Here is a 144,179-nt window from a genome sequence, read left to right on the forward strand (position 1 = left end):
AAGTTAGCTAAAATATGTATTTCTCCCCACTTGTTAGAAAGATAGTAAATCAATAAAGAATATTAATAGTATTTTTATGTATGATTTCTCGTACATTAATAGGCCTATAACACACACACACACACACACACACACACACACACATATATACAGTGCTGCTCCTAAGTATTCATACCCATGGTCAAGTTGACTAAAAAGAGGAATAAAAAATTCATCTTTTGGAAAGTGATCTTAATGCATTAATTTAAAAAATGAGGAAAAATCCGACCTTTTAAGGACACAAATTGTTTTTGTGAATTTGCATTGATATGGATCTTATCTCAGTTAGCTATTAGGCCAAGGGAACTTTATCAGGATGCATGGGATCTGTGCATCCTGATAAAGTTCCCTTGGCCTTTAGAATTAAAATAGACCCACATCATCACATACCCTTCACCATACCCCCACATCATCACATACCCTTCACCATACCCCCACATCATCACATACCCTTCACCATACCTAGAGATTGGCATGGTTTTATGTCAGTTAGCCTAATAGCTGGTTTGATTTGCATTGAGAGATGATTTTATGGAAAGTACCCCATGCCAATCTCTAGGTATGGTGAAGGGTATGTGATGATGTGGGGGTATAGTGAAGGGTATGTGATGATGTGGGGGTATGGTGAAGGGTATGTGATGATGTGGGGTATGGTGAAGGGTATGTGATGATGTGGGGGTATGGTGAAGGGTATGTGATGATGTGGGGGTATGGTGAAGGGTATGTGATGATGTGGGGGTATGGTGAAGGGTATGTGAGGATGTGGGGGTATGGTGAAGGGTATGTGATGATGTGGGGGTATGGTGAAGGGTATGTGATGATGTGGGGTATGGTGAAGGGTATGTGATGATGTGGGGGTATGGTGAAGGGTATGTGATGATGTGGGGGTATGGTGAAGGGTATGTGATGATGTGGGGGTATGGTGAAGGGTATGTGATGATGTGGGGGTATGGTGAAGGGTATGTGATGATGTGGGGGTATGGTGAAGGGTATGTGATGATGTGGGGTATGGTGAAGGGTATGTGATGATGTGGGGGTATGGTGAAGGGTATGTGATGATGTGGGGTATGGTGAAGGGTATGTGATGATGTGGGGGTATGGTGAAGGGTATGTGATGATGTGGGGGTATGGTGAAGGGTATGTGATGATGTGGGGGTATGGTGAAGGGTATGTGATGATGTGGGGTATGGTGAAGGGTATGTGATGATGTGGGGGTATGGTGAAGGGTATGTGATGATGTGGGGGTATGGTGAAGGGTATGTGATGATGTGGGGACCAAGGGAACTTTATCAGGATGCATAGTATCCTGGATCCATGAAATAACTGGCCTTTAAAAATAAAAATCTGCCTTCCTCTATGGGAATTTAACATAGGGGTATGTATAATTATGGCCCCTGTATTTTAAGGAAGAACATTTATTTATTTACGATACATTATTCATTCACAAAAAAAATTGGTGTCCTTAAAGATTGGATTTTTCCTCATTTTTTAATTAAGGCATTAAGATCAATTTCCAAAAGATGATTTTTTTATTCCTTTTTTTAGTCAACTTTAGCATGGGTATGAATATTTATGAGCAACACTGTATATAGTGTGTGTGTGTGTGTGTGTGTGTGTGAGGTTGCTGTGAACTCACTCAGAGCTTCCTTTGCAACAGGAAACGCGTTGTTTCATGGAAATGCCACAGTGCCTCTGTCTGATATGTTAATGAGCTGTGTGTGTGTGTGTGTGTGTCATAACACTACAGCTACAGTCAGCATTGAAACTATGAAACTCCGGGGGCCGAACAGCTAAAAAAAAACATGTAAAGATGCCTGAATCATCTTTTTATTCACATAAACTCAGGTTCCCTTAAAGGGCCAGTTCAACCAAATTTGACCAGTATTTAACCATGCAGATCATTGTAATTTTACGTGCTGAGGTGTCCTTAAGCTTGATTTATGGTTCTGCGTTAAATCTACGTTGTAGGTACATAACTTGGGGGTTTCACATGTAAGGCACTATTGAGGCAATTAATGTATACATTTATGTGTAATTTGGAAAGAAAATAGCATCATAGAGGCTCTAACAAGTCCTAGGAAGAGCTGCTTTCTATTTTCATCTGAACTTTCAGTTCAGCTTGCACACACTTTTTAAAATTTGTAATATGACAGAAGGGTTGTATTTTGTTTGTATGTAAATTATAGGACATACTTGTGAGTCTGAAATAAAGATATATTATTATACCCTACGCCATAGCCTGATGTGCACATCCACAGAAATGTAACTTCATGACGCGACATAGACCGCAACAACTGTGATTGGTCCGTTTGGCCGTGGCTTGGTAGCGTTGCATTAACCCTGACTCATTTCCGGGCTTCTTCTCCGTAAACAACATGACATTAGGGAGAGGGTTAACTCTTCCTGCTACAGATTTCCCACCGTGGTCAGAAAGCACAGAGGAGACACTTTGTTACTCCGTCTCCACTGCAGGAGTCGTTACTCGTTCCAAAGCTAATCCCCGTCACTCTCTCCCTCGCTCTACCACACTCCCCTTGCACACACACACACACACACACACACACACAAGCTCTGCTATTCTCTTAAAGAGATATGCTAGAATGATTGCCTAGAAATCTAGATGCAGCCAGGGTCAGTCTAGCAGCTCTCCGTTGGCTTGTGAGCTGGAAAAACCAAACTCTGGTCAGGCCAATCACATCGTGTATAGAGTCGGTGGGCGGGGCTTAACATAATGACGGCAGAGTTGCGACGGTTCCGCGTGAATTCCCTGCTACTTGAAAACAAAGAAGATGGCTGCTGCTGCTGGCGAACAGCGGTCTTTGGAATCGGCTTTGGCCGCGACTCTGGAAGACTTGGAGTTAAGCTGTTCTTTGAGAAAAGAACAAAGAACGGCACTGAAGTCATTCTTAAAAAAGGAAGATGTGTTCGGAGTTTTGCCGACCGGATACGGCAAAAGTTGAATCTATCAACTAGCGTTGCTCTGGTTGGTTGTAGCGCTATCCTATTGCGTGCAGAGAGAATTTGAAAGACAACTGTTTATCCTGCCCCTCGGATTGAGCCCTGCCAATGATGAGTTCCCAGACCCAACATCTGGATGTGAGTCTGGCTTGTCAGGCTACTAGAATGACGCAGACACCCCAGCAAACAAGTCTAAACCCTCACAACGCCGTAGGCCACTTGCGGAGACTGCAGCGTCTGCTCTGCGTCTACGTTCGACTATAAATCAGCCTTTATTCTGGATCACGCACAGATCTCACTGGGAACAGAGGTCATTGAGACTATTTCTTCAGTAGAAAACAGTTTGCATATCTAATCTGCCCTCGGACTCTCCCACCAATCCTGGTCCCCTTTTCACATTCACAAATCCAGCGGTGGAAGTATTCAGATCCTTTACTGCAGTAAAAGTACAAAGACACACTGTGACCTTTCTTTCTTTCCTGCTTCTTAAAGTCTGTATGTTGCAGTAAAGTGTTCCCTGTCAGAGTTGTTCCTCTCCTATCTGATGTTTCTGGATGAATATTCCTGCTGCATTCATGTGTATGTTGCATCTTCCTGCTGTAGATGTTTAAGGTTGTGCTCATTTTAACACCTTTACGCAGTTGGGTAGTCTAATCTACAGCAATGCGTCATATTCTATAAGATCACCATATGTTTGTGTCGCTGTCCTGTGAGAACCACGTATCTCTAAAAAGATAAAACTATTCATGGTGTCAGAAAAACAGCCGTTTTCAGGTTTGTGACGATGCATTTTCTAGCTGATCCAAGATACTTTTTAAAGACTTTATTTAGCGTAAGAAGCATGAGAATTTGAGAACACTTTATCCGTTTAGCGCAAACATCCAACATCAACACATCTGGAGATACATGGTTTTCATTGGACAGGAAGGGGAGGAAAACCAGGCCTTTAATGCGTCTTATTTTAAAGGTCCCAGACGGACCACAGAGACATTAAGTTAACTACTGTTCATCCTGTGCAACTTCAGTGTAATTTCTCAAGTACTTATCTCCTCCTCTTCACTTTCTATCTAATATCTTGTTTCAGTGGTTAGATTGCGATCTGTCTGTTCGTGTGTGTGAGACACACACACACACACACACACACACACACACACACACACACACACACACACACACACAGACAGACACACTTCCCGCTTATAACTAAACTTATCATTTTATCTTCTTGTGGTTAGATACCAGTTAGATTCAGAAGCACTAGCTTTCATTAAAATGTAAGCAGATTTAAATGGGAACAGGTTCCTCTTTCACTGTCACAATAATGCGGCCTGTAACAAGCTGGAATCAACATTTAGCAAAACTCTTTTTCAAAATTCACAAGAAAAAAAGAAGCATTGCTAGATCTATCTCCACAGCACTGTGGAGTAAGGTCTGGCAACACCAGAGATGCATTCTGGGATAGGAGAAAATAACCCTGCTCTGGGTTGTTTGCATTTCTTTGAACCAATCCCAATCGTCTTGGGCGGCGCTAAGCTCCGTAACGCTATAGTAACGTGAGCTATTTTATTAATGATTCAGCATAATCTGTATAGTAGAGAATACTGTATAGAAAAGAATCACTTCATCCAATGTTTAAAGTGGATAACATAGCTTTGACTGCCTACTTACAGGGGTTCCACAACTACACATATCCTATACAAGTACACTTGTTGCTGTTTTATTTGTTTCCCCTGAAGAAAAAAAAAGTATTGTACCCCCCCAACTGAAACATTTGAAATTTACGCGCATGACTATGCATGTGCATCCTTGACTTCTGTCGCTTCCACTTCTCTGGACTGGAAAACTAATTCAACCATAGACAGTAAAATAAATGGACAAAGCGACGCCGTAGACTTGCAACGGAGACCAGTGAAGGATATTAGAAGTCACTTTCCCGGTGATGGCTGAGCGTTACTGAGCAGCCTCCAACTGAGCTTGAAGACGTAGATGTGACGTGAGCAACCTGTCTGAAAGTTGGAAGTCTTCTGGTAGCTGTGCCAAGAGAAATCTCAATCATTCCCAATCTAGCAGAGACGGAGAGCGTAGGTATATGTAAGGAGATAACATAGACACAGGCTAATTATTGATCACTAAAATGATAGTTAACATTAGTAATTAAACTTAAACAGCTAATGTGAGACAAACTGCCTGAGAGCTTCTCCTGTACTATACGGTAATTCCTCTACTATGAGACAGTAAGTCTCGTGGTTATGACACAATCGTTAGCCTGTTTTTATAAAAACGTCTGCTACGGAGCCATAACGTGAGGTACAAGGTAATGGAGCCTTTTATACATTGTTGTGTTTCTTTAGAAATAAACAATGGACAAATAGAGTCTTTAAACTCTTCAGATGTAAAGTTATTTGCTGTCAAAGTGGCGCCAAAATGAATGGCAGTCAATGGGATGCTAACGGGGAGTGATGGCTTATTAGCATCAAAATGGCGCCATAGTAGGTACGCTTTGCGGTGGCTGGCTTACCCCCTTGAATTCAACATCCAAGTTCCAACAGGATTCTCCCATCATGCAGCACTGTGGGAACACCCACTGGATGGGAGTTTAAATCATTTCATTCTCCTTTTGAAATGTAAATACCATATTTGGTGTCTGAATTATTCTTTTTTTTCATCTCTGTTTAAATACAGTAGTTAAAATTGAAGGAAAGAAGAAAAACATCGATATAACAGCTGATTCATAACTTTTGAACGGTGAAGTCGCTCCATCGAGCCTCTCTGCAGACAGTTTGCAGCAGTGCAGATTCATGCAAGTTCATCTATAGTCATGCAAAAACCTGCAACAGAATCTGCAACATGCTGACTCACACTGAAACTTACCTACATGCACACGCGTGCTTGCGCGCACACACACCACACACACACACACACACACACACACACACACACACACACTCACTCACTCACACACACACACACACACACACACACACACACACACACACAAACTTGTGGTGGCTAGAGAGGGGGGGATGGGGGGGGTGACTCCCAGTGTTTTCATGGTTTCCGTTGCTGTCCTGCTGAAGTGCCCTTTACCACTGCAGCAGTCTGCCTCCTCTGTACCCCTCCACCCCGGCTACAGCAGAAACATGGCGCCTTTATCTACTCATCTCACTTCTCTTTAACTGCCAGCCACTCATCTAGCACCTCCAGACCGTCTCATGCCAACGTCCTTAATAACAACTATGTGTTTATCACTCTGAGGACGTCTGACGTGTGGGCGCTTCAAAACGATGTTTTATCAATGACTGTTTTTTTTGTGATTAACATTTTTTTACTTTTAATTTTTTTAACAAAATAAAAAACATACAACTCAAAACATTTACCCAAAATGTTTCATAATTCAGTGCAGGGAACCTGTTCCATGTTGGTGGAAAAGGGGTACGGCTGACATGTTCCTTCATCACCATGCAGTTTGTTTCGACTTAATCCCACACACACACACACACACACACACACACGCACACACACACACGCACACACACACGCACACGCACACACACACACACACACTAGAGCACCAAATGTGGATTAATCAGCCGCCGAAAATAGTCCCCAACAAATGCCACCCTTTTCAAATGTTATCACTCCATTATATGGAAGTTATCAGTCTCATAGATACGAGTTAGAAGGGGCCTGCTACACCTACTAGTAGGTTCAGAAGGCCGTTATCATCTAGTCACATGGCAACAGTCGCTGTTAGCATGGTCAGAACCAAGCGGCAAATTCCGGGTCAAAAAAGTGAAGCCAATGCTGAAGCTCCTTAAAGTTGCATTCTCCCTAATTTCCAGCAGGGGGCGACTCCACCAGCTCCAAAAAGAAGTCTGTTCCCATACAAGTCTGAGAAAATGAGCCTACTTCTCTCTTTTTATTAACTCACTAAACATTTCCCTAACAAGTTTATGGTCTCAATCGCTAGTTTCAAGTCTTCTTCAACACAGAATGATGTTCATTTGGTAAATGATGGTCAGGTTTATTTTAAAATAGACAATGAAGCCGGGGATGCTTTAGGACCTGTCAATCAGGGCAGAGGCTTAGCAATGCTAACCATGCTAACACTTTCGACTTATAGACCTGAACTTCTTGACTGATAACACTCAAAGGAGTGCAAATTCAGTATTTCTTCCCGTTTGTTTGATTAAAACTACAGTGACCAGCTGTTTTAGGAAATTACAAGGCCTACATACAGTATTTGTGTTTTTAAAGATTTACGTCCTCAGTAGGAACCAATGGGGTTTGGAGATGAGAGCCACAGACAGGAAGTCAGATGACCAGTTGGACTTTTTAAATGGGATTTGTGTACAATAAGACAAATTTAGAACAACACCCTCCTTTGGTCTGACTGTTGCTGGATGGCTGAACATGGTCTCAACATTGAGGAAGTATCGTCTCCACCCGACAGAAAATAAAGTAACAAGAGGAAACTGATAGAAAATAATATATCTTTAAGTTTCTTTGTTTTTTCTACAATGCATCTAACAGTTGTGAAGTGTATTGACCACACACAAAGACACGGCTGTGCTCAGCTGCTGCCTGCGGGGGAAGCACAGCTCCAGTTCTTAGAAGTCACAACCTCACAAACACACAGGGCCACCAGGGTGCATAAAGGGCTCCACAGTTACAGTAAAAGAAGACTACCTGCTGTTTACCAGAAGTGATGTCACAGGAAGTGACATGAGTGGCTGTGCGCGGGAGGGTGGGGGGATCTGCCTGCAGACGATCTCTGAGCTTCAACACAACAGTTTGTTCTCTGTGTTGAATATGATTATCTCTGACCCTTTAACAGCTGGAAAGTAACCCAGCATGTTTACTTCTGCTATATATTGCACTACATTTATCTGACAGCTTTAGTTACTACATTAGTTATGTTGCAGATAATTTTGCATTAAAGACAAGATTGTAAATTACAACATGTTGCAGAATAAACCTGGGGTTTACAATCTTTTTGGTTTGGGCCTATTTTGGGCCTCGTCACATTTCAGATGTCCATGGCCTCTTTCACACATGAACTGCAGACGTGAACTAATAGGTATTACCCAGAGGTGGTGAATGGGAGAACGCAAATGTCCGAATCATTTGGATTAGACATCGAACAGACTTTACCCTGCCAGCTCCCGAGTGCAAAGTCTATGCAACGTCTGATTGAGTGCGTGAATAGAGAAACTCATTGTCCGGATAATAACTCAAGAGACAACAAGATTCAGGAACTTCTGTCTTCTGGAAGGACCAATGCTGGAATAATCGGACAAATTCAAGGACCTACAAGAGTCTCCGTTGTATGTATAGATGTAGATAGATGGATAGATACATAAACCGCTGTAAAACCCCCAATCGAGACCCATATTCTGAATGCACTGTATATATGTCACTGTATATATGTCCAAAGAATGCTTCTAAAACCCGAATAATACCGGAATATCCCACGTCTTAATTGAAAAATGCCATAGTCAGAAAAAGGCCTTATTTGGAATATCCAACCGGAATATGCTGTTTACATGACCTGTATCAAATTCAGAAAATATTGTCAAATATTTGGAATAATAGTGGAATATTGGTGTGCATGTAAACATAGTCTATGATTGGCTGTGCCTGAATCTTCTTTAGTTAAACACAAACAAAACTGAAAATTTGTCTTGGCTGCAAGAAACATGGCTAAAGAGTCAACTAATCTCCATTCTCCGTCTCAGAAAACCAAAAACTCTGACTCCGAGCGCAACTTTAATGGCGACGTCAAATCAATAACAAAGTGCATCTTATCATCTGCAAAAAAACATGACAATTAGAAAATGAAGTTCATTGTGCTTTATTCAGTTGCATTTCTCTGCATGTACCAATCAATAAATACAATAAATTAGCATCAGTCACAGAATTACAATTATTAAATACACTTTAAATACAAACATAAATAGAATATTACATGTCAGTAAAATACAAAAATCCCTAGTATAGTACTTCTACTTCAGTGCTGGACCCAAATGTTCAGAGTGCATTTAAGTTTATGTCAGTATTCAATTCTTGTGTACTTTGTACTATATGAGTAATGTTTAAAACCTGTGCCGCTGACAGTTAAATATATTATAATTCTATCTGGCTGATTTGAGCATTAAATAAGCATTTTTAAATAAGTAAAAATCAAGTATTTCCAGGTAGAAATTGATCGATATTGTGATTGATAAAGTGAGTTGATTGACTTTTAGTCATAAACATTTCACAGGATCAAACCGCCCCACTTCTACATACATACACAAGTATCGAGCTCCGAACATCCTTTAAAAGATATATGAATTTTAAAAATGTACAATATCTTCTAGGCTTAGGCTGCTGGTTTAATAAATATACATTTATTTATAAATAACCTCTTCAATAACCTCTTAGAAAATAAAATAAAAAGTTGGCATGCTGGTTTAAATTTGGATATTCTTTGGTATTATGAAATTCATGTTTTTTTAATCAATTTAAATTTCTGTCGCTAATCATCCCTGTTGCTGTCATGGTTGACATATTGTTGGTGTTTCAGGCTCTCGGACGAGTCTTGACCCTCCAGGCTTGGCGGCGACGGCGGCGTCTCCTCCTCCTCAGCATGTTGGCGTCATCCAATGAGCTCGCCTCCTCGTACAGCCACGGCAGCTCCCACAAAGCTTTGCTCTGGACCACACGGTTATCCAGCTAGGAGGGAGAGAGACAGAAAGACACATTTTACAAAAAATCCTAAGACCACAGTATTATGGTGGAATAGCCCTACATCAGTAATCAATGTCAAACCCTACATAAGCCCTCTGTAAACCTAAATGAACTTTCTATTAAAGTGCTCATATTATGCTCATTTTCAGGTTCATAATTGTATTTAGAGGTTGTATCAGAATAGGTTTACATGGTTTAATTTTCAAAAAACACCATATTTTTGTTGTACTGCACATTGCTGCAGCTCCTCTTTTCACCCTGTGTGTTGAGCTCTCGTTTTAGCTACAGAGTGAGACATCTCACTCTTTGTTGGGAGCCGCACATGCTCAGTAGCTAGGTAAGGACTACTAGCCAGTCAGAAACAGAGCATGAGGACGTTCCACTCTAGCAGCAAGGCGAGCATTATAACGTGTGTTACAAAGTTAATGTTAATGTGAGGAGGGCCCAAAAAGATGCTAGAATGAATAGTTGTGGATGTGGGACGGGACCCATAGAGAATGCGTTTCTACAGTGCATTTTGTGCTATGCCCCTGAGCATAAAGACTGGAAGCAAGGGGAAACAGCTGGATGTCTGCATTTCCGTTTGTGCACAAATGTGTGTTAATTAGTCAGCTGTGGGTGCATTTTTTCCACTTTGGACTGAGCCAGGCTAGCTGTTTCCACCTCCATCCAGTCTTTATGCTAAGCTAGGCTAACCAACCCCCAGTTTGTACTTTAGAAGCAGACAAAAGAGTGGTATTAATCTTCAGATCTCTCTCTCCAAAAGACAGAAAGGTTCCATTAATGTTATGGAAAGGGGAAAAGCCAAAAAGCAGAATATGAGCCCTTTAAGTCTTACTTTAAGCCCTTCATAGACCTCTAAATAAACCTCCCAGAAGCTTTCCGTCCAAAACAATCCTTCCTTGAGCCTTATTTTAAGCCCCTACATATGCTGCCTATAGGCCCAATAAACCATTTGATATGTCTTGGTATAAGCCCTACATAGGCCCCCAAAAGCCCTCCATAACCATCCAAAAGCCTAAGACCTCCCCTAAACAATGCTTTAAAGCCCACACATCTGTAAGCCTACCTAACCCTAACCCTTTTAATATCTGTGTCTCTTTATATGGCTTTTTAAGATATCCGAACCTGGTGTTTAGGGAGTTTTTAAAGTCTGTTCCCACATCAGTGGTCCCCTTGTGCCCGTGGCCCCTATCCCGGGCGCTGCGTTTTAACCGTAAACCTAACCCGTCACTACCCAATCTGTACAGGAAACCCCATTTGTTCAGGTCCTATCCCCTGACCAATGGGCTATCCTGACCCTAACCAGTCGAGGTCAATGCCTCAACTCAACCATCTTCGCACATGCATAAAACAAATCAGGTTTCCTGTATGAATCAGGCAGCAACAAGCCCTTCACAACCTTTACATAAGCCTCAACGGTAGCCCCTACTCAAGGCCTCTACAAACCCTTTATAAGCCCTACTGTCAGTGTGAGTGTACGTCTCTTTACCTTGATGTGTTGGAGAGAGTTCAGCTCCTGCAGAAGCTTCTCTTGCTCATGGTAATGGTGTTTCTTTAGCTCCTGGACCCTCTCCAGGATGTAGTTCAGCCCTGTTCTGACGCTGTCATCACTGCCAGTGCCGGCGGTGGCAGAGGCGAGACGCTTGTTGGTCCCATCTGTCTGGGGAGTCGGGGTGGGCTGCTGCTTCAACATTTGGCCAATCAGCTTCTCGTACGTCTCCAGAACGCCTCCCATGAACACCCGCTTTCCCTGAGAGAGGAAACAAATGATATTTAGTTTCTGGTGGTTGATATTTAAATGTCAGCTGTTTTCAATTAAAGAACACCGATGATTTAGGCATCTTGAAAATATAGAAAGTAGGAACTCAAAACTGATGGTGTAAAAAAAAGGTAGTTATTTTCCTAAACCATATAATATCAGTGGTCTAGTCCTTTCAATAAAAAAAAAGAGCTGGTCTTCTCAATCTTGTACCACTCAGGGTGCTGAAAACGGTTTTACACAATGGAAAAAAAAAAAAACTGTGGTTTCGCACACAGGAGTTAAATTAAGCACAGAGTAGGCCTTAAAGGGAAATGCCACTCATTGACTGTGAAACATGAATGTCATACTCCAACATCGGCAACAGGTTTGAAACTCAGTCGCTGGAACAAATTCAGGGGATGAAATGTAAAACTTATGTTAATGTGGTGAGGGAGAAACTAAATGGGAAAACCCAAAGGGGTGTGTGGGGTGGGTGGCTTTTAAATACCACCAGATCTCTGTGTACCACCATGAATACCTGAATGATTTATTTTTTAAATCATCCTGACATTAACATATTTCGGACTTTTATGACATTTCTTGACAACCTAATTTTAAAATGTTCCTCAATACTTGTTGTGAATATCTTACATTCCTTCTGTGTAAAAAAACAAACAAAAAAAATAACTGAGCAAAGCCTCCCATTTTGTTTTAATTAGTGTCATAAATTTGTACCATAAATTTCACTGTTTTCCTCCCTGAAGATTTATCTGCGTGAACCAACCTTGAACCAATCCTTTCCTCAGGTGCCTCTCTTATCTTTCTACTCTCACATAATTTAAGCGAATGGAGCAAGAATGTAGCCTGACAAGCCAGACCCACATCCAGATGTTGGGTCTGGGAACTCCCCATTGGCTGGGCTCAATCGGAGGGGCGGGATAAACGGTTGTCTTTCAAATTCTCTCTGCACGCAATAGGATAGTGCTACAACCAACCAGAGCAACGCTAGTTGATAGATTAAACTTTTGCCGTATCCGGTCGGCAAAACTCTGAACACATCTTCCTTTTTTAAGAATGACTTCAGTGCCGTTCTTTGTTCTTTTCTCAAAGAAAAGCTGAACTCCAAGTCTTCCAGAGTCGCGGCCAAAGCCGACTCCAAAGACCGCTGTTCGCCAGCAGCAGCGGCCATCTTCTTTGTTCTGGGAATTCACGTGGAACCGTCGCAACTCTGCCGTCATTATGTTAAGCCCGCCCACCGACTCTATACACAATGTCATTGGCCTGACCAGAGTTTGGTTTTTCCAGCTCGCAAGCCAACGGAGAGTTGCTAGACTGACCCTGACTGCAAATTACATTTGCTGCCCCTACGGTGCGTCTAGATTTCTAGGCTAGCAAGAATGTACATACAGTATTCGTGTGTCTCAAACCTAACTGCTTTCAGAATCAACTCACAGAGGGTCGAGCCAGTGGATGATAAGATACGAACCACAAAACAATCATGATCAGATTGTTTCATAACGATACTGAAACAAAGAAACAAAGAATATGCGCCATTCATCGTCTCTTCCAACAACCAGTTGGGCCAAGACAACGTCACGTTGTTCATACAGGATCCAACAATGGGGCCGAAAGCTGATCCAAGTGCTGCTAAACAATTATGTCCAAATGTTGTCGGGCCAGAGCCGGCTCACGTTCGGTTCTCTGATGCCAGAACACATGCGACAGTGCCGAGACTCTCGCCGCCACAACAGCTCAACGGGACAGCGGACACTTTTTAAGAGCTTAAAGAGAATCGTCGATTATGAATGACAATATAATCGCAAACTATTACTATAAAAAGGTTTATTTTCCACGCAAAAAAATCCACACACACTGAGTCAACTGCTTATTTTTAAATTGTTACCTAATAATTTGTTTGGCTGAGGAGGAAAGGGTTCAGGTCCACTTTAAAACCTTCAGATCTAAACCTGATTTCTATCTTATTTCTTCCTTTTGTGTAAAGTCTATTTGTAGAGTATAGAGCATGAAGCACTACCACAGCTTTAAAGCTAGTCTGCAGTGCCTCAATCTTATGCAGATATTATCTTGTTAACCCCAGAAGACCTCACAACAAGCTGCAAACAACCCCCTGAAGCTCTGCAGACTGTAACATGTAAAGACTCCAGGGCTGGTGTTTAGTGGTTCAACTCGCTCGGTACTCGAAACCAAACCGTGAAGTGTCTTGTTCATTTTGGTGAAGAGTGAAAGTTTAATTCGGAGCCTGAGAATAGTTGCACTTACAAGGTTGCACATTGCAAAGCCAGCAGGAAAATAAAAACCACAGGAACCGCAACGCGAACTCTGTTCACAGTGTCAGACTGTGACCCGAGGAAAACACCAGCAGCTTAGATACTTTGTAGTGCACTTAGAAGTACGCTAACACTCCCTTAGAAGTACGCTAACACTCCCTTAGAAGTACGCTAACACTCCCTAACTGTGAAGCTCACTGATCTGTTTAATGTGCCAGGCTGTGTGCCACCTGATCCTAAATGAATGATGTTGGGAAGTAAGCCTATTTGCTTTCTTTTTGAGATTTAGATGAGAAGATTAATACCAATCTCATGTCTGTGCGTGAAGTACGAAGCTGGACTCAAGAGGCAATTAGCCTAGCTTAGCACAAACAGGGGTGTTGGACTGGGGGTGGAAAGGGGACTGAGTACCCAGGGCCCTCATGTGAGGAGGGCCCAAAAAGATGCTAGAATGAATAGCTGTGGATGTGGGACGGGACCCATAGAGAATGCATTTCTACAGGGTCCAGAATTTTGTGCTATGTCCCTGAGCATAAAGACTGGAAGCAAGGGGAAACAGCTGGATGTCTGCATTTCCGTTTGTGCACAAATGTGTGTTAAGTCAGCTGTGGGTGCATTTTTTCCACTTTGGACTGAGCCAAGCTAGCTGTTTCCACCTCCATCCAGTCTTTATGCTAAGCTAGGCTAACCAACCCCCAGCTAGTACTTTAGAAGCACACAAGACAGTGGTATTAATCTTCAGATCTCTCTCTCCGAAAGACAGAAAGGTTCCATTAATGTTATGGTTGAGACAGTGTTTGTATTTGTGCCTGAGACAAGACATTTCTTCTGATGTTTGAATAGAGGAGACTGTGAGATTAAAGGCAGTGGACATATATATATAAAACCCCAACTTTATGTTTCTATTTGTAGATGTATAGAAGCTAAATTGTTCCAATGAGCAAGTTGACTTATTTACCTCCATTTTTCCAGTCAGCGGTTCTTTAGAGAAGACCGGCCTCCCGTTAAATCTCTCTTTAGGTGGGATACTCTGCAAAAAAGACAAACAAACTTCAGGTCATGCTTGATGTGAATCAAATCAAAAGGCACCACGTCAGTGTTTTTTCACATATTAGCCAAATAAATAAAAATTATTGGTGACTGTTGTTAACGAGTTTTGTTGAAAATGCATGAAAAGCAAATGACAAACAAACACGTGAAAAAGATAATATGAATTTGATCGTATTTTGCATTTGAACTTTCAGTGACTTTTGAAAACTGTCCCTACTGATGCGTTTAAGGACAGTCCGACATCTGAACTATTAGAGACATTGCTGACAAACTGTCATCAGATAATCAAACAAAAGACTTGTAATAATCAAACACATTGTGAAAAAGATAATATGAATTTGGTCATTAATTGCATTTCAACTTTCAGTGACTCTTGAAAACTGTTTATTGGTGCATTCAAGGACAATCTGACATCTGAGATTTCAGAGACGTGCCGTTGACAAGCTCCAATATCAGATAATCACACTAGTTGTGAATAAAATTATGTGAATTTAGTTAATTTCTTAAATTGCATTTATACTATCTGAGACTTTTCTCAATGGTGCGTTCAAGGACACTGCGACATCTAAGCTTTGTTTCTCAACTGCTGCAAAGCATTTCATTGAAATGTTCCGTTAAAAAAAAGAGAGAAAAAATCAATCCTAAAATAAAAATGTGAAGCGCTCGTTTCTTTCATTTAAAAAAAGAGTGCTTTTAACTGTCTCTTTCCGTCTCCTAAAACTTAGAAGATGGGTGTCCTTGAATGCACCATCAAGGAATAGTATAGCCCTGCAGTCGCCTACACATGACTGATATCATTCATAAATTGCTAACTTAGAAAAACTTTAATAATAATAATAATAATAATAATAATAATAATAATAAATAACATGAATGATTGTGATAAACAATGTTTGCAGCAAATGGACTAAAACATAAAAAAACTAAATAGTACTTTAAACATGCACAAAGTGAATGGAAAAACATGCATAACGTGAATGGAGAAAAAGTGCGCTTGTGTATGTGGTGAGTGTGAAAGCAGCAGATACTATGTCAGTTGTCAGTCATAAGTACAGGTGACAACAGTCATAAGTGAAAGGTAACAGCAAACAGTCGTAGTACTTTATACTCACATAGTGCTGCAGGAGGTCCTGGATGGTTTTGTTCATCTTCGGAGGGATGTAGGAGCCCCGGACCTGACACACAGACAACCAGAGAGACAGGCAGACCACTGCCCTCGCTGTGGCAACCATTGTAGCCCCGCTCGTTATAGCCACTGGTTCGAATCCCAAGTCTGTCGAGGCCCTGTGTGTGTGTGTGTGTGTGTGTGTGAGATTGGCGGTTTCAATCCCTGATGGAGCGATGCCGAGGACGGATACAGGCTGGATAAAGACCTATCTGACTGCCTGACGGTCGTGTGTGTCTTGCCCTGAAGTTCTCTCAAACTGTTTGACTTGTCATGAAAGCTTTTATTTATAACTCAACGGAGAGAGAGAGAGAGATGATCTAGGTGTGAAAACTGTGGTCGTGCAGTTTCCTTTAAATCACCAAACTTCATAGAAGTGGGTGAGGGGTTTCCATCTCCCTCACATGCATGTCAGACACAAATCATCCACCCATTGCTTGAAATTCACATCCCCCTTGATGGTTTTTTTATGCAGTTAATGCTTTCACTGAATACAGGGAACTAACGGGTTCTGGTAGAGGCCTGCATTTTCATGCAACAAAATGGAGTTTGAGTTTTCACATTAGAAGCGACTGGAAAGTGCGCGCTGTGATGTGGAAGCATGCGTCAGAAATCATTCGATCCAGTATAAAAACGCAATGGAAACCATTACGAAGCCCGAGCAATTCATTGCACCTGTGGTTTTATTGGGAACCTAACCACCAGCCCATTGGTTCCTACTGAAGAATTAATGTTTTTTTAAACTGACAAATATAAAGTTTCATCCAAGGATGTCCCGATCTCGATCCTAAGTATCGGATCCGATATGGGCTGAACTGATCTCAGATAACCGTCCTCAGATCATTTAAGTCAGTAAATTCTAAACCATTCTAAGTAGAAGTTGATTTTATATGAGTGAGTTCTGCAAAAGTGCTGAAGACATCCTTTAGTTACTTTGTTTACAGCTCTATTATATAGGCAATAACATCTACATCTTATAACTTATTCTGTTATATATTGTATATACACACACAACGTATATTTCTTTCCTTTTATTGTTTGTCAAGCAATTCTAATTCTATTGTTTACATTCTTGTATTTTAATAGTTCATAGTTAATATTTAATAAGCTATTGCACTGTTCAATCCCTGCACTGTTCTCTTTTGCACTACCACCATTGCACACACTCTACCGTAGCACCTTTAACTCTTTAAATGTCTGTGAGTGATTTTTATGTATGTGAGATATATGTGTGTTTGTTATGTTATGGTTGTCTAAGCTACTGGATGCCTAAAATTTCCCTCGGGATGAATAAAGTATCTATCTAAATACAAGTATGAGATCGGGACTCCGTATCGGCAGATATTCAATATTTAAAAAAACTGATCGGGACATCCCTAATTTCATCTGTAACTCCATTAGACAGCTGGTCAGTGTAGTTTTTATAACACAAACAGGCAGAAAAGTGACTTTGTTGGAGACTTTTCAGCAGCAGATAATTCCACAATTTGGTGGTGTAGTGAGTATTTCCAGCAGCAGGACAGCGTGTGTGGGATTGAGTCAAAATAAACTACATTGGCCACATTAAGGCAATAGAAACTGTTACAAAACCGGATCAATGCGCTCAGAATTGCACCTGTGGTTTTCCTGGGAACTGGGAAGGTTTCAAATAGTGGTTTGCACTTGTGGTGAAGCTATTAGGCTACGTTCAGACTGCAGGTAAAAGTGGCCCAAATCTGATTTTTTTGGGGGTCAAGTGACCAGGTCAGACTTCTTCAGAAGTAGTGTGAACACTCAAATTTTGCCCAGATCTGAATTTTCTCAAATCAGATTTAGACCACTTCCATATGTGGTCCTGAATCAGACCCAGGTCTGATTTTTTTCAATGCGGCCGCAGTGTGAACAACCAGGGCGGATTTGATGCGACTTTTACGTCAATCTACATCAACATTTGTCACAATTATGCGCCGGCGGGAGTTATCCCTAGACACAGACAGTCAAATTAAAAACTTGACTAGGCCTACAACATGGAGAACAGTGATGGAGCAAGTCAATGGAGGGAGAGTGAATTTGCAGCCATAACCCCGCAAAAGGCCAAAATAGCCAATTTGTCTCTCTCTCTTCATTCTTCTCCTCCTCAGCACCTGCTCATTAATGTTACAGCTGCCATTACACAACCATTTTAAAATAAAAGTGAATATGCTGACTTTCTCCATAACCTCCCTAACTTTAGTGCAACGGCGTGCCGCGTCTGATGTCATCGTTATTGTTCTTTTGCGCATGCGGGTCAGTTTGAAACCGCAAACAGTTCACACTGGAATCTGATATAGGCCACATTTTAAAAAGGTAATGTGAACAGCCAAACAAAAACAAAAAAAATCAGATCTGAGCAAAAAAATCTGAATTAAGCATTAAGACTTGCGGTGTGAATGTAGCCTTAGACTCTGGACATTATCAGACTCTACGGAGCTTTAAGACATTTTTTGTTAAGTTCCTAGTTTAGATTTTACACCGTACACTGTTTTGGTTCAGTCTCAGTGTTTCATGCATCACATGTTCTTATCAAACAAGCTTTGAAAAACCCACTTCACACAGATACAGTTAGACAGGAGCCGGTGAGGAAAGTGGAGCATTTAGCTGCTAAAGCACAGACAAGAATTCACTGCAAACGGTTACGAGTTCAGATACATCCTACACAATAACACTTGTCATTTTTCAGCATTGTCACACTCGTAGTAGTCTCACATTGCCAGAACTTTCTCCCCAGCGCTGTTGAGTAAGGTCTGGCTACACCACAGATGCATTCTGGGATAGGAGGGGGGGGAAAAAACGCTCTGGGTTGTTTGCATTTCTTTAAACCAATCACAACCGTCCTTGGCGGCGCTAAGCTCCGGACGCAGCGACGGTGGCTCTGCTAAATAGTCTCAGGAAGGAACTTGTTTTGGTGGAACATTTGCACCCCGCAGAAGAAAACACCACATACAATATTAAATGAAGTTAACTGTTCAAACCAGTGAAGTATAAGTATATGGGGTAGCTTTAAAAGTACAGAAAAAAATGACAATTACTCCCTTTGCACCTGTCTCATGAAATACACGACATGTGCAAAGTTTTCTGCCGATAATTAAATCGCATTAATATCCAGATTCCAGTCAAGATGAGCCGGGAGGGGTCACCCAACTTTTTTATTCATGAAAAGAGCAAAATTTCAAAGTGGCTTGTTTGGTGCATATTTATCCATGTAGCTCCATGTAGCTCTCAGTCTCTGCCCCCTAGCAGATGGTCTGACCGCATACGCAGTGTTTGCTGGGGAGGTGCAGGAGGAGCACTGCCCCCCTGGTGGCTAAAACGGGTAATTGCGTTGTTTAAAAAATCTGGCATGACCAGATATTTTATAAATATCTTAAATAACACAAAACAACTAAATGGTGATAGGTAATACATCTGATTTCATATACTGCTTTAGTAAAAAAAATATTACCTGGCTGACGATGGGAGCAGCAGGACGCAAAAAACAAAAGTTACTGTTGCTCTAGTCTGGACATCTTGCCGTGCTAACCTTGCAATAAAGGTTTCCTAAATGCCATGTATATAAATGTGATGTCAGCTTACTAATTGATTGCGGGTTTTGTGTAGATTTGGACTTGTATACGTTTATTCCACTTTGTTTAAACGGTGAAGTGGAGAGGCCTCGTTCACCTGTTTGGAGCTGGCTGGTGAATGTGACGCTCGGTGTATCCGGCCTTGCTGGATACACCGTGACTCTGTTTGTGGATCTCCTGATCGCTGTGGATTACTTTTTTTTTGTGTCACGTTTTTTCTTAACGTGTCTTAACGTTTTATGGTGTGACTGCGCTTGGTTTCTGCGTTTGGAGAGGCATCTCAACAGACTGGAGGTCCAACACTGATTGTTCACTGTTACATTTTAGTTGAATTTAAGCGTCTGTCTATTGCGTTCCAAAACAGCCGTGCCGCGATTGGATTTCATAAGGGCGAATTGTTAAATTGTTACAATGTAATTTAAATTATGCTTTAAAAATAAACGTGTGTTTTGGAATATAATGTTCAGCTTCGGCACCTTTACCCATGTACTAAAATATACAATGACGAAGCCTAGTGACGAGTCCATAGCAACCAGTGTTGAATTGGTATTTCCCTTTGCTGAATGGTCTCAATGTTTTATTTATTGTTTCAGTAATGCAGGAAGTGTGCATTTAGTTTCCATGCTTATTGTGTTTCCACAACTATGTTAGTGAGTAAATCTACTGAAATGGCCACCACACCATAACAGAGGAGTGGGATGTGTAAGATGAGAATGCAGAGGTTAACTCCTGTACGTCATGGCTGTAAAAATCAAATGGTATCTGTATATCTTTGGTAAGTGCAAACTTGCATGCAAGGGGAGGGTCATCCCTCCTTTTCAAATCATTTTGGAGGGTTATAGGAAAATTATTACTGACGAGGGGAGGGTCACGTCTTTTTAGGTTAGAGGCCACAAAACTCCTCCGGTGGCTCCTTAATTAAATAACAAACAGTCCCTAAACTCTTTTATTGTCTTGTGTTCTGAATTAAAAACGTATAAAAGTATAAAAAGGGAAAATTCACAGTTCAAGGTGTTTTCACTGTTGATTTGTTTAACTGTTTCACTGCTTTTAAGTTCAATAAATAATATGATTATTTTTTTCGATAATCGAGCAGCCTTAGTAAATGATGTAATGAATAAAAGCAGAGACCGAAAAGTCAAATGAGGACAGGAAATAATGACATGAAGTAATGCACCCGGACTGGGTGTGAGGTGTTTCTACTGACTAATGCACAGAAGTCCCTCTTTTAGGAAACGCACCAAATAGGAAGCTTTTCTTGTCAGCTAGACACACATATTGTCTCATACACACAAAGGTGTGAAACAACTTGCAGAATGCATCGAAGGACACACACACACACACACACACACACACACACACACACACACACACACACTCTGTGCTTCAGGGAAAGTGTTTTATTGTAAATGGGACGAGCCCCAACTATCTGACCAGTTTAAGTCGAAACTCCATGACACCATGACTCTTTGACGTAGAAAGCCGTGCAGATTTTGACCAGCTCACCCCACTTGCAAAATGATCTTTAAAATTGACAAACGTTTGTAATTCATGGCTCAATTCAATTGGGATCAAATAATTGTTAGTCTCTCCCTGTTCACCGACAGACATTTTAGAATTTTGTTTTCCGAGATAAATGTCCCATGAGGTCCACTGGAAGGGGAGGGTCTTCGCCTCTCTATTTGCTTCAGCAAGGGAAAACTGACCCTGCGCTCCAATACCTATACTACCATACTATCTATTCAGTATGCCAGAAAATGATTTAAAATGTCCCAATAAAAAGTATGTTAAATGCAGTGTGCAACATGACCAGTATGTCTAACAGCATGCGGTCGGATTTTGCCGTATGCAAGCCAGCACGCTTTTCTGGCTATTCTGACCCACACTCCTTTGCACAACATATACGAGCAAGAGGGTCAAAGTTCAAGGAGCAATGTTGAGAAGAAGACGGAAGGGAGGGAAGCAAGTGAAGGAAACCTAGGCTGAATCTCATCCCCCTTATTTGATAGCTCCTCGACTCCTCCGTCTCCAGCTGAACCAAAAGTTGTTCTGTCCCTCCTCGGTGAAGGCCGTCTCAAAGCTAATTATTTCTGCCCTGAGGAGTGAGCATCGAGGAGGAATCATCGAGGAGCTATAACCGAGGATAAACGAGAGTAGCCTTCCTGGAGGCTGTGCAGCTGAAGGAGTTGCTAACTCCGCCCAAACAGCTGACTAATTCATGTGACGCTTCAGAGGAAAGGACGTCTCATCCCTCTGAAAACACATTTGCTCGTTATCTCTCTCCTCCAAAGAGGAAGGGAGGCAAGTGGAGTCGTCGAGGAGGCAATTTAAGTGACATTAGATGCAGCTCTGGATGCAATTTAACAACCTGAGAGACGTAACCTTCGTCATCCACAACAACACTTGGCGGTGTCTAAGTCACATGTAGCTGAACTAACTAATCAGACGCTAGCAGAACTTAGACTGAGGTAACTGTGAGGAGAACACAGAGGCAGATATTCCGGAGATTAACGTAACTGTATATTAGGGTGACCAGACATCCCCGGTTTTCGCAGACAGTCCCCGGTTTCGGTGACCTGGAGCTGTCCCCCAGAAATGTCCCCGGTTTTCACTGTGACTGACAGACCCGAAATTGGAATGAAAGAAAAAAACGGCAAACGTATAGTCCAGTCCCTCCAGGATTTCGCGATGTCGCGATCGCAACAATTCACGCAAATTCAACCAATCACCGGAAATTTTGGTGCGACTCGCAATTTTGACCAATCACCGGAACTTTTCCGCAAATCCAATCCCAAAGCCAATCCCATTAGTCTCACATGCCAGACTTTTCTCATCTCACTTCTGTACCATCTTTGTTGGGATTTGCAAATGCGCAGTAGCTAGGTAAGGATCACATCAGCTAGCTAGCTGTTTCTCTAACTTCAGTCAGTACAAGGCAGGATTAGCCGGGAGACTTCTTCTAAATGAGGGCACACTTCTAACTTTGCGTGGAATACCTGCAGAACAGGGACATGTAGGTAGTTCTTTTGTAGATTATGGTGAACTTGTGTGTGTTATAGCAGTGTTTTGCCATTGAGAACGAGGCAACGAGCGGTTAGCCCTCTCATCTTGGCTAGTGACGTAGAAAGCCGTGCAGATTTTGACCAGCTCACCCAGAGACTGAAGGCAGGACACATTCAGAAACCGTATCTCACTCTAAACAGCATGGGTGGGTTTTTTTCCAAGTTTGTATGCATGTGGAAGCACCAGAGAGACAAAATAACACCCCAAATCCCAGAAAAAGTGATTTTTTCATTATATGGGCACTTTAAAATAGACATTTTCTTACAGGGGAGCATGCAAATGGAGGTATTTACGCTTCTGAGCTGAAAATGTCCCCAGATTTTGTCTCAGAAATCTGGTCACCTTACTGTATATACGTATTATACATATCAGATGTATTATATGTATATAATTAAACATGTAAAAAGTTACTTAATATGTTGATAAACATTGTAAATATATTTTAGCAAGTTAACTCAAATATATGAATTAACTTGTAAACCTTACATAAGTAACAAGAAAAAGTATGCAGTCTGGAACTCTGGAACACCTGAATTTTGTGTCGAGCTCAGCAGGAAGTAGACCGAGGTAGACAGGAAACAAGAAGCAGGCTGGTAGATTTTGGTGGCAACGCTCAGGTGTTAAGTGATACACATGTACAGTTCATGGGTATCCCCTGTACTCACACACAAACAGGAAGAGGTGTCACAGGTTTGTCTCCGTTTTGAGGAATTCACAGCTGTTTCTTTTCAAACTTCAGCCTGAACTTTAATGATCTTTCACTGAAGTTCTGCTGAATTCTGTGGGACTTCCCGAAATTACCATTTTAATCAAAATATTACCTTTGATAATTTCATGATAGTTGCAAAAATTCCTTGTTGCGTTATCATAAATGTTAAAGTGCTCATATTATGCTCATTTCCAGGTTCATAATTGTATTAGAGGTTATATCAGAATAGGTTTACATGGTTTAATTTTCAAAAAACACCATATTTTTGTTGTTCTGCACATTGCTGCAGCTCCTCTTTTCACCCTGTGTGTTGAGCTCTCTGTTTTAGCTACAGAGTGAGACCGCTCACTTCGGTTACATCTTTGTTGGGAGTCGCACATGCTCAGTAGCTAGGTAAGGACTACTAGCCAGTCAGAAGCAGAGTATGAGGGCGTGCCCTGACAGTAGCTAGGTAAGGACTACTAGCCAGTCAGAAGCAGAGTATGAGGGTGTGTCCTGACAGTACCTAGGTAAGGACTACTAGCCAGTCAGAAGCAGAGTATGAGGGCGTGCCCTGACAGTACCTAGGTAAGGACTACTAACCAGTCAGAAGCAGAGTATGAGGGCGTGTCCTGACAGTACCTAGGTAAGGACTACTAGCCAGTCAGAAGCAGAGTATGAGGGCGTGCCATGCTAGCAGCTAGGTGAGCATTATAACGTGTGTTCCAAAGTGACCACGTTTGTCTCTGAAGTAAAGGCTGGACTACAATAGAGCTGTTTGGAGCAGTTTGTGAACAGTGTTTTCTGTTGGAGATGGTAAGTCCCTTTGGGGTGGACTTTTTTTTGGCCTTTTTACATTTCTAAACAGTCTCTACCAGATTATTCCAACAATATTAGCACATGGCATCACCGTATGGTTGAGGGGTGGTGGTGGCTGGTCACACCTGCATTTTAAAATGGCAAAACGTTGTGGTAAATCTGCGACCATTGGATTTAGTCTCAGGGCTGAAGTAACTTAACTTAACCTCTGCTTTGTTGGACTTCTAGGGCTGCCTTTTTCGCCAGAATACCCACAAAAAGCAGTGACTAAAAGGCTCATTTCACAACCGTCCTGGGCGGCGCTAAGACCTGATATCGGAGCTAGCAAGCGAGGAGATAGATCCAGCCTGAGAGACGCTACGGATGTCAGGCTTTATCCCAGCAATGTATATTCATTCAACCTTTATTTTGCTTCAAAAGATCATTGAGGGGCGGCCCTCATTTGGAATGGCATCCAGTAGTTACAAAGACGACAACACAGAAAAGAATACACCATCATAAGAAAAAGATAAAACAGACAAAACTCTAAAACTTTCTGAATTGAAGAATTAATTAATACTATTTGATAAATAAGTTAGGATTATAGGGATACAAAAGAATGTAAAGCAAGTAAAAGATGATTTAACCCTTGTGTTGTCCTTGGGTCAAATTTGACCCATTTTTAAAGTTTTTCATATGTGTAATATGGGTTTCTTTCAACCAAATGGCCCAAAAATAACATGGATACACGTTGTATGGTATGGTCTTGGCAGGTAAAATTAATGATTACTTCCATTGATTTTTGGGTGTTTAAAATGTTTAAATGGTTTCAAAACAGTATCCTGACTAAATTTTGACATATACCAGTCTGTGATCCACTCAACATCCTCTGATCTTAACTATTAGTTATAATAATCCATAATGTATGCCTTTTTTAAAGAAAAAAAAATGACGTATAATTTCATATAAATTTGTTTTATTGACCATGAATACAAAATAAAAACGTTTAAAAAAAAGCACAAAAAAAAAGTTCATTTTCAATTTTGACCCAGAATGGCCAACAAGTTCATGTCGACGGGAAGACAACACAAGGGTTAAGGGCTTTGGGACGTACCCCGGGATGATTCCTCTTCAATGCTCGCTCCTCAGGACAGAAATAAGAGCTTTGAGACGGCCTTCACTGAGGAGGGACAGAACAACTTCTGGTTCAGCAGACGAACGAGGAGTCGAGGAGCTATCAAATAAGGGCCATGAGATGTACTCCAAGTCAGACTGGGATCAAATTGAGTCCCGTTTGAATTGCTGCAGGTCTTTGGCCTAAATAGACCACCATGAACCTGCAACTTATTCAAAATTCAGCCACAAGAGTTCTGACCAAAACCAAAAAGGTCATATAGCCATATCACTCCAGTTCTTAAATATCTACACTGGTTGTCCATAGAATTTATTTTAAAGTCTTATAGACCTTTTTCACGGCAGACATGTTGACATGTCATAGTAGGAAAAGTACAGGTGTGTTCAAACCCATTAATGACGGCTGCATTCCACTTAGGAGAGGTCCTGGTATTGTTCATGCTGACTCGCTGAAATAGCTCACTGGGACACTTGATGGAACTGAGCCATCGTTAAGGTTATCAATTTCAGCTGTGCTTTTCCTACTATGACAAGTCAAAATGTCTGCTGTGAAAAAGGTCCATTGCTTATTTATAAATCTCTACATGAAAATACTCAGTAAAGTACCTCACAAAGCACAGTACTTGAGGAAATGTACTTTTTACCACTGCCTGTTCATACAACTGATAATCAATTATAAATGAGCATACAGCCTCCTTCCTCAGTGTAGCCTCACTACAATTACACAGAAAACACCAAAAATGACAGACAACAAATAAAAAGAGTGACAGACACCGCAGCGAGTGCAACAAGCGTTATTCAACTATATTATTTAAATAACCTGACACTTTAAACAGCAGAATAAAACATCACCAATAATGAAAAAGTGAGTTCTTATCATACTTTAAGTCTTTGAGCACATTGGACTATTTGCTTTCTATACATTTAATTATATTTTAGGAATAAACTGTCGTCCCAAAGGCTATGTGATGAAAAAGGTGACTGTGTCTCAAACTATGGAGCACAATCAGAGAAGATATGTACACTTACGCAGTGTACAAACACATTTCATATGAAAGACACTTTAAGGTTTCTCAATTCTTAAAAAAAACTGACTATTTGATAAAAGATAAATGTGTGACCTTTTTCATGTGACCTAAATATTCCAATCAGAACAATTGTTGAAGCATTTTTCCTCACACTAAATATAGTCTTTTAACACAAGTGGGTGAATGCAAAATGCAACACACACGCATGCAAAGGGTCATCCGTTCTGCAAAAAAGATCATTGGCTGCTCGCTGCCCACACTTGACAGCATCGCCTCATCCCGCTACCTCAGCAGAGCAAAAAACATAATCAAGGACTCCTCTTACCCAGGCCACCAACGCTTTCAGTTACTCCCCTCAGCAAGGCGTTACAGGTCTGTCAGAACCCGCACATCCAGTTTCGGAGACAGCTTTTTCCTCCACAGCCATCACAACTCTAAACATTCAATTACAGAAATAGGACTTCATCATGCTGAATGATTATCTGGCCTGTTTTGCACTGCATTTGCACTTTACCAGTACTGTGATCTTTTAAAAAAACAGATTTTTTTGGTGTGAGAGTACGCATGAGTAAGTGTATGAATGTATACTAGTATGCACTAGAAGTACCTGTCCCATTGTGTGTATGTGAGGGAATGGTTTGAGGAAGGGTATGGCGTGTGCGTATGAACGTATACTTCTAGGCATCAGAAGGACTAGCACTTAAATTTCGGCAAATGATTCTCTCTCTCTCTCGCGCACACACACACACACACACACACACACACACACACACACACACACACACGTTGTTGCACTCACCTGTCTGAACATCCTGTGAGTCTTGTGCACCACAAAGTTCTCCACAATCTGCTACAAGTTCACAGTTCTCTCTGGTCCCAGTAAAACCAGTCCCCTCAGCCTCTCTGGTCCCAGTAAAACCAGTCCCCTCAGCCTCTCTGGTCCCAGTAAAACCAGTCCCCTCAGCCTCTCTGGTCCCCGTAAAACCAGTCCCCTCAGCCTCTCTGGTCCCAGTAAAACCAGTCCTCTCAGCCTCTCTGGTCCCAGTAAAACCAGTCCTCTCAGCCTCTCTGGTCCCAGTAAAACCAGTCCTGTCAGCCTCTCTGGTCCCAGTAAAACCAGTCCTCTCAGCCTCTCTGGTCCCCGTAAAACCAGTCCTCTCAGCCTCTCTGGTCCCAGTAAAACCAGTCCTCTCAGTCTCTCTGGTCCCAGTAAAACCAGTCCTCTCAGCCTCTCTGGTCCCAGTAAAACCAGTCCTCTCAGCCTCTCTGGTCCCAGTATAATCAGGATTCTTGCTACAGACAGCAGAAACACACCTCTCTGAAGGAGAAGCTCCACCACGAGACAATCAGCAGCATGCAACGCACCTGTTGGTGCTGCATCGCCGTAGGTGTGTTTGATTGGTGTCACTTAGTGTGCTGGCCCGGGTGGAGCTTCCAATCAGTGATCAACTAATGAAGTTAGAGGAAACCTTTTTATGTTGCTCTGTAACGGAGGCACAAAACACAATATGTAGTGTTTTCTGTTTTGTCATTTTATTTCGTCTGATTTGTGCTTCCATTTTTGGTGTTTTTTTTAAGGTGCACATATAGAGGATGGATTAAATACTGCCACAAATACTACTACTACTAATACAGTACCAGATGGATGAATCCGCCGCTAATAGTCCCTAACAAATACACTACTGCCCTCCTTCCCCCTTACTCTCTCTTTCTTTCTTTCTGTTGTTTGTCAGACAATCATTTTTATTACAAAAATGAACATATGTTGTTGCTGCTCTTCACTTTTATCATTATGTATTATAGTTATATGTCAGAACTCCTCCTCATGCTTTTAAATTGCACCCCAGGGGATAAGTCAAGTTATTTTAAATTGAATTTAATTAAATTTATTTCCGTTTATAAAAACTACAGTGACCTGTTGTTTTAGAAAATCACTGAGCCTTTATTTAAATGAAACTACACACACTACCGGTCAAAAGTTTGGGGTCACTTAGAAATTGCAAAATGGTTCTCCAATGTTGTAGAAAGAAGTGACTGATCTTTAATGCAATATCTACATTGCCCATTATCAGCAACCATTCATCCGATGTTTCAAAGGCCCATTCTGTTTACTAATCTGATATCATTTTAAAAGGCTAACTGAGAAAACGTTGGAGAACCCTTTTGCAATTATGTAAGCACATAATGGAATCTGAAAACTGCTGCCCTGGTTAAAAAAACAATGCAACTGATCTCAGCTGGTATTCTGTCTGGAATGGACATTTCTAAGTGACCCCAAACTTTTGTAAGATTGTATGGCTGCAGCCTGGAGACCTCCCGTCTCATGCCTGGTGTTCAGAATAAGAAATTGCGAATTATTGTGATGTAATTATTAGGGCTGTCCTCGACTAAAGAAATTCTTAGTCGACTAACACTTATATGATTTTGTCGATTAATCGATTAGTTGATGTAATCGGCAGAGCTGTGCTCTTTGAGAGGTGGTTAAGACTAGAAAAGCACAATATAAATGTAGTTAATGAACCATCTGTAAAACTGAGTTTCTCCACAATTAATCCTGCAAAAGCACCACTTTAAATCTTGTGTTTACCAGAAATGTGCTCATAAGTTTCTTGGAAATGAGTAATTAAGCATGAATAAGCATAAAAAATGATTCATCAACTAAAGAAATCTAAGACTAAGAGGTGGCAGCCCTAGTAATTATACAACAACGGTTACCAACAAAATAAGTGATAATCAATCTGTATTCATATTGTGGAGCAATTCGCTCTCGAAATACAAAAAACAAATCAACAGACATGATTAGTCCCTCCCTGTTTAGTCAGCCAGCCAATTTGATCTAGAGATTTCCCAAACTGAATAAATCCCACCCGCACATAAACACAAAACTGCTTTGCTAGCTCCATCATGTTCTAACTGAGACATCTGCTGAAAAAAATAACTGTATTCATTAGCATGATTGCCATACTGTTTAGTTCAAGAACATCCAAAACACCAGCTGACCAGACGCAAGCTTTTATTTTGAAAAGTTGAAACTCAGCATGAGACGGGAGGTCTCCAGGCTGCAGGTGCTGCAGACTCTTGGTGTAGTCATGGACTCAGACCTGAATTTTAACAGCCACATTAAGACAATTACAAAGTCAGCCTATTACCACCTTAAAAATATATCAACAGTTAAAGGACTTATGTCCCAGCAGGACTTGGAAAAACTTGTCCATGCTTTTATCTTCAGTAGACTTGACTACTACTACTGTAACGGTGTCTTTACAGGTCTCCCTAAAAAATCAATCAGACAGCTGCAGCTGATTCAGAACGCTGCTGCTCCAGTCCTCACTAACAACAAGAGAGTGGATCACATCACTCCAGTACTGAAGTCTCTACACTGGCTTCCAGTGCCTCAAAGAATTGATTTCAAAATACTTTTGCTGGTTTAGGGCCGAAATACATTTCTGATCTGCTGCTACACTATGACCCACCCAGACCTCTCAGGTGGTCTGGGACAGGTCTGCTTGTTGTCCCCAGAGTCAGAACTAAACAGGGGGAAGCAGCGTTTAGTTTCTATGCTCCACATATCTGGAACAAACTCCCACAAAACTGCAGGTCTGCTGCAACTCTCAGTTCTTTTAAATCAAGGCTGAAGACCTTTCTTTTTGATGCTGCCTTTCTTTAAATAACTGTTCATTTCTTATACTGAAGTTGCATTGTTGACACTGTATGACAATCTATATAAGCATATAAAGAGAAATTCCTATTTTATCTGCTTTTATATATTTAACTGTTTTAACTGCTCTTTAATGTTTAATTTTTTATACTGCACTGTAACTTTTATTCTCGTATTTTATCTGTTTTTAATTTTTTTTATCTGTTTTAATGTAAAGCACTTTGAATTGCCCTGTTGCTGAAATGTGCTATACAAATAAAGCTGCCTTGCCTTGCAGCCATATATATATATATATATATATATATATATATATATATATATAATGATACACACATGAACGCAGGTCACTTTATGGAACATGCTCAGATATCTCCTGAAGATAAAGTGTATTTGACAAACAAAAGCAACAGCAATTTGAGTTGGTATGTCCACATAATGGACTAAACTTGGGGTTACTTTTTGTTTTAACTTGACTCAAAAGGGAGAATACGTTCATCTTTCACACTGATGATTCAGTTTTTCTAAACTTTTGGAGCAACATGGAGCTTTTTTCTTCAGCAGTTTGGGAGGAAAAGCCCCGTCCTCTGGCTTTGGTTTGAGGGGAACCCCCTCCGCATTTCACACCTGACTCAAAAAACACTGTGGTTTAAAAACACTGCTCCATGCAGTTCAGGTAAAGAAACTAAAAGTACGTGTAAGTGAATCTTTTTTCTTTTCTTTAACCTTTGTGTTGTCTTACCTTTGACCATGAAACACGTTTTTTCCCTATCTCGACGTTTTAGTTGCTCTTTACAAAGTTTTTTTTTTTTATGACGTTTTTGTGTTGTTGTTTTTTTTTAGGTTTTTGGTCACTATTTTCAATATTTTTTTTTAGTTTTTTGCAATGTCTTTGTCCCTTTTTTTGACGTTTTGTCGACGTTTATGACGCTATTTTCGACAATTTAGACACATTTTTTCCCCTACATTTTGCACTTTATATATGTATACAGTCATGTAAACAACTTAGGACACCCATGCTAAAGTTGACTAAAAAGAGGAATAAAAATATCATCTTTAGGAAATTGATCTTAATGCCTTAATTAAAAAAATGAGGAAAAATCCGACCTTTAAGGACACCAATTTTCTTTGTGATTGAATAATGTATCGTAAATAAATAAATGTTCTTCCTTAAAATACAGGAGGCATAAGTAAGTACACCCCTATGTTAAATTCCCATAGAGGCAGGCAGATTTTTATTTTTAAAGGCCAGTTATTTCATGGATCCAGGATACTATGCATCCTGATAAAGTTCCCTTGGTCCCCACATCATCACATACCCTTCACCATACCCCCACATCATCACATACCCTTCACCATACCCCACATCATCACATACCCTTCACCATACCCCCACATCATCACATACCCTTCACCATACCCCCACATCATCACATACCCTTCACCATACCCCCACATCATCACATACCCTTCACCATACCCCACATCATCACATACCCTTCACCATACCCCCACATCATCACATACCCTTCACCATACCCATGCACTGAGAGATGATTTTATGGAAAGTACCCCATGCCAATCTCTAGGTATGGTGAAGGGGATGTGATGATGTGAGGCTATTTTAATTAATTTCTTAATTTAAATGGTTAAATGTGCCAATTTTTCACGAAATAAGATAAAAACTAACTTGTTTTAAACTTGTCATGATGCATTTTTTTTTTGGTAGATTAAATGTGTTTTCAAACTCTACTATTAACCTTAAATGTGGGACATGTAATCCTTTAGAAGAAGGTCTGGAGATAGATGACATTTTATACAACACGTTTGACAATTCAGAAATAAACACAATATTTCAGAAAACAAAATACCACTTAACTCAACATTTGACAAATTGAATTATCCTAAATTAACTCGTATCAGATTAGATTCCAAAGGTTTTGATTGAAGAGACAAATGAAATAAAAAAAAAAAACATGCAGTCACAATGAGGTCATTAGGATCTAACTGCTGATTAATCTGAAGTGAATTCATGAATTAATGAGCAGGTCGGTGTGGATGACGCGGCCCCCCCGTGGGGGTGGGGGGGGTTCTGACTCATAACCAGAGTGGTAACCACCGATCCATCTTGTCAGTGTTTTATTACATCACAAGGGAAGGGGGAAGTCCCTCCGTACGATTGGCTGCACGAGCTGGGGAACACGGTGATGTCAGAGTGATGTCACAGGAATGACAGGACAGTAATTCCACACAGAAACTCAGAAAGTCTTTCTTACTTTCTTTCTCTCTTTCTATCTCTTCAAAAGCATGAGCTAGTTGTCCATAGCATAGGCGCTGATACCGTGGGTGCTCCGGAGCTCGAGCACCCACGGGAAATACTGAGCACCCACGTGTGCCAGACTGCCAGTAGGCTGCATTCATTTAAAATTAAACATTGCATTTGGTGCTAAGTGGAGCGTCCGTCATAGTGTGCCTAGGCTACTAGACAGGTGGAATTGATTCTTAATTTTCCACGAAGGTGATCGCGGTTACGTGTTCATCTCCAATCCTCTCTGTATTTGTGAGAAGTGGCGTTGTCCTGAGGTGAAAGATTTATTATCGAGCCAATAGGCGTGTGTGTTCGTGTCGGCCACTGTCCTAAGGTTTCCTAAGGTTTTGAAATGCAACATTGCAAACATTTTTAAAGGGCGTGCGCTCGTGAGCACCCACTTTCAGGGGGGAAAGCAGGGGATACCCCCCCTCCCCCAGTGTTTAGAATGGATAGATTTGTCCCCTTTAAAAATAAAAAAAGATTTAGCTTTTTAATTCTTTGTCCCTTTTTTACATTTTTCCAATGTTTTTGTCGCTTTTTTCAACATTTTTGAAGTTTCTTTATTCAATTCTTCTTTCTATTCTTATTCTTTATTTTATAAATGACAACAAACATTAATGAACATGTCTGTAAATGTGCCAGTGTTAGCCAGCCGGCTAATTTTCAACTGTAGTCCTTTGGCCAGATGATTTTAGACCAGAGCAACAGGAAACAGCAAGACATTAGTACAGGTTAAACTGTACAGACAGAAGTCAACAAGACACCATACAGACAGCTAGAGCAACAACTAAGCTTCCTCAGTAAGCCATGCAGAGCTACAGGAAGCAGCAAGACATTAGTACAGTTACACATCAGCAGTATCCACATTCAGTATAAGAAGCCATGCAAGCATCACAACACAGCCAAGCAACACAGACCGGGGCCATCTTCTCCCACCGTTCAACCATGCAAAGCTCTAACAAGCAGTAATAAAAAGATGAAATAGGCTACATCACTCATGAGGGAGGCATTAATACAGCACAGGTTAATAAGATGGTAAAATTGTTAAAATACAAATACATTTTTCATACATACCCAAGAAATGCAGAGCGGGCTAAATTTGATACCGGGCAAGACATCAAACATGTTAGCAGCAGGTCAACAGTGATATCAACAGTTACATAAAATTACCAGGACATTCAAAATGTTCACAAGTCTGACTTTCCAAGAGCCAGGCCTTGAGACTTTGGGTCCTATCTTGCACCCAGCGCAGCGCAAAGCCCGACGCAAGTGTCTTTGCTAATTTAAGACCGACACAGTTGTCAGTTTCCCGTCCAGCACCCGCGTCGTTTAAATAGCAAATGCACCTGCACCCATCTGTGCGCCCATGTGCGTGCTGGTCTTACAGGGAGGTGTGTTCAGGTGCATTCTGGGCGTGCTGGTCTTACAGGGAGGTGTGTTCAGGTGCATTCTGGCCGTATTGCTATCTTGAGGCAGCGGGAAGTGATCGCGCCATTGACCAACAAAAACCTGGTCTAAAGTCAATAACGCAGCATTTCATTGTTATTTTAACAGCAAATTAGTAAAATGCTCCTAGGCTCGTACACAGCGCACGCACACTATGCTGTTACACACACAGGGATGCACAGGAGCACACACACATGCAAAAGATTAAAAATAAAAATATTACGGTGCAAATCCATCATAATAGCAATGCGCCAAGGTCCAAACTCGCCTGGCTTTTAAAGGGAATGGGAGATGATCTCTGATTGGTTTATTGCATGTTACGCCCAAAACACACCTCTGATTAATGAAGACACTAAGTACAACCCTTTAGAACCATGCGCCCGGCGCACGGACCCTTTTTTCTGCCGTCAAACTAGCAAAAGTGGATTTGGACACACCCTAAACGCACCTGCGCCAGGCGCTTCACGTTGTGCGCTTAGATCGTTAAAATAGGGCCCTGTGTGTGAAGTTATGGTAGGTGGTGCAGTTTCTTGTTCCACCTATTAGAGGCTCTAACAGAAAAGCATGATAGACTAGAAGAGCTGGACCTGTAAGGAGTCACAGTCCCCTCTCAGATCAGACCGAGTGGTTCTATTGTTAGAATTTTTTGGCTTTATAAAAGTATTGAGTGGTGGAGGAGCTTTGCCATTCAGGATCTTGAACATTAAGCACGTGTCATTGTATTTGCTTAGATTTTCCCAACTAAGGATAACTTTACCAACTGAGCAGCTTTGTATAAGAGAATTTTATATAATAGGCCTAACAGAAAGTGTTCTGTATTTTAACTGTAGCTACACACATAATTTATGTTTTTTAATTACGGGACAAAGTCTGGGTCACAAGCTGCCAGAACGTTTTCTATTATTTTACAGGTTAATTTCTTAGAGTGCAGGAAATTAAGTATTTCACGATGAAACTTATTTGTGTCCCCCCCGATGTTGAAACAAAACCTTCGCCCTTGGCTAGTTCTAAATAAGGGAACATTTACTCAAGTAATGACATGTTGTACTACTTGTACTTTACTTGAGTATTTGCATTTGCTTGTTGTGGGGCAGCTTCCAGGTGTGAATGGGTGTAACTGTGAGAATACTGGGAACCAAGCGCTTGAAACTGCATTTTGTGTCACACGTTGTTTGTGAGAATTTACACGATAAAGCTGTGAAAAAAATAATAATACTGGGAACCAAGCAATTGGCCCGTTCCAACCCGTTCTCACTCCCAACACGTAAAATACGGACGCTTGGCCAGTGTCTCTCAGCGTCAGATAGCGACGCACAAATCATCCTTCAGCGTCTGTACGGGATGCACCGGGCAGAGCAGCAGCTCGACCGCGCCGCTTGTAAGATAACGTAGTATTACAAGAGACAACGGTAGAGTAGTATGAAAGACGCAAGATAAGGACGCAGGTTGGGGGGGTGGATGGGTCAAAAAACACTGTCCCGTGTGTCACTGAAACGTTCATTTTACAACACCACCCACCATCTTTACCTAAACCCAACCGTCCCGTTCTTCTTTACCTAAACCCAACCGTCCCGTTGTTCTTTACCTAAACCCAACCGTCCCGTTCTTCTTTACCTAAACCCAACTGTCCCGTTCTTCTTTACCTAAACCCAACCGTCCCGTTGTTCTTTACCTAAACCCAACTGTCCCGTTCTTCTTTACCTAAACCCAACTGTCCCGTTCTTCTTTACCTAAACCCAACCGTCCCGTTCTTCTTTACCTAAACCCAACTGTCCCGTTCTTCTTTACCTAAACCCAACCGTCCCGTTGTTCTTTACCTAAACCCAACTGTCCCGTTCTTCTTTTCCTAAACCCAACTGTCCCGTTCTTCTTTACCTAAACCCAACTGTCCCGTTCTTCTTTACCTAAACCCAACTGTTCCGTTCTCGTCCCGTGTGTCACGTAAATATACCTTTTATAAGCCCACACACCATCTTTTCATAAACCTAACTGCGTCAAAAGTGACGCCAATAATCCCGACCAAGCGCGTTTAGATATGACGCTAAAGGAGACTTTTAGCGTCAATAACAACGCCAAAGGCACCTGACCAAGCGTCCATATTTGATTGGTAGCGAGAATGTGTTTCCCGTTCTGCCCGCTTCAGAGGCGCTCGTCACTAGTCATGTGTCCACAGACTTTTGGCCATGTTGTGTATTATTGATTGTATTATGATTCAAACATTTGATATATAATAGTTAGAGTCTCTCTCTCTCTCTTTTCCGTCTCCTTTTGTACATCTTTATGCACCAAAACTGACAATTGAAAAAGATATTTATTCGTCACAGCTTTCAACTTACTATCACTCCTGTTTTATTGTTAACATGTTTTACTTTGGTCGTATTTGTACCTTTCACATTCTGTTTGTTCTTGGCCTACCTGTTTTGATATTTGCCGCCTCCGTTTTACATTTTTTCATTTGATGACTTGGTTTTATCGCCCAAGTTTCTGCAATTGTTTCGATTTGTGGTTTCAGCACTTTGAGCTACACTATCTGCAATAAAAATAAAGTTTGTTTCATTACTATTATATTCAACACCATCTTCATCACTATCACCAGTTAACAATAGAAACCAGGAAACATCAGCCTGTGTGAAACCTGCGGATCATTTGGTGTGAAACGAGAGAAGAAACTGTGCAGTAAGCAGCTTTTTAAAAATCCTATTCACCTTAAAACTCGTCTTCTGTTCTGTGAATGGAACAAAGTGTGTAAAAAGGTTTGAAGCACGTAAAAGAAAAAAGGAAAACATGCAAAGTGAAGCTTCTTAGTGCTGATAACAGTTTTTATTCAAATGAACAACAACGAGAAACATAAATTAAGTTAAATTAATCATGAATAAAAAATACATTAAATTACCACAAATATTAAATAAGTGACTGGATTGAGAAATGACTTAAAGTAACCCCTTTAAATAAAATAAATATGTGACTGTGATGAATGCAAGACGTTGATCGTCATGAAAAATTCTGTTATAAATTAAAAAAAAGCTACATTTTCGAAATGAGGACACACACATAAAAACATGAGGATATGCTAATGAGCGAGGAAACATTGATAATGAATGTCATCAGCACTATTCAGCAGAGGACGAGTGGATGGGTCCACACCGGGAGCCAATCAAAGAGGCCACATGGTAGACCTCCCCGTACTGAGCCAGAGCCTTTTTCTGAACCAAGGTGTCACTCACCTGCAAAGAGAGAAAGAGAGTTCATTAATGCTAATTTATAAAACGGGTAGCTCAAATCAAGCAATCTAATTGGTTCACAGCTGTCATATAGCCTGATTAGTCTTGCATTGCTACACCCTCCTCCGCAGCACTGTGGAGGAAGGTCTGAGACACACACACACACACACACACACACACACACACACACACACACACACACACACACACACACACAAGCGCCGGACGGAGCCACAGTGCCGCTACAAAATAGCCTCGTCTTGTGTCGCTCAAGGCCGTTACACCCTGGGGGCGTGACGAATAAGCGACGCAAAAATGCAAAATAATCACCTGCGAATGTTTTGCATTAAAACTATTCACACCGGCAGCGATGCGAATTTGCGACAGTTGAATACATTTTCTGTCAAAATGGCAGAAAATAGAAAACAGGTAGGAGCCAGGGCTCCTTCATAAAAGCAAAAGGAAGGTCTCCAAATGAGTGTTGTTATGTTTTGGATTTAATTTATTCAGTTTAAGTAAACTTTCTGTACATTTTATCTCCAACTATGAAGGTTTATTCGATGGTTCAAAGCCTTCTCCACTCTGCCAGGAGAAGCCACAAATACTCTATAACTCTGAGCACCAAATGTGGATAAAGAAACAATGTTCTCGCCTGTAGTGTGTGGACTTAGCATGTCTGAATTGACTGAGTGTTACGTGACATTATTGGCTGTCAAATCTGAAAATGTTGCAAGATAAACAGATGCACAGTATGAGAAACACAACTCAGACGTTAACACCCACTCACTTCCATTTCTTCAGAAACCAAACTCATTTGCTCTCATCAGTCAAAAGTTCACAGACATTGTGACAGAGAGAAAGTGGAGCCTGCAGCTCAACGTCCGTCACCAACCCTCGTCTGACTTCAATCTTTACATTCTTGTTGCAGAAGAAATTACACTATGACACTATTTGATTTGAATTAATGTGGGGTTTTAAGAAAAAGTTCTGTTATGATAAATTATCCTTAACCCTTGTCTTGTCTTCGGGTTAAATTTGACCTGTTTTCTAAATTTCTATAACAGGAATATGGGTTTCTTTTTAACTATACCTAATTTTGATTGCTGGATGATTCCATACAACGCACTTCGCAAGTACAACAAACTCTCACTCTCACTTAAACTCTTGAATTGATTAAAAGAAAAAGTTTTTTATTATTATAATTGTTAGGGGGGCTGAGATGAAATTTAGGGGGGCTTGAGCCCCTCTAAACAGGGTCTAAAATCTCCCATGGTCAGATAAAGTGTTGGTTTTCAGATTTGACCCGGGAGGACGATGCATGGTTGAATGTAAGACAACACAAGGGTTAAATATAAGCAAGACCATCTTCGTAGTCTTTCGCTTCAATAGAATGATAATGTTAACGAATGTCTGTATGAAAATAAACAGTCAAGCTGTTGATAGAGAGGAAAGTCCACCAAATTCCTGACGGTAAATACTGATGAGGTTTGAAACATATTGATGACCTGACGAAAAACATTGTCCAAATACGTTGGCTTGTTTTTCAAATTACGGCTTTTTTCATGTAAAGCACTCTTAAAGCTTAACCAAAAACTGGTAAAACGTTCCCCCGGGGATCACACGAGAGGGCTGCAAAAGTGTCACATGTGACCAAATTTAAAAAGGGAAATAAATTATTTCATTACATTACGTGCTGATTTACTGGCCACTGAATTTATTTATTTTTTTTAAATCTGGCCCGATTGAATTTGTAGATTCAAAAACTCATTTTCAGTTTGTTGTATGCAGCGGTGGAAGAAGTAATCAGATCCTTTACTTCAGTTAAAGTACTAATACCACACTGTAAAAATACTCTGTTACAAGTAAAAGTCCTGCACTGAAAATGTTACTTAAGTTAAAGTCTCATCAAGTATCATCAGGAAAATCTACTTAAAGTATTAAAAGTAAAAGTACTCGATGCAGAAAAATCCTCCCATTTTAGAAAGTGTAAAGGATCCAAACAGTTGTGTGTTTAATGGTCTAATCAAGTGTTTCTCAAATGGGGGTACGTGTCCCCCCCAAGGGGTACTCTGGAGGACTGCAGGGGGTACATGACATTTTTTGCAAAATGTTTTTCAGTTACAAGGCTGTAGTTACTTCTACTGTCCAAGTTTGTCGCATTTTTGAATTTGTTGTCACTTTTGTCGGCCTAGAGTTGCCTTCCTTCTTTCTACTGTCTTTTTCCAATGTTTTTTTTGCCTTTTTTCATCAGCATTTAAATGTTTTCCAGGTACAAGGCTGTTGTTTAGTAAATCTATCGCTGACATCGCTGTACTGTTCCTCTTTATACAAAAATTATTCGCACTGTGTAGGGGGTACATGGCTTAAAAAACTGTTCAAAGGGGGTACATTATTGAAAAAGCTTGAGAACCACTGGTCTAATCATCTCAGCTGGACTTGTCGGCCGTTATATTGTTAGCTAGTTTACTTTATAATAACACATCAGATTTTATAAACTACATGTGTTTTGTGTGCAGGAATCTGAATGTGTAAAGTAACTAGTAACTAAAGCTGTCAGATGAATGTAGTGGAGTAAAAAGTACAATATTTCTCTCTGAAATGTAGCGGAGTAGAAGTAGAAAGTGGCATGAAAAGAAAAGACTCAAGGAAAGTACAAGTACCTCAACATTTGTACTTAACCCTTGTGTTGTCTTCCCGTCAACTATGAACTTGTTGTCCTCCCGGGTCAACATTTATACACTTTTTTTGACGATTTTTTTCCACGTTTTTGTCCTTTTTTTCCCCACTACCACCATTATATAAACCACTAATACCAACTTGTTCACACAAGTTTTACACTTATTCTTGGAATTCATGGTCAATAAACCTCATTTATTATATATCTAATTGTTGAGTTGATAAAAAGTAGAAATTATGATTTGTTTTGACTAATAGTTAAGATCAGAGGATGTTGAATGCATCACAGACTGGTTTATGTCAAAGTTTAGTCAGGATACTGTTTTGAAACCATTTAAACATTTCTATAAAATCTTAGAAAACTGAATAAAAGACCCAAAATTCAATGAAAGTAGTAATTAATTTTACTTGTGGATAGCGTTGAATGAAACCATCCATGTTATTTTGGGGCAATTTGGTTGATGCAAACCCAAATTTCTGATATGGAAACTTTAATAAGGGGCCAAATTTGACCTGAGGAGAACAGGAGGGTTAAGTACAGTACTGGAGTAAATGTACTTCGTTACATTCCACTGCTGGTTGTATGGTATTTTATCATGTTGTACATGTTGTCTGTGTTTTCTTTATGGCTGCAGCATGGGTTAGGTGCCCAAGACAAATTTCCCCCTTTGTAGGACAATAAAGTAAATCTTGACTCTTGATTGAATAGCCCTGCTCTAAACTGTAAATGTACAGCTGCCCGAGCCTGCATGCTGTTAAACACACACTCACCTCTATTTTGTTCAGCTTGGCGAGCACAGCCTCTCTGTCGTGGTACACTTCGTTCAGGTGTCCCTTCAACTTCTCCATCTTCTGCTGGAGCTCCGTCAGACTCGACTCCACATTGGACCTTTCACGGACGGACAGCTGGGTCAGCAGACCTGAGGTCTGGGTCGAGTCGTGGTGCTCGTCCTGCTGCAAGATGCTGGAGAAGATCTGAGCGTAGATGTTCAGCGTGACGTTCATCAGATGTACTTTAGTCTGTGGAGGAAAGGAGGGAAAGCTTCAGTAAGTCAGTAAGAATAATAATAATAATGTATACTTTATTAATCTCGCAAGATAAATTACAATGTTTTCACTCTGTTATTATTATACACATTACACACAGGCCTGAATTACACACACATGCTCAATACCTATACATGCACTAATGGAGAGATGTCAGAGTGAGAGGGGGGCTGCCCATGGAAAGGCACTCGGAGCAGTTGTGGGTGCGGTGCCTTGCTCAAGAGCACCTTGGCAGTGCCCAGGAGGTGAACTGGCACCTCTCCAGCTACCAGTCCACCACCATACTTTGGTCCGTATGGGGACTTGAACCAGCAACCCTCCGGTTCCCAACCCAACTCCCTACTGACTGAGCTACTAGAATTAAGGGACTGAAATGATCCTGACGTTTTGTTATAATAATGGTTAAAAGAATGAATCAAATATTTATTTATGATGCATTTTTCTAGCAGCAAATGTTCAGACATCCCCGGGCTTTAGCATGGATTCTTGGACAAATCTAGAAAGTAAATTTGTCCAAAAAGTCTCAAATTTGATTTCATCTTGTCCATTATGATGATTCAATACTGCAAGACTCTTTGAATTTCTCAACTGCCAGACATTTTGTCATGCATAGGCCAATATATTAGAAATCAACACATCCTCCTACCTAAATGAAATTAAAGGTACTCCCAGAATGACACACATACGACCGTTATATTAACTGCCGCAAATCATATGTCCGTTCCATTTAACATAACAGCTGCATAATAATAAATAAAACAACAAATAGAACTAGTTACGTTTAGGCTACACAAATACTTTTAGTGAAACATCAGGGATTGGGTTAGAAACAACTGGTTGGAAACTACTAAAATGAGGACGTAACGTGACATCACGGACATCAAAGTCCGGTAAAATTCGGTTCATATCAAAATGACAGTTGACTTTGTCAAGAACCACAGTCTCCCGTGTTTGTTTGATTGCTCTCACAAACAAACAACAGCAACGAGAGTTTGCTGCTTAACAAGACACGTAATTTTCGGTCATTATGAGCTGCTTGCACAATTGACCCATTTGGTAATTTTCTGGTTGAGGATGCATCGATCTGACTTTTTCAGTTCCAATACCGATACTTGGGCTTTGGGTATCGGCCGATAGCGAGCAGCGATGCGATAACAGTGTTTAATTAATGAGCTGTATGCCTCACTGTGTGAAAGTGACTGCTTTCCTTCTTTTAACGTCAGGCTTGATTTAAACATTGTTTGTCCTGGCTTTTTAAAACAAAATGTAACATATACATAGATTTAAATGTACTGAATTGTTATTAATTATTGAAATAATTAATCATGCAATTCTTCAAAGTTAACAGGAATTACAATTTGAGAATTGAGATTTATTTATTTAATATAGGGACAGTGCATATTAATGAACATTTATGTAAATATACAAGATTGTAGCCGGTGGCTAACTTACAGCTTTAGTCCTTTTGGCAAGTTGATTATGACAATAAATCGATAAGAGATAGTATAGTAAAAGAGTACAACAAACAAACAAACAATAAATGTTGCTCACGACAAACCAGGATTAGGGGGGCCAAAAGGAACTTGGTGTTAAGTGCTAAAGTGCTTAAGTGCTAAGGTATCAAGAGTGTGTGTTATTGCACTATCACCCTATTGCGTAAATTTATAACATGCTGATATAGATTACACAATGCCCCATTGCACATGCTTTGCACACACAGACGCATTAATTAGCATCCACCAAATTTGGCGACACATGGTTTTCTGATGTATTTTGAGAGAAGATATTAATGTTAATAGAGGTGCAGTAGAGATAGTAGAGACAGTTTGAGAGTTTGTGTACCTGGCAGGAGGTGTTCATGCTGTTGATGACAGAACTGAAGAGAGGATTACGGGCGACCTCATACTCCTTCAATTTCTAAAACACACAAAAACACATTTGAATACTTCTGTTTCTCAAGAGTTAATACAACAAAAACACTAAGGTATAAAAAAAAACGACAATCTTGTTTGTATCACTATTCCAAATAATGTATTGTAATGTATACCAAGTATCCAAAATTCTCCAAAGATTTGCCCTGCTGCATTATTTTGAGGACACCTTATGTGGTTTAACTTTTTAATCCCCCTCCTCTGTGTTAGGTGGAGTGCTATTACGATAAAATAAAAATGTGTTTCACTCAGATTTTGTGCATTGTCATGAAGTATCACATTCAGATTTGAAAGTTTTAAAGAGATAATAATAGAAAGTAGCCTGCACTGCTCCAAATCTTGGACAGTGTATGAGGTGCACAGCAGTGACAAGGATCAACGAAAACAAAAACTACGGCACTTACAGATAAGTTATCTTCTTGCAAAAAACTAATTACGAATTGACCGCTTTTAACTGAAACACATTCGTATTTTGCCCACATTAAAATATGATTATATATCTGTAAGTGCTGGAGTTTTTGTTTTCTTTAAAGTTTTTTTTTTACGCCAATAGGATGAGATCATTCTAACTTTTAGGAGTTTCTCTAGTTTAACGAATGTAAGCAGAAAACAGAAAAGAAACAAAGAATCATTGTAATAAAACAAGTCAGATTCACTAATAAGACAAGGTTGGATGCAAAAAAACACGACATACAGTCTTCTTGTAATCATTAGATAAACATTATGAAGTTGTGATTTGTTGATCAAATATAATCAGCAGGTATACATAACTACCAGTTCTTGTAGAAATGTTACGGTACCTTATGTAGACTTTAATTCGGTTTCTCTGAGTTGTCGAAAACTACAAATACACCATCAGCCTCTATGTGAATATTACAGAGACTGATGCGAAAGGCTAAGGTAACTAATGCTGTTAGTTCCTGTCAGTGACTGAGAGATTGCGTCACGTATTCTAGTTAAAGATCATATCACAGCAATCCAAACACATCTAGTTTTATCTGATGATCACAATACATATTTAGTGAGCATCAGGCCAAACCACAGGCAGACTGATTGGTTTCAGTTCAACCTTTTTGAGATTTGAAAACATGAGTCAGATAGCTAATTCCTCACAGTCAATATTTAGTCAGCTAGATTTGTGTGTGATAAAACCTTATCATTTTGCGTGCATATTACGAAACTGGAAGCATATCACTGCAGAAGATGTGTGTGATTTTAATCTTGTGTGAACAACATGACATTTGTAGATCTGTAGATGTTTGGTCATAGAGGCCTTGCAGTAGAGTGTAAATATCACTTTAAATGCTGTATTCACCTCGTAATTTGTGCACACATCCCTAAATATAAACTCAAATGTCAACTTCTGTGTAATGCTTAAGGACAGATTTCTTAAATAAGAAATACATTTAGCATTTGAACCGTTTAATCAAAAGCAGAGGATAAGCTGCATTGAAAACTATAGAGGATCTAGGGCAACTAACCATTATTTTCATTGTCAATTAATCTAACGATTATTTTCTTATTATCGTTTGGTCTATAAAACGTCAGAAAGTTTTGAAAAATGTTGATAATTTTTTCCCAAAAAGCCCAAGATGACGTACTAAAATGTCTTGTTTTGTCCTCAACTCAAAGATATTCAGTTTACTGTCACAGAGGAGAGAAGAAAATACAAAATATTCACATTTAACAAGCTGGGAAAGTTTTTGCCGATTGATTTAATAGTTGACAACTAATTGATTCAAACTCAAATGTCAACTTCTGTGTAATTTTAAAAGACAGGTTTCTTAAATAAATCTACATCTAAATTTAGCATTTAAACTCTTTAATCACAATCAGAGGCTAAACTGCTAAGAAAAACTTTAGAGGATCTAAAATTGCGCCCTGTGGGTCGCCACAGGTAAACTCACCAGCACATCTGCGATGGACTCGTGGGTTTGTTTCAGGTTCTCGCTGACGAAGTGCACAGGACTCCCAGATGCCAACGCAACTCCCAGTACGACCAGTAGACACAGTGAATCACAGCACAAAAACATATTGGCTTTTGAATTTAAAATCAAATTACAGGAGATTGTATTGCAAAACGAGACGAGTCCTCTGAGAAAAGGCTTGACAATGATGCTCTCTGTTGACCTGTGAGTTTATATATACACAGCTGTCTGAATCCCGCTCATGTGTCTGCGTGTCTATGCGGTTGTGGTCTGTGGGCTTTCAGCAGCATCGACAGCAGCATCAAGAGTTTTCCTCTAAAACTTACTCTGCTGCTTCTAAACTCACACACACAGGAGACTCCCTGGTCAGGTTTGCATTCACTTCCATCCACTCAACACCTACACACGCACAGAACGAGGAGACTCCCTGGTCAGGAAGACCAGTTTATAACAGAATTTACTTAGAAATCTGTGTGTGTGTGTGTGTGTGTGTGTGTGTGTGTGTGTGTGTGTGTGTGTGTGTAGTAGTGCACACCAGGTTAACCAGTTGTGCCAGTAACAATCACTGGTGTGTGTGTGTGTGTGTGTGTGTGTGTGTGTGTGTGTGTGTGTGTGTGTGTGTGTGTGTGTGTGTGTGTGTGTGTGTGTGTGTGTGTGGTTCAATGAGTGCATCAAACCTCATGTGAGCTTTATGTTTTGTATGCACACTTGTGCATGTAAATGTTTGCAGTACTGCAGGTACTTCATCGGTTTAAAGAATGTAACAGGCCTAAAAAAAAAAAAAAGCATTCAATCATCTTACATTATACATTTATAACCCCCTCATTTCAACTTAATTTCATTCTACACTTTCATAGTTCAAATGATTAGTGACTTAACGATATAATATGCAATACTTCTGCACAACGACAACGGTAGGCAAATAGACAAAGTGCAGTAAAATAAACAGCTAAATGTGTATGATGGACATTTTCTTACCACTAGTCTGAAAAGAAGACATGTTGTGAAAGTAAATTAGCCCAAAATCTCAAAATTTACCAGTGCATTTTAAAAAACAATGCTTTTGTGTCTCGTCTCAATTGTGTAAGTTATTTTTAAAGGTGCAATATGTAATACTGATAGCTAGTGTTGTCAGAAAAGATAGTGTTTCAACTTAGCATGTTTCCTTAATATCTGATGACGTATTGGGGTCATTTTTGGATTTATTACAGTAAATATATTACATATTGGACCTTTAAGCAAAGAATGGTGAGGATTTGTTGCTTTTATCGTTCCAAACTTAATATTTTGGAGTTTGGTTGAACAAAACAATCTGGGAAATTGTAAATCAGCATTTCTTCCTTCATTTTCTCTCTGGTGTCGGAGAGTTTTTTTCAACAAACTCCTGCTCTTCCCGTACCGCAGCTCTTTTTGTTTTGTTGTGTTGTTGAGAAGCAAGACAAGGGAACAGTATGGACCAAATTTCGGCTGTTTGATCCGGACCGTGGTCCGGAGGAAGTTTGGTTCGGATCAAACTGAAAAGTCCATAAAATCCGGACCAAACAAAGTAGATGAGAAAGCACTCTAAGTCTAAAGTGTTTTTAGCATCACATACTTAAAGTAGCAAAAGTAAAAGAACTCGCTATGAACCAGAATGGCTCCTGTATATTATATAACTATTATATAACTATTATTATATATTATGCTGTCTACACATGATCCGCTGTAAAACCGCTCTGCGCTGGCTGTGCCGAAGTTTTCCTATGAGAGCGGCAGAGACAACTCAGAGGAAGCGCTGTACCCTTGGCAAAATGACCGCTGAGCCCTGAAGTTCAAATTATTTCAGCTTTCACCTTGTTGCCACTGATCTTTCAAGCAAAGCCAGAAGCAAAGATGATGTATACCTGCACTGCTCTTTGCATCTGTGCCTGCAATATGCTCTGCACACTACCTCGCGGCTCTGTGCCCTACCTCGTGGTTTTACCTCTGATCATGTGTGGGCGGTTTAATGCAGTGAGGGGGGAAAGATGCAGCCCACCCTGTTAATGTTGTAAAGAGGTCACAGAGGCTGTAGTTAACGTTCACTCTGAATGTGTGTGGACCACCAAAGCTGTGATCCTTGCATGTAGTGTTAGTGTAGTAGAGTCTGGAGAAAACCTGCCCTCATTATGCTGTTTCATCTTCTGTTCAATAAACGATATACACAGAGAACATTAAGAGTGGCTGGTTTTACTTTCCCCCTGTTTCTACTCTTTGTGCTAAGCAATGCTAAACCAGAGATGCTAACAAGTCTCTTGAGCTAGAATCCTAGCTAGAATTGCTAACCTATCAGTATGCGTTTTCATGTGCCTAATCCTGGACTCTTTGTAATGGATGCACACAGAAGAAACTGATTGATGACCATTCAATTTTTTATGTTTTGCTTGAATGGGTCTTTTAAATATCTTTTTAACCGTTTTTAATGTTTATTGTTTTGAACACTGGTTTTGTTTACTGTAAACCCGAAGCAGTACAATTATATATTCTAATATTAAAAATAAGTAAAAAAAGAAAGAAATTGAGTTTATAAACTCAATAGTCTGAGGTTATTAGAGCTTAAATATTTTTGAGTAATGTGTACTTGTATTTTTTGATTACCGTAAAATTAAAGTACAAACTAAGCCAACTCAAATATTCAGTAAATGCAACTCGAAAATATTAAATTAACATAACTGAATGATTTTAAGTATAAAAACTCAGTATTTCATGTTCACTAAACTCAATATTTATTAGTTTATTGTTAAATCTTCCTCACGGTGCGGCCCATGGATAAGGCGCACTAGAGACCTCCCCAGGCCGGGTCGGCTACCTCTGGTCTATATCGACGACGTTGCCACCGAAGGTTCTGCCGGATGTCACTCATTTCGGCTAGATGTCCGTCCCCTTCCTCTTTCTTTGTGTTGGCGTTCTAACCTCCGGTGGATTTGTGAGGACTATGGTTAACTGCTCCTCAGATCTCTGCAGGGTAAATCCAGACAGCTAGCTAGACTATCTGTCCAATCTGAGTTTTCTGTTGCACAACTAAAACTACTTTTGAACGTACACGTTCCACCAAAACAAGTTCCTTCCCGAGACTATTTTGCAGATGCACCGTTAATCCACAAAATTATTTAATCGTGCGGCTCTTCTAGACTTTCCAAATGTTATCGGACAGAATGGATCAAATTCTGATAGTGAAATAAGTCATTTTGCAGAGGTTGTGCCGCATTAACAGACGTCTCTTGTGCCATGTAAGTCTATGTGGAAAATTATATTTGGGCAAGTGGACACAATGATTATGTTCACCCATAACATATTGGTTTACTGTTCGTTTGTCCACATGCTTTTGGCAATCTAGCGCAGAAACAAGGCTGGTAGAATCATCACTGCATCTGGAAGAAATGTGTTCACCGTTGTGGGCTCTACGCAGGTGGAGTTATGATTGCTTGAGGTAAAAGTGTTACTCATGAAATGTCATTGCAGCATAAAGAAGCATCCGTGCATCATCACTGCTAGTGGAAACGACACCACAAGGCGCGCAACGAAACCTGAATCATCCCTGCGGGCAGAAATACCATTGCTATGAGCAGAAAGATCATTTCTAGGGATTCCCCGATAAACTAGCTTTGGCCTTCAATTCAGACCAGATATGAATATTCTAATATTTCTATTTTTCTACATTATAGATCTGCACAATGCACAGCTCAAGTACAGCTAAAAATATTCATCCATCCATCTTCTTCCGCTTATCCGGTAACGGGTCGCGGGGGTAGCAGCTCTAGCAGCTAAAAATATTGTAATTTTAAATTGGCTGCTTCCTTCCTGACTCGACAATTCTCAAATTTTCCCAGCTCGCCGCTGTTGTGGAGTGACCACAGAATATAATGGAGAGGCTCATCTCTGTTTCTGTTTCTGGTATCAAATTTCCCTGAAAGATATGACACATCTTCACCAGCGTACCGAGAAATTAGTTTGAAAAAAGGAAGGCAGACAACTTAAACCCCCCTTAAACTTCTTTTTCTAAACTTAAGTCGTTTTTGTAAACCTAACCAAACTGCGACCGTTTCGTTAACAAACCTGTTTAAAAATGCAACCATGGGGCGCCTGGGTAGCTCCCCTGGTTGAGCGTGCGCCCCATGTACAGAGGCTCAGTCCTTGTCGCAGCGGCAGCGAGTTCAGTTCCGACCTGCGGTCCTTTCCTGCATGTCATCCCCCATCTATCTCCCACTTTCCTGACTTAATCTGTCCTATAAATAAAGGCAATTAAAGCCCAAAACCATTACCTTCTCTGGATTAGCTACGAGGACGGAAAACGCTCCTGTGGGTCGTATTTAGAGGGTAGGAATAAACAACCTCTATCGTTGTATGGTTTGGAGGACTTGTTGTATGCTTTAGTTGTAACTTGAATTCTCCACGGTGACTTCTGTTCACATTACAAAAACATGCCATTTACTTACAGAACAAAAACAATTAATATGAATAGAAAGTTAACATTGTGCAGCTACAAATTCAAATCAATGTTGTTTTATTCAAACATAACCAAACAGCTTATTTCTTGCATGAACTGAACATCCTGTGACGAAGATGTATCAAATGATTTCATGAGTAAAATCTGAAATGCTCAAGTAGCATTTTAAGTTTTTTTCCTTTGATACAGCAGAGGAATCATTGATGCCAGTCTGACACACACACACACACACACACACACACGTATTAACTAGAATTAAGTGGTCGTCTCCTACATTTAAAACTATCACCACTGTGTAGTTTCCTAGAAGTCTTAAACCCTGTGGGCCAACTGTCAAAGCACACACACACACACACACACACACACACACACACACACACACACACACACACACACACACACACACACACACCACATCCTCCTCTGTGTGGTGCAGGGTTGAATTTTCCCACCTGCCTTCACAGAACCCACTTTGATTGGATAATCCTTTCAGCCTCATTGACTTCTGACTTCTGACCTCTGACCCCGTCGAGGCAACATGTGATCAGATGTTGTACTGCGGACAGCTATATACGGATTTTGAAAAATAAAATGTGTATATGAAAAGAAAAGAATGGTTGGAAGAGCCAAATGGAGATATTGTGGTTTCAGCAGCAGTTAACGTCTGAGCTAATTGTTCACCAACAGCTGCTGGGTGGTAGAGGTGGAACAAGTATTCAGATCCTTTACTGCAGTAAAAGTACTTACAAAAAAATACTCCACTCACCTTTCCTTTCTTCCTTTCCTAACTGTACCTTTTCTTTTATTTCCTTTCCTTTCTTTCTTTTCTTTCTGTACCTTCCTGTACCTTCCTTTCTGTACTTTCCATTTCTTTCCTTTCCTTTTCTTTGGACATATAGGTGTCAGGTGGGTCAAACAAACACAGGACTGTGACCCAGGACAGGGCGGGTTTTAGTCCCGTTTGAAAATAAAAGTAAAGGGGTCATCCCTATGTTCCCCGGGTCCTATGTTCCCCGGTTAGGGTTAGGGTTAGGGTTAGGGTTACGATTGAACCTGATTGAACTAACATGGAATTTGGCAGTAATGGTGGAAAAAGTAACAGACCGGGGAACATAGGACCCTTTTTTTGAAAAAGGGTCCTATGTTCCCCAGTCTCATACAAAGAGGGGAACATAGACACGCTCCAAAAGTAAATGAAAAGTTTTTATATTTATAAGACTGGGTCTAAATATCGGAGTTTATTGATGAAAAACGGCTGAACCAAATGGGAAAGGAGTCACAAAAAAACAAAAATCTAGGAGCTATAGAGGCTAAAAAGGAGCTCATTTAGGGCGCTTTCACACCTGTAGTTCGGTGGACTCGGTGCGATTCGTTGCAACATTATTGCATTTTTTAATTTATTTTTATTTGGTTCAGTACGCGTTCATACTGCACTTTGTCAAACACACCAGACACTGATCGAGACGCTCGCTGACACTTCTGGTCTCAGAAATAATGGAGCGACAGTGCTTCAGTGTTTCTAATGTTTTAGAAGAAGACGAACAATGAGCAGCTGACAGACAGCGAGTGAAGGACCAGCCCAGTCTCATGGCAGTTCGTGAAATTGTTACGTTATTGAATCTATTGATTCGTGAACAGGACACGATTATGTAGTTTTTTTTCGTGTGGTGATTACGAATTTTAATTTAATGTATTTAAATGGGAAGCATGTTTCGTAATCACTAGGGGTGGTACGGTTCACAAAACCCACGGTTCGGTTCGTATCACGGTTTTAGGGTCACGGTTTTCCGTTCTGTACGGTTCATGTTATTTTTTCTTTTAATCTTTAACACTCCAGAAATATACTTCAGCATATGATATATAGCTAAAATTAGCATATTGAATGCATGTTGCACAATACATGCACACAGCGGCAGTTCTATCTATTGTTTATTTCCGCTGTCATCATAGGTAACATGAAATCCAAAATGTTCCCACACACCAGACTATATACGACGCTGGAGCATCCTCCAACTCCGGGCAGCCTTCCTCATCTCTCCCACCTGACATCTCTACAGCCTTCCTCATCTCTCCCACCTGACATTTCTGCACGTGACGTGACCTGCAGCAGCAGCAGCACGCCACCTGAGGAGCGGTCGGCTCGGCGCCACTCAAAATCTGACAAAAATCTTTTAAACTGACCTTTGTCAATCAAAAAAACAGACAGATTCAGCAACTGTATGGCCTATTTCTCGCTTAAAATGTTGTCAGAAACACGTTTCGGTGAACTATTTTCGTAAAATACGAGATCGTATTCAGAACGAGACGCCGTTAGAGTCTGTTTTGAAATTCGGGAGCAGCAAGAACCAATTTTTTAATCCGTGGGCCGTTATAACTGACGTTCTCAACTACAATTCCGAGTTGTTTGAACTACAGAAGTCTGTTTAGAATTATCTTAATGAATACCGGTAATACAACAAGGACGAAGCATGTAAACTGCTGTTAGTTTATTCAGACTGGAACGGATCGCAAATGGATCCGAATGAAGAAACGTAAAAAAAAATACCTCGACCCTAGCTCCCTCAGCTGAATAGTGTGGGTAACAGATCAAGGCAGCAACATAGTCAAAGCCCTGGGACCATATAGGAGACTTTCTGGTCTCCATCACCTAATTAATACTGTCCTTCTCCACGGTCTGCATGCTGACGCACTGGGCGACAACAGTCCTGCAGAGGGGAGACACGATGTAGTATAGTTTACCTCACACTCAAGTCAGTGCAGGACATGTAGCCTACCCAGAGCTACGGGATAAGCTGGAGAGGCATAGCTTTCTCTCCATCGAATAAGGCTAATAAAGTAATGATTAAAAAAACACAAATTCTTGATCAAGGGCCGAGGATAGTGGCGGAAAATAACCGGCCGGTTCGGGCTCGGACAGAGAATCTAAACTCTACTTCAACACAAACCAACCGGACTATCAGAGGAAACGCTCCAGGGCTCGTTTTAAACGGACTAAACGAGGCAGGTGTGAAAGCAACTGTACTTTGCTTTGGCAAGCTTTTTAAAAAAATATATTGAACAGGAATAATATGACTCAGCTGCAGTTGGAGCAGACTCAGCAGTATGATGCCGATGATGATGCGTTCAGTTCAGTGTTGTGTCATCACGTGGGGGCGGAGATCTGTGGGTTTCAACGGTTGCCCTGACGACGAGTTTCCACTGTCAGGTAAAGGAGCGGATTGTGACTCAGTTTTGGTTTTTTGGGCGAATTGTTCCTTTAATTCTTAATTCTTCCACAAACTCTAACTGAATTCTGACCTGAAACCTCAAACTGCAGAATCCATTTTAGATTTAGGAGACAAAATCTTTCCTTTCTTTCTCTCCCGTCTTCCTGTTTCCACTCATCGTCCTCTCCTTTCTTTTCTCGTTTTCTCTTCTTTGTTTCTGTCCTGTATCTTCTTCTCCTTTAATTTCCTCCCCCTTTCCTTTCTTTCCTTCCCTTCCTTTCTGTACCTTTCTTTCTTTCCTTTCTGTACGCCTCCTTTCCTTAAAGCAGAGATCTTCAACATGGGGTCCACGACCCATAAGGGGTCCTCCGAGTTACTGCACGGGGGCATCCAAAATATTGTTAATTTAAAAAAAGTAATTTTTTTCAGTACAGAAAAATACTTTGGCAAAATGAATGAAGGGAGTTTCTTTTGCAACTTTTGAAGTTGAAGTTTTGAAGTTTTTTAAAAAAATTAAAATGTCTTAACATGAATCCAACATATATACATATATACATATATATATATACATATATACATATATATATATATATATATATATATATATATATACACACACACACACATATATATACATATATATATATATATATATATATGTATATATATTACATTTTTGGGCTTTTCCACCTTTATTTGATAGGACAGCTAGGTGAGAAAGGGGAGAGCGATGGGGGGGAAGACATATCAAACCCTGGACCTCTGCGTATATGTGCGCCTGCTCTACCCACTGAGCCAACCCGGCCACAATGAATCCAACATATTATTAACAAATTTAAATCAGCCTATTTCTGAAAAAAAAAGACCCATCAGTGAGGTTTTAAAACATGATTTATAAAATCATACTAACTATTATTTGTATAGCTTAGTTTTCTATGCAGTAAAAATGTATGTATAAAGGCTTTAGGCTTTTACTGTAGGCCCAGTTAAATATGCAACTTAATTTGATAAAACATGTAGTAGGGGGTCCCTGCTCCGTCCCTCTCTCAGATAAGGGGTCCTTGGCTTAAAAAACGTTGAAGACCCCTGCTCTTAAAGGTATAGTGCGTCGTTTCTGCGCCCCCTAAGTACTGACAACAAAACTGTCTGCGCGTCCACATGATACAAGCCTTCCATGAGGAATTAAGGAGGATTAAAAAAACATGATGGACTCTTCAGAAGAGCTCATTATCGTCACTCGAGTTTCTGCGCGGGAAAGTCACCGGACGCCACAATCTTCTGAACATAGTCATACTGAGAAATCCAGAGAGAGTTGTGTGGAGCTGAGAGTCTTAATTAGCTTTGTAGCAACTCATTTGGCAACGGCTTGAATGTAACAAACGTTCATTAATATCAAAAAGTTATGCACTAAAGCTTTAAATCATATACAAGTCCATAAGTTGTGTGTAAGGTTGAAACTGCAGGCCAGTAAGTGCTCTGTTTTTTGCTTCACTTCCTGTATATGGGTTGGTTTGCATTCTTACCTAAAGTGAACCGAACTCTAGAGCCCTTGGTGGTGAACCGAGACCTCCTGTTTTTCAAGCAGACCAGAGTTTGGTTGTTTGGTCCGCAGCAGAGTTCAAATAAGCTTTCACACCGCTACAAACAAACCGGACTTTCCGAGGTTCGGCTAGAACAGACCAAACTGCTCAGGTGTGAAAGCAACTTCAAAATAGTCACCGGATGCCAAAATCTTCTGAACATAGTCATACTGAGACATATAGAGAGAGTTGTGTGGAGCTGATAGTCTTAATTAGCTTTGTAGCAACTCATTTGGCAACGGCTTGAATGCACTAAAGCTTTTAAGCATCAGCTAAATGAATGTAAAGTTAATGTTGATGTGTTGTACTGAATCCAGACCAGCAGAGGGAGACAACACGTACCGATTAGAAACCAACACCAGCCAACAGTACATTTTAAAGTCTAGTTTATTTCAATAGGAATCTGAAATCTGACAAATTCACATAAATACAGCTTCAACAATAAGTCATATAAAAATATCTTCCTTCATATATTAAAGTTTCAAGTCATTTTAACACTTTTTAAGTGAATACTCAAATGTAATAAATATTTTGTAAATAAAGCTACGTTAATACAAATGTAAAACATTCAAAACACAAATCAATACTTTAAAGAATTAAGATTCAAGGCCTTGTTGTGGAGGATAATGGTGCAAATAATGATTCAGTCTCATTGTTGTCAGTTTTGACCTATTTTTTGCTATGTAAAAAAAGTAACAACGTTTTTCAAAGTAACAGTTTTAACAGACTGTAAAGTTGACTTTTGGGTCCGTAAATATCTGAAAGTTACGTGTCCCGATACAACCCAAGGAGAGATGAGTTGATGCTGAAAATTGAGGAGAAAAAATATAGAAAAACATTCAGTCCAGCTGATAATTTCCCCCTGGTATATATTTTTCTTTACAACGCCATATTGCACAAACTGCGTCCTTATTTATGTTCTCTACTAGTTCTCTAAAACTACTGGTAGCTGCAACCTTCAGTCACGGACAGGTGATGTACGTCATTCCTCGAACCCGTAGGGTGTTTGGTGAAAGTGCTTTTAAAGATTATGCTCCGTCATCTTGGTGTGAACTACAACGTCACTAAGCCTCGCTTTGCCAGACCTTCCTCCACAGCGCTGCGGAGGAGGGTCTGGCTAGTCCACACAGCATTCTGGGACGGGAGAAAAACATGCTCTGGTTTATCGACATTTCTTTAAACCAATCACAATCGTCTTGGGCGGCACTAGTAGGGTTGGGTACTTTTAAAACGATTCCAATTCCTAAACCGATTCTTGAAAAACTAAAAAATGACGTCAAAGAAAGGCTCTTTTATAGTTTTTTTAAAAAAAATTGAAAATGATTTAAATGTAACAATATATTAAAGTTTTAAAGTACTTGACAGTTATAATATATAATAAGAAAGAGAACGTGTGATATTTTTACGTCCGTTTCGGACTGACAGAGGGAAAATATTTCAGTCGACACATTAAGAGGAACCGAAATGAGGAACCGAAATTTGCGTTCTAATCCGGTCCGATTCCTACCGGTTGCGTAGGAACCGGTTCCATAGTGGAACCGGGTTTCAGTACCCAACCTTAGGCACTAGTGATGGTCAAATGATGCTTCGCGAACCACTGTCTTTGTTTTCTGAGCTCACTAGATGGCGCTCTCTGTTCGAAAAAAAAGGTCAGAGAGCGTCACTAGCATCACTAGGCGGTGCTAAGTGCCGGACGGAGCCACGGTGCCGCTGCAAAATAGCCTCGGGAAGGAACTTGTTTTGGTGGAACATGTGTACGTTCAAAAGTTGTTTTAGTCAGAAAACTCAGATTGGACAGATAGTCTAGCTAGCTGTCTGGATTTACCCTGCAGAGATCTGAGGAGCAGTTAACCATAGTCCTCACAAATCCACCGGAGCCAACACAAAGCAATCCTGGAAGTGGAACTTACTGTATATACGTGGATATAAACTACCTTAAACTAGATTATTTTAATAGCATGGGTGATTTTAAAAACAGGATTAAGTGACTTTCTGACCACTGAATGCACATGTCCTGTTTCTGAACTCTGATCATTGATTGTTTGATGTAATTTGCTGTCTAAGTCCGTCGTTTGTTTGTTTTTTACGTTGAAACTTTTTGTGCTGCTGTCTCGGCCCAGACTCGCTCAATGGGAATATTCCTGGTAAAATATAAGGTAAAAAAAATATAAATAAAAAAAAAAAAAGTTTGTGCTGCAAAAATCTAATTTTAACTCATTTAGAAAAACAAAAACAAACAGATTTTCAAAATAAAAACAGAAGATGATGATAATGACGATGACGAAGGTGATGAAGATGAGGAAGATGATGAAGATCTACAGGATGTGGTGCTGAGCCAGCTCATCGATCCATCGGAGGACGTAGGTGAACTCTCCGACGGCCTTCAGCGCTGTCTGGTCTCTCCTCCTCTGCAGGAACAGGAAGTAATATATTTTTAATGGGACAGAACATGGTATTAAACATGAAATAAAGTATATTATATTACTAACCCCTGACCCAGAGCGGGATAAGACTGTTGATGGATGAATTATGAGAGGGATATAAGTAGAGTGAGCCGGTCATTATTGCGAATTAGAGCGGGCTCGGTCCCGAATTCAATACTTTTTAGGAAGCGACCGAATTTCCTCCTTAGTATCAAGTACTTGAATGCCTCGTCGTTTAGAAATCACGTAGTAGGAGCAAAAACATAGATTAAAAGATGTGTGCCGTAATGTAATTTCTTTTTGTTAAAACGGATTTAACAGGGCACCTGGGTAGCTTACCTGGTAGAGCGGGCGCCCATATATAGAGGTTTACTCCTCGACGCAGCAGCCGCGGGTTCGACTCCGACCTGCGGCCCTTTGCTGCATGTCATCCCCCTCTCTCTCCCCTTTCAAGTCTAAGCTGTCCTGTCAAATAAAGGCCTAAAATGCCAAAAATCTTAATCTTCAAAAAAAAAAAAAAAATGGATTCAACAAAATTGGTATCATTCAGGAACTGGTGTCAGTCAAGGTATTGGTATTAGTACCGCTATCAAATCGTTTCGAAGGATACCCAACCCCCGACTGACTGATGAAGGACCCAGCCTGAAGGCTTCACAGATGTATTAACCCTTGTGTTGTCTTTGGGTCAAATTTGACCCATTTTCTAAATGTCTATATCAGAAGATTCCACACAACGCGCTTCACAAGTACAACAGAAGATCGGATCTCTACTTTCATTGAATTTGGGGTGTTTTGTTAAATTTATTAGCATTTGAAAAATAAATTGAAATGTTTCGAAACAGTATCCTGACTGAACGTTGACCCTTCTGTGATTGTCCCTCCTTTAATATTAGTCTAAATAATTCATAATTTCAGCTTTTTTAAACTCAAGGATTAGGTATCATTTCTTTAATAAATGAGGTTTTTTGACCATGAAATCCAAAAAGTGCAAAACTAGCAATGAGTTGGTGTTAGTGGTGTTTATACATGGTAGTAAAAAGAAGTGTAAAATGGCAAAAAAACGCCCAAAACATTGAAAAAACTGCCTAGAAAAAAGGAATAAAAGCGTCGACGAGTGAACAGTCCAATGGAAAACAACACAAGGGTTAAAAGAACGGGTTCAATTCGCAATAATGACCGGCTCGCTCTACCTTATTACACGGCTACTCACACAGAAGTTATCTGCCTTATGTTAGGAAATTACAGCAACCGCCGGCTGGTCATGTGACGAAGTTTAGCTGAGAAAAGGTGACTGTGAGCCAGGTACAGAGCACCGCACGGTGACGGTCGTTTCAGCCGCCGTTACAGTTAAGTTTAGTCAACAAAAGATGACTGTCCTGCAGCGACGGAAGTTTAGTTTAGACACCAAAACAACTAGTTAACAACTATATATATTTGCACATTCTGCACCAAACCATTCAGCCTCTTTTTTTCTTATGTTAAACAACTATTTTGTACATGTTTGTTTCTGTATTTATTGTTTATTTCATACTGATGTCCAATATGCTTTATCTATGCACCAACAATCAAGGCAAATTCCTTGTAAGTTTTCCTTGGCAATAAATCCTTTTCTGATTCTGATTAAGAAAAAAGATTGTTGTTTTGGTTAAAAGTAGTACTTCAAAGAAATTAACACAAATACACGCGACACACAAACGTCAGTCTTGCGGTTTCCTTGTAACTTCTTCCGGGACACGAAAGCCCTGCGTTTTAGGACCAAAACATCCACCCCGACTTCCTTTTTACACAGATATTCGGCCTCTTATACAGAAGCAGAGAATGCTGTGCATTCAGCAAAAAATATGTGGAATAAATACGAATTACAGTGCATTACTTTTCGTAGCTTTATTTTAGTAGTAGTACAATATGTATACATTTACCTTTTTCATTTTTCTTTCCAGGTTATTGATGGTTTTGAACCATTTTGAAGGTTTAGAGGAAGAAACCTGAACACAAAGTACACAAAAACACATTAGTGAGTGTGTGTTTGTTTTCTGTGTGTATTTCTGAGCATGTGTGTATGTGTGTGTGTGTGTGTGTGTGTGTGTGTGTGTGTGTGTGTGTGTGTGTGTTTACAGCTGTGTACTCACACAGTGCTGCAGTGTGTGTTGGAGCCGGTACAGCAGGTTGTTGTAGTGCATGGGGAAGAGCTCCTGGACCACCTCTCTGCTGAACACACTCCTCTGGTACACGTCCATCACTTCCCGCATCTCCAGCCAGCCAATCACATGCTGAGAAGGAGAGGGAGCACGTTTACATCACACCCACCGCACCATGGATTCTGCTTGTTTTTAGCTCAATAGTTTACTTTTTGTTCAGCAAAGCATAGAAAACTTGTTTTTATTCTGCTTCTACAGTGGTCCTGAAGTGCAAACCACGACAGCAAATCCCTCAATGTCGTGTTGCGCGATTTGCTGTCGTGTTGTGCGATTTGCTGTCGTGTTGTGCAATTTGCTGTCGTGTTGTGGGACTTGCTGTCGTGTTGTGCAATTTGCTGTCGTGTTGTGGGACTTGCTGTCGTGTTGTGCAATTTGCTGTTGTGTTGTGGGATTTGCTGTCGTGTTGCGGGATTTGCTGTTGTGTTGTGCAATTTGCTGTCGTGTTGTGGGATTTGCTGTCGTGTTGCGGGATTTGCTGTTGTGTTGTGCAATTTGCTGTCGTGTTGTGCAATTTGCTGTTGTGTTGTGGGACTTGCTGTCGTGTTGTGCAATTTGCTGTCGTGTTGTGCAATTTGCTGTCGTGTTGTGCAATTTGCTGTTGTGTTGTGGGATTTGCTGTTGTGTTGTGGGATTTGCTGTTGTGTTGTTGGATTTGCTGTCGTGTTGTGCAATTTGCTGTCGTGTTGTGCGATTTTGCTGTTGTGTTGTGTAATTTGCTGTCGTGTTGTTGGATTTGCTGTCGTGTTGTTGGATTTGCTGTCTTGTTGTGCGATTTGCTGTTGTGTTGTTGGATTTGCTGTCTTGTTGTGCGATTTGCTGTTGTGTTGTTGGATTTGCTGTCTTGTTGTGCAATTTGCTGTTGTGTAATTTGCTGGCGTGTTGTGAGATTTGCTGTCATGTTGTGCGATTTGCTGTCGTGTTGTTGGATTTGCTGTCGTGTTGTGTAATTTGCTGTCGTGTTGTGGGATTTGCTGTTGTGTTGTGCGATTTTCTGTCATGTTTTGCACTTCATGGCCACCGTATGCTTCTGAAAAACATTAAACTGAAAATAAAGTTTTTTCAGGACCTCATTTCAATGTCCTGATGAAAAATAAATCTAAGCTTACTAAGGCTACAGAGACATTTATAATAATAAGTCATTTTCTGCCGTTAAGGGCCGTCAGTTTCTCCTGGTTAGGATTCCTTCAGTGGCTGCGGCTAACGTTTGCTCAGCTCGTTTCTCTGATAACTTAAGATCCAGACATCCAATGACTAAACTCCATCAATCGGTTCAAATATAAAACAAAAAAAGTGGCCTAAAACTGGATAAAAAGTCAGTTTATGTCAGCTTCTGGCAGATGACCACAACGCTGATGCATGCACAAAGGGGATATAACGCCACCAACAGACGACCAAATGTAACGGAGCATTACTGGGAATAAAATTACATATTTCTCTGGGTTTGAACATTGTTGGAAACATTTGAGATAATGTAAGCACACAACTAAACAACATACAGAACATAGCACTAGTCCTTTCTAGACATTTTAATGCGGAAAACTTAAATATTATATCTTTAGCCGGTTACACACTTCCTCAGTCTTATGGCTTTAATTTAACCTAATGGGTAACTACTACTGTACTGGGCAATAAAATGTAAACGCTGAGTCATTCTATCAAAGATAAACAATGATTATTTTGGTAGCATTCAACAAAAATGTATCCAATGATGGTCTGTATTTGGAAGCTGTCTTTAAAGTGTTCAATAAAATAACAAGGTGTTCAAACTTCCTAGTACCGTGGTTGCCCGTTTAGCTTTTAATATGGACAAAGAGCCTCTATGAGAAAAACAGTAGACTTACAGAAGCTTAACGCTCCACTGAATCAGGACTAATATTACCTCTACAAACAGATAAAGACATTAAACGTGTTCTGCATGAATCATAAATCAAACACCCTGTGGGGTACACCAAAATAACTGAATTATTTTGAGGAAACTGAAATACTTCCTTTTTGGAATCCAAACTGTACGCTCAACTGGACAGGTATGTGTACGAGATGGTAAACGTGTGGTTGTGGTTGAGGTAAACCGAGCGGACACCATCATGGCTGGAGGCAGAAACCTCAGCGTAAGATTCACTTTAACACTTTCTTTCCAGCACCAGATTCCATTCAAAGAGTGATTAAATTCCCACCAGAAATACAAAGATGATACTGCATGCGCCTTTTTTATCCTGCAAGACACTGACTTAAGATGATTTTACAGACAGATTAACGGGATAGTTTGCATATTTGTTAAGTGGGTTGTATGCTGTATGTTGCCTTTGTTTGTTTGTTGTTAACCCTTTAAAAACACCAAAGTCACACACTGACACAAACTAACTTACTGATGGAGGCAGATAGATGGTAGAGCAGCAACTTCCGTGTTCTGCCAGGTAAAATGACTGTCCCGTCGTTAAGGGCTGAAAATATTCTAAATATAGCGTACGCTTAAACTGATATAGATGTTTTTAGGTGTCTAAAATCAAAGCAAAATACTGCTGACGTTCTCATGAGATAAATCATGGGAGCCACTTCCTGACCTTGTGGGGGGGCATGGGGTGCTCCTGAGGAGGAAGAGATGCCCTTCCTGACCAGAGATGGGAGACAACATCGCCTTTTGTATTATGACTGTATTTTACTCACAAAAAAAAGCTACTGTTGGAGGCTTTTGTTAGTCATTTTCTGTACTTTGCTGTGAGTGCTGTAAAACTGACTCTACTTGCAAGTAAACGAACGTTGAGACAATTTCAGTGATTCTGTCCATTCCTTGATAAATAATTATCTTAACACACACCAATTTGTATGATATCCTACGAAATTAGGCGGCCGCCGGCTAGTCACGTGACAACGGCTGCAGAGCTCCGTGAGCTGTCCGTCGTATCAGCGGCAGTTGGTGAGTTTAGCCGACAAAAAGTGAGCATTATGCGGCGACGACAGTTAAGTTTAGGCACCAAAACATCTAGTTAAGTTTAGGAAAAAGATCGAGGTTTGGATTAAAATACTCCCAAGAAATGAACGCGCGTTTCCTGGGTGAAAGTATTTTGTTTTCCCCGGGAAGTGAACTCCGCTCCCTGGCTTGAAAGCGCTGTGTTTTTTGTGTTATCTACCAGGGATGCACCGAATCCAGGATTTGGCTTCGGATTCGGCCGAATATTGGGCTTTTTGACGGGGTTCAGTTTCTGCAGAACCAAATAATTTTTTTCCACCGAACCCTACGCTTGCACTATGCGCGCTACGCTGGTCGACGTAATGACGGCGCCGTTGATTACGGGAAGGTGTTTACGTAGGTGGAGCGTTCAATGCAGCAGGCTGTGAGAAAGTGAAAATGGAACTTGTGAGCAGAAAAAGTGTAGTTTGGCAGTACTTTCAGTCAAAAGAAGGCCATTCAAGTCCAGCTATGTTCAATCTGCAATGCTGATTAGTCTGGTGGTGGCGAGGACCCTAAACTATACACAACATCACCGCTATTACAACATTTGGTATGAAACATCTGAAAGAATACGAGTTGTGCATGAAGGAATCTACAGACAGCAGCCAAAATGCAGCAACTTCAGGTACGGCAAAGGAAGGACAGTCACAAAAATACACTGCTGTGGACGTTGTTTACTTCATTAATGTGTTTACTGTGTTAATGGACTGAGGATGGGTGGAGGATTCGGTATTTGGTTTCAGATTCAGCAGAATCTTAACCAGTGGATTCGGTATTCGGCCGAACCCCAAAAATCTGGATTCGGTGCATCCCTATTATCTACAGCAGCTAACACACAGACTTTGGAGAAGTAGCTCATTCAACCACACTTCAGACAGACAGACGGGTTTACTGACCTCAGAACATTTGGTGCAGAACTTGGGCAGAAGTCTCTGTCCCCTCAAGTATTTCTCTTTTTCCTGTGGATAAAAATATCAAACTCATTAGACACATATTAATGACTGACTTATATTTCAGATTCTTCATTTGTAACATTATATCAAAAAGTGGATACTTCCTCCAGCTGTGAAGTAAGCTGTCTTTGATCTGATGAGAAGCTTTGATCTGGTCTAAAAACTGCAGCTTTTCACACGTTTCACTTCCTGTCTGACACTGATTACGAGCTGATTCACTGTATGACTCATCAGTAAGAATATATAAAGTAATATATGTGGATGTGAAACTGTTTCGTCTAAAAATCTGTAACAATCACATAAACTGCAGTAAACACTGCAATAAGTGTTATTGTCGAGATTAAATTGATCTTAAAGGAACACGCCGACTTATTGGGACTTTGTCTTATTCCCCGTCTCCCCCAGAGTTAGATAAGTCCATACATACCCTTCTCATCTCCGTGCGTGTTGTAACTCTGTCTGACGCACCCAGCGCTAGCCTAGCTTAGTGACAAAAGTGACAAAATAACTCCAACATGTTCCTTTTTACATGTTGTGATTTATATAGTCACAGCGTGTACAAATAACAAGGTCACATGAGACACAGCCATCTTCTAACCGTATACAAACTGGGAACTATATTCTCAGAAAGGCGAAGCACTGCTACTTCTGCTTCTGCTACTTGGGCGGAGTGATATGAATGCAGCACCTGAGAAGCCCTGTGGTGAGGAACAGAGAGTTGTAGCAGTGCTTCTCCTTTCTGAGAATATAGTTCCCAGTATGTATACAGTTAGAAGATGTCTGTGTCTCATGTGACCTTGTTATTTGTACACGCTGTGACTATACAAATCACAACATGTAAACAGGAACATGTTGGCGTTATTTTGTCACTTATTGGGAGCAGTAGGCTAGATGGAGCCGGTTACCTCCAGGATCTGTGCTAAGGTAGGCTAGATGGAGCCGGTTACCTCCAGGATCTGTGCTAAGGTAGGCTAGATGGAGCCGGTTACCTCCAGGATCTGTGCTAAGGTAGGCTAGATGGAGCCGGTTACCTCCAGGATCTGTGCTAAGGTAGGCTAGATGGAGCCGTCAGACAGAGTTACAACACGCACGGAGATGAGAAGGGTATGTATGGACTTATCTAACTCTGGGGGAGACGGTGAATAAGCTAAAGTCCCAATAAGTCTGTGTGTTCCTTTAAACTGCTGTAATGATTGGCAGGATAATCAATAAGAGTTACTGATCCTTCATTCAGGGTATAGTAACTCAACGATTCGCAGACAATCAAGAATTGGTATAACTCATCTTTGATTAACCCTCATGTTGTCTTCCTGTCGACCATGAACTTGAATTTTTGGCGCTTTTTCCGACGTTTTTGTCACTTATATCAACACTTTATTTTAATCACGGTCAATAAACCTCATTTATATGATATTATAACTCATTTTTTTCGAGTTTAAACAAAGCAGAAATTATGAATTATTTTGACTAATAGTTAAGATCAGCGGATGTTGAGTGGATCACAGACTGGTTTATGTCAAAGTTTAGTCCAGATGCTGTTTTTTAACCATTCAAATTAAAATTTTTTTCAAATGCTATAACATTTAAACACCCAAAATGCAATGAAAGTAATCATTAATTTTACCTGTGAAGAATGTTGTATGGCTTCCATACAACATACATCCATGCATCCAAGTTATTTTTGGGCAATTTGAAATAAACCTATATTTCTGATATAAAAAACATTGAAAACGGGTCAAATTAACCTAAAAATAACCTAAAAATTAGCAGAAGTTCTTCCTGACGTACTTGTTTTTTGAAGTTTGTTGTTATAGGGCTGTACACTTTGAAAGGGTTATTTTTGTAATTAAAGATGTAAAAGGTATCGACATTTCCAAAAAGGATAGTACCCGAAAAGCATTTTGCGTCTTGCAAATCTCTTTCGGACGAAAGTATTTATTTATTTTGCTCATTCCTGCTTTTTCTTTTTTCATAATGAACTACTTTTGTGTCTTGTCTTTAAAGTTTTTTGTTTATCCTTTTGTATGTTGTTTGAAACTTGTCATTCATTCATTCATTGGGAATAAACGAACATTGAGCAGACTACTTAATAAGTGTTGTTGGACTTGTAACGTGTTTGGTGTTTTAAGCCCCCAGCGTCGTCTTCCAGGCTGCGCTGCCTGGAAGACGACGCTGGGGGCTTAAAACACAATTGAGTGTTTGTAACTAAGTTTTGATCTGACTGTTATCCCCCGTTGTCGTTGTATCCTCCAGTTACAGTATTCATGAGTTATATTTTTTGCACTCTTCTGTATAGTATCTAAGTGTTTTTTGACTTATTTTAATTTTAATTTATTTTCCTTGTATAATCTTTTTCTATTTTAGTCGGTGTGCTTTTCTTTGCCCTTATAACTCTTTCTACTTAAAGTCAAAGAGCCAGCACAGCAATCCTCTATGTGTGCCTGGACTGTTTGGTGTCTGCACAAATGGTAAATATAAATCTGAAATCTTAAATCTTGATATTTAGTCGACGCTAACAAACAGCTGATCAGAGTTATTGATCTCACCGGCAGCTTGTTGATCAGCTGTTTGGTTAGGCGCCGAAGGTCCTGGAGCAGCTTGGAGTGGATCTCCTCCCGGCAGGTGTGTCCTCTCTGGGACGTCCCGTTAGCGCCGTTGAGTCCTCTCTGGGACGTCCAATCAGCGGCGTTGAGTCCTCTCTGGGACGTCCAATCAGCGGCGTTGAGTCCTCTCTGGGACGTCCCGTTAGCGGCGCTGAGGCCGAGGAGCAGAGCGAGAGCAGACGTCCTGAGGAGGAGGAGAAACATGTTTGACTGCAGCAGCTTCTGTCCCCTCTGCTGCATTTATACCTCCTCCTCCTCTCTCTCTCTCCTCCTCTCTCTCTCTCGCTCTCTCTCTCCTCCCTCCCCCTCTTGTCATGTTTTTCTTTTGCCTCCTCTTGTTTTTGAAATTTCCTAAACTGACTCACTACTGAAAACTTCCAAAGAAGTATCCCCACCTTTTTTTCTCTCCTTTCTTCCTGATTCCTCTCCTCCTTTCTTTTGTCTCTCTTTACTTCCTGCTCATCTGTTCTCTTTTAAATTTGGTCTTCTCTCTTTTTTCCCCCCTCTCTCTTTCCCCTCTTCCTTAATTTTCTACTCATCATCATTCCTTCTTTTCTTCCTTTCCTCTTTAATTCCTTTCCTATATATCCCTCCTCTCTCTTCTCTTCTCGCTTTTCTTTAATTTCCTCCTCCTCTCTATTCCTTCTTTTCTCTTTTTCTATATTTTCATCCCTCTTCTTCCCTCTTCTTTTTCCCTGCTCCCTTCTTTATTCCCATGCCATCTCATTTTTCATTTCGTCTTTTTCTTTTTTCTCTCTATTTTCTTATTTTCTTTTTCCTCTTCTCCTTTCTTTAATGTCCTCCTCATCTGTATTCCTTCTTTTCTACATTTCCTATTTTCTTCTCTTCGGTATCTCCTCTTTCATGCATCCCTCTCTTCTTTCTCTTCCATCTCTTTCTTTCATTTATCCTCCCTTTTTCCGATGTCTTCTCTCCTTTCTTTGGCCTTTATCTTCTGCCCTTTCGCCTCTTTCTTCTCCTTTTCCTCTACTCCTTTCTGCAATCTTCTCCTACTGTCAGCTTTTTGCTTCTTCCTCCTTTCTCTCCCACTCCGTTCTTTCTTTTCCTCGTCCCTTCGCTCCACCTTGTGTCCCATTTCTCTTTCTCTCTCTCTTTGTCTTTATTATCCCTTCCTCTCCTCCCTCCATTGTCTCCCATTATGTATTTCCTTTGTCCCTTTGTTTTGTCTTTTCTCATCCCTTTCTTATTCTTCTGTCATTACTTTCGTCTTTTCTATAGGCTTTTTTCTCTGTTCTTTCCTCTTTCTACTCTTCCTCTTTTTAAATTGTTTTCTCTCTTCTTCTCATCCCTCTCCTCCTCTTCTTCCCTTCCTTCCCTTTTTTCATCTTCCTCTCCTTTATCTGGGAACTAGGAAAGGAATGATCCTTTTCCTTTCTCCTCCTTCCTCTCATCTCACTCTATTTCCTTGCCTCCTTCCTCCTCTTTTCGCTCTCCTTTTTCCACTTCATCTTTCTTTCCTCTTCGTCCTTTTATTTCTCAAAACCTCCTTTCCTCTCCTCTCCTCTCCTCCTCACCCTCTTCACCTCCTCTGTCCTTCTCCTCTCCACGGCGCTGATGATGGTTTGGAAAGAAACCCAATTTTGTCGTTTAGATGTGCAGTCAGATAAAACTAGGTTGCGGCTTCGGTTCGACGCAGTCGAGGAAACGGTGACTCGACAGATTTATGCAGATTTAAAAACAAAAAAGCGCAGAGTCGCCCAACCCAGATACAAAAAAAAACGAACCAATACGTCAGCATAACAGCACCATCAAAAAAATAAAAGTTCAAGAGTGTGTGTGTGTGTGTGTGTGTGTGTGTGTGTGTGTGTGTGTGTGTGTGTGTGTGTGTGTGTGTGTGTGTGTGTGTGTGTGTGTGTGTGTGTGTGTGTGTGTGTGTGTGTGTGTGTGTGTTGGAAGCTCTTCCTGGAAGTCAGAACAGTAACCAGGTCAAGTAGCCGTGCTGACAGCACTCGTGTCTGCTCCTTTAAAGAGCACATTTGACGAGAACGATTTCTGTCAAATCATCCAGCGGTTGATTGACAGGTGATCAGCTTGTTGCAGTGCATGCTGGGAAAGGCACCAGCACCCTCTAAACACGTTCCTAAGTGTAGTAATGTGACGCCAGAGAACAGGGTTTGAATCCTGAGACGCAAAATAACTAAAATTACATGTAAAACCACCACAAAAAGATTCAGAAATGACAAAAAAAAGACGAAAAATTACACACAGTGACTAATGTTTCACACCTACACTCTCAGAAATAAAGGTACAGAAAAGTAAAAAAAAAGTACAAATGCTCGTCGCTGGGGCAGTACCCCCAACGGGAAGAAACTTGTACCATATTAATGGGTACAAAGAAGTACCCCTACAGTTTGTGTCTTTTAGGTACACAGGTTTAGGTACATTTAGTCTTAGAAAAGGCACGTATAAGTAGCTGCTACCCCAGAGGATTGTGTACCCTGTCACTTGAAAGGTACTTCTTAGTACCCCACAGGAATTGTACCCTTTGACTTAAATAAGGTACTTTTTTGTACCCTACAGGATGTGTACCCGAAAGGTACTTCTTAGTACCCCATGAGAACACAATAGGACCTTTAATGGTACATTTGTGAATGTTGTACCTTAACTATTACTTTATATATGACAATGTACCTTTTCAAAGGGTACCTATATGTACCTTTCACCATGCATATTTCATTGTGTACCCTTTTCTTTGGAAAGGTACTTTTTGGTACTCAGCTGGAGACATGTTTGTACCTTTGCTGGCACATTTGTGAAATTTGTACCTTAAAGTACTTAATTGTACGCTCACTGTACCTTTATTTCTGAGAGTGTATAGTACGGTAGACTCGCGATTCGGGGCCGAAGTTGCAACATTGTTGCATTTCTAATTTAGTTGGCTTTGAATTCACGCTGCACTTTGTCAAACGCACCAAACACTGTAAACACACGTCACACGGTGGAAACGGCCGCTTATTTATCGGACAGAATATCCGAAACTCGCCGACACTTCTGCTCTCAGAAATAATGGAGCGACACCGCATTCATAACGTCTCGGGTTTTCTGGTTCTGCTTTAGTGTTTCTAATGTTTTAGAAGAAGGCGGACAACGTGAGCAGCTGACAGACAGCGAGTGAAGGAGAGATGATGTCACACAGACTGATGATGTCACACAGACGACCAGCGATGTGTGGTTATATTTGTTAGGGATTTGAAAGTTATCATCTCTTAAAGCTACAGTGCGTAGTTTCTGTCGCCCCCATGAGGAATTCTATGTAATGAATGCATCCACATGATACAAGCCTTCCGTGATCTTAAATAGAAGATCTTTGAGTTGAGCAAGACATTTAAAAGCTAATGCGAAATTGCAATGTGCAATGTGTTTTTTTGTTTTATATTTTCTGACTAAACTAAACTATCAATCGATTGTAGAAAGTAATCGATAGCTGCAGCCCTGATAAAATCTAAAATGCAGGGTATTTGTTTTTACATTTTTGATGTCTGATCAGATTTCCTTGTCTCTGCGGCGATGATGTGGCTGATAGATAGATTTTGGTAAGCAGGTTTTAGATGTGTGGTCAGATTAAAGTAGGTTGTGGCTTTCTCGGCGTAGCCGGGAAACGGTGACTGTGCAGGTTGTTTTGTTTTCCACCACGCAGCAGACATCAGAGAGAGACGAGGTTGTTGCTCGACCCATATAACAGGACCGCTTCTTTCTTCGGGGCGACAGGTGACACATCCAGCACTTTAGGCTCAGATATGAGTTTCAAAACTGTCCCAACACACCCGCAGGCTCGACAGCGTGGAGTTTTCTTCAGTTGCTCCAGTTTCCTCCAAAAGAAGAGAATAAGGTATCATCACTGCCAAATTTTAAGCAAACATAAGATTTTAAGCTTTGCTAATTTTATCTCCCTGCATTTTGTTAAATTGGTCTTCAAATGCCTAAATAACGCTGCTCCCCTTCCCCTTTGCAGAACAATAATACAACAGCAAAGTGGTACCAGAACCATCACCCGAGCAGCGTTAAAAGGAAATTGTAGCATCCCTTTCCGTAGAACATCATTTGCCCAAACTGCATTTTCACTAAAAGGGGCAAAATTATGGAACTTTCTGCCAGACCACTTGAAATGTATCCCAACATTAGCCACTTTTAAAAAAAAATACCAAATTGTGGCTAATTCAGGAACAATCTTGCTCTCATATTTAGTTTTTACACTGTGCTCTCATTGTATACTTTCCTTCCATTTTCATTTCATTTCTTTTTATTTCATCTTTATTGTATTTTTAATAATAATGTAAATCTGTATTTTTATTTGTAACCAAAAGCCCTACTAGGGACAAGTGTTGAGAATTAGCTTTGGCTAAAAACACTATGATTACATCAGATGACTGTTGAAGTTTATCTATGTTTTTTTGTACGTGTCCCTGTCTAAATAAACCTAAATCTAAATCTAAATAAAAAATAAAAAAAGTCCAGAGTCGTGCAGGTGACTCTGGACTGCCAGCAGACATGAATGTGACATACAGGAGATAAGAGATGCATGGCTGCACACAAATATTCCACTGAACAGGCGTCGAAAGGGAAAGTTGAAGAGAATTTCCAAGGCTCAGTTTTCCTCGTATGATGTCACGTAGACCTGTCATACCTGCAGAGGGGAAGAACACTGCATCAGATCTTTTTATTTGGAGTTTTTGGCCTATTTTGTTTCCATTACATGTCTTGGAGGAAAAAAACAACCCATATACACATTAAGGTGTTTATTTTATTACATTTTGTCAATTTGTGTCTGTAGATTTCTCCTAATTTTCCCAAAAGTTAGCATTAGATAATGCCTAAACATAAAATTTCAGAAAACTTGTAATATAAACATGATTGTCTTAATGTTAGAGACAATCAGCTGAGGAGGTCTCATGGCGATATCTCTTAGTTAAAATGTTGTTCTTAAATTAAATACCCTACTGGAATAACATGCTAGCTTCATAAACACACAACCTGCACCAATTACGACTATTTACTTCACTCAATCACTTTAATAAGTTAGAATATTCAGTTTTATTTACCTTGAACTGCCAGCAGTGGTGATTTTGTCTTTTTTTTTGTGTAATCACGTGCTCCTCGATGGTCCCATTTCCCAAATTGGGAAGTCGTTCTTCCGACTTCGGTGTTCCTGAGCTTTAAGGAGACTGTCCTCCCCCCAAAAAACGCTCCCAGACGTCGTTTGTTCAAGCAGCATTTACGTTTATAGTGGCAGCGCCATCTAGTGGCCGTAGTAGTTATGACTGGAGCAAAGCAGGAAGTAAGGTGAGGAAATGTTAGAGCGCCAAATTTCCACCAAAGAGTTTCCACGTAGGACGGCAGGTTAACCTAAGACACCGGGCTTCCAGTCCCTTTGTTTTTTCTTACTTAACGAACGTCATATTCTGCGTCACGCGCGTAACTTTCTGGAAGTGAAGTAACGTCTGAATCGAACCCAAACCGCCATCTTTTTCTTATCTTATCTAAGTAGTTTCTGGGTCTAAACATAACCAAACTGGGACCGTTTCACAACATTACAGACGTGTTCAAAACTGCGACTGAATGAGATCGTATTTTTAATTTATGAAACGCTCCGGTGGGTCGTGTTAGAGGGTAGGAACAAACTTATATTGTTGTTTGGTTTGGAGATCTTGTTGCTTTCAGTTGTAGGGTCCTATCTTGCACCCGGCGCAGCGCAAAGCCAGACGCAAGTGTCTTTGCTAGTTTAAGACCGACACAGTTGTCAATTTCCCATCCAGCGCCTGCGTCGTTTAAATAGCAAATGCACCTGTGCCCATCTGTGCGCCCATGGGCGTGCTGGTCTTACAGGGAGGTGTGTTCAGGTGCATTCTGGGCGTGCTGGTCTTACAGGGAGGTGTGTTCAGGTGCATTCTGGGCGTGCTGGTCTTACAGGGAGGTGTGTTCAGGTGCATTCTGGGCGTGCTGGTCTTACAGGGAGGTGTGTTCAGGTGCATTCTGGGCGTGCTGGTCTTACAGGGAGGTGTGTTCAGGTGCATTCTGGGCGTATTGCTATCTTGAGGCAGCGGGAAGTGATCGCACCGTTGACCAACAAAAACCTGGTCTAAAGTCAATAACGCAGCATTTCATTGTTATTTTAACAGAGCATTAGTAAAATGCTCCTAGACTCGTGTACAGTGTGCGCACACTATGCTTGTTACACACACAGGGACGCACAGCAGCACACACACATGCAGAAGATTACAGATAAAAATATTACGGTGCAAATCCTCCATCATAATAGCAATGCTCCAAGGTCCAAACTCGCCTGGCTTTTAAAGGGAATGGGAGATGATCTCTGATTGGTTGATTGCATGTTACGCCCAAAACACACCTCTGCTTAATGAAGACACTAAGTACAACCAAGGGGGTAAGCTTCTCCTCGGACCGCGAACCTCCTATGGCGCCATTTTAATGCTACAAAGCGATCACCCCCCGTTAGCATCCCATTGACTGCCATTCATTTTGGCGCCACTTTGACAGAGAATAACTTTACATCTGAAGAGTTTAAAGACTCTATTTGTCCATTGTTTATTTCTAAAGAAACACGACAATGTATAAAAGGCTCCATTACCTTGTACCTCACGTTATGGCTCCGTAGCAGACGTTTTTGTAAAAATAGGCTAACAATTGTGTCATAACCACGCGACTTACTGTCTCATAGTAGAGGAATTACCGTATAGTACAGGAGGCGTGTAGGCAGTTTCGTCTCACATTAGCTGTTTAAGTGTAATTACTAATAATAAAGCATTTTAGTTAGCAATGATTAGCCTGTGTCTATGTTATCTCCTTACATATACCTACGCTCTCCATCTCTGCTAGATTGGGAATGATTGAGATTTCTCTTGGCACAGCTACCAGAAGACTTCCAACTTTCAGACAGGTTGCTCACGTCACATTTACGTCGTTTCTCTCAGTTGGAGGCTGCTCAGTAACGCTCAGCGCTCACCGGAAAAGTGCTTCTATTGGCCTTCACTGGTCTCCGTCCAGAGCAACGGGATCTGTTGGTCCATTCTTATATACAGTCTATGAGTACAACCCTTTAGAACCATGCGCCCGGCGCACGGACCCTTTTTTCCACCGTTAAACGTGCAAGCGAAAGTGGATTCATACACGCCCTAAACACACCTGCGCCAGGCGCTTCACGTCGTACGCTTAGATCGTTAAACTAGGGCCCAAAGTGTTCAACTGTTACAGCCAAGCCAAACAACTACTATTGTTGTTTGGTTTGGAGGACTTGTTGCTTTCAGTTGTGATGTGGAAACAACACGTACGCTACAAAGAAGATGTGTTGTGTTTTAAACAAGACGTTGACTGCTGGTTCCAGTATTTATTTCCAGTCTGAAGCTTCAATCAGCAATTTTGTCTGAGTAACCAAATGAAAATAACCATAAAAATGTTTTTATTAATTAAATAGAATGAAGCAATAATGATGTCTGGCTAACTGACATTTTTTGGGTTACAAGGTGGAATATTTTTTAAAGTTCATTTAAATTTGTTCATTTTTTTCTTTTAAGGTTTTTTTGTTAATTAGAAAATAATAATTGATATCACTATTTATAATTAATTGAAAGTTATATTTATTTTATTATTTTCGTTCTTGAATGAAAAAATAAAAATATATTTTTCATTAGGGCTCCGAATGTCCCATCAACATGGTTCATGTACAGATATTATTAGAATTATTTTCAAAATATTCTATTATTGTTATTTTTCCTTCTTAAAAAACACATATATATATATATATATATATATATATATATATATATATATACACATATATACACATATATAAAAACACTTTTTAATATACATGTAGTACTTGTATTTTCCATCAATATAATTTGTGTGTACCCAAAAACAAAACTATTTTAATGTGTCTACACAGCAGCAGGAAAGGTGAAGATAAAACGATGCATCTCTACAGGCCGTTGCTCTTTATTTCGGGGTCTTTGAACCCCCCCGAGTGATGTCGTCACATCAGACACAAAGAGCTGGGCTAAATATAGATCACACACACACACATACACACACGGAAGTTTGCTGTTACTGTACTTCCTGGAGTCACCTGTGTGGGAAATCCCCTGCGGTGACATCACTCAGGTATGACTCGGACCAGTTCAGTTCAGAGAGCTGTCTTCTGCCTCGAGGGGGAAACTTGATCTACAAAAAAAAAAAAGCATTCAGACACACAAACAAAGGCATAAGACATGGTAGCAGCCCACAAAGCAAGCCCCCAGGAAGAGCGCCGAGTCTAAAAGCCACCATGGGCTTAGCGGATAACGGTGGTACTGCACCCCATGGCCCAGAAAGACTTTTCACATAGACTTTGCATGGCGAAAGAAACGTCTATATTTCAGCGGATAATTTGTTTCTGGGTATATCAACTTACCAGCCCGAACACTGAAAGGGTCCTTGTTTAAAACGTCACGTTTTTAACATTTTTAACATTCACTAGAAGCGAATCCAGAATTATTAAATTTGGCATGATGAACGCGCATAGTGGACTGCGCCCGCCCGCTCACATGACTGTTCTCCCGAGCTCATGTAGCTAGCTGTAATAATGGATATAGCTAATGGTTGTAATTCACCATGTGTTCTATTAATACATCCATGGTATTATCTTATGAAGTCATGATACATCCCAGGGATGTATGTAGCTGCTGTAAAGCCTGTTAGCTACGTGGATGTAACGTCATTAGCGTTTCCCAAACTAGCGGGCTATCGGCTAGCTAGCTAGTTGCTAACATCAGGGGTAGCTAGCATGGCTGTATTAAGATCTATACATAGTTAATTATATGCCTACATAACGTTACTACAGACATAGTGATTACATCGCCTTGGTTCTCTCTTATGATCCATCCGAGGGCTGTATGCTGTAAAGCTTGTAACGTGGATGAGAGCTGAAGCCATGGATGAGCTCTGTTCACGAAACTGCAGGCTAACTGCTGGCGCTAGTTATTAGCTAGCTAGCTAGCTAGTAGCACAACATAATTATTAAATCTCCTTGGTTGTCTAGCTAAATACATCTATCGTTTATTTAGCTAAGCATGTATACGATCGGGAACAACGAAAACACAATGTTTAACGTTAGTGAATCTTTTAGACAATGAAAACAGCGAGTTCATGAGTTCGCCACTTGTACGAGACACGAGAGAGAAGCTCATGAACGCGCATGTTGCTACCAGTTGCTACGACAACACAAACAAATTGTTGCTAGTGCGCATGCCCATCGTGAGCCAACCAGCGTTATGGGCCAACAATGCGGAAGAGCCGAGCTCCATGTTTGCTTTATGCGCTTTTGAGCACTCTCATTGGAACGTACGGAGCTTCCCGCCGAACACTGTATCCAGTTCTCTTAATACATCCATGCCACAAGTCACATATTAGGAATAATTTATCGCTTAAAAGTGAACGTCAAATTAAAATCCTCGAGTGTCTGAAAACCATGGCGTGGGTTTGTCATTAGAAGGGTCATCAGGAAGGCCTAAATACACAAATACTAACGGTGCACTCAAGAGTTGTGCACGTTAAAAGCTTTAACAAAAGAAAATGTAGACAGGTCTTAGCTAACAGGAGTTAGTGAGGACCAGGTGTGTGTTTACCAGTGTTGTAATGTAACAAAGTACAAATACTTCACCGTACTTAACCCTCCTGTTTTTGCCCATAAAAAACAACACGGTTGGTTCAATACAACATTCTTCACAATATCATTGAATTCCAGAAATTATATTATATTTTACAGCATTTGGAGAAGAAAAACGGTTTAAATGGTTTAAAAACCATTTCCTGACTAAACTCTGGAAAACGTCTTCCTCGGATTTTAACTTAATTGTCAAAATATTTCATAATTTCTGCTTTTTAACTCAAGAATTAGGTATAAAATCATATAAATGAGGTTTATTGACCATGAATTTTGAAAAAATAATTGTAAAACTTGTGGTAATAAGTTGGTTTAAGGGGTGTATATACTGGCGGTAGCTAGAAAACGTTGACTAAAGCAAGAAAATAAAAAAATATTAAAGAAAAAACATTTAAATCAAACATTTTTGTACATAATAAATGTACATTTTTATACATTTAAAAAAAAAAGTTTTCAACCGGGAGTGTTGATGTATGTTGTACAAATGTATTTTGGGACCACAGAGAGTCTAGAGAGGTGAGATTATTATATATGATTTATGCTGTTTCTGGGTGAAGTATCCCTTTCAGTCCACAGGACAGCATAATGTAGTAGGGGGACAGGCAGGGTCTGAGTCTGCTGGCAACTTTGATGGTCTGGCAGGAAATGAATAAAACTGGGCCGGTGTTTGAGATGAGAGGCTGACGAGGGAATGAGATGCAGGTGAGCGGGGGAGCGGGGAGGTCAGGTAACTGCAGAGCTGAGGGCACGTTCAATCTCAAACCAGTGTGCAACATTTTGCTTTGGTTTCTTACGATGGCCGACAGGGGCAAACGCACTGCAACTTAATGAAACGCACGCAAATAGACAAAACACAAGCAAATTAAGAAAACAACTTCATTCATTTGACAACACATGCGCAGCATTTAGCAAATGCACTGCAAATACACACAGCACAACCAAATACAGAAACGCGCTGCAAATACAGAAACGATGCAAAAAGAAAAGCAAACAATCCCCGAAAACAAATGCAACAAAAAAAAAACGCTGCATCCAGATTACACAACGGAAGTTCTCCAGGCCTCTAGTGGGGGAGCGCTGAGTGGAACAGCTTGATTTTCGACCCCAGGGAGAGAGAGTCCTCACCCCAAGTGAGGGAGTTTAAATACCTTGGGGTCTTGTTCGCGAGTGAGGGGACAATGGAGCGGGAGATTGGTCGGAGAATCGGAGCAGCGGGTGCGGTATTACATTCAATTTATCGCACCGTTGTGACGAAAAGAGAGCTGAGCCAGAAGGCAAAGCTCTCGATCTACCGGTCAGTTTTCGTTCCTACCCTCACCTATGGTCATGAAGGCTGGGTCATGACCGAAAGAACGAGATCCAGGGTACAAGCGGCCGAAATGGGTTTCCTCAGGAGGGTGGCTGGTGTCTCCCTTAGAGATAGGGTGAGAAGCTCAGACATCCGTGAGGAGCTCGGAGTAGAGCCGCTGCTCCTTCGCGTCGAAAGGAGCCAGTTGAGGTGGTTCGGGCATCTGGGCGCCTCCCTAGGGAGGTGTTCCAGGCACGTCCAGCTGGGAGGAGGCCTCGGGGAAGACCCAGGACTAGGTGGAGGGATTATATCTCCAACCTGGCCTGGGAACGCCTCGGGATCCCCCAGTCGGAGCTGGTTAATGTGGCTCGGGAAAGGGAAGTTTGGGGTCCCCTGCTGGGGCTGCTACCCCCGCGACCCGATACCGGATAAGCGGACGAAGATGGATGGATGGATGGATGGATGGAGTTTACAGACACGTCTCTGCTGATTGGGTATCACCTTGTGTATTTGGTTGTGTTGTGTGTATTTGCAGCGCGTTTGCTAAATGCTGCACATGTGTTGTCAAATTTATGAAGAATGTTTTCTTAATTTGCTTGTGTTTTGTCTATTTGCGTGTGTTTCATCAAGTCGCAGTGTGTTTGCCCCTGTCGGCCACCGTAGTTTTTGGGTTGAGTGACATGTTTCCTCAGAACGGTGTGAAACAAGCTTTGATTAATCCAAAGTCATGTGTATTTATTTTGTCTCTCTCTTTACCGTACTTTATCGTCTTTGGTCAGTTCTCATTTCAAATATTTCTTTCTTCGCACTTTCCCACATGCCTTTTTATTGTGCTCCCTCTGTCACTGAGTATGTTTACATGCACACCAATATTCCACTATTATTCCGAATATGACAATATTCCCAATTTGATACAGGTCATGCAAATAGCATATTCTGGTTGGATATTCCGAATAAGGCCTTTTTCCGAATATAGCATTTTCCGATTAAGACATGTGGGGTATTCCGGTATTATTCAGGTTTTAGAAGCATTCTTTGGACATGTAGACAGCACATTCAGAATATGCGTCTCAATCTGGGTTTTTACTGCAGTTTGTGACAGTTTACAGTTTGTGTCTACTACAAATGACAGCGTAATGTACATCTATCTAAATATCTGTACATGTTGTTCATACATTGTTCATATTACACAGCCATATATATTCTGCTCTTATAAGGTAACTGCTAATACACTGCACACATTTATATTTAATTTATATTACTCTAAACCACTCCCTGTAAACCAACTGTATACTACTGTTAACACTGCATTATATTTCTTGTCCTGTCTATACTGGTCTACACTTTGTATATCACATTGCACTTTTGTGCTCTTTTTGCACTTCTGGTTGGACGCAAACTGCATTTTGTTGTCTTTGTACTTGTATATGAATCTAATCTACAAAAATCTAATGTGTTGTTATAAACTGGCATTGCTAATCAGCATTTCAATCCAAAGCGACTTCCAATAAGTGCATTTAACCATTAGGGTACAAACTCAGAATAGCAAGTATCACATAGAAGCACATTAGCTTCACATAAGCCAAACTACATGGTGCCCCATGTAAGTGCATTTCTTTTTATTTTTCATTGTTTTTATTTTTAGCCAAGGTGCAGTCGGAGGAGGTTTGTTGAGTTCAGGAGCCCGGACTGCAAACAGTAAATCAAGCAAATAAATACAAGCAGTTTGTAAACACACACACACACACACACACACACACACACACAGACACACACAGTGAGCTGAAACCAAACCTACACCATTGAAAGTAGGTAAGTAGGTCTCGTCTACTTGTGATTTCTGCACCAGTTAAATATACAGGTCATTGTGTGTGTGTGTGTGTGTGTGTGTGTGTGTGTGTGTGTGTGTGTGTGTGTGTGTGTGTGTGTGTGTGTGTGTGTGTGTGTCATCAGATAAGATTTAATCTAATCTGATAAAATTGATCGTAACGATAGACATCCGATTTCAAGAGATATTACTGATATCGTTTTTATCTGATTGGGTATTTTATTCTATTTAAAGTGATGAACACATTATTGCATCAATAACTAATACAATAATATAATATAAATAATATATATATATATTACTCTGCAGAATGAGTACTTTAACTTTTGGTACTTTAAGTTTATTTTGAAGCTAATACTTTGGTAATTTTCAGGGTTCAACAATAAGGGTTGCCCGATGGCAAGTAAATATAGCAACTCGCCCATTCAAGAAGTTCAAATCATTGTATCACAAATGAATTCCGAGAACGCTTGTTGAATGATTGGATTTGAACGTGACGTTGGCCAATCATGAATTGACTTGGTTCTAGTAACACGTGACTGGCGTCTAGTTAGAAGAAGAAACGTTTTCTCTTTTGTCTTCTCCTCTTTCTACTGTGAATTACTCCCTATGTTGTGTGTTATTTTCCCCGTCCACGAGTCACTCAAAGTGCTCGCTGCTGCATTCTAGGCTTAAAGTATTTTCACAGACAGACTCCATGTTTATGGTTTTCTCATCAATAAACGGCCTATTGAGGGATTCAGTGTGGGCTCGCATCTTAATTTTAGTCTTAAACAGGAACTCTGCTATAATTATTACCTCACGTCTAGACTACTGCGACTCCCTCCTGATTGGCCTGCCTGCATGTGCCGTCCGACCCCTGCAGCTCATTCAGAAACGCAGCAGCTCCACTGGTCTTCAACCTCCCCAAGTTCTCTCACACTACACCGCTCAGTCCAGGCCGGGGGAAGGAGGGAGGGATAAAGTTTTTTTAAACTTTATCCTTGCACTGCTATAGTTTTTATATTACTATATTTACATTATTCTCTTATATTGTCCATATTTAATGCTGGTCTCTAGACTTTATCCTTGCACTATTGGACTTATTTGCACTACCACCATGACACACACCCTCTCATAGAGCACCTTACCATGCAGACTGATCCACAGGGTCAGTCCCTGTCCTATCACTGCAAGCGTCTCATGCTTATACATCCCTTATAGTACATTCATGTGGATTTTTTATTTAGTATCTTTTCTTTTATTGTCCATATTATTCATTTGGATTTGTTACTTTATCATCCTGTTTATGATGTATGTGTATGTTGTGTGTGATGTCTTTAAGCTACTGGAACCTTGAATTTCCCCTTGGGGATCAATAAAGTACCTACCTACCTACCCACCCACCCATCTATCCATCCAGGTCCTGGCTCCTAAATGGTGGAATGAGCTCCCTATTGACATCAGGACGGCCGAAAGCCTACGCATCTTCTGCCGCAGGCTAAAAACACATCTCTTCCAACTGCACCTTGGATAATAATAATAATAAAAAAAAGAAATTTCTGTATATATATTTTTACAGCTGCACTTTCATTGGCTCTTTGTAGTTTTGCTTATTTATTGAAAGCACTTAATTGGAAGGCGTATCATAGTAGGGGGTCTGGGTGTCCTCCCCCAGGGAAGTTTTGAGCGTCAGCAACTTCATTTTCTGCATTTGGATACGCTGTAATGCACCAATTTACGGTGGAAATCCCTTTATTTAGCCTATGCGAAAAACAATAACACAGATGACAATTCAAAATATATTTTAAAGTATTTTTAAGTGGATATATGGAAATCCTGGAGCTTTCTTAGTGGGTATACCTGCGTGTCACGTAGACTACACCACTGCTGTCCTTGATGTATTTATACATTGTAAATAAAGATCAAATAGAACAACTTACTTGAGTCTTTGCAGGTTATTTGATAACCACATACGTATAGGGGCCAGTAAAAATTGATTTTGGGCAAGTCGATTTTTCTTTCACTTCCCCTTAACGTTGAACCTTAACGTTGAACTCTGACTTTTCCTTCAGTAAAAGATCATCAGTACTTCTTTCACACACTCCTGTTGGGAAACCATCAGTGATCTTTAAGGGCAGCACACACAGCTGCACGCTGGCGACATATGACTCACTTTAAAAACACCCACACGTCTTGTTTGTTTGTTCGGCTGCACCCTGGCAGCATCTTGATTCACCACTGTCCTATATCCTCGCCAACGCTATGCGGTAGTTGTCCGGTGTGTGTTTACTCTGCAGCGTTTGAGAGGATGTAACCCACGAACATTTAGAGATATAAACCTGCTGTGGAGCTTCAGTGATAACCACAGTCTCCCCATTCTTCCTGCTGATTCCTCGCATCTACGTTCACGCCTGTCTTCATAAAAGCTCAGTTTTTCAGGTCTGCAGCTAACAAAATGCTTGCACTAGTTTTGGCCTAGGTCTGTAAGTTAAGCTATAGACATATTGTTTTTATTTTTTTTATTTAACCTTTATTTAACCAGGTAGGCCGTTGAGAACAGGTTCTCATTTGCAACGGCGACCTGGCGAAGAAAAGCGTAGGCGTGCAAGACAACAAGTAGTTTCACATTCAGTACAGTACAAGAATACAGAATACAATATGCTACATCAAGTGCAGAACAAGTGGGCATTACAAATGCTGGCACGTAGTGAGGTGTAAGTAAGTCGATGAATGTGCAATATACATGAACAGATCACTGCTGAGATGGTGTAAAGAGTCGATGGTTTAATGAGTCAATAAACAGTTAGTCTAGTGGTCTAATTAGTGAAGTAGATCAGTTATAACACAATGTATATGAATAGACAGTCTAGATAAATGCTGAAGTGTAGTGAAGAGTCAATCTACAGTTAGTGCAAGTTGCAGTCTGTTAAGTAATGTAAATCAGTAATAACACAGTTAGCAATAATCAAGAGACAATATACAAGTTAGTATACAGTTAGTGCAAATGGTGGTCTAGGTAGTGATGTAGATCAGTGATAATACAATATGCAAGAATAGACAGTCTGTAAATGCTGAGATGTAGTAAAGAGTCAGAGTACAGTTAGTGCAAAGTGTGGTGTAGGTAGTTATGAAGATCAGTAATAACACAGTATACAAGCATAGACAGACCATATAAATGCTGAAATGTGGTAAAGAGTCAATATACAATCAGTGCAGATTGTGGACTAGATAGCGAAGTAGATCAGTAGATGTGCAAAAATTGTGTGGCAACAAAGGTGGCAAGAAATAACGGTTGAGCATACTAGGGCAGGTGAATAGTGCAAATTAGCGTAAACAAATATGATATGCAACTATGCAATGGGGCATGACAGAGATAATGGAGCAAGGGTGTGCAAAAACAGTGGGTGAAAGACGGGGAGCAGTTAGCACGTACAGTGATCGGACAGGAGCGCGGACAGAAGTGCTTTAAAGGTAGTTAGTGGGATAAGGGCTTTGAGTTTCAGGGGTTTTTGTAGTTCATTCCAGTCATTTGCAGCTGAGAACTGGAAGGAGTGGCGGCCAAAGTAGGTGTGCGCTTTTGGGGTGACCAAGGAGATGTAACTGCTTGAGCGGAGGTTGTGGGTGGGTAAAGCTATAGTGACCAGTGAGCTCAGGTACAGCGGGGCTTTGCCTAGCACAGACTTGTAAATGAGTTGGTACCAGTGAGTTAGGCGTCGAGTGTGTAACGAGGGCCAGCCAATTAAAGCATAGAGTTTGCAGTGGTGGGTGTTATAAGGGGCTCTGGTCACAAAACGTATGGCACTGTGATAGAGAACATCCAGTGTTTTCAGGAGAGAGTTTGAGGCAGTTCTGTAAATAACATCACTGATCGAGAATTGGTAAGATTGTCATTTTCACCAATGTGAGTTTGGCAGCGTGAGTGAAGGAGGTCCTGTTGCAGAATAGAAAACCGATCCTGGACTTAACTTTAGATTGAAGTTGTTGTATGTGTTGCTGGAAGGAGAGGGAGCTGTCTAACCAGACACCTAGGTATTTGTACTCATTGCACTCACGTTTTCTAATTCCAGTCCATCGAGCGTGGTGATGCTGATTGGATGGGCCGGGGTAGGCAGTGTTTAGAAGTAATTGGAGGTTTCGGAAGGAGTGCTGAATAGCGTAGAAGCTCTCCTGAAGGTTTGATAACACATTATCTAATGAGGGGCCGGATGTGTACAGGATGGTGTCGTCTGCATAGAGGTGGATTTGTGAGGGCCCGGCAGCAAGAGCTACGTCATTGATGTAAAGGGAGAAAAGCATTGGCCCGAGAATCGAACCTTGTGGCACCCCCATGGAGACAGCCTTAGGTCCAGACAACAGGCCCTCAGATTTAACGCACTGGACCCTATCAGAAAAGTAGTTACTGAACCACGCGAGGCATGTCATGGGAAAACCCAAGATTGTTGAGTCTGTCAATGAGAATATGATGGTTAACAGAGTCAAATGCCTTGGACAGATCAATGTAAACGGCTGCACAGTAATGCTTTTGGTCAATGGCGACCGTGATGTCGTTTATAACCTTGAGGGTGGCTGTGACCAGCACGGAAGCCAGATTGCATAGTGTAGGATCCCACAGTCTCCCCATTCTTCCTGCTGATTCCTCGCATCTATGTTCACGTCTGTCTTCATAAAAGCTCAGTTTTTGGGGTCGGCAGCTTATAAAAACATTAAGTCATGGGTTTTTTACATTGTTGACAGTGACTATCACCACACAGCAGCTTTTAGACATTTTTCTGTTTGCTAGCAGACTAAATTGAATGGAGAGCGGAGAGTTGTTTTCCCCTCCGGTGGGCGTGGGACTTAAATGCGCTCCGTCCCTATTGCAACAGTAAAATGTTGGAACGGCATCACTGGATCCTGTGTTTAAACGTGCACACCACGTCAGATGTTCAGTGAGCCAACGCCATCACCACATCAGAGTTTTTTCAACGCTTTGACCTCAGGCTCGTGCACGGGAGGGGGAGAGTACACGCTGCAGTGCAAGGAGGCATTTCATTGGCTCTTTCCAAGTGGACCGCGAGGCAGTGATTGGTGGGCGTTTTTACAGGATTACAGCAGCCTCAGATGACGGGTCTTTTTCACTCCTTTTTTTTAAGAGCCCATAAGTTATTTATTGCTGTCGGGGTGTAAAGACCATTTCAAACAATATATATAAAAAGTATATTTTGGAAATAATTACCAACCCTGCCTGTAAGTGACTTTGAACAGGCACAACACTGACTATGTTTACATGCACATAATATTCAGGTTTTTGCCCTTATTCTTAAAAAAAAAGACTAAGCTGTTTACACGGCTGATGAAAGTGAATATTCCACTAATATTCCCGTTTACATGTAGCTGTGCAAAATATGATTTATTCAAAGTTTCCCAGCGGTGGCGGACTTGTTGGACCGTGCGAACACACCGTCCCTCTCATATCCAAAAACCTGCTGATATCCAAGTCTTTGATAATGTTTAAAAGTAGCTGTGTTTCTTCTTCTTATCGGGTCTGCAGCCAACTGTTGGCTGGTTGGTTTGTGTACAGCAACCATAGCAACGCACAGAGCTGACCATAAGTCGTAAACAGGCAAGAGGCCGTAAACTGTCACAAACTGCAGTAAAAACCCCGATTGAGACGCAGATTCTGAATGCGCTGCATACATGTCAAAAGAATGGCTCTAAAACCTGAATAATACCAGAATATCCCACGTCTTAATCAGAAAATGCTAAATTTGGAAAAAGGCCTTATTCTGAATATCCAACTGGAATATGTTGTTTACATGACCCGTATCAAATTCAAAATATTGTCATATTCGGAATAATAATGGAATATTGGTGCGCATGTAAACATACTCACTGTTATTATACATTTTCATATATTTTAACTGTTCTTCTGTTCTAATATTATCTTTGGGTATTTGATTATTGTTTTATAATTTAATATATTATATTTAATATAAATCATATTAATTTTCTGTACGACCTAAATTGTCTAATTGTTTTTTGCCCAACTCCTGAAATATTGCTATTATTTATCTATTTTTTTATTTATTTTATTGATATTATTATTGTTTTTTTATTATTAATTTATGGGGGAAATATTAAAATAAGTGCATTGAAAAACAGCCAACTGTTCTTTTAACTAGCAGCACAGAGACGAGCCGACGTTCATATTCAAAACCAAACTTTATTTCTTTTCAAGTCATGTAACACACAGTTCCTTCAGCACAGAGTGAAACATGAAATACTGCAACGGTGACTTCATAAAAATCAGCCATAACATGGCAACACGAGCAACACCAGACGCCTCTCAGCTCCGGCATTTTAAACTTTCTGATCAACAAATAGATCAATAACTAATCCGTCGTACTCAAGTCAATATAAATATCCTATAAAAACAAATGTTAAATAGGTCCTCAAATTAAATAGATTCATAATAAATAGAAGTATAAAATGGAAAAGTTGCTGGTATAAAAAGGTGATAAATATGATAAACTGTTTGCTGAGCGTTCAGTGGAAACATCTGAAACAGTCGTGGTGTCAGTTAGCGCCGGCCGCGGTGGCGGTGGCGTTTCTCGGCTGGATGCAGAAGTCCTGCAGGTACGTGAACAGGATGTCGATCTCTCCCAGCGCTTTGTTTATCCCTCGCTCGCCCCCCATCTGAAACAAACAGACTCACATTAGAAACAGCAGAAACACACCAGTACCATTCAGAGGATGTGAAAAGCCGGATTTATCTTATTCCTCTGCAGTTTATTTTGACTCAAGCACACACACACACACACACACACACACACACACACACACACACACACACATATAGGTTTGTGGCACTATCTTTGTGGGGACCCGTCATTGACATAATGCATTCCCTAGCCCCTTACCCTAACCTTAACCATAACAACTGCATGCCTAACCTTAACCCTTACCCTCACCCTAACCATAACCTAATTCTAACCCTAATCCTAAAACCAAGTCTTAACCCTCAAACAGACCTTTAAACCTGTGGGGTCCAGCATTTTGGCCCCACAAGTGTGCATTTCTATTTTAATTGGAGTATGCCCATATTCTCTCCATCACATCTTTTATTGATTATGCGTATGTTAATCTGTAGTATTTGTATAAGTTTAAACCAATACACTAAACTAAACTAGAGCAACAAATGAGGATTCATCCGCCGCTGAAAATAGTCCCCAACAAAATGTGTCATTAGGGATAACAAGCTTCTGTACTTTATCATTAATTATTTACATAATGAGCCTTAAAGAACTCAAAACAAAGACGAGCAACCACAGCGGCTCTGTGCTGCTGCACCAAACTCCACTCAAAAAAATGACATTTCTGTTGACTTCAGAATAATATGCAGTAAAGACACAACGGTGCAGCTTCCTGTCTGAATGATGTCAAAGTGTTTTCAATCAGGTGTCACTCGGGTTTAAAATCTCACCTTGGTGAGCTTCTTGCGAAACTCCACAGCGTGGTGATGGTCGTGATAGTGAGTCACGTTCTGGAGAAAGAGAGAGAGAGAGAGAGAGAGAGAGAGACAGGTTAGAAGCTGTTATCACTTCAATCTGTTCCCTGTGTGTGTGTGTGTGTGTGTGTGTGTGTGTGTGTGTGTGTGTGTGTGTGTTCCCTTTCTCTGAAAACCACAGAAAGTCGATATCGATTTTAAGATCAACCACACCGCCACCACACACGCCCACACTGTAAAAATCATCCGATTATGTCGGTTTTTAAGTTCATTTTCTAACTTACTGAATCTTAAAGGAATGGTTTGACTCTTCAAAGTTAAAAAATACGCCATTTTGCTTTCTTGCCGAGTCAGATGAGAAAATAGACACTGACGCGTTATCAGTCTATTCATCTAACTCTCAGCAAGAAAGCAAAGAAACATATTTTTTACCTTTGGATAGAACCTTGCAATTTGTTTCCAGTCTTTATGCTAAGCTAAGCTAACCAGCTTCACACTAAGGGTTGATTTATAGACTGTATGCTAGAACTGAGCTAGAGAAAGAACAGAGAGAGAGAGAGAGAGAGAGAGAGAGAGAGAGAGAGAGAGAGAGAGAGAGAGAGAGAGAGAGAGCGGTGCTAACATTAGATAAAGAAAGTGATGGAGCGAGCTAGAGAAAGACCAGAGAGAGAGAAAGACCAAGTGGTGCTAACGTTATGGAAATGACAGGTCTGGCTACTCCACTTGTCAAAAAAGCGCTAGACGTAGGGCGTTTTTTGAGAACACGGTTTACTCCACAGGACTATAATGTAAAACAGACGCTGGCAGCTTCAAAAAGAGACGCCAAGTGTGAACATAGCCTAAGTTTAGGCACCAAAACGACTAGTTAGGTTAGAAAAAAGAGAGTGGGTTCTGATTAAACCCTCTGCCGGGACACGAACACGCGTTTCCTGAGGTGAAAATCTTGCGTGTACCCCGGGACACAAACCCCGCTCTCGTACAGCAAAAACATGTGGAACATCATCAGATACTCACACAGCCTTGAGTCTGCAGGTCCTCGCTGACGCGGGTGAGGTCGGTCTTCAGCCGGTGCATGCTGGGATGTGCGTTGTCACGGTGACGCAGGACGTTGTTCAGGTAGTAGTCGAGGATGTTGGCGTGGAGGCAGCAGATCTTCAGGTGGTCCTGGAGGAGGATCGAGAGGTCAGAGGGTGGAACGTCAGTTGAATGTACTTGAAAAAAAAATGTTGTGCAACAATTACGGCAGCGTTCATTGAAATGGTTCTCACCTGGTCGGTGTTGACTCGGGGCATCAGTCTGGTGTTGGAGTCTTCCTCCGTCTGCACAGCCTGAGCCTAGAGAGGCAGGAAAGCAGGTTAGCATCAGAGGCATCAGAGGCCAAATCCCACACAAAACACGAGAGCTGTCCTCAACTTATCCCTCCTGTTCCCTCTGTCCTCGGATCAAATCTGACCCATTTTCTAAAAGTTTCTATATCAGAAACGTGGGTTTCTTTCAACCAAATTTTAAGACAAAATAACGTGGATGGTTCCATACGACGCTCTTCACAAGTTAAATAAATGATCAGTTCACTACTTTCATTGAATTTGGGTGTTTTACTTAATTTTATAGCATGTAAAGAAAAATTGATAATAGAACGTTGAAAAACGTAGAAAAAAATTGTCAAAAAAGTGACAAAAATGTCGGGAAAATCTTCAAAAACGTCAAAAAAAAGCAGAAAAACATTGACAGAAACTTCAAAAGTTTTTCGAAAGTGTCGAAAAAGACGACCAAACCGTTGGAATTCTTTTTACATTTTGACCCAGACAAACTAAAAGTTGCACGGTCGACGGGGGGAGACAACGCAAGGGTTAAGACATTATTAGTCTTAGACTGACACGCATTTGATTTAATCAACAGATCTGTTAAACTAAGTTTCTCTGCAAAGAATCAGGCAAAAGCATCACTTTAAATCTTGCGTTTAACAGAGATGTGCAAAGAAGTTTCAGGAAATTAATCATTCAGCATGAAAAAAACATCAAAAATCGACAAAGAAATCTAAAAAAAAAAGAGGAGGCAGCCCTAAAACCCCCCCCTAATGTTGACGAGACACCAAAAATAAAGCCTCTAAAATGTTTTAATTTTTGGATTCATCACGTCTTTATTTTTATATCTATTATTGCTTTTTACTGTTATTATTTTTAACAATTTTTTCTATTTGTGACTTTGTCTGTAAAATGTTTTATATGAAATAAACATTTTATTAAAATTCCTTTTATTACAATATACCCAGCAAGTTTTATTTTTTTGCCTCAGGTTGCTAAAAAACAAACAAATTCCCCCAAAATTTACAAAGACATAATCTCAGAGGCCTTAACAGACGCTACGTAGAAGAGGGACGTAAAGCAATGGCTAAAACTACGGAGGCTACGGAGTAACTTTAGTGCCAAAACAACACATTTTGAAAAGTTAATAAGATTTGTGTCTAGATTTTTTTAAACGTACTAAAGCCATATTTCTGATATTAAAATTGGAATTCTGGAATTAAAAGTAACTAAAAACATTTACTCAAGTACTGTACTCGAGTATAGTTTTAAGGTTATTGTACTTTAATCAATTATTTAAATTTTATGCAGCTTTATACCTTGACTTCACCGCAATTCAAAAGAAAAATATTGTACTTTTCACTCCATTACATTTATTTGACAGCTTTAGTGACTAAAGTTAAACTGTTTTACATATAAAATCTTAAGCATTTTTATAGATAAAGACAGAAAGTAGTTCCACGCTACATTAAAATACTGCTTACAAGTTAATGGATGAGTCGTAATAATCCAAATCGTACAATATATAACAATATAACATGAACTGCTGCATAGTGAGTACTTTTATTTTTGATATTTTTTTGTACTTTAACATAAGTATAGCTTTTAAAGGAGTATTTTGCTACTTTTACTCAACAAATACTTCTTCAATCACTGATTAAAGATGCTAAAAATAAGTGTTACATCCTAATTAAATACCCAGACTTAATAAATAATTTCTAGTAAGAATAAACATATATATTTTTGAATTGACCACTCACGTGTTGTGATATGTCGCGGACAGCCTGGTACGTCTCCTGGTTTTGTAGCGGCTGGCTGAGCGGCCGGTCGACAGGAAGCGCTGCTGCCTGCTCGGCCCAGCCAATCAGAAGCAGCAGCAGCATGACGAGCATGGCGGCAGCTGGACGGAGGACGGAGCTGACTGTGGCGAGCTTCATATTTCGGCTGGATAAATTATCTTAATCCTTTCAGGGGAGCGTTTTCAACTGCAAGACAGAAACAGATTATACATTATTGCAAAGTTGTTTATAATAATAATAATTATTCTTTAATAAAACAAAAAACTATGTAATGAATCTGCTGCATCTGTATGTGTCCTCACCTGTCAGAGGATGCTGTTGTGAAGTTTCTCTGTGCCCAACGTCTCTTTATACAGACCAATCCTCCGCCCACCCATGAAGAAATATAGGACAGGTAACCATCCAAAAAACCCCAAAACACACACACACACACACACACACACACACACACACACACACACACACACACACACACACAAGTCAGTGCTGAGCACACAATCTCACGTACAATCGGTGTTTACGATCACTTCCACAAAGAGGAAATTAACTGTCAAAATCAGTCAAAGTGTGACGACAAACTCTGATATTGTTTGTCATCAATTTTGCAAAAGAGCCTTTTCTAATTACTTCTTACCTACTTCTCCAGTGACCTAATATCCTCTTTTTTCAGTGTGTGTGTGTGTGTGTGTGTGTGTGTGTGTAATCCCTGGTGATTATAGAAGCTGGAAGTTAATAAACTTCCCCCTGGCTAACTAAAAAAAGAAAAAACTTGTCCAACCAGCGTGGGACAGCAGCTCTGTTGATACTAGATTGTTTGTTTAGCAGGTATATTTTTATCATATTATGCAACACTTATTACTTAACACACTTCAAAGTACTGTATGGTGTAATTATTTTTTAATAACATGCCCCTTAAAAGGACTTGGAGTTTTGTAGTAAAGAGGAAGCAATACTGTAATACTGTAATACTTTATAGGGCTGGGTTAAAACAATCAATTCTCCAATTAAAATCAATCTTTGCTTAAAGGTCCAGTGTGTAACGTGTTTAGTTGTTCATTATCAAAGTCTGTGTTGTCCGTTCACAAACTTGTCCTTTTTCATGAATATTTACCACCACCATCAATTCCAAGTATTCCTATTGGCTTGAAATTTTACATTTGCATTTGCAGATGATCCATATTCATGCTCCATCTTGAAATACGTTAGCCAGTAAGGAACATACAGGACATACTGCTCCACCTTTCGTGTTTTATCTGTCACATGATAAACTCACAGGTGCTGCTAACGCTGCTAACGGGTATCGTAGCTTCCCGGCCCCGGCAAGTTTGAAGAAGGAAACATGGAGGACCACACGTATTCAAAATCCAAATTTCAGGAACAGGAGTCGTCTTCTTCTTCGCCCAGAAAAAGAAAAAGGAGATTGAAAAGAGCAAGAGACCGGCTTTTTGAAGCGTGAAGGCTACCGTAGCTGTAATACGTACTTTAAACTGCGTGGTGAGAGAGTTGATTGCGATATATGATCTCAATGCTAGATGGGAGAAATTCTCACACATTGGACCTTTAAGATCTAATATTGATTCATAAAATCCTGAAATCGATCTTTTAATATATGCATTTTCACCATGGACGTATTAGTAAAAAGTCCTTTGAATCAATGTTTTTGGGGGTCAGTTCTTGATGTAAACGTTGCTGTAACTTGGTGCGTTATAAAACGCTGAGAATCTCTTTTATATCCAAGATAAATTGGCGCATTGTAACTTAAATTTTCCTAAACTAATTGATATAGAATCAGAAATGTAATCTACTCGGGACCTTTTGAATCGGAATCAAATCGATTCGGGAAATCATTGGGGATACCCAGTCCTAATGCTGTATGTTTTAATGATGCAAGATTAGCTTTTCTATACCAATAATGTCTCTGACTGTCCCTAACATCTCTCCAGAAATCCAAAGCTAATATTTTTTTTTACACAACTTCTTCAGTTCTCAGTAACATTTGGTGGTTAGCAGGTGTAATGTTAATTTCAAACCTAAACTACCGCTCCAACGTTTCATTTATTTCAACAACGTACATTAATCAACATTTCTGTAAATGTGCCAGTGTTAGCCAGCCGGGCAAATTTTCAACTGTAGACTTTTGGAGAGATGTTTCGAGACCAGAGCAACAGCAAGATCTTTTAAACTTTACAGACAGAGGACAACAAGACACTATAAAGACAACAACAGCAACAAAATAAGCATTCTCAAGAAGCCATGCAGAGCAACAGGAAGCAGCAAGCCACTGGTACAGTAATACATCAAGAGTATCCACAATCAGTGCATTCAACCAAGCAAGCAACCAAACACAGCCAAGCAACACCATTTCCTTGATACATGCAAAATTAAGTAATAAGTGAATAATGTTTCTTCTTTGGCCCATGCTACACCCTTCCAAGAAGTTGCATGAACATTTCCGTAATCCTGCTGACGGACCAAAAAACATGACCCTCTTGGCCAAGGTAACAAGGATATACATGACATTATGTAACTGCAGGCTTTCTCTGGATTTACAGCTGCGTATCACCTGCATAAAAGTGAAAATCAGCGCTGTGGCTGCAGAGGATATCTCCCGAGGGAAGCTTGGAAATAAAGAATAAAAAGAGCCCCAGGATAAACCCCTGGGGGACTCCACAACAGAGCCACTGAAACTGTCCACGACTACGGAGTAAAATCTATTCAATGTGACACCAAGGCAGTGAAATTGTAGTGATCTTGGCTCCCGTGTGGCTTAATGGAAACGTCCACTCTGCTCGTCGATTGATGCCAATGCAGTCACTCTGGTTTTCCCCTCAATGTCTTCCTTCTCAGAGCTTTTTAAACATCAGTTGTTTCCGTGTGTAAAGTGAAGGATCAGGTGGCCGGGTCCTTTTTCTATTTACTTTCATCATTTTATGCGTTTGATGAGGGCGTGTGAATCCCTCAGAGACAGCTAGTAGCAGATATCACCATAACTGTCATCAGCTAACACTTCAGATCGTTTACAGGGACAAATGAATTAATGTATTCAATCAGAATTAAAGTGCTTCGAAAGAACGCTACATTAAATAAACTTACTCATTCTGAACCAAACCCTAAACTAAAAAACTCTCATTTTAAATTTCTCATATTGACTAGTTTCCGGCACAATTGTCATCAAACTTCTTTTGCGCCACATTTTTATATTAGTTCCATAAACTCATCAAATCAGGTGTTACATCACCTGTGCGTCACAAGAAGAGACATTAGTCATGGCATGTTTCAACATGTTGTACATAGTTTGGAGGATGCAAACTAAAGTGGAACACCCAGTTAACAGTGAAAGGGAAATAACCACCAACGAATGAACAGCGATGAACCGCAGCGACTCACAACTGAGCGGCTGAAAGTTTGGAGGTTACTCCAAAAAGGATGCTCAGATGATGCTTTGTGTTTAAGAATAATTCTGAATGTTTTCCTTGTACCCACAATGAAAACAAACATTAACTTTAATTTAATTCGTATAAATTGCTTTGACAAAAGAAACAAAAGCACATACAAATCAATACACGTACCCATTTACACATCATTGTAATAGTGAAAACAGCTTTAAAAAGGACAGAATATAAAAGGAAATTGAACTGGTGATAGGGTAAAAAGATGATAAAAGACGGCATCACATAAAAGCAAGTCTATGAGAATAGATTTAAAAGAAGTGGCTGATTCAGCGAGCCTTATCTCCTCGGGCAGGTTGTTCCAAAGCCGAGGTGCCTCTGGTTTTAAGTTTCTGCAAACAGGCCCGTATGGGGTCAGATTCAGATTCAGAATACTTTAATAATCCCCACGGGGCAAATCATTTTTACAACAAAACTGCCTGCGCGTCCACATGCATTGTAGCAACCCATTTGGCAACGGCTTGAATGTAACGGACGTTCATTAATATCAAAGAGAGAGATGTCAGAATCAGGACAGTACAGCGAGTGCTGGACAGTGACCGGTTGGGGGCAGGTTTCGTTGCTTAAGAGTCCCCAGGAGGTGAACTGGCATCTCTCCAGCTACCAGTCCACACTCTGTACTTTGGTTCATACCGGGACTTGAACTGGCAACCCTCCTGTTCCCAACACAACTCCCTACAGACTGAGCTACTGCCACCCCGTTTGAAAAGTGTCCCGTTTGAAAATAAAAAAATAAATGGTGAGGTTTTTTTTTTAAATCTTAATGAACATCACATCAAGCGCCACGTGCGTAACCTTCTGGAAGTGAAGTAACATCTGATTTTAACCCAAACCACATTTTTTTCACGTCATTTTTTCAATTTTTGTGAGAGAGACTGAAGCTGAGATCGAATGACTGTCACACTTTTTAAATCAGACGCCATGTAGAGTGAAGAAATGCGTTAATGACAGCTACTACTGACCAAAGAATACGACACTATAACACAATTTAAGGAAAATATAACTTCCAGGACTTTTTACTGTGTACACATGAAACTTTCTCATGATGATGAAATCTCAGGACAGCGTACAAACTCCCTCTGCTTCACAATGTTTGTTCTGTATATCGTAACGAGGGAAATTCACACTCAACTGGTTCATCTGCAATTCACAGCTGATTGCTAGTGTGTGTATTGTGTGATTAAATAGTGTGAGTGGTTGCCAGGTTAGCCATCCTATTGTCATCCTTTGTTCTTCTTCCTATACGCACTCTGACAACATGACATCAATGTTTACTTTACAGAAATATTTACAGAAAGACGTGCAGGAGGAAAATAAACAGGAGTTTTTGTTGTGAATTCCCAATTTAATAGAGATGGCTGAAACTAGAAAACCTACAGAGGACATGCAGTACATTTATTCAAGTACTGTACTTAAGTATAATTCTGAGGTACTTGTACTTTACTTGAGTATTTCCCTTTTGTGCTTCTTTAGGCCCAGATGGGACATAGTGCGTTTTGGGCGGTGTTTTCTAATGGTTTTCAATGAGAGGAAAGCATTTTGCTTGCTGCTTTTTTGCATTGCTGAGTGCCTCGCGTTCTGCTGCAGGAGCATCCTGAACGCCTCGAGCTGAGACAACTTTAACTAGAAACGGGAAAAAATTGCCTGACGTCATATCACTCCACGGCAAAATAACGGTTGGCTGATGACGAGTGATCACTTCTGACACTCTGGGTCGAGACGTACTGACTGGCATGCAGCACAAGAACGGGACAGTTAGGGTAAGGAAAATATCGTGGGTGGGGTTATAAAATGTACGTTTCTGTGACACGGGGAACAAGAACGGGACATGAACCCATAGACAGTAAAATAAATGGACGCAGCGACGCCATAGACTTCGACGGAGACCAGTGAAGGATATTAGAAGCTCTTTCCCGGTGCTGGCTGAGCGTTACTGAACAGCCTCAAACTGAGCTTGAAGACGTAGATGTGACGTGAGCAACCTGTCTGAAAGTTGGAAGTCTTCTGGTAGCTGTGCCAAGAGAAATCTCAATCATTCCGAATTTCATATGAATTCACTTGCCACATACCAAAGTATTTCCAATCCATCAAAACGTTGCTGAAATATTTTGTTCCGATGCTTTCATGCACTCTCTATGGGCTTCTCCCTTGACTGTTATGCCTCCACGTCCCCCTGATTGCCTGAGAGCTTCTCCTGTGTTTCTTTAGAAATAAACAATGGACAAATAGAGTCTTTAAACGCTTCAGATGTAAAGTAATTCGCTGTCAAAGTGACGTCAAAATGAATGGCAGTCAATGGGATGCTAACGGAAGGTGATGGCTCGTTAGCCTCAGAATCTCCCCATAGGAGGTACGCTTTCCAGAGGCTTGCTTACCCCCTTGGATGAACCCCGGTTTCTTGGGTGAAAGTCCTGTGATGTTTGTATGAAGGTAAATATGGTGCAAAAAGGGAGAGCTTGTAGAATACAATGTGAGAACTTGCAGAACAAAAAATCTGAACTCGTATGTTAAAATTTGCACTTGTAAAAATAAAATTTGCACTTGTAAAAAATATTCACACACATGTGATCTGAATTTGAAGTCATACAAAGAAAAAAAACATGAGAGCTTGTAAAAAAAATCTGAACTTGTAAGTTGAAATTTGCACTTGTAGAAAATGTTCACACACCTGTATTCTGAATGTGAAGTTACAGAAAAAATATTCACAAATGTGTAGATTGATATTTACATGAAAACAATGACAGCTGCAAACTTATAATGCAACATTTACTCGTATACTTTTTTTTTTACTCTGGTTCATTTTCCATCACAACCACAACTCAGTGATTACAACCTCTGGAATCTGTCACTGCAACTTCACATATGTGCTCTCTCGCATCACAAAGTGGCCAATCTGCACCTCGACTTTCACAACACTCTTGACGATACATTTGGTGCAAAACTAATTTGTACCTGTGGACTTAGGCTGTGGAGCTCTGAGCTAACAGAACGGGAAAAGCCTTCTTATATACAGTCTATGGGAAAATCAGGGTTTCTATCGCCAGATGAGGGACAACTCTGTCTGGCTTAATATGTAGCATGGAAACTTGGTGGAATAGCATGCTAGCGTTAGCTAGCTAACTAGCAGCCAGCCCGCTTCTAAATAAATACCTTTTAATTATCTAAACACTTTTTAACAGTCAAACTAAAACACTGGCGGTGAGCTCCACGGCCTGCAGCCGCAGACGGACCGTCATCAGTGGGGATCGACCAGCGTAGTAACACTGCTTTTGCCAGAAAGCTTCGCTGCCGACCTCGACCTGCAGTCGGAGCTCCAGCGGGACACGGAGAGCCCCACATCCGGTAGCAGCGGCCCATCCCCCGGCCATGACCAGAGCTTGCTTTGCTGATGTTGTGCATTCCTGCTAAGAATTGCACCCGCTTGGGCAGAAACAATAATTTCTGCAGAATTCATTGCTGCCGAAAATTGCATCTAGGTAGCAAGGAAATGCTACTACAGAGTCTGATAAAACATTGATGTCTCTAAACCTTCTAAAATCCTAATCATTATTGAAGAACATGACAAAGAGATTTACTATTGCCTAGTTTTTAAACGGTACTTTGCCTTATAAAATCATTTTCCCTAGTGGATGCAATTCTCGGCAGGGATGCGAATCTTGGCACCTGTTACCCACTGATGACGGTCCGTCTGCGGCCGCAGGCCGTGGAGCTCACTGCCAGTGTTTTAGTTTGACTGTTAAAAATGTTTAGACAATTAAAAGGTATTTATTTAGAAGCGGGCTGGCTGCTAGTTAGCTAGCTAACGCTAGCATGCTATTCCACCAAGTTTCCATGCTACATATTAAGCCAGACAGAGTTGTCCCTCATCTGGCGATAGAAACCCTGCTTTTCCCATAGACTTTATATAAGAAGGCTTTTCCCGTTCTACAAGCTCTCCCTTTTTGCACCATATTTACCTTCATATGTTTGACCCATCCACCCCCCCAACCTGCCTCCTTACGCAGCATTTCGGTCTTTCAACCTACTCTCTACCGTTGTCTCTTAATACTACGTCATCTTACAGCGCCGCTGTCCAGCTGCTGCTCTGCCCGGTGCGTTCTACACACACGCTGAAGGGTGATTTTTGCGTCGGTATCTGACGCTGAGAGACACTGCCCAAGCGTCCGTATTTTACGAGTTGGGAATGAGAACGGGTTGCCAAACCATAGGACGATAAGGGTTGTTAATTCCTCCCCTCTCATATGACCGACAGGAGCGTCATTAACATTGTGAAACGCTCGCAGTTTAGTTACAAAAATTACTTAGTTAAGTTTAGAAAAACTTTGTGGTTTGGGTTAAAATAAGACATTACGTTACTTCCGGTTACGCACGTGACGCAGAACGTTAAAGTTTAAAAAAAAAAACTCGCCTTAAATGGGATACAAACACCGGTCTCCCGGGTGGAAGTCCTGTGTTGTGTTCTGCGAGGAACTTTGGGCTGCATGTTTGTATGAAAGGTGGTTATATTGAGTTTATTCAACCTGTTTTTTTCATGACAAAATGAATAAAAGATGTTAAAACAAAAACAGACGATTTTATAAATCCGATGAAAAGACAGGTTTTTGTGTTCAAGAGTTTTAGTCTTAGTAGTCTTAAGCGAGAATCTATCTATAATGTAGAAACATTTTCTGATATCAAACATATAACCGGAGCTGCAGCAGAATGTTGGAAAATATCCAGAGGAAGATGACATAAGACAAGCAAGCTGAAAGCCGTGAAGCAGCAAAAAGTACAGCAAGTTTTTACGGAAATTTCCTCTAAACTTGTCAAACGTCATTCCTTCAGGAGGAAAAACAAACTGAAGAGTGTGTGGTTCAACTTCTGCTTCTTTCTAACAAACAAAAAAAAATTTTTTTTAAGTTCTGGTAACTTCCCCTCAAATGGTAATGATTTCTATCTGTCTGTAATGACGTAAAAACTCCCTTTTATGACATTGATCTCAGCAATCTCACAGTCAACCACATAAATACTAATTAAACATAATTACTGAATAAACATAATTACTACATTTATAAAAACATCTATTACTTTGTAAAAAGAGACTTCATCACTTCAGCACCTTGAATTCATCTATAAAAACACATTTATATTAATCACAACTATCGAAATACATGATTCTCGCTCATTTTTGATCGATCAACTGAAGACTCAGCTCTGCAAACGATGCGCTGGTTCCCATAGCGACAGCAGTGACATCAGGGGTTGGGGGGGATGGGTCATCTCTTCCCCCAGAAGTTCTCTCGTCTCTTCTGAGCTCGCTCCAGCACGGAGGACGCCACGGAGCAGGAGGCCGCCGAACGCCACGACATCACCGACAGACGCTCGTCTATGCAACGGGAGAGAAAAAAAATCAATAATAGAAAGAACCTAAGCTCCATGTACTGGGGATATACGTACGCAATGTGCTTTATGGTGTTAGCATATATACATACAGGGCCCTATTTTAACGATCTAAGCGCACGCCGTGAAGTGCAGGTGCGTTTAGGGCGTGTCCAAATCCACTTCTGCTAGTTTAACGGCGGAAAAAAGGGTCCATGTGCCGGGCGCATGGTTCTAAAGGGTTGTACTTAGTGTCTTCATTAATCAGAGGTGTGTTTTGGTCGTAACATGCAATCAACCAATCAGAGATCATCTCCCATTCCCTTTAAAAGCCAGGCGCGTTTGGACCTTGGTGCATTGCTGTTATGATGGAGGATTTGCACCGTAATATTTTTATTTGTAATCTTCGGCATGTGTGTGTGCTGCTGTGTGTCCCTGTGTGTGTAACAAGCATAGTGTGTGCGCTGTGCACGAGTCTAGGAGCATTTTACTAATGCTCTGTTAAAATAACAATGAAATGCTGCGTTATTGACTTTAGACCAGGTTTTTGTTGGTCAATGGTGCGATCACTTCCCGCTGCCTCAAGATAGCAATACTCCCAGAATGCACCTGAACACACCTCCCTGTAAGACCAGCACGCCCAGAATGCACCTGAACACACCTCCCTGTAAGACCAGCACGCCCAGAATGTACCTGAACACACCTCCCTGTAAGACCAGCACGCCCATGGGCGCAGGTGCATTTGTTATTTAAACGACGTGGGAGCTGGACGGGAAACTGACAACTGTGTCGGTCTTAACAAGGGGGTAAGCCTCTCCTCGGACCGCGAACCTCCTATGGCACCATTTTAATGCTACAAAGCGATCACCCCCCGTTAGCATTCCATTGACTGCCATTCATTTTGACGTCACTTTGACAGAGAATAACTTTACATCTGAAGAGTTTAAAGACTCTATTTGTCCGTTGTTTATTTCTAAAGAAACACGACAATGTATAAAAGGCTCCATTACCTTGTACCTCACGTTATGGCTCCGTAGCAGACGTTTTTATAAAAATAGGCTAACGATTGGGTCATAACCACGAGACTTACTGTCTCATAGTAGAGGAATTACCGTATAGTACAGGAGAAGCTCTCAGGCAGTTTCGTCTCACATTAGCTGTTTAAGTTTAATTACTAATGTTAACTATCATTTTAGTGATCAATAATTAGCCTGTGTCTATGTTATCTCCTTACATATACCTACGCTCTCCGTCTCTGCTAGATTGGGAATGATTGAGATTTCTCTTGGCACAGCTACCAGAAGACTTCCAACTTTCAGACAGGTTGCTCACGTCACATCTACGTCTTCAAGCTCAGTTGGAGGCTGCTCAGTAACGCTCAGCCATCACCGGAAAAGATCTTCTAATATCCTTCACTGGTCTCCGTCCAGAGACACGGGATCTGTTGGTCCATTCTTATATACAGTCTATGGGTCTTAAACTAGCAAAGACATTTGCGTTGGGCTTTGTGCTGCGCCGGGTGCAGGATAGAGCCCTATATGTTTAAATGGTTTGCAGGTTGTTGTTTATTTTGTTGTTATTTTATTGTATTGAATATTATGGCTATTTTTTCATCTTGTCTTGAATTTTGCATAGGGAGGGGGTGATGGCGAGTGGGGGGTTCAGATAGGGAGGTGATGTGTCCATGTCGTGAATTTTGTTTAAAAAAAATAAAATAAAAAATGTTAATCTTAAAAAAAGTGAAAATATTTTTATTTTAACATGTGTAAAGACGTTTTTAAAAGGCCCTGAACACCCACACAGGTGTTTTCAGTTAATCTGGCTGATGAAGCCTCTTCCCAGGACTGTGTGGGTGCGTATAGACTGATTGATTCGATTGACATCTTCCTGAGTCTCTTGTTAGCTTTGTTGCACCAGTTAGGGCGGGACAAATGACAGCTTTACCATTCTTATTGGTAGAAAAGATTCGTGACCTAAAGCCACGTTCAGACTGCAGGTAAAAGTGGCCCAAATCGATTTTTTGGGGGTCAAGCGACCAGGTCAGACTTCTTCAGAAGTAGTGTGAACACTCAAATTTTGCCCAGATCAGATTTTTTTCAAAGCAGACCACTTCCATATGTGGTCCTGAATCAGATCCAGGTCTGATTTTTTTCAATGCGGCCGCAGTGTGAACAACCAGGGAGGATTTGATGCGACTTTTACGTCAATCTACATCGACATTTGTCACAGTTATGCGCCGGTGGGAGTTAGCCCTAGACACAGACAGTACAATTAAAAACTTGACTAGGCCTACAACATGGAGAACAGTGATGCGTCTCTGTGAAGCTATTCACAACGCGGTCCCACCACTCCTGGCTTCGTCTCTGCATCCACACAGACCTCTGTAGTGAATTTGCAGCCATAATAAAAGGCCCGCAAAAGGCCAAAATAGCCAATTTGTCTCTCTTTCTCTTCGTTCTTCTCCTCCTCAGCACCTGCTCATTAATGCTGCCATTACACAAACATTTTGAAATAAAAGCGAAAATGCTTCCTTCCTCCATAACCTCCCTAACTTTAGTGCAACAGCGTGCTGCGTCTGATGTCATCGTTATTGTTCTTTTGCGCATGCAAGTCATTTCGAAACTGCAAACAGTTCACACTGGAATCTGATATAGGCCACATTTTAAAAAGGTAATGTCAACAGCCAAACAAAAAAATCGGATCTGAGCAAAAAAATCCGAATTAAGCATTAAGACTTGCGGTGTGAACGTAGCTTAATAAGTTCCCATCTAAGCTCTGGCCCACTTCAACTTAAGCAGAGATCCACAATAACTGAAATCAGCTGTGTGTGTGTTCAGAGGCTTTAAATATTCACCTTCGTCAGAGCCGCAGCCTCCTCCTGAACAGTGCAGCTCCCGGAACCTCAGACCCAGATCACCTGAGGACGCACAGATACAGGGTTATTGATTATTGATCAACAATATACCGCAGCAAAGATTCTCTATGACTAAAGATAGCACATTACAGTCTGCAGCAATGATTTCAAACGCTACATGCTACCGGTCTCCTAAAGGGGCGTGGCCTCGTTTGAAAGTGTAGTGAACGTCGTGTGGATGGATGAAAAGTTCTATTTGCGGAATTTATTGATACTTTCCTTTGCTAACATTAGATATTTACACAGCTAAACGCTAACATGCTCACAATGACAACTCTAACATGGCTGAAAATCCAATATTGCCATAAAGCAAACTTCCCACAATGACCTCAAATACCCAGAGATGTTAAAAGGGACAGTTACCGAGGTATTAGTGACAATTCTTTCATTGTCTCGCTGTGACGTATTTTCACACGTGACGTTTAGTTTAGTGACATTTTCCAGGATGAATATGAAATTGGATCTGTTGAGAAAACTGGATGAAAAGACAAAGAGAAGGAAGTGAAGAGAGGGTAAGTCCCTGTGTGTGTGTGTGCGTGCGTACGTGTGTGTGTGTAAAATATATATTTTTGAAAACTACAGAAGCGAGGAGGGAGAATGTAAATCTGCTTGCATGTTTTTTGCTCCGTTTCTTCCTAATAGCTTGATGGAGCAGGACGTAAACTGGAGTAGAATTTTTGCTTTATTTTGAAATTGTCTCTTTAGTTTGTCTTATTGATTGAGGATTGTGCCCTTGTTTATGGTAAGGACCGGAGGTAGGACTTGACAAGCCTAGGCTTCTTCCTCAATTAAACTGATTTAAATTCAAAGAACTTCATTCATCCCATGCAGTCAACCAGTCACATAAAAGCAGACAAGAATAAACACCATCGCAGCCATACAATCAACCAACATGTCAGTAGCAGCTAGTCTCGCTTTGCCAGACTGACTAGTCCACACAGCATTCGGGGATGGGAGGAAAACGTGCTCTGGGTTATTGGCATTTCTTTAAACCAATCACAATCGTCTAGGGCGGTGCTAAGCACTGGAGAAAAGCTGCGGTGCTGCTGCAAAATAGGCTCGGAAGAACTTGTTTTGTACGTTCAAAAGTAGTTTTAGTCGTGCAACAGAAAACTCAGATTGGACAGATAGTCTAGCTAGCTGTCTGGTTTTACCCTGCAGAGATCTGAGGAGCGGTTAACCACAGTAGACGGTTAGAACGCCAACACGCAATCCTGGAAGTGGAAAGTCAAGGATATAGACCATAGTAGCAGCAGACCAACAAATGGGTAAACCAGGCAAGAGTAGCAAAGCACACACAGGTTGTCGAAAATAAGCTAAATAAAAATAAATATACAACAATAAAACCAACTTAAGAAGTAAATAAATATATAAATCAAAGCATTATGCTTCCCCAGGATTACAAGCTCTGAATAATTCAGGTTGCTGCCATCAGCAGCATTTAGGAGCCTAACAGCAAAAGGAAACCCGATCCCTTTTTAAACGGGTCTAGTGTGCATTTTTAATGCAGGATTCAATGTTGATTCATTTATAAATTAAAGTGCCCATATTATGGAAAAAAAAAAAAAAACTTTTCCTGGGATTTGGGGAGTTATTTTGTGTCTCTGGTGCTTCCACACGCATACAAACAAAAAAAAATCCATCCATGCTGTTTAGAGTGAGATACGGTTTCTGAATGTGTCCTGCCTTCAGTCTCTGGGTGAGCTGTTCAAAATCTGCACGGCTTTCTACGTCATCGGCCAAACAAACATTTGGTGTGTGCTAAGCACTTTAGCTAATAACACATCAGCTAGCTGTTTCTCCAACTTCAGTCAGTTCAAGGCAGGATTAGCCGGGAGACTTCTTCTAAACGAGGGCACACGTCCTACTTTGTGTGGAATACCTGCTGACGAGGGACATGGAAGTAGTTCTATACAATTTATTTTGTAGATTAGGGTGAACTCATGTGTGTTGTAGCAGTGTTTTGCCATTGAGAACGAGGTGGCTAACCGCTAGCAGCGTTAGCTTCTAACTAGTAGTCCTTACCTAGCTACTGAGCATGTGCGACTGCCAACAAAGATGGAACAGAAGTGAGAGGTCTCACTCTGTAGCTAAAACAGAGAGCTCAACACACAGGGTGAAAAGAGGAGCTGCAGCAATGTGCAGTACAACAAAAATATGGTGTTTTTTGAAAATTAAACCATGTAAACCTATTCTGGTACAACACATCATGGTACATGAAAATGAGCATAATATGGGCACTTTAATATAAATTGATATCTCATGAGTCTTGGTTGATGAGAAATAAATTTAGGGGAGAAGAAAAGGAAGAAAAACAAAAAAAAAAAGCAAAAATGGCAAAAAATGTATTCAATTCATTGATTGATTAATCATTTAGTCCATTTTTAAAAGCATAAATACCAAAATATCTCCTGCTTTCCTCTGATTTTACGAAACATTTTTGTACTATTCCCTGATATATTAACCAGACAATCCCAGGGAGATTAATCGATAGTGAAATAGATTTTTAGTTGCAGGTTAACTGTCAACACATGAGCAGCTCACCGTTGTGCTGGAAGTCGGCGTGTCTCAGAGTGCCTTGGATACAGTGCTGCGGGGGCGGGACCAGCAGGGGCGGGGCTACAGGGGGCAGAGGCGTTTGCTTCGTCCTGATTGGTTTAGAGGCAGGACTCGAGGCTGGTTTGTGGTCGGGGGCGGGGCCAGATGGGGAGGAGGAAGAGGAAGAGGAGGAGGAGGGGAGGTGGGTGGAGTTACTGTCCGGCCACGCCACCTTCGGTTTGATTGGCACGTCGACCGCAGTCTCCGCCCCCGCTGCCAATGAAACAGCTGACCCACACCTCTGAAGACAAAAACACCTCAGCATTATAATATAATATAATGAAATATGATTTGATTTAATATGTTTGATTTTAATATTACCTGTTTATACGGAGAAGATTCATCACTGCTCTTCAGTTTTCCCACCAGTATAGCGCCACCTGGAGGACAAAGGTCAGAGGTCACACACTGGGGTCTGAGCTGTGTGTGTGTGTGTGTGTGTGTGTGTGTGTGTGTGTGTGTGTGTGTGTGTGTGTGTGTGTGTGTTTGTGTGTGTGTTTACCGGTGGCAGGTGTGGTGAGGTCATGGTGAGTTCTCTGAACCGGTCCTATCTTCAGCCTCGGAGTTGGTAATCTTCCCTCCTCCCTACACACACACACACACACACACGCACGCACGCACGCACGCACGCACGCACGCGTGCACACACACACATGCGCGCGCACGCACACACACACACGCGCACACACACACACACACACACACACCCACGCGCGCACGCACACACACACACACGTACGCACACACACGTCAGTATTTTGGGCTAATTATCTAAAGTTAAAGAAAAAATTTTTTTTTTTGCATTGTGGATGCATTTGCATTTGTTTGTGGACAAGCAACAACTACACTTAAACTGATGTCAAAAAGCAGAACCTACTCATCTGTTTTTTCTTCTTCTTCTCCCCAGGCCGAACGCCTTTCAGCAGAAGGACTTGGAGGTGTCTGTGCTTTCGTCTCTGTGTTTTTGTTCCCTGAGCCCGTAACAGAAAGCCTCTTACTGGAGTTACTGGAGTGGCTGGACACAAAACACAAAGACAGACACATGAACATTCGCTCAGAGAAGATTTTCAGATGATGCTCTCTCTCTCTCTCTCTCTCTCTCTCTCTCTCTCACCTGGCCAGGTCCAGGGCCTCCACAGGGGAAGTGCTGCGTCTGTCAGCGTCATGACAGAGGTCAACGGTCAGGCGGGGGGTGGGGGGGGCGGTTGCAGAGTCGGTGGTGTCCGATGGCTCCCACAGAGCGTTGTTTTCGGACAGCAGCTGGCTCAGGTGATCTCTGGAGAAATTCGCCCCCCAGGCTCGGAGGCGGTACGACAAGGCCTTCTGCCTCAACTCCTTCACCTGGACGGGAACACACCAGGAGTCTTTGAAGTATCCCCGAGAATTAAAGTCAGAATCTAACCGTTTGCACATGACGCAAAGAGACTGCGTGAGGTGAAAGGGATAGGTGCATTACAGGAAGTCAGTTACTGCAGTTTGGCCCAATAGGCATTAAAGGACAATTCCGGCGCAAAATGAACCTAGGGGTTAATAACACATGGGTACCGAGTCGACCGTTCTCTGGGATATGTTTTCATGCTAGGGCTGAACGATTAATTGCATTTGCGATAATATCGCGATATGTTAAAACGCGATTTCCTAATCGCAAAGGCTGCGATTTGGTCACATGACTCGCGAGAGCAAAATTTCTCTGCACTCCGCAGAGAAAGCATCAACTAGCACGCTAACGCTACGCCGTACCTTGAGCTGATTTCTGTCATTCAAACAACTCTGAGTTGTAGTTTAAAACTTTTACAGCCATTTTAATAAAATGAAGGGTTTTATTCTGGCTCGAGTCCATACATGCAGTTAATGGATACAGGAACGCAGAACTGAAGGCTCGGTTAGCAACGATTAGCTCTGATTAGCGGTTAGCTCCGGTTAGCGGTTAGCTCCGTTATAAAGATATGAGTGGAGGAGCTGCCACTGAGAGGGGTAACAACCAGACTCTGATAAATGACGTTCGGGGAGCTTTCACAGCAGCGTGGCCGCGGTGTTTCAACGGTTTTATTAGTCCAGTTAATCCCACGGTAAGAACACCAGCAACTAGCTAACGTAACGATAGCCTCTCTGAACAAGTGCACACGGCAGCACGCAACTTCACGAGGGGGAGGGGCTGGAGGCAGCTCCTCTCTGTGCACTGTAAAAAATGCAAATACACTGTTGTGTGTGTGTGTGTGTGTGTGTGTGTGTGTGTGTGTGTGTGTGTGTATAGATATATACTATACTATATTTTTACTTATTTAACTGTCTAGTGTGTAATTGTGTGTTCATACTATAAATTATTATATTATTATTCTTTGTTGAATAATACAGAAGACAAAGAGCTTAAAAAAATCACAATCGCAATATTTGGGAAAAAAATCGCAATTAGATTATTTTCAAAAATCGTTCAGCCCTATTTCATGCTAATCGAATGGGACTAGTTTTAGCGCAAAACGGTAATTAGCTTATAAAGCTAGTCGTCGGGGCATTCTAAAGTAAAGATACAAAAAAAAACGTTATTTCTACACCACTAACAAGGCTCAAAATTATAGCACCACACTTCCACGGTAGCATAATGAGGGTCCCTACATGTAAACTGAAGCATTGAGAACTTTGTAACTGTAGACAGTTTATTAAAAAGTGTGACTTTCACTGTCTGCAGATATCATTATCTTGACTTAACGTCCCTAAATCTTCTCAGAAATCATTGAAAAATAGGTGGTGCGTATAACTGCAGAACTTGCCTGAGAATCTTAATGTTTTTAAGTTTTCTTTAGCATCAAAGTAATCCAGTGATAGTTGTCTGTACATACATGAGAACACTGCAAACAGGAGCTGCTGATAGCTAATTTGGAATACTTTTAATGGTGACAATTTGCCAATTTTAATGCAAAATATCGCTTCACGTGATGAGACAACAACGCATCATGAGTCATGATGATGTTTGTAATTTACTGCTACGCTAGGCAACTCTGATGCTTGAAAAGAAGTTGCAAAGGAGAACTGCGTAAACTGTGAGTTTGTCTCCTTTGCTTTCTGGTTATCTCTCTGCTTTAGTTTGTACCCACGCTGACACACTTAGAAAGTCAAGTTTCATATCCCCCACTCTCTCATTTCATCTCGCTCTTATTTAGACTAGTTGGGAAGACAACGTAACATGACAACATAACCTCATGTAAAGGCCGATCAAGGCCACAACAGATTCTCCTCCCAGGTCCCTAGTGCTTTGTGCTTACTGTAAGAATGAAACTGTACACAAGTTGTAGCAGCCAGTCAGCGACGTTTAGTTTGTTCAGCAGTGAAACACAATAGTTCCTGGACCATCGGAAAGTAATACTTTTTGGGGGGAATGAACTGCAGACCCTTAAGACTTAAAATAGCTAAAATATACCAGAGTGCAATCACTAATATATGATCAACCTTCTGACTCGACGCCTGAACCTGAACCTGAACATGAAGAAGGATGCATTATAGGGTCTAGATCCAGAAGGCCTCTTTGACTAAGGTCAATAAATATCAGAGTTGAACGGACGTCGAGTCAGTCAAATACACCAAATACTCTTGGTATTTTAAAAAGGTTAGTTCGTATTCCCCAAAGTCACACAATAACAAACAAACTAACCGATGGAGGCAGCGGTAGAGCAGCAACTCCCGTGTTCTGCGAGGTAAAATAACTGTTTTTGTCAAAGGAGTCTGGTGGCTTTGAAGCAGAGGTGGGTAGGTAGGTTAGGTTAAAAAAGTATAAAGGTTTGGAAATTTGTGTTACTTGTGCTTATTTATTTTTTTATTTATTATTATTTTATTGATTTTATTTTCAAGTACTTGAATTTACCTGGATTATTTTTAATTTAAGCTATTTTGTAATTAATTAATTAATTTTAATTTATTTAATTGATTGGATGAACTATAATGTGCCTAAAGATGATTATTTTGTATTTTTGTCCGTCTGATTGAATGCTTGTGTTAAAAAATAAATCAGACGTTACTCAACAGTTACTCAGTACTTGAGTCGTTTTTTCATCAATCACTTTTTTACTCTTACTCAAGTAATTATTTGGATTTTTTTTACTTATTCTGAAGTAACAGTACTTTCACTTGAGTACAATTTTTGGCTACTCTACCCACCTCTGCTTTGAAGAGAGCAGAGATAACAGTTTCAGTTCCCCGCTGTAAAGGGCTGTCTGACAGCAAGGTAAAGCGGTGAAAATATTCTAAATATAGCGTACGCTTAAACTGATATAGAGGTTCTTAGGTGTCTAAAATGTGTTTAGCTGCCTCCCCGGTCCACAGCAGTACATTGCTTAGCTTCCGTGTCGGTACTCCTGCCTGCTTCTTCAAACTGGAAACATGCCGACCGCCATCTACTGTAGCTAACACACTGACTATGGAGAAGTACCTCATACAACCACGCTTTAAAACATCTGAACTGTGCCTTTAAATTGTCATCCACATTGACTAGTCCTTAGCTGCAGCCCTGATAAATAAATAAATAAATAAATAAATAAATAAATATATATATATATATATATATATATATATATATATATTGCAGGGCTGCAGACGTGCTCATATATTGAGCAGACAGAGAAAGAGAATTGCTGTCAGTTTACACGTTCAGTGTTCAGGAAGCAGCAACATGAAAGCAACCCAAAAAAAAAAATAGTTTAGCTACTGCATTTCAAACAGACTGTGAAAGTTTGAAATCTGTCAGTTTCAAAACTTTTCTGTCCGTTGAAAAACCTGCAGACTAAACTGAAACAGAAGTAGGATGAAGGAGGATTACAGGTAGAATGTGTAGGAACCACGACTCATTAGCTCATTTTAGTGCACATCGAGGGGAAATGCTGAATGATAAGTTTAAATGGGAGTTACGAGAAGTGATAAACAGGTTTGTGCAGTCACACCTGCTTTTCCTTAATAGTTGTTCAAGTCGCTATCAAAAGTAGTTTGAGGTCAAATTTGCAGGTGTAGATTCTGGTAAACCTAACAGCAACCTGACCCTGACCCCAGTCAACACCATGGATAACCCCCGGCCTCATTATCAAAGCTAACCTCAGTCTCTCAGACCTAAAACCTCAACCCCAAGACGAACAGTAAGCCTGATGCTGCACATCTCTACGGTGACTGACGCCCCGCTGAGTCACAGCGCCTCGATTATTTCCTCTGAACAGACAGCAACTGATGTCAGCTTCCACCCCACACTACAAAACTTTTTACAGGCCAGACTCAACCACAGGGACGATGGAAAGTTAACTGGACGGTTACACGTCGCCCACAGATTCATTGATTCATTTATTTAGAAGAGGTCAGTAGCTTATTGTTAGCTTTAACCTTCTGTTGGCTCCATCAGCACAAACTCGCGACTGTAAACTCGTTTTGCAAGAACATAAAAACTACTGAAAGTTCGATAACTCAATACGTACATCAAGCTTCAATAAATGCAGTCCAACAACAAAAGATTTCAAAAATGTAAATATGTCTGAAAATAACATGAATCTAACATATTATTAGCAAAGATAAATCGGCCTGTTCTCATTTACACAACACAGGTGATATGCTTACTAAGTAAGGTAAAGTAGCCACTATGGTAGCCATCCACACATACAGTTAAGCTTAAGGACTCACTGTGCCTTCCACATTTAACATTAAAACATGATGTATAAATAATGTATGAATATTGATCCATCCATTTTCATCCATCCAGACAAGTTTAATATGCAACTAAATTTGTATACAATATATAAGATAATAAGCGATAAGATAAGCCTTTAATGTTATTCACTTTTTTTCCTGTGATCCCTCTCAAGCCCATCACCCCCACCAATCCATCCTATTTTGTCACACACACACACACACACACACACACACACACACACACACACACACACACACACACACACACACGTTCTGTTAATGTTTTGTCTTCTGGCATGCAATCAATAAATAAATAAAAATATTGCACCGGTGCCCTACCAGATATTGCACATCCTACAACCATAATGGTGAGTACCACAAATATTACCTAAGCTTAAACTCTGCACATTCGGTACAAAATTAGCACCTAATGTCTTCTTGCGACCTCTCATCACAGGTTGGGTTTTTACATGTTGTTCAACATGTGTCCTTTGAATCTTAAAGGCTTGAAAAGCTGAAACTTTCCAGAATTCCACGTCGAAAAAGTAAAAAGCAGAGTTTAAACAGTAAAAATAAGCCTAATTTTGTGTAGAAGTTTTTTTTTTTAATCTTATTTCTAACCAGGGTAAGTACCCTGCGATCCCTCTGAGTGTCCTGATCCTCATGTTGGGAACCACTGGTCTAAAATAGCACTGCATGCTTTAGCATTTAGATTTCCCTTCACTGGAACTACAGGGCCAAGTCAAGCTCTTCCACACCTGTGAACACAAAGTTGGAAGAACACTATTGTCTAAAATATCATTGTAAGTTCCCGCTTCAAGACTTCCCTTCACTGGAACTAAGGGGCACAAACCAGAAACCACAGCTGTCTTACACTAAAAATGTAGAATTGTAGAAAGTGTTTCCCTGCACAGGTTTAGGAAATGTACTTTACGTTGTTTGATGTTTTCAGCTGAAATCTGCAGAATTATGCAGAAAAGTGTTTAATCTTGCAAAAGTAGCTGCCCTGCTCCTTATACGACACTTTCCACAAGACTAGTGGGAACCTACCTGTGTGTGTGTGTGTGTGTGTGTGTGTGTGTGTGTGTGTGTGTGTGTGTGTGACTAACAGTTAGCTGTTTCCCTGAAATGAAGCTGTGTGGTTTTACTGCTGACACGCTGGGTTTCCATCAGCCACACACACAAACACACACAAACAGTTTAGCTAGCAGGCGGCCATTGCGCAAATATCCCCGACTACCACATGATTTGAAAGTGATAAGGGAAATAGTGATCTGTCAGATCAACCGTTCACTTTCTGTGATGTGTTTAGATGTGCAGGTAAGCAAAGTCCTGCAGAACAAAAAGCACCACCAAGGGGATGATCAACAATGTACAGACCAAAACCATCAGTGACTGTATCTCCTAACAAGTATTGTGTGTGTATCACAGCCTGACGTATCATTAAAACACATCAGTGAACCACAGTGACTACATTTAAGTGCACATATTATTTTGTTTTTTTCAGCGGTGGTGGATTTGTTGGAGCGTGCAAACACAGCGTCCCTCTTTCATTCCTTCAACCACCTTCTTGAAAAGGTCAGCGTTGTTATGTGTGTGCATATCCAAAATACTCCACATCCACAAATACTCACTAAATTGATTCTCTTTGCATCTGAAGAGCCTCCTCTGTATGTTTTGTCAGTGTGCTGGTGTTTCTTCATATAATAGCGGACTGTTTCTCTTGGCTACACACACCTTCACCACACCACTTCTTAAAAAGCCTGCAAACACTTTCACTTTTGTTTCTCACGGTGGGGTTTCCACCAGGTTTGAGCTCTGTCCTTTAGTTCTTAAAGGTGCTCTAAGCAATGTGATGCATTTTTTAGGCTACAACATTTTTTGTCACATACAGCAAACATCTCCTCACTATCCGCTAGCTGCCTGTCCCCTGAACACACTGTAAAAAAACGCAGTCTCTGTAGACAGCCCAGGCCCCACAAACGCCAACAAAAACAAACTGCGCCAACCTGCGCCACCAAACATAAACAGTCTTCCAGCCAATAACTGACAAGAAGGATTTGGGGGTGGGGGTTGGGGGGGTTAGTGCGCGGAAGGGAGGGGGAGGGGACGGGATGAGGAGGAGGGAGGGGCGAGCTAGTCTCCGTTTTGTTTGACAATACTTTGAACGTCAACAAGAAGTGACGTCACCCAACATCGCTTAGAGCCCCAGGGGCATTTATTTTGTGCGATTAATTCGCACGTCAATTATTTTTTTAACTGTTGTTTTTATGATAATTACTTTCACACAGACAGATCATGAATATTACACGGCAATAAAGCAACAGAATCTATCGAAACACTGTTGATTCTTTTGAGCTTTGCATAAAGGCTTCAACCAATATACAACAACATGGAGGCACATAGTCTGAACCCAGAGCCGCCCAAGACGGCAAACTTCACTCCTTTCAACGTTGACAAAGGCAGCGCAAACCAGATCCACTCCTTCTGTTCTTACCTTTCACAATAAAAGTCCTAGACTGCATAACTGTTTACCTGCTGATATGAATATTCGCAGGTGAGCATTTCACGTCATTTAGTTGTAATGCTCCCAGTGTGTAAAGGCCTTTAAATGCAGAACTTATATTTGTAGAGTATTTCTACACTGTGGTATTACTACTTTTACTTCAGTAAAAGATCTGAGTACTTCTTCCAACATTCCTGGCTTGTTAGCTACTGTGTTTTGAAGTTATTTGAAAATGTATTTTTTTCTCTTCAATGGCGCTAGGCTAGCAGTTTCCCCCCTGCTTCTGGCCTTTATGCTAAGCTAGGCTAAACATGAGCCAGACACACATCTGTAATGACATTCAGCTTCTCATCTGCAGCTGCCGCTTGAACAAGAGACTGAACCCTGACCTGAAGGGCCACGCCGTCCGTGGCTCCGCCTCCCTCTGGGATCCTGTAGAGGGGAGAACGAAAGCTGGACTCATACTCTGTCAACATCCTGTCAGACAGACAGACATTCATAAACATGATGAATTTATAACACACAGTAACACACAGTAACACAGTAAAACACACACACACACACACACACACACACACACGGCACTATCTTTGTGGGGACCCATCATTGACATAATGCATTCCCTAGCCCCTTACCCTAACATTAACCATCACAACTAAATGCCTAACCTTAACCCTTACCCTCACCCTCACCATAACCTAATTCTAACCCTAATCCTAAAACCAAGTCTTAACCCTCAAACAGACCTTTAAACTTGTGGGGTCCAGCATTTTGGCCCCACAAAGCTGTCCGGACCCCACAAGTATACTGGACTCCTGGTTTTTGGACCCCAAGAATATAGTTAAACAAGAACACACACACACACACACACACACACACACACACACACACACACACACACACACACACACACACACCTGTGTCCTCTCTGCACTTGAGGAGGAAGAGAAGGGGGCATAGTATCATCTTTCCGAGGGGCGGGAACATCATGTTTGGGTCGCAGCTTCTTCTCTGACTCCTGCCTTCTCTTTTTGTTGGTCTGGAGATGAAAACAGGAACTTTATTTTGACTGCAGGAAAAACAAAAATACAATAAAATTGTGGAAAAAATGGCATTTACAAAGTCTCTGACGCCATGATAATGTCTTAAATTAGCTTGTTTTGTCTGAATAAAGTAAAAAAAATATTCACATATTTGATTCATGGTCATATATGACAAACAAAAACAGCAAATTGTCACATTTAAGAAGCTGTAACCTAAAAATTCTGTTTGAAAAGTGACTCAAGTGATCAAAATAGTTGCAGATTAGTTGTCTGACTGCTTGTTACTGCTTTGCATGGTTGAACGGTGGGAGAAGATGGCCCCGGTCTGTGTTGCTTGGCTGTGTTGTGATGCTTGCATGGCTTCTTATACTGAATGTGGATACTGCTGATGTGTAACTGTACTAATGTCTTGCTGCTTCCTGTAGCTCTGCATGGCTTACTGAGGAAGCTTAGTTGTTGCTCTAGCTGTCTGTATGGTGTCTTGTTGACTTCTGTCTGTACAGTTTAACCTGTACTAATAAAATCAAAGAATCGTTGAAATCTACAGACTTGAACAAGCATGACACATGATATAGATAACCCAGATTATTATTTTTTTTGCTCGTAATCTTCACTGTTGATGTTCTTACCTGCAGTTTAATCTTACCGGCGAATTTATTCAGAACTACAAACAGTCGGTGTCACTTAAAGTTAATCCACACCTGCCAGCCAATCAGAATTAAGAATTTTTAGTAGCCATGGTATAAAGAAACATAATCTATTAATCCAATAAAGTATGTTTAAAGAAGAGTTTGTGTGTGTGTGTGTGTGTGTGTGTTGTATATACTATACCGTGTGTGTGTGTGTGTGTGTGTGTGTGTGGTATATACTATACCGTGTGTGTGTGTGTGTGTGTGTGTGTGTGTGTGTGGTATATACTATACCGTGTGTGTGTGTGTGTGTGTGTGTGTGTGTGTGTGTGTGTGTGTGTGTGTATACTATACTATATGTGTGTGTGTGTGTGTGTGTGTGTGTGTATACTATACTGTGTGTGTGTGTGTGTGTGTGTGTGTGTGTGTGTGTGTGTGTATACTATACTATATGTGTGTGTGTGTGTGTGTGTGTGTGTATACTATACTGTGTGTGTGTGTGTGTGTGTGTGTGTGTGTGTGTGTGTGTGTGTGTGTGTGCGTGGTATATACTATACCGTGTGTGTGTGTGTGTGTGTGTGTGTGTGTGTATACTATACTATATGTGTGTGTGTGTGTGTGTGTGTGTGTGCGTGGTATATACTATACCGTGTGTGTGTGTGTGTGTGTGTATACTATACTATATATGTGTGTGTGTGTGTGTGTGTGTGTGTGTGTGTATACTATACTGTGTGTGTGTGTGTGTGTGTGTGTGTGTGTGTGTGTGTGTGTGTGCGCGCGTGTGTGTGTGTGTGTGTGTGTGTGTATACTATACCGTGTGTGTGTGGAACAATGGGACATTGTGATGATGTTCCAGGTGTTTCCGGAGGCGGGGCTTGGCAGGCGGGGCCAGACCCTGGAAGCTGCGCTGATACTCTGTTTCCATGGGAACGGGATGTTTCTTAAAGGGGGGCACTGATCTGCTGCTGGAGTGGAGCATCTGCCGGCAAAATCAAAGATCATTCACACAAACAGTCATTGGGGCCCCTAGGTGTGGCTCAACTGGTTGAGCGTGCACCCCTATGTACTAATGCTCCGTCCTTACCTTTGCTGCATCTCCCTCTCTCTCTCTCTCAATGCAGAAAAATCCTCCCATTGTAGAAAGTGTAAAGGATCCAAACAGTTGTGTGTTTAATGGTCTAATCATCTCAGCTGGACTTGTAGCCGTTATATTGTTGGCTAGTTTACTTTATAATCAAACATCAGATTTTATAAACTACATGTGTTTTCTGTGCAGTAATCTGAATGTGTAAAGTAACTAGTAACTAAAGCTGTCAGATGAATGTAGTGGAGTAAAAAGTACAATATTTCTCTCTGAAATGTAGCGGAGTAGAAGTAGAAAGTGGCATGAAAAGAAAAGACTCAAGGAAAGTACAAATACCTCAACATGTGTACTTAAGTACAGTACTTGAGTAAATGTACTTAGTTACATTCCACCACTGGTTGTATGCAATTGTATCAAAAAAAGGTCAAAAGTCACTTAAATACTAGTTTAGTCACACTGTGGACAAATACACATTAAATACAGTGCAGCTCTTTTCATTTTATAACATATGTATTTTAGACTTATGATTCTTGACTTTTAACGTTTTTGCTTTTCTTATACTGTTTAATGTGACAGTTATGCACCAAACTACCAAGGCAAACTCCTAGTATGTAAAAATATGTGACCATAAACCTGATTCTGATTCCAATCCATACAATCAAAGAGCAATGAAGTGACTTATTGAATGACTTATTAAACCACTTGTAAAGCTCTTCAATAGAACAGAACCAGTTATGTCAACTAAACAACCAGTGAACACATCAGGGACGTTAGTCTTCCAGCAATAAAACAGTCTGCCTCCCCCTTGTGGCACACAGCAGTACTACTACTGCTATTGCTGATATATATTACACAGGAATACAGTTTTAAGCAGTATTTAGTGTCCCAGCTGGTACACAGTTTGAGTCTAAGATGTATGTAGCTGACATCTTGTGCATCTTGTGTTTTTTGGATTCTCATTTTTATTTCTTTTTTATACATTTTGTAGTAGCTTTGTTGGAGGGAACCTGAGAAAAAGAATTTCATTGCCAAAGACATGAAACATGAACCTTGGTCCGGACTTTCAGGTGAATAGGCCCTCAGTTATGGACATCAACAATTTAGTTTTTTTGTATGTGCAGTATTTGACAAAACAGACATGAGGAGAATGGAAGTGTTCCATAATGGATGCCTCCGACGAATATGACAGATGTTTTGGCCTAATAACATCTCCAACAATGAACTGTACAAGAAAACGGGAAGCCGGAGCATCACCAAGGAGATTACGCACAGACGCCTGAGATGGCTGGGACATGTGTTGAGGATGGAGCAGGACCGCATCACAAAAGTCGCCTTAAGATGGACACCACCTGGCAAAAGAAAAAACCTGGGGAGGCCCAAAGCCAACTGGCGCAGAACTGTGACACGAGAGCTGGAACAGATGAACCTGTCATGGGGCAGACTGATCTCACTAAGTGGCGTATGTATGACACGCCAATTCGTATGCCGTTTTTGCGTGTTATCAAGACGCATAATTGCTTTTTAGTGTGTTTATCAACGCCGTTTGGCCTCCATTGACCTCCATCGTCCTACATTACATGTGAATTATCGCCGTAGCGAGTAGTACGAAAGGACGGAGGGAGATTGGCTGGAGTGGCGGATGGGTAAAACACAGGACTGTCACCTGGGAGAGCGGGGATCATGTCCCCCGTGTGGCATTTATCATTCAATTCAATTTTTTTTTTTTTTAATAAAGCCTTCCCCAATGTTCTTTCCCTAACCCCAACCGTTTATTGTTTTCCTAAGCGTGTGACGTTGGTCACCGTCGTGTTTTTGTCGTTTTTGAGTGTTACTAAAGCCTTTCCCAATGTTATTTCCCTAAACCCAACCTTTTTTTTTTTTTTTAAATGTTTACACGCGTGACGTTGTTCTCACGATAGCACGGCACGTCCTCACGATAACACTTAACGCCACGTGGTATGTATGTTTTCATCCGCTGTATACAGTAGACATACACGTGGATAGCTCACAATGCGTACAGATACCACGCCATTTGGCTTTAGGAAAGTGGCGTGTATGTTTACGCAGTCATGATGCCATGTTGCATGGGGAGAGACCCAACATGCTGCCAAGGACCGAATGCAATGGAGAGAGCTCATTGAAGCCTTACGTCCCATAGGGGATGAAGAGGAGTAAAGTAAAAGTAAAAGTATTTGGCAGCAGCATACCTGAAGACAGTCAGTATGGGTTTCATATGTGGTAGAATTTAATATCATCAGCCAGTGTTCAGTGCTATATGTTTCCAGTCGGTATAAGTAAAACGTGTGGCAGTATTTGGGCGTATTAGAAAGCGATGTACCTGTTCTGCAGACAGCATGGGTGAATCAGCAGCTGCAGGTTTCTTCCAGCTGAACTGTCTGTGATACTCTGACCTATGACTTCCTGACCTTTGACCTCCGGTCCTCAGCCCCGCCCTCCACCGCAGAGCGTGCTGAACCTGGCACACAAATGAAGGTACTGACTTTAAATTTGGCTTCACATTTATTCTCATTATCCCCAAGATCTTCCTCGTTGTCAGTGTTTTTTGGTTCATCTGGTATCATTTCAGGTGTTAATTGTTAAAAGAAATGTTATTAGCAGCTCGTCATGTGACTACATTTTGGCTCACCTCATTGGCCGAGGGCTGCTGTCCATCAGGCGCTGCTGTAAAAGGTCGGCTCAGCTGTGGTTGGCTATCGTGCTTGGAGGGGTGGGGCTTCGCTGAGGAGACAGAAAAACATGTAACAGCTCAGAATCAAGCGTGCTGTGTGTGTTTTTTACACTGTCAGACAAAACAAAGTCACTGAAAAGAGAGTTAAGATGTAAGAAGAAGTGATGAAAGCAGAGTTAAGTGAATTCAGTGTTTTCCCGAGGTTTGTGGAAGACTTGGGTGCACATGTTTGGGGGGGGGGGGGGGTTTAGGGGTCCTTCCTCATGAAAATGTGATGTTTTGACATAAACAACATGCAATTTTTGGACCGTTATTACCATATCTGTGTCTAAAACATTGTAAAAGCTAGAGCAGGTAATAAATAAATAACACTCAAGAAGCTTAAAGTAACGATGCACCGAATCCACTGGTTAAGATTATGCCAAATCCGAAACGAAAACCGAATCCTCCTCCCATCCTCAGTCCATTAACACAGTGAACACATTAATGAAGTAAACAACGTCCACAGCAGTGTCTTTTTCATTTTATTTACCTGAAGTTGCTGCATTCTGGCTGCTGTCTGTAGATTCCTTCACGCACAACTCGTATTCTTCCGGATGTTTGATACCAGATGTTGTAACAGCGGTGATGTTGTGTATAGTTTAGGGTCCTCGCCACCACCAGACTAATCAGCATTGCAGATTGAACATGTAGCTGGACTTGAATGGCCTTCTTTTGACTGAAAGTACTGCCAAACTACACTTTTTCTGCTCACCAGTTCCATTTTCACTTTCTCACAGCCTACTGCATTGAACGCTCCACCTACGTAAACACCTTCCTGTTATCAACGGCACCGTCATTACGTCGACCAGCGTAGCGCGCGGAGTGCAAGCGGAGGGTTCGGTTCACCGGACAAAACTTGCTAAAGAAAACAATTAGGGACCAACTCAAATCATTAGATCTGAGAGAAGTAATTCATTTAGTTTTGATGCTCACATTGATTTACATTCATCCAGCTTAGGTGGTCCCCAAAGCAGCTTGGGTGCTGCGCCTACACCTCATAATGGTAGAGAAAACCCTGGGTGTGTGTTTACCAAATGTGACCGCAGCTCCTGGTTCTCCTGACGGTTCTGGGTCTGCAGCAGGTCGAGGTCCTGCTGGAGGTTCTGGGTCTACAGGAGATCCAGGGTCAGCTCGTGCTCCAGGAGGTGTTGGAGGATTTGGCTTCATGGAAGACTCCTTCCTGTGGGCTGAGCGACTCCTAGAGGCTGATAATGAAGACATTAAAAGAACTCCTTATTAGCTTACAGAGGATGCTGACATGCTAAACTGCAGCTTTTTAGGGGGGTATGTTAACATCATAATGTCATGTTAACATACCAACATTAGACATGATAGATGTATCTTAACATACAAACATCTGTACCTTTAACTCTTCTAAAGGCTCTGACACACCAACCCGATTATCGGCCGTCAGACAGTCTGGCGAGGTCGGTGACTCGAGTCTGTTCGGTGTGTTCCGATTTGACTTGTTGAATCGGCCAGTGGGCAGTCGGACTCAACGACCAATCTGATTGGTGGAGTGCTAGCCCTTGACTAGCGAATCAGTGCTTCTTCCACAAGAAGAAGGCCGAGAGCTGACAACGCCAGTATCTTGTTATTACTAGCCATCGTATTTTCTTCCATTCAGCGAGTAATGACAACAATGATCCTTCTTGACTACTATCAACACTCTCTGATGAAAACAGTGACTGACGACAGCGTGCTCTGTGTTTACGAGGTCTGGAAAGATGTTCCCTCATTTCCCGTTTTCATTTTTTGGGCGACAATACAGATTAGCGTCGCCTGCTGTTATGGAGACGTATTACGTCTCGCGCACGTGCAGAACGTACGCTCAAGTCGGCGTCGCTTCTTTTTTTGAGAGACGGGAGCCGACTGATCAGTCCGACTGTCTTTTCTACCGACGGTCGGACGTCAGGTTGGTGCGTCAGAGCCTGAACACTGCTATGGAATTCATTGAATGGATCATTAAAAAGCCTTTAAGTCACGGTTAAAGACATTTCTGTTTACCTTGTCTTTTTACTTGCTTAATTTGTTTAATATGTACATATATGTGTGTGTGTGATTTGTTTCCCTGTTTGTTTCTTTGTCATATTGCTTGTTTTATTTTTATTTTTTGTAGAGGAATTAACATGGTTCTCTTTTGTAAAAAGGGAGGACTCTGAAGATGCCTTTTAGGCTTCTTTCCTCTCCTGCAATGATTTCTTTTGTAAAATCTATTGTATGTACTTTATATATTTGTGCAAATAAACTAAACTGTAAGCTTGTTAATATCTTGACATTACACACTACAGGATAAACCTGCTTAACAACAGCACTTTAATAACTTTATTGTGTTCTTACCTACGGTCTACGGTTGTACCTCTACCGTCTTTCTGAGATTATCATGAGTTTGTTATGGAGGCTTCCTACCAGCAGGGGGAGCTGTTGTGTGCTGTGGATCTGGAGGACAGAGCAGAGAGCCGCAGGACTGAGCGAGACCACCAGGACCGAGCCTCCTCCGACGCTGGAGACCTGGTTCTCTGCTGAGACCTGAGGGAAAGACAAGTCGAAGAGACGAGCTGTGATCGGACCTTTTTCACAGCAGACATTTTGACTTGTCATTAGGGCTGCAACGAACGATTATTTTCATAGTCGATTAATCTGTCGATTATTTTCTCGATTAATCGATTAGTTGTTTGATCTATAAAAATGTCAAAACGTGGTGAAAAATGTAGATCAGTGTTTCCCAAAAAGTCCAAGATGACATCCTCAAATGTCATCAAAGATGTTCAGTTTACTGTCACAGAGGAGAGAAGAAACTAGAAGATATTCACATTTAACAAGCTGGAATCAGAGAAATCTTATTTTTTTTAATAAAAAATGACTCAAACGATTAATCGATTATCAAAATAGTTGGCGATTAATTTAATAGTTGACAACTAATCGATTAATCGATTCATCGTTGCACCTCTACTTGTCATAGTAGGAAAAGCACAGCTGAAATTGATAACCTTAATTCCATCAAGTGTCCCAGTGAGCTATTTCAGTGAGTCAGCATGAACAATACCAGGGCCTCTCCTAAGTGGAATGCAGCCGTCATTAATGGTTTTGAACACACCTGTGCTGTTCCTACTATGACATGTCAACATGTCTGCTGTGAAAAAGGTCTATTGCCCCACGCCGCCTCTGTCCAATCAGAGCTCAAATCTGGGTTCTTACCCATCTGGTCGGAGCGCAGGCCGGCCAATGGAGCGCAGCGCTGAGGAGACACACTTCTGGACCGGGGAACCCTGTAGCTTTTCTGGTATTCACTCTGACACTGAAACAAACACACAAACATACAGTAGAAATATGGTCGTGTTTTGGTGGCTGTTTACAAATCCAACATGTATGGTTAAAAGTGGAGTTCCAAACGTTTCCAGAGATACCAAATATGTCAGAGTAGATTTTAGAGAAGTGTTAATAAAATGATGCAAAAGACATTTGATGAACTGGTGCAGCAATCAACAAGAAATAATCTTGTTGATTTGAGTATTTCATCGTTTGTGAATAGAAAAAAAGAGAACAATATCTGGTTCCCAGTGTGAATATTTGCTGCTTTGCTCTTTAAATCTTAATAAATAATAATCTGAACATTTCGGGGTTTTGGACTGTTGACAAAACAAAACCTGTTAAGAGATCGGAAAATTGTGATCAGCATATTTACTATTTTCCAGTGGTGGAAAGTACTTTTACTCAAGTACTTTATTTGAGCACAAATTTGAGGTATTTTGGGTTTTCCCATGTTCTGCTACTTAATACATTTACATCCTTTACATCTCAGAGGTAAATACTGTACATTTTACTCCACTACATTTGTCTGACAACTTTAGTTACTTTTCAGACAGTTTTTCGTCCCCTTCAGGTCCAGTGAAAACCACGTATCTCCAGATGTGCTGATGTTGAATGTAGGGCTGTGCTCGATTGAAGAAATTCTTAGTCGACTAACACTCATTCAGTTGTATCGACTAATCGATTAGTTGATTTAATCGACAGATCTGTAAATCTGAGTTTCTCCACAAAGAGTCATGCAAAAGCACCACTTTAATTCTTGTGTTTACCAGAGATGTGCTCGTACGTTTCTTGGAAATAAGTCATTCAGCATGAAAAAAAGCATAAAACACGACTAATCGACTAAAGAAATCCTAGTTGACTAAGACCAAAACGACCGATTAGTCGACTAATCGACTAAGAGGGGGCAGCCCTAGTTGAATGTTTGTGATAAACTGAAGGATGACGTGTTTCTTTATGTGTTGAGAAAATTCTCAACATATGACGACTTTTAGAGCCCGACTGATATATCGGCGGGCCGATGTTATCGGCTGATATTAGGCATTTTCTAAACTATCGGTATCGGCATTTATAATGGCCGATAAATGAATATTTCAAAAATAAAATAAAAATTGGCACTGTATAGTCTGTCCACCAGAGGGCGCTCTACAACGTCTCTGTTGGCAACACTCTTTGATTTTAGTTTTTGTTCAAAGGACTTTAAGTTTTATATCTTAAATTTGTATTTTTATACATTTTATTTATCAGAACTTTAATATATTTTGATGTTCCTCTGTTCTGTTTTGACAATAAAACAAACAAGTTTATTTTTAAACTGCGTTATCATTAGCCTGGATGCCAGCCGAACTTAGCCCCGCCCACAACATTCGAGGTCGGGAAGTTCACATTCTGACTAGAATCTGAGTATGACGATGTCAGGCTACGTTATCATATTATTTTAGTGAGGACTCATAAATAACTACAAATAACTGTTAGGGAGATCTGTTTATGTTTTGTTATGCGTTTCTGGATTTTTATATATATATATATATTTTAGGGCTGCAACAACAAATTCAAATTCGTTGTATCAATATGCCACTCAGTCGCAGAGATAAAAAAAAAAAAAACTGAGTTGAGAGCAGAGCGGAGCAGCACAGCGCGAAAGAAAAGAAAAAAGAGCAGAGCAGAGGTAGAGGAAATACGGAGAGAGACCGGAGAGACCCGTAACGTTGTTCTGAAACACATGGCGGAGGCAGAGAAATCAGTACGACCTAAGTCATCCAAGGTGTGGGAGCATTCACACTACATAAATCGAAAACGTGTTAATTGCAAGATAAGCAAAAGCGACACGGCATGGCACGGTCACCACGGTGACGATTCAGCACCTAAAACGTAAACATGTTGGAGTCCTTGATGAGGAGGAAGGGAGTTCAACAGCAGGGTAAAGTCACTACACAATCCTACTTTTGTTCCGTATTGAAGTGAGGAACGTAACGTCCCTCTTCTGGTGTGGTGTTTACTCGTTATCCAGCTGACTAGCATGACAAGCTAGCGTTAGCTCGTTAATAACAGTAGTAAAGCAGGACTAAAGACACGTTTTTATTCACTCGCCTTTTTTGGGCCATTCATTTTTCAATCTATTGTCATGTATATATTCTGTGCTTTGTCCCATATCAGTTATTGTTGACATATATATTTGTGTGTGTTGTACTTTTTAATTTCATTTTAAAGTTCTTTTATAGCACTTGGTCATCTTAAGCTGTGTTTAAATGTAGTGTACAAATGAACTTAACTCGCACTTACTACAATGATGGTAATAATTTAATGAATAAGCTTCAAGTGAACGTGTGTGTGTGTGTGTGTGTGTGTGTGTGTGTGTCGTCTGTATCTGCTCTTTGGGTTATTTACCTTTACACAACTATTAACTAAAACAACAAGTATGTATGTAAGTATGTATTGAGTTTATGTAAATTAATGCTTTTTTGTTTTTTGTTTTTTTATCCGATTCATCAATTAATCGAAAAAATAATTGCAGCCCTAATATATATATATATATATATATATATATATATATATATATATATATATATATAGGCCGATATATCGGAATATCGGATTTTTAAATCACCAAATATTTGTATTGATATCGGCCTTTAAAATCCTTTATCGGTCGGGCTCTAACGACTTTATAGAATATGATGCATTGCTGCAGATTAAACTACCCAACAATATATAAAGGCGTTAAAATGAGCACAACCTTAAACATCTACAGCATGACTTTTAATCCACAAACATCAGATACAATAGCAAACGACTTACGTGCAGTTTAGTGTCACAAATTATTTTCCAAAAACTCCCAAATGATGAGGGTCTTATTTAAGACAGGTTAGGGTTAGGGGTAAGGTTAGGGGTAGGGTTGCACAGGTGGTTTAGCAGGTTCATAATTAATTAAGGACATTGTATGGGGAATTTGGGACACTAAACTGCACATATAGACGTTAAGGGGGGATTTGGGACACTAAACTGCACGTATACCGTTTAGTTTATTATAGGATCTGATTACACTTTTAAACAATTATCTTAATAAATAATTATTGTTTTATATCTATGGTTGTAACAGCCTCTAGTTGTGGTTGTACAGTCAGGTGAATGTCAATCTGAAACTGATTAGCTGGATTAGTTTACCTCACATTAAATCACATTTATCCTGACTCTGCAGTCTCGTGCTCTGTTCCGTCCGGTAGTTACAGCCACTGTCTATGGTTACAGCCACTTCATGAATATTGCTGTTAGCGAGCTAGGAAGCTAAAGGCTCGTTAGCATCCGTTTGTTTGGCTAACAATGCTAACAACCTGTTGCTTACAGGTTGCTTACCTTGAAGCGGACGGTCATAGCACTCTCGCCGCCGACAAAACACCGCGAGAAGTCACTCCTTTTTATTGCGCTGGCTTTGACTTAGTTAACTAGCTGGTTAATATCGTTTAACTAGTTAACTAGGTTGACCAGCGTGCTAACCACCTGCTCCTCATCTTCAGTTACAGGAACAAGCTGCCGCCGACGCCGTTGCCATGGCAGCTTAGCGTCTTGCGTAGTCTCGTTGACAACAACTGACGTCAGCTGTGTTGTCGTTCTGTTAAGCGTATGTAATAATCATGACCCCTCTCGCTCTCCCTCCTTTCTTTTGTCATGTTGTTCCTAATATCAATACATCGATTTGAGTCCACACATGATCAAATCTGAATAATTAATAGTGATGAATAAATAATAATTTATTTTCTGTGATAATTACTACTGGTGATTCTTTGTCCATATAGTGCTGGCCTTCAACAGTTACTTAAGGGCCTGCTCCCAATATGGCTCAGACATTGACATTAAGTACAAATACAATTCTAAGAAGAGTAGCATTATGATTGCTAGAAGCAGGGAGGACAATAAACATTAACGTCATTTCCTGCTTTCTCTCTGTCTGGTACTGTCCTTAAAGTGTGTGATGAGGTCAAATACTTAGGGCACTGTATAACTGATGAGCTGTCTGATGATAGGGACATTCACAGACACTACTGTATGATGTATGCACAAGCTAATATACTGAATTGCAAATGTAGTATGTGTTCAAACACTTTTTAAAGCTTTTTGCACCCCAATGTATATTGCCCATGTGTGGCGGCGCTATTAAAAAGCAGTATGCAGAAACTCAATGTGGCATACTGTATAATGATGGCACGAGACTGCTGCTTAAAATGCCACGATGGAGCAGTGCAAGCCAAATGTTTGTAAGTGTTGATGTATCCACCTGTCCTGCTGTACTCAGGAATCTTACGTACATATGTACAGTCGTGTTCAAAATAATAGCAGTCCAACATCACTAACCTCATAAATCAAATTTTTTGGTAGAAGTGATATTTCTACATGGCAAATAATTTACTAGTAAGTGTTGTAGAGTCATAGAAAACCAACAGACCCAACAGCCATGACATGCATGCTGCTCATTCTGTGTAATTTAATCTGTAATTGAAAGGGGCATGTTCAAAATAACAGCAATTGTGTTCAGTTAGTGAGGTGATTGATTCTGTGAAGAAACAGGTGTTAATTATGGCCCATATTTAAGGAAGGAAGGAAGCAAATGTTGTGCATGCTAGTTATAATGCATTTCACATTGAAATACTCAGCAAAATGTTGCTGTATTTTTTGAACAGCCTAATATTCCTTTTTCTTCACTTTCTGTAAAGGTATAACACAAACTTCATCAATTTTGGTCATTTTTTGATTTGAAATTGAATGTGCAGTGTTCCCAATGCATTGATGTTATGGAATTAAAAGCTATTCAAAGGATTTTGAGCATTATTCACTATTATTCTGAACACAACTGTATGTGTAGACTAACGGAGTCATTCAACAGCATAATTGCAACACTAGTGAACCCTGCAATGAGTGCGGTTAGGTTCACCATTGGTGTTTTAGTCTATATGCTAATATGTGAACACTCTTTTTATGTATTGTGGAACTCTGACTGTTGTAGTCATTTCTTACTGTATGCGTTTTGTCTTGTATTTGTTGGTCTTTTGCTATATTTTGTATTGTGCTATGGACCGTGCGTCCTGAATAAAGAAAAAAAGTAAAGTACTTAGATAAGCAAGCAAAAAAGTGACTCTTTAAAATGTAAATTCTTTTAGTCTCAAAATTGAAATAAATAAAAAAAATATATATCCGTCTTGTCTGTCTGCTATCTATCCATCCATCCATCCATCCATCCATCCAGAATGACTCCATGTTGCAGTTTGCTGTTACAAAATTGCACCACTTTTATTCATTTAAGGCTTTTTAGTTTTTACTTTACATTTGGCTTCCCCCCCCCCCCCCCCCCCCCCCCCCCCCCCTCCCGCTGCTGCGGTGGGTTTCTGTTCTGGAAGAAACCAGTTCAGACAAATCTTTCATACCAGTTTTAAACTCCCAACGACGGCCGAACCGTGACGATTCAGCAGCGTGGAAATGGGAATTGAATCCGATACTTGCACTGGCTGAACTGGTTTCTTTTACATTTCACTGGTCATCATGCCATACAGAGGAAAACAAAGCGGATTTATTTCAGTAATGTAAAATAATTTCTTTTTGAATGAATCATTTCAGTTCGCATTTGGCTGCGGTTGCTCTCGCCATTTCAGCGCGACCTCTATTCTATTCTATACTTCAGCCTTTTTACAGAAACTCAGAAGAGAGGATCACAAACCTGTTAATCTCAGAGATAGGTCCAGTGTGCACTTAGTCTAAAGACTGGAAGTAGAGGGAAACTGCTAGCCTAGCTCAATAAAAAAGTGAAAAATATACCTCAATTTATCATGGACGTTAAGGCTTCTGTATGCTTCAAACTAAGTGCTTCCCGGAATGTCTTGACAGCATCTAAAACCTTTCCTTGGCAGTTTCTGACCATTTTTTGACTTAAAAACAAAAAAAGACAATCAAACTTTACACAGTGGCCGTGGGAGTGTGAAAGAAAGGACAAGTTTAACTTGTCACACAGCTCAGTGCCATGAATGTCATCGATGAAAGACTGTCCGAAAGTGTGCCATTCTGGAACAGGTGTAAAAACGGACAACACATCGTACAACCTACTTCTTTTTGAAGCACACTGAGGCCTTTAGATCTGCCAAACATCCATGACAAAAGCACATGATCACTATATGAGTTTGAACCGAGCTGTTAGCCATTGCAGCTCCAGAAGTCGCACGAAATGACAAATGCCACCACAGCCTTTGTTACTGTGGAAGCCAGAAAGGTCTGCCTGCAGCCACGGCAGCTAGGCGTTAGCTGAGCACATGTCGGATATCCAGGTGCTGCCATGAGCCGTTGAGCAAAACGAGCGTTCTCATCACAAGAACACTGGGCCTGTGTCTTCAACTATGTGGCCAAAGTGTTTCCCTTGGAGCTTTTAATGGGAATCGTCTGGGGGCTATCGCAACACTGGCTTTCCTAGTTTGTTAGCATGCTAGCATGTTAGCAAGCAACAGTTTTATTTATATTGTGTTAGGATAATCCTGTCGCTACCTGATCCATACCGGGAACCTGATCCGTTCAGGATGTCAGGCTTTGGCCCTCTCCTTCCTCTCTCTGCGTGTCGCCGTTCTCAAACTCTGTTCTCTTCGGGAAACAACATCCAACATCGAGCTAGCAAGCTACACTCTGAAAACGTCAAGTTTTGAAGCAAATTTGGATGGTGTAACAAGGCAGGCCTGCTTGGTTCTTTCGGGAAATTATTGTAAAGATTTACAAAGAATATGTTTACTGCACTTACTCTCTAACTGGGACATTTTGGGACCGATTGGTGGGATTTCTGTGGACGAAGTTCACACAGCGATACACTGGTAAGAGCCAATGATGTTTAACCATGTATCAGCTAAATTAAATAGCTCACGTTACTGTATTGTGTGAACAGTTAACTTGATTTGATATTGTAGATGGCGTCTTCTTTTGCAGGGTGCAAATGTTATCACTTGTGGAGATAGAGCTGTCAATGCAAAACCATCCTGACCCTAACCATTCAATGTTAGGTCATTGCCTAATCTCAACCATCTACGTACATGCGACATGAGTAGAACTAATTGTGTTCCCGGTACGGATCGAGTATCTCAACGCTGGAGCTGACAGGAATGCCCCCCCACGGCTGCAAACAGACCTTTCATCTGGAAGCCTCTGCTCGGCATGCAAACTGTCGCAGCACCTCCTGGAGGTCAGACTGAGTACTGACAGAAACATCAACATGCTACATGACTGGACGTACTGCAGGAGGACCAGAATACTGACAGCAGTACCACACTACACCGCAGTACTCCTGACAGTACAACGCTGTGCACAGCAGTACTCACAGAGGTCTCTGGTCCAACACACTGTATCTGAAAGATGACCACTCTCACATTTCAAACAAAGACAGATATTTAAAGGCTTTTTTGTGGCTGCTGCTTCACAGGCCACGCCCCCAAATGCATAAGGGCGGGGCTTCAGCTTTAAGCCCCAACCTCCTCCGTCGGTCTCAACCTCAGCCGTGCTACCGTTACAAAGAAACACTGAGATTTTAGTTACACTTTCTTCTTTAACTGATGAGAATACTGAAAACTATCCAGGTGTCAGCGGCACTTCATGCTAGCACCTTAGCATGTTAGCTTTGCGCTACTACCACTCAACCGACTGTATGCTAAAGTGTTAGCAATGAAATAGTCCACCGATGATCTGAGAATGCAAAGATAAGGACCAGATCTGACTTATTTTCTGGTCCTCCACAGCTGGATAGTTTAATATATTCCCATCAGTTAAAGGACTTTCGACAGATAATTAAGTGCTTCCCCTCTCAGATGTGTTAATAACATTAATAGTCAGGTAATAATATGGTTAATAATACAGAAACAACACCTGCTGGCTGCCCTGCTAAGTAAATATAACTCAATCCTCCCCACCCCCCCAGGGCCAAAAAGGTAAATCACAGAAACGTTTGTGGTTCATTGCTCACATACACTCACAAACACAAGAAAACACACACTCACGAACATACACATACACACACACACACACACACACACATACATAGAAGGTACTGGACCAGTGTGAGTCTGCTGTCTAAAGGCAACACGTCCACCCTGAGCAGCAGATCTAGGGTCAGCTCACCGCACTGCTACACTAAAGAGTTAGCACGCAGCTACTATCGTTCCTTTGACATTGTGGCATTGTTAGCTCTGCGTGATATTTGCTATAGCGCCCCCAAATGCTTAAGTTTCATTGCTGATGTTTTTAAACTTAATACTGTTTACGAACAGCATGTTTAGCAGTTTTAGCTTTTCCTAACTGACAAGCTAGCTCAAGCTAACTCACAGCAATCACCCCCCCTATTTGTTTCTGTGTGAATATAGCCAATAATAATAATAATAATAATAATAATAATAAATTGATTTTGTATAGCGCTTTTCAAGGACTCAGTCGCTTCATTAAAGCAAAGCTATCATCAGTTTCTTTAGGGATATCTTAATAATGCTAACACCACACACACAGTTGTTGCCCACAATGTTTACTAGCTGCTAGGCTAACGAGGTTACCTTAAGCTATAAGTTCACATTCATTTCTTCAAGAAAATGCCAACAAAGCTAATACTCGACAAACAGTGTGTTAGTTAGCATTTTCTCCCAACAATGCAAATGCATTTCATTTGCTACTGGGACTAGGAGGACCTTGGCTAATAGCTACCATCAATTTGTTTGGGAATGTATTAATAATGCTAACACCCCACAAACAATATTTCTAATGCATTTTTACTAGCTGCTAAGCTAACGGGGTAACCCAAAGCTATGTAAGCTTTGTCTACATAGACTTCTTTAAAGATACGCCAATAAAGCTGTCACCCAACAAATAGAAAATTTGGATACTTAGCATTTTCTATGAATATTGCTTATAGGCCCTTTTTCAATTTTGACATGGCATTGCAGGGTAAACACAGATACAACTGATCAAATTAATTACGGTTCAATTCTATTTAGTGTCTCACAGCCATTCCAGTGCATGCTAGCTCATACTAGGGTCCTGGCCCACCTAAATGGAACTGGGGCCATAATTAATGCTATTAATTACACCTGTGTTTGCCCTGACATGCTGTAAAAAGGACCTATTCACTCCTGTAGCTGTCAGCTAGCTTAGGTTAGCTCAAAGCTACGAGCGCGGTGAGCTGATCGCATAACCTGCTGCACCCCCTAATCCCCCGCCCCAAAAATCCAAAACAAAAACATTAAATGACTTTTATATCTTTTCACACAGAATCATAATAATAACCACTGTAATAATAACCACTGTATGGATCCACAGGTTCAACCAGAGTCGCACACACAGAGCTGACAGTGAAGAGGTCAAACTGCGTGTGAATGGCTCGGGACTGCTGGAAAATATGTAAAAAGAAAGGAAAGAAACATTTAAAAGTAAAAGCAAATGGCCACTCCCCAGCGTAAAATTGGCCTATAGCAGAGAGCATGAGAGCAGTTGTTTGGACAGCCCCCATTTCTGCAACAGCAGAATCAAAATCTTCATCATCGTCGTCATCATCATCATCATCGCCGCTGCAGTCTTTTGATGTTTAGTTTTAATGTTTCCAAGGCAACAGTCTCTGTTTAAATGTGTGGTGAGGGGACAGGAGAACACGGGAACAGAGGTCAGAGGTGGCTGATGTTGATGATGACGTGGGTGTGTTAAAGGGGTGTGGCCAGCTGGAAGATGTCCTGTGATTGGTTGGTTGGTTGGTTGGTTGGTTGGTTGGTTGGTTGGTTGGTTGTCGGTCAGGTGAGCAGAAAACTGGAGAGAGAGAGAAGAACAATTAAAAGTTCGTACAATAGTGTGTTCTGTGTGTGTGTGTGTGTGTGTGTGTGTGTGTGTGTGTGTGTGTGTGTGTGTGTGTGTGTGTGTGTGTGTGTGTGTGTGTGTGTGTGTGTGTGTGTGTGTGTGTGTGTGTGTGTGTGTGTGTGTGTGTGTTAGATGTGTATATTTGAGGAGTTACCGGTTATTAGAGAAGTTGACAGTTGGACTTTTTGCGAGCTTTCCCTTGAACTGGACTCTTCCTGTTAATCTGACGCACAAGGTCATAGAAGATCTATACACACACACACACACACACACACACACACACACACACACACACACACACACACACACACACACACACACACATCAATATTTTGGGCTAAAACTACGTTTTTTGTACTGTGAACCATTAAGTATTGACTATTTCGTTGCGGATAAGCAACGAGCAATTGTCAAATGGCTAACAAGCAAAGACTGTGCTGGAGCTCAAGGACGTCTAAACGCTAGAAGCACGGCATTAGACCTGATCCTAAATGGGGTCAGCCCGATAGAAAAGGAACACTGGCATCAGGGTAATGCGTCACCAATTAACAAGTCTTTGCTTGAGCTAATAAAGAGTACGCTCGGATCCACTCGGGTACTCAATTCAATTCAATTTTATTTATAGTGCAAATCATAACAGACGTTATCTCAGGACACTATTCAGATGGATTAGTTCTAGATCACACTCTATAATTTACAGAGACCCAACAAATCCCAAATGTATAGAAAACATTAACACACAGACCCAAGACAAAAAAAAAACCTGTCTAACCTTGACCAAACTAGACTGATTATAATTCGGAGCTGGCACAACTCGGGTAACGGGTTAGTCGTAACCTGCGAATTGCCTGTGGAGACCTCTAATGTATATGTAAACAAAGTGTGTGTGTGTGTGTGTGTGTGTGTGGTCACCTCGTTGACGTTGATCTTGCTCTTGGCCGAGGTCTCCAGGAAGGCGCAGGAGTTCCACTGGCGGGCGAGGCCGATGCCCGACTCTTTGGCCACCACACGCTCCACCTCCAGGTCGCATTTATTTCCAACCAGGATCATGGGAACCTGCAATGCCACACCCAGTATTCACATTCATATTCACATGAACAACACAATTAATTAAGTTCGCATTTTCGACGTGTTGAGAATTCAATAAGCTTAGCAATGTTAAAGCAGCCATATTATGCTCATTTTCAGGTTCATAATTGTATTTTAAGGTTGTACCAGAATAGGTTTACATGGTTTAATTTTCAAAAAACACCATATTTTTGTTGTACTGCACCGCTCTCTCTCACTGCTGCAGATCCTCTTTTCAGCTGGTCTCTGTTTTAGCTACAGGGTGAGACCTCTTTTCTTCTTCTTCTTCTGTACTATCTTTGATTGCACTGCACATGCCCAGTAGCTCAGATGTAGATCATGTCAGCTAGCTAGCTCCATAGACAGTAAAAGAAAGGCTGTTTCTACAACTTCAGTCAGTTACAAGGCAGGATTAGCTGGGAGACTTCTAAATGAGGGCGCATATGGAAGTAGTTCTTTTGTAGATTATGGTGAACTTGTGTGTGTTGTAGCAGTGCTTTGCTATTGAGAACGAGGTAGCATGCTAGCGTTAGCATGCTAGCGTTAGCCATAGCGTTAGCCATAGCGTTAGCATGCTAACGCTACGAGCTAATGGTTGCGGTTAGCCTGCTCGTTTCGGCTTGTGACGTCACAAGCCGTGCCGATTTTGAACAGCTCACCCAGAGACTGAAGGCAGGACACATTCAGAAACCGTATCTCACTCTAAACAGCATGGATGGATTTTTTTCAAAGTTTGTATGTGTGTGGAAGCACCAGAGACACAAAATAACACCCCAAATCCCAGAAAAAGTGATTTTTTCATAATATGGGCACTTTAACAGAGTATTGACCAAGGATGCACCGAATCCAGGATTCGGCTGAATATTGGGCTTTTTGACGGAGTTTGGTTTCTGCCGAACCATAGGATTTTTTTCCACCTTACGCTTGCACTCCGCGCGCTATGCTGGTCGTCGTAATGACGGCGCCGTTGATTACGGGAAGGTGTTTACGTAGGTGGAGCGTTCAATGCAGTAGGCTGTGAGAAAGTGAAAATGGAACTCATGAGCAGAAAAAGTGTAGTTTGGCAGTACTTTCAGTCAAAAGAAGGCCATTCAAGTCCAGCTACATGTTCAATTTACAATGCTGATTAGTCTGGTGGTGGCGAGGACCCTAAACTATACACAACATCACCGCTGTTACAACATCTGGTATGAAACATCCGGAAGAATACGAGTTGTGCATGAAGGAATCTACAGACAGCAGCCAGAATGCAGCAACTTCAGGTACGGCAAAGGAAGGACAGTCACAAAAACACACTGCTGTGGACGTTGTTTCAGCTTTTAGGCAATTTTCTGTTGTATGCTAGCAGATGGAATTGACGAGGAGGAAACCTTCACACAATACAAAGTCAATGGAGAGCGGGGAGTTGTTTTCCACTTCGGTGGGCGTGGCTTTTAGAGTCTAACACGATGCACTCTGTCTCTACTGCAGCAAGATGGTTCCATAATATTCAAAAGCAGAGCCATGTACTCCGTTTTAAAAGTCACTTTCATGGATAAGACCAGTGGCTTTACCTGCATTTTGATTCAGTGCTCCATTATGAGGTTTCACAGATATTTGCAGTACAAAGGGTTGACCAGCAGATGTCACCATTTACATGGTATCAAGCCCTCTGAACCAAGGAACCATTTTCAGCCCAATTACTTCAAAGTGGTTGAAAGGTTTGGAGAGCTTTATTTCCCCCCAATAACTAGTTCAACTCTAGTGCTAGTCAATCAATCAAATAGATGATTGAAAGACAATTGATCAACAATACTTAATCCATTAATTACTTAAGTCATTTATAAAGCAGAAGTGCCAAACATTCCATATCCAAATGTGAGGATATGCTTATAATGAGGATATGTTTCTAATGTGTGTGTGTGTGTGTGTGTGTGTGTGTGTGTGTGTGTGTGTGTGTGTGTGTGTGTGTGTGTTTGAGTGTGTCGTACGTCCTCGGTGTCCTTCACTCTGAGGATCTGCTCTCGGAGGTCCTGCAGGTCGTTGAAAGTCGACTGAGCCGTGATGGAGTAAACCAGAGCGAAGCCCTGACCGTTCTTCATGTACAGATCTCGCATCGCCGTGAACTGCTCCTGCAGACAGACAGACAGACAGACAGGTCAGTGAGATAGAAGGGTGGTCAGGGAGACAGATGGGTGGTCAGGAAGATAGAAGGGTGGTCAGGGAGAGAAACGGGTAGTCAGGGAGACAGACGGGTGGTCAGGAAGACAGACGGGTGGTCAGGGAGACAGACGGGTGGTCAGGAAGACAGACGGGTGGTCAGGTAGACAGACAGGTGGTCAGGGAGACAGACAGGTGGCCAGGAAGACGGACAGGTGGTCAGGGAGACAGACGGGTGGTCAGGGAGACAGACAGGTGGTCAGAGAGACAGACAGATGGTCAGGAAGACAGAAGGGTGGTCAGGAAGACAGACAGGTGGTCAGGTAGACAGACGGGTGGTCAGAGAGACAGACGGATGGCCAGGAAGACAGACAGGTGGTCAGGGAGACAGACAGGTGGTCAGAGAGACAGAGAGGTGGTCAGAGAGACAGACGGATGGTCAGGAAGACAGAAGGGTGGTCAGGAAGACAGACAGGTGGTCAGGGAGATAGAAGGGTGGTCAGGGAGACAGACGGGTGGCCAGGGAGACAGACGGATAGACAGGTAGTCAGGGAAACATAAAGAAAGTCACAAACGTTGCCAGTCTGTTCATAGATAGACAGACAGACAGACAGACAGACAGACAGATCTTACTGTTCCTGCTGTGTCCAGGATCTCCAACATACACTGCTGTCCATCGACCTCGACTTGCTGGAATGAGACACAGAGAGAGAGACAGAGTCCTCAGTGCATAACCAAAACTTTACAAACAAACTATTTGCCAACATTTCACAATAAATGTCACTGGAAACCTGAAGACTTCCCCTCAAATGTTCAACCCCTCCATGTTAAACCCAAAAAAATCAAAGCATATGTAAAATAAATTTCTCCCAAAGATGGATTCTGTCATTTTAGGTAGTTCTGATCACGCTGATCTTTGTTCAAGTGTTTATTCTTCTGAGAAGTTGTTTTTTTTATGCTGGCGTTTACCTGAAACCAGGTGAAACGCTATGATTGACAGCTGTGATTGGTCGGACGGATGAATGGGCGGGACTTGGATACCGCGGCTCCACCGCCCGATCAATACTGCGCATACTCTGGCTCCAAAATTACAAGATGGCAGCGCCCGTATCTGGGATATTTTGGCTACACCTGCTAAACATCAGCATGTTAGCATTTAGCTCAAAGCACAGCCTCACAGGATTTGTCCCGTATCTGATGGTCAGACCCAAATGAAATCTGCAGGTCTTTTGGGTTTTTTTTACAGGTTTTTAGCAGTGATCCAGACAGAAAATCTCTGGAATGGATGGAGATGTGTTAACATTCTGAGCTTCCTTTTCTATTTCTTAATTTGTTTAAAATTCTGCAGAAGTCTGCGCCCGCAGATTTCGTGTGGCCCTGCAGATCATGCCCCTAGTCCGTACCATCTAGGGTTGCACGATGTTGACAAAATGTGATATTGCGATATCAATATTAATTTCGAAATTTTTAAACATTTGTAAAATTACAAAAGTAAAAAAAAATGCATCAAAATAGATTCATAACTAATTAAACAAGTTTTCTTACAACACAAGGTTTATTTCAACTGACGGTCATATTGGACCGGTCCAACATGAATAAATAAATAAGGACCATGTCTACAGAACAGGACATGTTCTACTGGTTGGACAGTATATAATATATAAATACAGAGAACAGGACATGTTCTACTGGTTGGACAGTATATAATATATAAATACAGAGAACAGGACATGTTCTACTGGTTGGACAGTATAAAATATATAAATAAAGAGATAATATTGCGCAACGTGATATCGCGATAACGATATTGAGTCGATATATCATGCACCCCTAGTACCATCATGCATTATTTATAATTTAGAGAGGAATTCATCTAAAAACCCAAAGTAACGTGTGCCTATGACTTTAGTAGTTCTTCAGTTGCATTCAGACCTGAACTCATCACAAACCGTTTCAATACAAAAACACATAAAACGTAGCCGTGTGGAAACAAGTGCATATGCACATTTCATGTATTTGTATATGTTTTCCTGTTCCTCGTGGCCCGTCAGGTGCACTCAGCAGCAGTGTTGGGAGTAATGCGTTACAAAAGTAACGCAATTACAGTAATGTATTCCTTTTTGCTGTAACGCAGTAATATAACGCATTACTAATTAAATTTCGGTAATATTATACTCGTTACAATCTCAGTAACGCGAGTTACAACGCATTTTAACGCAACATTTAGTGGTGCATTGTTTTTTTTTAAGAATTCACCAACACCGCGACACATTTCTTCACAGGAAAAAAAAAGCCGTATTATTTTCCTGTCGCTGTATTCGATGGTTGAGATGACTGCAGAGACAGATACATTTGCGAGATGGATATTATTTTCAGGAGTTATTACGCTGCGTTGAAGTGAGCTGTCCTGTTTCTGTTCCCGTGGTAGCCAGAGCCAGAGACGGTACGGACAGCATGTATGTCCCAACAGGTGACGGTACGGACAGCATGTATGTCCCAACAGGTGACGGTACGGACAGCATGTATGTCCCAACAGGTGACGGTACGTCAGCGGCTGACAGATATAAACATGTCGGAATTAATGTTGAGGCTTGCTACACGTAAATATCATTGCATTTTATCAGCCGTGGAGAGTAACTCTGCCTGTAGTGGAATGGCTTCGAATGACGACTAAAAGCGCTTGTCTTTTACTGTGACCATTTACTGTTCAATATGTTGCAGTTTTACAAACAAGAAAGTGAACAACTTGAGCCTGACGGACATGTTGCATCTCAGTAAGCTAGCAAGAGTAGCTACACAACAGACAACTTCCGTGTAGCCTACTTCAAAATAAAAGCACTTCCTGTGACGGTTCGCAGTAAAACTAAATTACTGTTAAATAAGGTTGTGTAGGCTACCTTTTCACAAATCAGCTGTAAATCAAGTACTGTAAATAATGTTAATAGTGAGTTTTAATCACACTATAATTGAACATTTCCTTTAGAGTGTTTTAAACTAAACAACATGAATTTCTTATTCAAGTGCTATAAACAAACATTTTACAACAATGCCGTACTTTTGAGTATTTTCTTTTTCTCCTACTTGCCTGTTATACGTTTTACTTATCTATTTTTTATAGATTTAGTTACTTTGCATATTTATATTAATTATACAAAATATGAATAATCTATGATGTATTAAAGTGGATAAATAGGAGACTTTATTGATCGGGTGGTGAAATTCACAAGCTAGCTGCCAAATCAAACTTCCCCTGTTATTTTGGTGAAAGTAACTCAAAAGTAATGCAAAAGTAGTGTAACGTATTACAATTCAGAGACAGTAATATTGTAATATAACTAATTACTCTCAAATGACAGTAACTAGTAATCTATAATGTATTACATTTTGGAAGTAACTTGCCCAACACTGCTCAGCAGACATCTTTACGTTTGATAAACTAACATATTAGTTTTTAGATTTTAGATTATTGGGTGGATCATATTCTTCTTCGCAATCTCACTATAAAATAGGGAAGTGAAGTGCACATTAAAAAAAAGTTGTGATGAGCTGGGTGGAAACAAGTGAACACTGAACTGAACATTTACTTACTTTCTCATAATTTTGAATTATTTAATAATTTTGACTTTTGATTTAAAAATGTATACTTATTATCTAATTTTGACTTAATATCTCATAATATTGAATTTTAATTTTTAACTTATTTAATCATTTTGACGTATTTGCTCCTCATTTTCATGCACATTTTTTATTTTCATCATAACCTTTTGATCTATTTGTTCTCCATTCTTGGCAGAAATAAGCTTCCATATCTTCCTTTTATCTACATTTACTCCTGTTTTCATTTTTCTAATGCTTCTCTTTATTCCCTTTCTGATCATTTCCCTTCCTCTCTTTCTTCTTCCTTTTCTTTGGCCTCCTCTTTCTGCTTCTGGTCCATCTTCATCCTCTCATTAGCCTTCAGTCCGTCCCATTAGCCCCTGGGAACTAGTGACTACAAACTGTCTCACATCACTCGCACCAACATACAGACGGACAGACGGGGAGGAGAGACGGACAGGCTGAAGCTGTCTTACCTTCCTGTAGGAATCCTCTATCGTGGGGTCGTACTTCTCCACAAAGATTCCCTGAACAAACTGGACAGTCTGGAGAGAGACAGACAGAGAGACAGAGAGACAGTAAAACAGACAGAGAGACAGGCAGACAGACAGACAGATAGACAGACAGTAAGACAGAGAGAGAGAGAGAGAGAGAGAGAGAGAGAGATGGACAGAGAGAGAGACAGAGAGACAGAGAGAGAGACAGGCAGTGAGATAAAGAGAAGTAGGCCAGCAATGTAAATGGTGCTCTGTTCTGGTCTCCATTGAAAGTCATTAGAATGGAAATAATGTGACACACTGACACATCTCCATTATATCATCTGGAGTAAAGCACTTCATTGTAGTGACATTGTGTGTGTGTGTGTGTGTGTGTGTGTGTGTGTGTGTGTGTGTGTGTGTGTGTGTGTGTGAGAAACAGAGTGACATCAGTCTGCATCCGTTTTCATCTGATGGGGAATTTTGAGTGAACGAATGTTGCGACAAATAAAAAAAGGCAGATTTGTTGATGCACTTTTATCAGCCTTGGGCGAGTTTGGGTTTAAATCCTCAAACACCATTTATACATCGCAGCGTGAGGAAACTTGTCCTCTCCGACCCGATATTACTCTCTTTGCGACAGGACTCACGGTTTTTGAATTATTCCTCGCACCGTGGCGAGAGCTGAGCAAGTGTCTGAGTGGCAGTGGATGAGTGTTTGCTGAGTGGAAGTTTGAGACGTTTTATTTTGAAACTAGAATAATGAAAAATAAATGAATGTCTTTTTCTCTTAAAGCATACTGAGAGCAACGAAAACTTGAAGTTAAATTCCTCGTATGTGCTCACATGCTTGGATATTCGGTTTACTGTCACAGAGGAGAGAAGAAACTAGAACATACTTTACCTTTTCTTTATAAAAACTGACTCGAACCGATTAATCGACTATCAAAAATAGTTGGCGATTAATTTAATGGTCGACAACGAACCGATTCATTTTTGCAGCTCTAAAAGAAAGACCTGAGTAGAACGAGTAAAATGGGTTTGATAACTTACCAGAGCTGACTTGCCGACTCCTCCTGATCCTAAAACAACCAGTTTGTATTCACGCATCCTGACTGTCTGTCTGCTGGGCGAGAGACACACAGAGACAGAGAGAGAGAGAGAGAGAGAGAGAGAGAGAGAGAGAGAGAGAGAATGAGAGAGAGAGAGAGACAGCGAGAGAGAGCGACAGAGAGAGAGAGAGAGAGAGAGAGAGACAGCGAGAGAGAGCGACAGAGAGAGAGAGAGACAGCGAGAGAGAGCGACAGCGAGAGAGAGCGACAGAGAGAGAGAGAGAGAGAGAGACAGCGAGAGAGAGCGACAGAGAGATAGAGAGAGAGGGATAGAGATAGAGCGAGAAAGAGAGACAGAGAGACACACACACACACACACACACAGAGAAAGAGAGAGAGGTTACATTTCACAGCAGCCAATCACAAAACAGCATTATTACAGAGCACCTGGAGCTGCTAAACTATCAATTACACACAAACAAACACACACACACACACACACGGATGAAGGTTTCCTCCCTCTCACTGGGAGGTCATAATTACCCAGCATGCATCTGGGTGTGTTCATAACAACTGAGAGAGGTCCCGTGAACACACACAGCTGGTGGTGATGTCACAACTGTGGAATCCTTCCTGGTTACTGTCGCTATGCACCCTCGTGTGTGTGTGTGTGTGTGTGTGTGTGTGTGTGTGTGTGTGTGTGTGTGTGCGTGTGTGTGAGTGTGTTTGCATACCAGTAATGCCTTGCATTGCATGCGCACACACACACGCACACACACACACACACGCACGCACACGCGCACACACACACACACGAAAACGGTAACCTTGGCAGACCCTTATTAACAGAGATGAGAAGCTCTCTGTATATGTGTGTGTGTGCGTGCGTGCGTGCGTGCGTGTGTGTGTGTGACCAAATCATTAACATCTCTCTCTCTCTCTAACCGCCATTTTTCCAGTTTGTTATTTTACCCAGAATTCTAGTTTCATCAGTGAGCGACCAGCGGTGCGTTCAGCCCCGGCAAACGTTTACTCAAACTGAAACGCTGTGCTGAGCGCGCATCGCTGAGCATCGTTTTACACCGTCGTGTGATTGAACGTGCCTCTCACGCGTCTGGTTTCGGTTTTTGTAGTAAAAGATGCGAGTACTTCTTCCTCCACTGCAAAATGCAATATCATATATTCATAGTGTTTGACAATGACTGAACCAGTTTGTATTCAGCTACTACAGAACGAAAAAAATTTCAAACAATGATGAAGAAAAACTTCTATCTATACCAGGGGTTCTCAAACTTTTTTCAATGATGTACCCCCTTTGAACTGTGTTTTTAAGCCAAGTACCCCCTGACCAGCGCTAATCATTTTCACATCTATATAAAAAGGAACAATACAGTATCGGCAGCGATAGATTTCCTAAACAACAACCTTGTAACTGAAAAACATTTAAATGCTACATTTCAAATGTTCAGAATGCATCACTTACAGTAATTCATTCATTATTATAGTATAATTATTTTAGGAATTATGCATGACATTTTTAAGCATTTTGCAAAAAGTTCATGTACCCCCTGCAGTACTCCAAAGTACCCCCAGGGGTACGCGTACCCCAATTTGAGAAACACTGATCCGTACTATCAATACATCTTCAATAAATCTCTATAATACCAGTCCTTCCAGAAAAGAGTTTTTTTGTGATTGATGCGGCCAAAAATCCTTGATTATGCGGCACGTTTTCTTAAAAAATGCGATGGAATATGCGGGATATTTATGCAATTTTATGTGATGAAATTGCGGGAACTTGCAAAAATTGCGGTTTCATCGTGGCTTCATCGCGGGGTTTGCAGCTTTTCGATGATGTTCACGTCGCGTAATTACGTCAATTCATAGCTTTCCCATGGCGACAGGGGAAAATGGCTGCTCTTGTGTGAAGTAAACGCAACATTTTTCAACTTTCTGCTAAGATATGTGTGACTTTTTTGCAACAAAAGTGCGGGGATTATGAAATCATGCAAGCCCCGCATATTTTGCGCGGAAATCTGCAATTTATGCGGCGAAAGTGCGGCGTATTTGAAAAAATGCGCCCCCCCCCCGCATAAATTTGGTTGGACTTTGGTTGATTACGCATTGAATTATGCGATCGCATAATTACGTTTTTCTGGAGGGACTGGTAATATGACTATATTATTTAAAACAGATACTGATTCTGTTGCTCAAAGAATGAGCTGTTCACATGTGAGAAACATGAATTAGCTGTGAGTTAGTTGTTAAAGGCAGAAGAGGAAAACAGCTTTTCACCGAGAGGATCTGTAGATTATTTGTTTGTTTTGATCTTTGTTATATACTGGTATTTCTGTTAGCCACACTGGTCCAACAGAGGAGCACCTTCTCTAAGAGGCTCCGACAGCTTCGATGTCGCACGGACCGCTACAGGAAGTCATTCCTACCACAGGCTATTACACTTTTTAACACTTCATCACTGAGTGTGAGATAAGACTCCTATACATCACAACTGCACTGAATGCACCTTGCACAACCTTGCACAATAGGTTTATCTACATCCTATCATTACTAGTCAAACAGTTGTACATTTTTACTCCCCAACTTGCACATTAAGTTTATCTATATCTATTGAAACAGTTGTACATTTTATTTCCAAATCGTACATATATTTTAAATATTGCTCGTGTAGTATTCTATTATTATTTCATGTAAATTGTTTCCTATTATTTAATGTTTACTCTGTATGTGTGCTGTGTGTCTGATATTTTGCTGCTGCAACACCGTTATTTCCCTATCTATCTATCTATCTACCTACCTACCTATCTACCTACCTACCTACCTATCTACCTACCTACCTACCTACCTACCTACCTATCTATCTACCTACCTACCTATCTACCTACCTACCTACCTACCTACCTATCTCTCTACCTACCTACCTACCTATCTCTCTCTCTACCTACCTATCTATCTATCTACCTACCTACCTATCTATCTATCTACCTACCTACCTATCTATCTATCTACCTACCTACCTATCTACCTACCTACCTACCTACCTACCTATCTCTCTACCTACCTACCTACCTATCTCTCTCTCTACCTACCTATCTATCTATCTACCTACCTATCTATCTATCTATCTACCTACCTACCTACCTACCTACCTATCTATCTTATTCTTGAATTTTTCCACATGACTTGTTTATGCGAGACCGGAAGATGTCTGTTAAATAGTGGTGTCTTGTAATCCCAAACAGGATGGGCCAACTGACACAGAAATCAAATAAATATTTCAATTTAATATTAATACAATATAATATAAAGTCGAGTTGACACAAGCATTCATTTCCTTTAGACAGAACTGCTACTAGGATGTGTTTATATGTTTAACCCTTGTGTTGTCTTCCCGTCGACCACTTCTTTGTTATTCTGGGTCAACATTTTTAAAGAAAAACTTTTTTTCAACATTTGGGTCGTTTTTTCGACACTTTTGTTGCTTTCCCCAACGTTTTTGTCACTTTTTTTCCGATTTTTTCTGCACTTTCTTGACATTTTTGTCACTTTTTTTAATGTTCTTTTATCTTTTCTTTTTTTCAAATGCTATAAAATTAAATAAAAACACCTAAATTCAATGAAAGTAGTGAACTGATTATTTACTTTACTTGTGAAGAGCGCTGTAAGGAACCATCCACGTTATTCTGTTTTTGACAATTTGGTTTAAAAGAAACCCAAATTTCTGATATAGAAACTTTGTGAAAATGGATCAGGAGGGTTAAAATCTCTACTATCTGGACTATATCCATGATGCTGAAGACGCATGAAGCCAGTAGGTGGAGTTTGAGCTGTCCAGGTGTAAGTGAACACATCATCGGAGTTGGATTTCAGCGCCTGGAGGTCTGAGCGGCCCGCGTCACTACGTCTCTGCTCAGTTTCATGCGACAAGTCCGGGCAGGTTCAGGGAATCGCAGGAAGTCACCAACCGAAGCAGCAGCAGGCGAGGCCGATGCAGGGGAAATTAATTAGAATAGAATAGGATACACTTTACGGTTTATATTGGGGATTTTGTCTTGGGCATATAGTGCTACAATCTGTTGCTTCACAACATAAACAAGCAACAGAAAAACCATTCTAAAGTCAACATAAAAACATAAAGATCATAAGATCAACGGAGCATCTTAGGACATAAAGGAAGGACACGTCAATAAGACAATACGACAATCTTAAAAAGTGACTGTAAGAATTAGAGTGCAAAGTGCAAAAAGTGCCGGTGTACAGTATTTATTGCACTTTTGCTCTGCTGTGCTAAGATTTACTACTGGGAGTTCAGCAGCTTGATGGACGTTGGGATAAACGGTAACTTTAGTCTGTTTGTTTTACATCTCGGCACGCGGAATCGTCTCCCTGAAGGCAGAAGTTCATATTCAGGAAAGAGAGGGTGTAGAGAGTCTGCAGTGATTTTCAGCAGCTTGCTCGTCCAGGCTCTGTATGGGCTTGTTCTCCTTGAAATCTTGACTTCTCGTATGTACGTCTCTACCTGATGGAACGTGTCCACTGGCAGCTCACCATTCATTGCCTATGTGAGCAACAGGGCAGTGCATTCTGGTAGCGTCGCGGCGAGTTTCGAGTAACTGGGCGTTGAGTTGCCCGCTCCTCATTTACATAAAGCTGATTCCAGGCAACTTTATGCAAATCAGGGCATCCGGCTTGACTTGCCGGGAGCGTGCCTATGTTCCCACATTCCTATGTTCCCACATTCCTATGTTCCCACATTCCTAAGTTCCCACAGCCCTATGTTCCTACAGCCCTATGTTCCCACAGCCCTATGTTCTTACAGCCCTATGTTCCCACATTCCTAAGTTCCCACAGCCCTATGTTCCCACAGCCCTATGTTCCCACAGCCCTATGTTCCCACAGCCCTATGTTCCTACAGCCCTATGTTCCCACAGCCCTATGTTCCTACAGCCCTATGTTCCTACAGCCCTATGTTCCCACAGCCCTATGTTCCTACAGCCCTATGTTCCTACAGCCCTATGTTCCTACAGCCCTATGTTCCCACATTCCTAAGTTCCCACAGCCCTGTGCTGCTACAGCCCTATGTTCCCACAGCCCTCTGTTCCTACAGCCCTATGTTCCTACAGTCCTATGTTCCCACAGCCCTATGTTCCTACAGCCCTATGTTCCTACAGTCCTATGTTCCCACATTCCTATGTTCCTACAGCCCTATGTTCCTACAGCCCTATGTTCCCACAGACCTATGTTCCTACAGTCCTATGTTCCCACAGCCCTATGTTCCTACAGCCCTATTTTCCTACAGCCCTATGTTCCCACATTCCTAAGTTCCCACAGCCCTGTGCTGCTACAGCCCTATGTTCCCACAGACCTATGTTCCTACAGTCCTATGTTCCCACAGACCTATGTTCCTACAGTCCTATGTTCCCACAGACCTATGTTCCTACAGTCCTATGTTCCCACAGCCCTATATTCCTACAGCCCTATGTTCCTACAGCCCTATGTTCCTACAGTCCTATGTTCCCACATTCCTAAGTTCCCACAGCCCTATGTTCCCACAGCCCTATGTTCCTACAGCCCTATGTTCCTACAGTCCTATGTTCCCACAGCCCTATGTTCCTACAGCCCTATGTTCCTACAGTCCTATGTTCCCACATTCCTATGTTCCTACAGCCCTATGTTCCTACAGTCCTATGTTCCCACAGCCCTATGTTCCTACAGCCCTATTTTCCTACAGCCCTATGTTCCCACATTCCTAAGTTCCCACAGCCCTGTGCTGCTACAGCCCTATGTTCCCACAGACCTATGTTCCTACAGTCCTATGTTCCCACAGACCTATGTTCCTACAGTCCTATGTTCCCACAGCCCTATATTCCTACAGCCCTATGTTCCCACAGACCTATGTTCCTACAGTCCTATGTTCCCACAGACCTATGTTCCTACAGCCCTATGTTCCTACAGTCCTATGTTCCCACATTCCTAAGTTCCCACAGCCCTGTGCTGCTACAGCCCTATGTTCCCACAGCCCTCTGTTCCTACAGACCTATGTTCCTACAGCCCTATGTTCCTACAGCCCTATGTTCCCACAGCCCTATGTTCCCACAGTCCTATGTTCCCACATTCCTATGTTCCTACAGCCCTATGTTCCTACAGCCCTATGTTCCCACAGACCTATGTTCCTACAGTCCTATGTTCCCACAGCCCTATGTTCCTACAGCCCTATTTTCCTACAGCCCTATGTTCCCACATTCCTAAGTTCCCACAGCCCTGTGCTGCTACAGCCCTATGTTCCCACAGACCTATGTTCCTACAGTCCTATGTTCCCACAGACCTATGTTCCTACAGTCCTATGTTCCCACAGACCTATGTTCCTACAGTCCTATGTTCCCACAGCCCTATATTCCTACAGCCCTATGTTCCTACAGCCCTATGTTCCTACAGTCCTATGTTCCCACATTCCTAAGTTCCCACAGCCCTATGTTCCCA

General features: G+C 41.0%; 5 protein-coding genes and 1 long non-coding RNA gene across 11 annotated transcripts in view; 1 reads left to right on the plus strand and 5 right to left on the minus strand.

The window, feature by feature from the left end:
* Positions 1-9,293: 9,293 nt before the first annotated feature.
* LOC116047929 (interferon gamma-like) lies at positions 9,294-27,627 on the minus strand. Its single transcript, XM_031296978.2, has 5 exons — positions 27,068-27,627; positions 15,924-16,095; positions 14,720-14,791; positions 11,222-11,482; positions 9,294-9,714 (listed from the first exon to the last, which is right to left on the minus strand). The coding sequence occupies exons 2-5, from the start codon at positions 16,041-16,043 to the stop codon at positions 9,562-9,564; spliced, it is 606 nt and encodes a 201-aa protein (XP_031152838.1). The 5' UTR covers positions 16,044-16,095; positions 27,068-27,627; the 3' UTR covers positions 9,294-9,561.
* Positions 20,291-32,389, plus strand: LOC116047930. Its single transcript, XR_004104518.1, has 3 exons — positions 20,291-20,301; positions 23,645-23,650; positions 32,250-32,389. It is a non-coding gene; the product is annotated as an uncharacterized LOC116047930 (long non-coding RNA).
* A 23,194-nt stretch (positions 32,390-55,583) lies between these two features.
* LOC116047944 lies at positions 55,584-65,119 on the minus strand. Its single transcript, XM_031296992.2, has 5 exons — positions 64,805-65,119; positions 62,202-62,264; positions 58,287-58,427; positions 58,077-58,142; positions 55,584-56,142 (listed from the first exon to the last, which is right to left on the minus strand). The coding sequence occupies exons 1-5, from the start codon at positions 65,099-65,101 to the stop codon at positions 56,050-56,052; spliced, it is 660 nt and encodes a 219-aa protein (XP_031152852.1). The 5' UTR covers positions 65,102-65,119; the 3' UTR covers positions 55,584-56,049.
* Positions 65,120-83,817: 18,698 nt separating this feature from the next.
* Positions 83,818-89,124, minus strand: il22 (interleukin 22). Its single transcript, XM_031296980.2, has 6 exons — positions 88,527-89,124; positions 88,186-88,410; positions 86,390-86,455; positions 86,136-86,285; positions 85,098-85,157; positions 83,818-84,310 (listed from the first exon to the last, which is right to left on the minus strand). Exons 2-6 carry the CDS (start codon positions 88,360-88,362, stop codon positions 84,191-84,193), a joined length of 573 nt encoding a protein of 190 aa, XP_031152840.1. The 5' UTR covers positions 88,363-88,410; positions 88,527-89,124; the 3' UTR covers positions 83,818-84,190.
* Positions 85,582-123,091, minus strand: mdm1 (Mdm1 nuclear protein). 5 transcript variants are annotated; one of them, XR_004104521.2, is made up of 17 exons: positions 122,858-123,091; positions 119,393-119,492; positions 118,604-118,723; positions 117,226-117,399; positions 116,111-116,202; positions 115,802-115,939; positions 113,194-113,358; positions 111,625-111,746; positions 111,097-111,139; positions 103,658-103,884; positions 103,421-103,558; positions 103,046-103,128; positions 102,865-102,923; positions 102,490-102,784; positions 99,886-99,948; positions 96,632-97,038; positions 85,582-85,592 (listed from the first exon to the last, which is right to left on the minus strand). XR_004104521.2 is itself a non-coding variant. In XM_031296979.2 (16 exons), exons 1-16 carry the CDS (start codon positions 122,873-122,875, stop codon positions 96,929-96,931), a joined length of 1,992 nt encoding a protein of 663 aa, XP_031152839.2. In that variant the 5' UTR covers positions 122,876-123,091; the 3' UTR covers positions 96,457-96,928. The 5 variants fall into 5 exon arrangements, 1 of the variants encoding a protein (XP_031152839.2); XR_004104520.2 differs by having other exon boundaries at positions 111,097-111,184; XR_004895991.1 differs by lacking the exon at positions 115,802-115,939 and having other exon boundaries at positions 111,097-111,184.
* A 5,649-nt stretch (positions 123,092-128,740) lies between these two features.
* Positions 128,741-144,179, minus strand: part of LOC116047935 (ras-related protein Rap-1b) — a 20,581-nt gene continuing 5,142 nt past the window's right edge. Inside the window, exons 2-8 of one of the 2 annotated variants that reach the window (XM_031296983.2) lie at positions 137,683-137,752; positions 136,630-136,698; positions 133,190-133,246; positions 132,388-132,528; positions 130,262-130,405; positions 129,504-129,596; positions 128,741-129,301 (exon numbers count right to left, since the gene is read on the minus strand). In XM_031296983.2, the coding sequence (XP_031152843.1) occupies positions 129,510-129,596; positions 130,262-130,405; positions 132,388-132,528; positions 133,190-133,246; positions 136,630-136,698; positions 137,683-137,739 (555 nt within the window). In that variant the 5' untranslated portion in view covers positions 137,740-137,752 and the 3' untranslated portion in view covers positions 128,741-129,301; positions 129,504-129,509. Of the gene's footprint in view, positions 129,302-129,503; positions 129,597-130,261; positions 130,406-132,387; positions 132,529-133,189; positions 133,247-136,629; positions 136,699-137,682; positions 137,756-144,179 lie in introns of both variants that reach the window. The other variant, XM_031296982.2, reaches the window with a different exon arrangement.

This window comes from Sander lucioperca, chromosome 20 (assembly GCF_008315115.2).
Source record: "Sander lucioperca isolate FBNREF2018 chromosome 20, SLUC_FBN_1.2, whole genome shotgun sequence".
Lineage (NCBI taxonomy): Eukaryota > Metazoa > Chordata > Actinopteri > Perciformes > Percidae > Sander > Sander lucioperca.

Bases quoted from the DNA above. Each gene is read 5' to 3' on its own strand.
- LOC116047929 (XM_031296978.2), bottom strand. From the start codon at position 16,043: ATGGTTGCCACAGCGAGGGCAGTGGTCTGCCTGTCTCTCTGGTTGTCT. The intron at 11,483-14,719 runs GTAAATAAGTCA...TTCCTCTCTCAG, and splicing joins CGCTGACTGGAAAAATGGAG to GGAAAGCGGGTGTTCATGGG. The intron at 9,715-11,221 runs GTAAAGAGACGT...TCTCCCTCCTAG, and splicing joins ACTCTCTCCAACACATCAAG to CTGGATAACCGTGTGGTCCA.
- LOC116047944 (XM_031296992.2), bottom strand. From the start codon at position 65,101: ATGCAGCAGAGGGGACAGAAGCTGCTGCAGTCAAACATGTTTCTCCTC. The intron at 58,428-62,201 runs GTCAGTAAACCC...TCTCCTTCTCAG, and splicing joins TCTGCACCAAATGTTCTGAG to CATGTGATTGGCTGGCTGGA. The intron at 58,143-58,286 runs GTGAGTACACAG...CTTTGTGTTCAG, and splicing joins AACACACACTGCAGCACTGT to GTTTCTTCCTCTAAACCTTC.
- il22 (XM_031296980.2), bottom strand. From the start codon at position 88,362: ATGAAGCTCGCCACAGTCAGCTCCGTCCTCCGTCCAGCTGCCGCCATG. The intron at 86,456-88,185 runs GTGAGTGGTCAA...CTGCCTCTCTAG, and splicing joins TCCGCGACATATCACAACAC to GCTCAGGCTGTGCAGACGGA. The intron at 84,311-85,097 runs GTGAGATTTTAA...TGTTTGTTTCAG, and splicing joins TTCGCAAGAAGCTCACCAAG to ATGGGGGGCGAGCGAGGGAT.
- mdm1 (XM_031296979.2), bottom strand. The intron at 118,724-119,392 runs GTAAGAACCCAG...TCTTTCCCTCAG, and splicing joins CCTGCGCTCCGACCAGATGG to GTCTCAGCAGAGAACCAGGT. The intron at 102,785-102,864 runs GTAATATTAAAA...TTTTGTCTTCAG, and splicing joins AATCTTCTCCGTATAAACAG to AGGTGTGGGTCAGCTGTTTC.